The sequence below is a fragment of the Triturus cristatus genome, chromosome 2_1 (assembly GCF_964204655.1).
Source record: "Triturus cristatus chromosome 2_1, aTriCri1.1, whole genome shotgun sequence".
NCBI lineage: Eukaryota > Metazoa > Chordata > Amphibia > Caudata > Salamandridae > Triturus > Triturus cristatus.
In genome coordinates this window covers 132,213,243-132,357,421 of record NC_140581.1, presented here as the reverse complement: position 1 = coordinate 132,357,421, position 144,179 = coordinate 132,213,243, and positions in this window count along the sequence as shown.

Below are 144,179 nucleotides of genomic sequence, written 5' to 3'. Positions count from 1 at the left end.
GCGTATTTGTAAATATTGTTATCACAAATTAGACGATAGTAAAATGCCTGCTAGAGCTGTCCATAATAATCTAGAGTTAGTAACTATTCCTCCTGAACTGATAGATTTAAACACGTATGAGTCTATTCTGATTCAATGTGTGCACCCATTTCATGCTATTGTTCACATGGAGCCTAAAATAGGTAAATTGCCTCCTACGGATTTACAGAGAGGATTAAAAGGTAGAGTTGTATATTTACCTCTAGATTTAAAGAAAAATATTGAAACTATTAGTGTAGAGAATGTAGAAAGTGAACCACTAGTTAATGGTGTTCCTACTAAGAGTAAGATAATCTGGCAGGAATTAGTGGATGTCAGAAAAGTGCAAAAGGCCACATTATATCTTATAAAAAACAATGATTACTACAAAAATATGTATGTGGAAGAAGAAGAAATACTTTTAGGAGATGATAGTGAAACGTCAAGTGGTCAAATTGAGAAAGTGGATATGTTCATAAGTGAAGACATTTATGAACATTACAGTGTACATCCACTTCATTCAAAAGAAGTGATGGGGAATACTATTGAATTACTCCAAATGAAGAAAGCGAAGGGGACTCTCATGAGTGTATGGGAAAAATGTTTGGAAGCTCGTTGTTTTCCGCAGCTGTTCCCAACTGGAAAAGGTGGTCGATATGACGAACGATCAGTGCAGATTCCTGCATCAGAATATCGGACAACAAGATTGTATGCAGAAGATCCTAGATTTCGACAATGTATCCCATATATATTTCATCTTTTGTTTGAGAGTGACTTGTCTGGACTTTCATATGCAGTCAACAACATGTTAAAAACAGGAGTACATCTTCAAAATGTTTCTGCAAATGAATTTTTTGATAAAGTACATCAGAGAGACGATCTTTTAGAATCTCAACTGATTAATTTGATGGCATGTCAGCGCGATGCTAATGAGTATTGGTATCGTCGTCATGGAGAACTTAAATGTATGCTAAGGAACTTAGGAACTCCTACGTGGTTTGTTACCCTAAGCTTTGCTGAATACGCTTGGGATGATTTACTTGAATTTCTTCGGGAAGCAAATTCAAATATTAAAAATATTGAATACAAGACACCTGGAGAATTTTGCTCTTTGGATCCTGTAAACGTATGCAGATATTTCAACCATAGGTTTGAAGCTATGATGTCTTTTATCTGCAATAAAAAGAATCCTCCTCTTGGAGAAGTTATTGATTTCTTTTGGAGAAAGGAGTATCAAGCTAGAGGTGCTCCTCATATACATATGCTGTTATGGATCAAGGATGCATCCAAATTTGGAAGTGATTTGAATGACACTGTTTTATCTTTTATTGAAGATTATGTCAAATGTGTTACACCAAAAAGAACAGAAGAAAACACCTTAAGGCAACAAGTGTTACGATTCCAAAGTCATCGATGTGGCAAATATTGTCGACGGAAATACAAGTCGAAGGAAAAGTTTTATACCAAATGTTGTTTTGGATTTCCACGTCCTGTAATATCCAAACGAAGAGTAAACAGTTTCATGCAGCAGTGAGACATACCATCACTAGAAAATCTCCAAACAATATGTACAATTTGAGAATAAGTGAAGAATCAAAGTATATCAATGATTATAATCCAGATATTCTCTCAATGTGGAATGCTAATATGGATATCCAGTATGTTGCGGACCATTCAATTGCTGTTGCTCGGTATGTAACATCATACATAACAAAATCAGAAAAGACGGAGTTGAAAGAAATGTGGGAAGAAATTTCCCACGAGAAGAGTCTTAGTAAGAAATTGTGCAGTTTTAGTTTGAAAATATTATCCCATTGAGAGATTGGAGAGTATGAATGCTCGGATTGGTGGTCATCTGCAAGTTTATATTCAAAGTCAAGAGGGATCATTTGGGTGAGTCCAGGTATTGCTGCAACGCGAAATTGAGTACTGAAACCTATACAAGAAATCAAATATTTAGCAGTAAATGAACCGGGAAGTACAGATATTGTCAAAACAAACATGTTGGATACATACTATCCAAATAGAAGTCGTCATCTTGAGAACATATTTCTCTATGAAGTGCTGCAATTTTACAGTTTTAAGAAAAATATTGCAGAAAACATAAATGAAGGAAAATATGCAGTGATTGTTTCAGAAGGATGATTGGTGAAACATAGTAAAGGAAATCTGATTAATCACAGAAAACAGAGTTGTAATACTGCTGATAGAAGAGAATTTTACTATTTAGCACTTTTGCAACTGTTCAAGCCTTGGTGTATGGAATTGGAATTACTTGGAGATTTTCAGTGCTCTGAAGATTCTTTCAATGCATGTAAAGATAGCATTGAATGCCCAGTTTTTGCAAATTATCTCAAAATGTTGAATGAAGAAATTGATCAAGAAGCTACTATTGCAGCTGAGATTGCTAGAGACAGTTCTCAACACAGTCAAAGTTCTGGTACCGTGAGTCAAGATCCACTAGGACAACCAATTCTTGAAAATGAAGCAGCAATCGCCATGAATGAAGTGGAAACAGCAATGCATCAAGCTCAAGAAGATATTATGGACTTAGTAAACTTGGAAGAGCAGGTAATATATTGAACAGAAAGAAATATATCAGCAAGTTAGACAAAAGATCGACCATGGTTTTCTTCATGAAAAGAAAGAATGCACATGCACATCATTTCAACCTATCCGAATGTATATCAGTGGTCAAGCTGGTACAGGAAAAAGGATCTTGATTAAAGTTTTGACCACTTATCTATGGAAAATAACTGACTCACATTTGTCTTGTGTTGTAACTGCTCCATATGGATTGGTAGCACACAACATTAAAGGAACTACATTACATCGTTTACTAAGGCTACCTGTGGAACATGAAAATAAATTGGAATATCACAAGCTATATGGAGAAGCTTGTTATGAAGTTTCAAGAGTGCTAAAGAAAATGAAACTTCTGATTATTGATGAGGTGAGCATGGTCTCAAACTTAATGCTTGCCTTTAAGAATGCAGCAAATTTTAAAAACAGAATACAATGTCTCATTTGGAGGAAAACATGTGATAGGTTTTGGTGATCTACTGCAACTTACTCCTGTAAAAGGGCAACCAGTATTTAAAACGCTTGTGCACGAAGACAGCAGAAAGTCTTTGGGACGTGTTGGAAACGTTAACATTTGGTCATATTTTGAGTACAAAGAACTCATTAAAAATATGCAACAAGCAAATGATGAAGATTATGGAACCATTCTTCAAGATATAAGAATTGGAGTATTGACAGAACATGGCAAACAAGCTTTGCAAAGTCGGCTACTTACCAACTTGTTTCCAAATGAAAATATAGTTCCTGCAAAAATATACAAAATAATTGCAGAAAATAAATCTATAATCTGCCTCATGCCAACACTGCGAGAGTGTTGTACATTCAATGAAGAACTTTTAAAGCTGGAAAATGAACAAACAATAAAAATGGAAGCCATTGATGAAATAGAGCATGAAGGAATTACTATTATTTTGACAGAAAAACTGAAAACAAAATTGGATTCTTTAGAAAAATGTATATCTAAAACTGCTGGTTTAGAAAATAATTTATATGTATGTGTAAACTGTTGGGTTATTTCACGGCGTACTTTGGATGTGGAAAAAGTTTTAGTAAATGGAGTAATGGGAAAAGTTGTTGATTTTGTTAATTATCAAAAAAAAGATGGAATTGAATGTTTGAAAATCAAATTTGATCAGATTGAAGAAGTAATACAAATTGCTCGTTGTTCTGCTCGTTTTTTGCTTGCTAAAGATTTGTATGTTCGTAGAAAACAGTTTCCTCTTTCTTTGGCATATGCGGTGACTATTCATAAATCTCAAGGTTTAAGTTTAGACAGTGCTTTGGTAAATATTGGAAGTACCGTATTTAAAGAGGGTATGGCATATGTTACTTTGTCCCGAGTCAGAACTTTATCTGGATTGCATGTGATTGATTTAGATGAGAGAAATATTAGTGCAGATGTAAATTGTGTAAGAGAGTATAATCGGTTAAGGAGACTGTATGCTCCCAATTTAGGTGAATATCCTGTATATGAAAAGCGTGTAGTAGGTCGAAAAAGAAGGTATGAGAATATCTGTAGTGAAGGTAAAGAGAAGAAATAAAATCAGGATAATGTTGAAATTCCAAGCAAAAAGAAGAAAGGACACTATTCAAGAGATTGTGGGATATCAGTTAGAAAATAGTTCAGGTATCAACTGCTATGCCAATGTAGTGGTAAATGTAGTATTTTTTCTAGAATATATGCAACAGAAAATTATGGAGAACCATGAAAAAAGGTTTTGTTTCCTATTGCGTTCTATTTTTGCAAAATTGAGAACTCATAAAAGTAAAATACAAAGTGTTTCCGATATTCTGAATCTTTTGGATATATGTTCTGGTTTTACGCAATTTACGCAGAATGTGAAACAAGACTCTCAGGAATTTCTAATGTATATGCTTGCAATATTAGAAGAGGAAGGAATACAAATTGAAAATCTATTTGGACTTCGTTATAAATGGGAACATGAATGTGAAAATTGTAGGTTTACTTCTACCACTAACATAGAGACTGAGATTTATATATTTTAAAAAATACCAGACTATAAAACAGTGTCTTTCAACAAATTAGTTAAAGCAGCAAATAAAAACATGGAGTGTACCCAATGCAAATCAGAAATGTTATCAACACTATTTATAGAAAAATTTGGACAATAAATAATTTTAATGATACAACGTTGTACAGATGATGGAAAAAAATTGGAAACTTTAATTAAAACTTTTGTAGCAAGTCAACTATCAATATCAGGAAGAACTTTTGTAGCAGTAGCAATTTTGTTCCACAATGGACCTTCTACAACATCTGGACATTACACTGTCTATTTAAAATGCAATAAAGGATGGACGTATTGTATAAATGCGCATTTAGTTTTTAGATATTGTTTGCTGAACGAATGACCAAATTCATACCTAATATTTTTAAAGCCAAAGTTCTAAGAACATAATTTGGCCTATTGGGAATATGTTAAACTGTATTAATACAATTACTTTGGACAATTTCAGTATAAAGGATTTCAGGAATATCATTTGTCCTAGAGGAAAGATATTAATATGAATTAAGCACTTTTTCTAGGATATTTTGACAGCATACATTTTAAAGAAGATCATTTAGAGTACATGGAAATTATAAAGAATTGTTGATTGAATTATTGTTTAAGTTCTTTCATATTGTAGTAACAAAATTCTCTTACATAGAAGCATTTTATATATGTGTGAATTGTATTACATGCTATGTTAATGAGGGTGTTATTTTTATGCAATGTGCAGAGATAGTTCACTATGTTGAAAATATTATGGACACAGATTTGTTTTTTTTTTAAACAATCTTATGGATTGTTTTTTTTGCCCGCTGTTATGTGATGAGTAACAGTGAAATCACTATTTATAGTGAAATTCAATATATTCTGAGAACAGCAAAAAAGGCAAAAAAAATAATTTATATTATGCTAAAATTATGTTGTATTTATAAAATGATAATATTATATATTATAACTGTATTTTTTCTTCTCTTTTACAGATCCTAATTCTAAAGTTAAAACGTTTTTAAACTTTAAAATATAACAAACAACTGCACAAAATGTTTACAATATTTTTACATGCTATGTTAATGAGGGTGTTATTTTTATGCAATGTGCAGAGATAGTTCACTATGTTGAAAATATTATGGACACAGATTTGTTTTTTTTTTTAAACAATCTTATGGATTGTTTTTTTTGCCCGCTGTTATGTGATGAGTAACAGTGAAATCACTATTTATAGTGAAATTCAATATATTCTGAGAACACCAAAAAAGGCAAAAAAAATAATTTATATTATGCTAAAATTATGTTGTATTTATAAAATGATAATATTATATATTATAACTGTATTTTTTCTTCTCTTTTACAGATCCTAATTCTAAAGTTAAAACGTTTTTAAACTTTAAAATATAACAAACAACTGCAAAAAATGTTTACAATATTTTGATATCTACTACTGTAAAGGTAAGGTTAAGTAATCCAAACACTATTCATCCACTGCTACATTCATCCAGGCACTATTCATACACACCTTTAAACACCTACTCACTGCTTATTAATGTCTAAAATACCTCAGGTACTAACCATACAGTCCACCAATCACTATGTTACTGGTAATGCAGTCTTTAAGTCATTTACTACTAGCATGTACTAATTCAATACCTATCTCAGTACCCAAACAGTTATGCATTTTCTCACATGATCTCCTTGCAATACTCTAATCATTCAGTAGAACTATGTCTTTATCTAATCACTGCACCAAAAGACAAGCACTTATAAACTCACCCTGCTGTCAACTACCACTTATAAACTCACCCTCCTGTCTATCTATGGGATAGACAGAAGGATACCTAGACTGCATAGTTATGCAGTCTAGGTATCCTCCTGTCTATCCCATACACTTCTCCAATCACTTATCCACCACTATCTACTTATCCTATTACTCTGCCAATATCAGCACTATCTTCTTATCCTATCACTCCGCCAATACCTCAGCACTCATAAATTGACCATGTATTCTATTTGCAGCACTGTAATCATTCCAATTACTAGTCATGTACTTATAGAGTGGCCTAGCCACTAACATAAGTACACCTCCAATATGATGTGCAGTATGCATGCAGACTTCCAACCAGGGATGTACTATTTATACATTCATGCAAATTCCCACTTACTACCCATGCAGCCTAGGAATCCTCCTATTACTCCCATGCACTTCCTTAATCACCCATCCAGCACTATCTTCTTATAATATCAATCCGCCAATAGGTAAGCCCTTAAAAATTGACCAGGCACTCTCTTTGCAGCAATGTAATCATTCCAATTACTAGTGATGTACTTATGGAGTGCCCTAGCCACTAACACAAGTACACCTACAATATTCTCTGCACTATGCATGCAGAACTCTTTCCACATACATACTATTACAACACTCTTGTAAATACTAAGGTACTACCTATGCAACCTAGGAATCCACCTGTGAGTCCCATGCACTTCCTCAATCACCCATCCAGCACTATCTACTTATCCTATCACTCTGCCAATACCTAAGCTCTTATAAATTCACCAGGCACCCTCTTTGCAGCACTGTAATCATTCCAATTACTAGTCATGTACTTATGGAGTGGCCTAGTCAGTTACACAAGTACACCTACCATATTCTCAGCACAATCCATGCAGATCTTTAACCAGCTACATAGTATTGGTACACTTCTCTAAATATCTAGTTAGTACTTATGCAGTGTAGGAATCCTCCTATCATTCCCATGCATTTCTGCAATCACCCATCCAGCACTATCTACTTATCCTATCACTTCACCAATACCTAAGCACTTATAAATTCACCATGCACTCTGTTTGCACCACTGTAATCATTCAAGTTACTATTCATGTACTTATGGAATGGCCTAGTCACTAAGACAAGTACAGGTGTACTATTCTGTACAATATACATACAGAGGAGTAACCACATACATACTATAGATACACTCTTGCAAACACCCAGTTAGTACCCATGCAAGCTAAGAATCCTCCTGTCAGTCCCATGCAGTTCTCCAATAACCCATCCTCCACTATCAACTTATGCTATCATTGTGCCAATATGTATCCACTTATAAATTCTTCACGCACTCTCTTTGTAGCAGTGTAATCATTCCACTTACTAGTCATGTACTTATAGAATGGCATAGCCTCCAACACAAGTACACCCACAGTATTCTGTGCACAATGCCTACAAACCTCTTACCACATACATACTATTGATACACCCCACTAAATACTGAAGTAGTACTCATGCAACCTAAGATTCCTCCTGTTAGTCTCATGCATTTCGTCAATCATCCATCCATTACTATTTTCTTATCCTATCACTCCATCAATACCTAAGCACTTATAAATTGACCATCTACTCTATATACAGCACTGTGATAATTCAAATTAATAATGATGTACTTATGGATTGGCCTAGGCACTAACACAAGTACACCTACAATATTCTGTGCACAATCTCAACAAACATCTAAGCATATACATACTATTGGTACACTCCACTAAATACTGAAGTAGTACCTATATATTCTAGGATTCCTCCTGTCAGTCTCATGCACTTCCTCAATCACCCATCCAGCACTATATACTTATCGTATTACTCTGCCAATACGTAAGCACTTATGGAGCAGATTTACAAGCCCCCTGCGCCACTAGTACATAACTTTTTGTGATGTAGTGGTGGTGCTAGGGGCGCCTCCATATTTACAAGGTGAGGAAAAGCCACCCTGCATGGCTTTTCCTCTCCTTGTAAATACGGCCTCTTCATAAGCAGCACTTTGTGTTGAAGGGGCGTTCCATAGGTGTTGATGTGTATGTTCCAACACAACACCCATGGAACAAGACACATCTCTAGATTTACAAGAAATCATAAATCTGGACATGTGTGTGAATGCTGCACCACCCGAGAGGTGGCATACCAAGCTGCAATGAGGAGAAATGTTTTAATTTCTCCTCATTATTTCCTCTTTCAATGCGTGCTGCATTCTATGCCACGCATTTGAAGGAGGAAAATGCCTTGAGTGATTGTTTTTGTACAGGAAGTTGTTCCTTCATGCACAAAAACAATCTGCCCACGATGCAGGCATCCTTGCACCAAGGTGCAAGGGTGCCAGTGCTAGCACATGGCTACAGTTTGTGCGCCAGTGCAGAGGGAAGCACAGAGATGTGACATTTTTATGTAAATATGTTGCATCCCTGTGCTTCAGAAGTGCTGCAGCACAGTACAGCAAAAGGGCTCGCGGTGTCACACTACAGCACTTCCTCATACATCTGCCCCTATAAATTCACCATACACTACTAATACATTCTTTCAGTCAATCATGCTCTACACATATATTCAACCAAACTTTCAGACATTACCATGCAAATATAGTTCTTTTTTTTAACCAGATAAGGTACTTCTGATGAGAACTTTTTTTTCTTCTTTTTTCTTTTGTATTTTTTTTTGTATTTTTTGAACAATTTTGTATTTTTTTGGTGTTTTTTCAAAAACTGAACAAAAAAAGTAAACAGGTAAATTTTGGAATTAGCTGTCATTCCAAAAACTACAACAACAAAAAATAACAGCGGATGTTGCGTTGAGCAGCACAAACTGCATCCACCGACTGCTCGCCGTAGCAGATTATTTTTTTGCACTTCACACAGTGCTGTTCCAAAAATGCAAATTCTGCCCTTATGTCCATAGGAGGTGTTGGTTGTGACGCTCCTGAGGTGCTAGCAACTGCTGTTGGTGGATTTTCTGCAGCTCGCCTCATTTCCTCCCGAGCAAGATTCCATGGGTGAATGGTGCACAAATGCTTTTACATACTCGCTGTTCCACAGGAGTATTTCTTCTCGCTGCCTCGCGACAGGACCCTGCCACACGGCAAGCATGTTATCTTTGTAGCATTCACCTTCTTTTTTCAGTCTGGAAAAGTGAAGAACTTCCAGACAACAGACTCTGGTCTCTTTTTGGGTGGGTCTTCCTCCAACACTTCTTCTGAAAGTAGTTGCACCTGCTGCTCCTCTCCAGATGCCATTTTTCTTCAGCTTTTACAAAAAACACCCACAAAAACCAAACAGGTTTAAGTTCGAGAAGAGATGCTTCTCTGGAGATGGTCCAAGAAGAATGATTAAAATGGGTGGGGTCCTTCAATAGTTAGAGTGGGAAATGTTATGAACCAATCAAATAATTTTTTTTAAGGTCACATGGGAGTCGCGCACCCTGCGCTCACGAATAACACACCCGACGCGACTCTGCAAAAATATATTTAAAAATAATATTAGTTTATTACAAGTAGAAATATTTTAATGAATACCGTAGATAATCTCTTGCCCTAATATGTACGTTAAAGGCACATATATATCATTTTAATATATAAAAACTTTTGCGGGAACATATGACATCACACGGGGCCCGCCACCGCGCAAGCGTTGCGTACCATAACGCAGGAGCAGGAGTCGCGCATCGGTTTCATACCTATCGCGCACACCACGTAATATTATATGTATATCACGTAACTGGAAAACGCGCACCCCGTCGAACACCGTACACGGATCCTTCATGACTTTTCCAAAATGGCGGTTTCAATATGCGCACCCGTCGTGCTTGGTACGCTTTGGGTGCGCGACTCCAGAATGAAAAAATATATATAAAACAATAATATAAATATATTAAAATAAAAAATAAAAATTATAGTATATTTCAGTTTACATTTTTTACATTTTTTTTAAACAATTTTCAGAAAAGTATATAATATTGTTTAATAAATAATATATTTGTAAATTAACAGTTAAAAACAAATCTTCAAATTCAGTACAAAAAACATAGGTATAACTAATATTATAGTTAAAAATTAGCATTTAAAAAACCTTTGAAATTCACTGAAAAAATCATAGGTTTCAGGCACGTTATAGTTAGAAATTAGCATTTAAAAAAACTTTGAAATTCACTGAGAAAAGCATAGGTTTTAGGGAAAGTTATAGTTAGTTGGATATTTCATTTGTGCAAAACCATATTAATTCCCCCGTTATAGTTAGTTCAGCATACTATAACTCACGCCCCCGCAATGCACTGCTGATGACGTCACATATTACATCACTCATTACATGGTCAGTGACATCACTGATGACATCACTGATGACATCTCAAATGACATCACTGATGACATCACTGATGACATCATTCATGTGATAATTTCATGCATCTTCTCTAACCCTAATATGACTTTGGATACACCCACTCTAAATTACAGACTGCCATTCTCAAGATCATAGACACTCCACAGCAATAACTACATACATACTCACTGACTCTTGGGTTTACACACACATCCACTCACTCACCCATACAGTCACTCATACTTATTTTCACTCAGTACAGGACTATTATATGCACTCATACACCTATATAGACACACACACACCACCACTCATCCATAGAGGTACTCACACACCTAGTCAGTCATGCAAATAATTAATCACACTGCCATTTACTCACCTATACAGTTATATACACACCAGCTCAATCACTCATACAAATACTAGCACATTCTTAGGCTCTTATACAATCAATGATACAAGCACACACTCATCCATACAGCCACTTTCACAATCACACACTCTCACTTATAGCAATTTATATACTCCAACACACATATATACTGCCTTTCACATATGTAGTTACTCATACATGTAGCACTGAGATATACATTCACTCACTAACACACCAATACACACACTCACCCACCCATATAGTCCATCACAGATGCACTCTAGAAACCATGCACCCAGTGAATCACCAACTCACACATCTATGCACGCACACCCCACCCACATAAACACTCAGGCAACCATAAAGATACTCAGACAGCCAATCAATAACCCATATAGACACTCATGTAGCTATTCCCAAACCCATGTAGCCGCTTACACACCAACAGACAGATGGATACAGACATTCACACAGTTTAGTCACTAACCCATGCATTCAGTAAGATACATTTAATCACTCACTTATAGAGTCAGTCATGCACCTACTAAATCATCCATTCAGACATGTATACACCCACTCATTGTCAATACGGCTTTCCCTATATATTAAACATATTTAAACTTTACAGAAACACACAGTCACTGGATGATGTAATCAGTAATGTCATCAGTGATGTCATTTGAGGTGTCATCAGTGATGTCATCAGTGATGTCACTGACCATGTCATGAGTGATGTAATATGTGATGTCATCAGCAGTGCATTGCGGGGGCGCGAGTTATAGTTAGCTGAACTAACTATAGCGGGGGAATTTCTATGGTTTTGTACGAGTGAAATGTCCAACTAACTATAACTTTCCCTAAAACCTATGGTCTTTTTCAGTGAATTTCTAAGGTTTTTTAAATGCTAATTTCTAACTATAACATGTCTGAAACCTATCTTTTTTTTTCAGTGAAAAAAAAGATTATATATATATATATTCACTGAAAAAACCATAGGTTTCACACACGTTATAGTTAGGAATTAGCATTTAAAAAACCTTGCAAATTCACTGAAAAAACCATAGGTTTCACACATGTTATAGTTAGCTGGACATTTTACTGATAAAAAACCATTGAAATTCCCCCGTTATAGTTAGTGCAGGCAACTATAACTCACGCGACCGCAATCCTCTGCTGATGCTAATACTGTATTTAGATACTTATTTGCCCATGTCTTCTTCCATTAAATTTTAGCTATACATATATTACAAATATTTTTTTTCATAAAGACACATATGTCATCAGCAGAGGATTGCGGTCGCGTGAGTTATAGTTGCCTGCACTAACTATAACGGGGGAATTTCAATGGTTTTTTATCAGTAAAATGTCCTGCTAACTATAACATGTGTGAAACCTACAGTTTTTTCAGTGAATTTGCAAGGTTTTTTAAAAGCTAATTCCTAACTATAACGTGTGTGAAACCTATGGTTTTTTCAGTGAATTTGTACGTTTTTTTAAATGCTAAGTTACTTTACGCCATTCGTGGCGTGCGCGCCCACTTAACCAGTTCGTTCCGTGCGCGCGCGGTGCGCTTTGCGCTCCGTGCGCGCACAGTGAGCACGCGGTGCGCTTCGCGCACCGCGCGCCCACTTTACCCACGTTACGCTACATGGGCCATGTACGCACGATGCGCTTCGCGCACCGTGCGCACATGGAGGACATATTATGCGCTTCGTTGTGAAAGGTAATCTTTTAAATTTTCAATACAAGAATCGCGCTCGCGCACGTCACCGTACGCGTACGGTAAGCGCACGGTAAGCGCACGGTAAGCGCACCGTAAGCTGCCACAGATATATATATTGATTTAAAGGCTATTTTCTCAGGAACTACTGAACAGATTTACACCAGACCTACAAAAGGCACTTCCTTGACCTGAGGACTACCTCTCTGCCAAATTTCAAGTAACTCTGTTCAGCCGTTCGGGCTGTAGCTGTTTCTAAAGGTCCTATGGAAAAATGCATGGGAAAAACGCGTTTTGGGACCCCCCTTTTTTCTCAGCCCCCACTTGACGAATCCCCCCGAGACTTTCAGGGTAGGAGCGGAGCGTAGCGCCCCACCTATTTTGAAAATTTCGTGAGGATTCATCGACCTGCGCCAAAGTTATTCCAAATAGAATGTTGCGGATTTCCTATGGAAACAGGGTCCTAACTATAACTACCTACTGGCGACCGCCAGTAGGTAATATATATATATATATATATATACATATAGATTTTATCAACAGCACTTCACCGCCGCCGCTCCGTCTTTGTCCTGGGTGCTTTCTTCCGGCGGTGGTGAACCGCCAACACACGAAACAACCAACACGTGAGAACGTGTAAATCGAAGAGCACTCCAGCAAAATCCAGGGACAATGTTCTTTAAAGCATGAATGCTTTATTTAGCAAGTTCCCCCCCGTTGTTCCCCCGAAACGCTGACAGACGCGTTTCGCCGACTGGCTTTTTCAATGTCAGTTTCCTTTGCGTAAAAACGGCACATTTAAACTTCAATCATATGTCACATGACAAAAAATATACAAGCATAGAAGATGGACTAGCAGCAACATTGTTCATAAATTCATGGCGGCCCTCTTCTAACAGCAAATATAAACAAGTAAAGTGCCTTGCGTTCATACAAATAGTGTATGTGAAAATTAAAATTACAAGTTGGACAACATTATAAAGTGACAGATGGCTCATTTGGTGTTTGTATATCAAACTTTTCAAGCTAGGAGACGCCCGGATGTAGATTGGTAATATTCTGATATTCAAAGTGCGGTTGTACTAGGACTATCTTAAATGTTAAGTGTGTACAAACCCCATAGATATTGATTAATCTACAAACCAAGGGGGCAGGGAGACTGACACAAGACGGTTAAATTATGCTAAATAGTGGAACTAAATTCGTCTAGTCTTAATGTTGTCAATCTGCCCCCCTAAATTCAGGCATTCCCTCCAAATTGCCTGGTCAACTGTCCTTATGTGATAATAAAGCCCTGAATGGGCTTAAGGCCAACTACTGAGAGAGAGTACTTACATATGTTATGCTACAAAACAGAAAATGAAAAGTGAAAAAACAAGTATCAGTTTTGCGTTATTGACATTAAAAATTGTAACAGCAGACCCCCGATGGAAGGGTATCTAAGATGCATTTGAAGACACACCCTAGCGTTTGTATATTTCCACCATCTCATAAGTGGACCCATAATTCCTCATCATTGTTAAGCCCTATTGGGGCCTTTGTTTGGAGATCTATTATGTAGGTTGACTCTAGGATACTAAGTTTTCGTACTCTATCGCCACCCCTCTCCGACTTGCCTACTTGATCCAGACAATAGAATTTTAAAAGATCACGGTTGCTCTGATGATATTGCTCGAAATGTCGAGCAACCGGATATGCTGGATCTTTATTCGTAATTGCCCGCATGTGCTCCAAAATACGTTTTTTAGTAGGGTGTATGGTGCTTCCTATGTATCTTTTGGCACATGGGCAAGTAAGGCAATAGACAGTAAAGTCTGAGTTGCAGTTGAGGAAAAGTTTCATCTTACGTATAGGTCTAGGGTCATTGGGTCTGCCTGAGTATGTAGTTGTTTTTTCGCTAAATTTACAGGCTTTGCAGTGGTTACAGGGATAAAATCCCGTAAGGCCTATTCTGTTTTTGACTTTGGGGACCGGATCAAAGTGACTATGAACAAGGTAATCGCCAATTGATAGGCTACGCTTGTAAGTTATTACTGGGCGTGCCGGCAACTTTTTTTTAAGGATGTTGTCTGTTTGCAAGATATGCCAATTTCTCTTGAAGATCTGCATTACCTGGCTGGATTTTTCGTTAAAGTTAGTTATCATCCTAGCCTGACCTTCATTAGATTCAGTAGCTTTCTTAGTAATTAATAGGTCTTTTCTATCAATCTCTTTGATTTTAGTTTCAGCTATGGAAAGGTCTGCGCTCTTGTAGCCTCTTTCCCTGAATCTTTTAGTGGCTTCTTTTTTTACCTGGGCATAGTCTTGTGTCTTGGAGCAGTTTCTTTTGAGGCGTATAAATTCCCCAAATGGTATGTTCTTTATGGTACTGCGTGGGTGGTGGCTGTCAGCATGCAGGACCGTGTTGCCTGCTGTGGGCTTCCTGAAGACTTTGGTAGAAAGTGTGCCATTATCTACGTAAACCTCTAGATCCAGGTATGTTACTGACTTGTCACTAATATCCCCCGTGAATCTTAAGTTAAGGTCATTTATGTTAAGGGAAGCCACAAATTCCTCAGCCGAGGTACGGCTGCCACGCCAAATTATAAAAAGATCGTCTATGTATCGTGCCCAAAGAGCGATCTTTTCCACCCAGCATTCATTGGCCTCGCCCCAGGCCACGTGCTTCTCCCACCAGCCCACGAAAAGATTCGCGTAGCTGGGGGCGAAGCACGTTCCCATCGCGGTCCCTCGCAATTGTCGATACAATTTTCCTGCAAAGGTGAAAATGTTGTTGGTGAGGCAAAAAGAAGTCATTTGTATCAGCATCTTGTTGTGTTGATAATATTTCATAGGTCTTTTGTTCAAAAACCAATCTATGGCAGTTACGCCATTTTCATGATCAATGCAGGTATATAGACTGGTGATGTCCAAAGTTATGAGTAGCATATCAGCTTCCCAGGCAGTACCTTCAATCAGTCTTAAAAAGTCTTGTGTGTCCTTAATATAGGAGGCCAAGTCTTTGACTAATGGGGCCAGAAATAGGTCTATGTAGATAGATGTATTTTCCAATAGGCTGTTAATGGACGCTACTATTGGTCTGCCGGGGGGATTGGTTGTACTTTTATGCACCTTAGGAAGATGGTAAAAAGTTGGAATCGTGGGTGCTTCACATTTCAGGAATAGAAATTCATCTTGATTTAACAGGCCATCTGCTTTCCAGGTTTGTAAAAGGTTATGGTATCTGTCGATACTTTCAAGATAAGTTGTTCTGGATATTGGCAAATAACAGTCTTTGTCATTCAGTTGCCGCATCGCTTCATCCTGGTACTGTTCTTTATTAAAAACCACCATGTTTCCCCCTTTATCCGAAGGTTTAATTTCAATGGTTTGGTCTTTCTCTAAAGATTTAAGAGCCTCCCAGTGTTTCCTAGGGATATTGTAGCGACGTTCATTAAAATCCTTACGATTGGCCAAGGTTATCAAATCCAAAACTACTGCCTCACTGAAGACATCAATGGCGTCGAACGGTGTTTTCGGGATTGCTCGAGACTTCAACTTGAGGTTACTATGTCCACCTATTTGGTTAACACCAGATTCCGCCAAGTATTCATCGGTCAACTGTTCTCCAGACAGCATGTCTGAAGGTGAGGAGCTTAGTTGCCTCATTGTTAAAAGGGTTTCCAAATCATGACCTGTCAGGGCATCTGACTCGCTGATTCCTAAGTCTTCTGTTGTTGTCAGACCTCCAATTTTAGGATGCAACAGATATATTTTCTGGAATTTCAGCTTTCTGATGTATTTAAAAAGATCAATTCTAGTGCGTGCGTAGTCAAAGCCTGAAGTTGGGCAAAAAGTAGGTCCTAGCTGCAGAACCTTGATTTCTTCCTGTGTGAGAGTCTTTTCCGATAAATTGATGACTGTCATTTCATTTTTACTTTGATTTACCATTTCCCCCTCTTCCCTCTGCTGCGTGTCACTCTCGGGGTTGCACTGTCTCCTCCTGCCTTTGTTTCCCCTCCTTGTTTTTCGTTTCTTTTGCCTCGTGGCAGGGTCTGTTGCGGAGGGTGGGTTCTTGGTGTTGGTCGTTGTCGGGTTTCCCTCATGAGTTGATACTCCTGAAAAAAAGGAGGAGGAGGAGGTTCCATGTTCCAGGTTTGTAGATTAATCAATATCTATGGGGTTTGTACACACTTAACATTTAAGATAGTCCTAGTACAACCGCACTTTGAATATCAGAATATTACCAATCTACATCCGGGCGTCTCCTAACTTGAAAAGTTTGATATACAAACACCAAATGAGCCATCTGTCACTTTATAATGTTGTCCAACTTGTAATTTTAATTTTCACATACACTATTTGTATGAACGCAAGGCACTTCACTTGTTTATATTTGCTGTTAGAAGATGGCCGCCATGAATTTATGAACAATGTTGCTGCTAGTCCATCTTCTATGCTTGTATATTTTTTGTCATGTGACATATGATTGAAGTTTAAATGTGCCGTTTTTACGCAAAGGAAACTGACATTGAAAAAGCCAGTCGGCGAAACGCGTCTGTCAGCGTTTCGGGGGAACAACGGGGGGGAACTTGCTAAATAAAGCATTCATGCTTTAAAGAACATTGTCCCTGGATTTTGCTGGAGTGCTCTTCGATTTACACGTTCTCATGTGTTGGTTGTTTCATATACATATAGATATATATATATATATATATATATTATCTACTGGCGGTCACCAGTAGATAGTTATAGTTAGGACCGTGTTTCCATAGGAAATCTCAAAATTCTATTTTGAATAACTTTGGCGCCGGTTGACAAATCTTCACAAAATTTTCAAAACTAATGGGGCGCTCCGCTCAGCTCCTACCCTGAAAGTCTCGGGGGGATTCGTCAAGCGGGGGCCGAGAAAAAAGGGGGGTCCCAAAACACGTTTTCCCCATGCATTTTCCCATAGGACATTTAGTCGAAGGTACAGTCAATCTGTTCAGTAGTTCCTGAGAAAATTGCAGTTAAAAGCACATACATATCTATAGCCGCGCACCGTGCGCGCACCTTGCGTGCACCCTAACGTGCGCGAGCGTAATTCTGATTGGTTGTTACATGTCAGTCAACGTTCGAATCGGTCGAAATCTGGAAGTGTCGGCCGCCATTTTGTTTGTTTTCAGTGCGAGAGTGGAAAAGGAAGGTGGCGAACGTGAAAAGGGGGCAGGTTAGAGAGTTCCTGACCCCCTAGCATTGGTCAGGGGGTCCCTGAAGGACCCCGAAGGCAGAAAAAAACACGGTGAAAAACCATTAAAAAAAAATTTAAAAATTGTAATACGTAGTTTATTGAAAAAAATATATATACAAAAATTATAATACATACATAACTTAGCATTTAAAAAACCGTACAAATTCACTGAAAAAACCATAGGTTTCACACACGTTATAGTTAGGAATTGGCATTTAAAAAACCTTGCAAATTCACTTAAAAAACCATAGGTTTCACACATGTTATAGTTAGGTGGATATTTCACTCGTAAAAAACCAATGAAATTCCCCCGTTATATTTAGTTGAGATAATTATAACTCGCGCGACCGCCACTCCATCACAAGGATGATGTCATCAGTGATGTCATGAGTGATGACACTGACCATGTCATGAGTGATGTAATATGTGATGTCATGAGCAGAGGATTGCGGGCGCGCGAGTTATAGTTATCTCAACTATCTATAACGGGGGAATTTCATTGTTTTTTTATGAGTGAAATATCCACCTAACTATAACATGTGTGAAACCTATGGTTTTTTAAGTGAATATATATATATATATATAAATATATATATTATCTACTGGCGGTCGCCAGTAGATAGTTATAGTTAGGACCGTGTTTCCATAGGAAATCCGCAACATTCCATTTGGAATAACTTTGGCGCCGGTTGACGAATCCTCGCGAAATTTTCAAAATAGGTGGGGCACTCCGCTCCGCACCTACCCTGAAAGTCTCGGGGGGATTCATCAAGCGGGGGCTGAGAAAAAAGGGGGTCCCAAAACGCATTTTCCCTATGCAATTTTCCATAGGGACCTTTAGTCCAAGGTACACCCCGAACGGCTGAACAGAATTACTTGAAATTTGGCAGAGAGGTAGTCCTCAGGTCAGGGAAGTGCCTTTTGCAGGTCTGGTGTCAATCTGTTCAGTAGTTCCTGAGAAAATCAAAAGTAAAATCATATATATATGTGGGCGGAGCCTAACCACACATCTCATCCTGAGATCTGATTGGCTGTCAGCACTTCATCCAAGAAGTGTTGGCAGCCATCTTGGGACCAATATACATGATAGCACCTCATTAAAAAGCATTGCAGTTAATAGAAGGTTTTAAGACTTTAGTTACATTATAAATCATTTGTTGATGGTACCATACTCATTTTAGGAATTGTGGTATGTTCTAAGGTGATTTCACCATGTGAAAAAGCCTTCTGCTGGGATATCATGATTGAGAGAAAAATATTTTCTCATGCTTTTCCCACAGAGGTTTGGAAGGTGATCTATAAGCTAAACAGAGAGCTTATTTTCTGTAAATTCACATTATCTTTCTCAGTCATGTGAGAATGAAGTCTGACATTCTCAGTAAAACATGTACATTCAACAAGGGCAGAGACTGTCAGTTGATTCCTTTGTGTTCTACTGCAGCTTCCCAGAGTGTTCCAAAGAACAACTAGAGCGCTAACAGTCCTACTTATGATAAACATATGGCACACCTGAAGCCATCTTGCTTGGATTAAAGTGGTAACTCTTAAAACATTTAATTTAAAAAGGAACAAAATGAGGGGGTTCACTTTTCCATAAAAAGTATGATTAGTGCTGCAGAAAGAAAAATTAGGGCACATTTTGAGTGACTTCTCAAATCCTCTTCTATTTCATTAAAAAATTCTGACATGCAGACTGAAACATGCACTTTCAATACCAGCAGCAGTTTTCCCTGGTTAGCAGTAGCTTTACTACAGTGATCTAATGAGCAAAAATAGTGCTAACATTCTGAATTTATGGCAATTGTGTGACACATCTGAATGCCTTCTTGATGGAATCAAAGTAAAAAACTGAAAGTATTTCCTACTGAGGAGACTGCAGTAAATGAGGAAATTAGGAAACTTCATAACAAATAAGTCTCCCAAGATGGCCACCAGAGACAAAAGAGCCCAAATGTAGCCCAAATATCACCCAGATGTAGCCCAAGTATAGCCCAATGACAGAATGTCCCAGAGTGTTCTTAAAAACAACTAGAGTGCTTACTGTCTTCATTATGACAAAAGTATGGCACACCTGAAGCCATCTTGTTTGGAATAAACTGGTAACACTTAAAACATTTAATTTAAAAAGGAACACAATGAGGGGGTTCATTTTGCCATAGAAATTATGATTAATGCTGAAGAAAGAAAATGAGGGCACATTTTGAGTGACTTCTCAAATCCTCTTCTATTTCATTAAAAAATTCTGACATGCAGACTGAAACATGCACTTTTAATACCAGGAGCAGACTTCCATGGTGAACAGTAGTTTTACTACAGTGATCTAATGAGCAACTAGAGTGCTAACATTCAGAATTTATGGAAAATGTGTGACATATCTGAATACCTTCATGATGGAATCAAAGTAAAAAACTGAAAGCATTTCCTACTGAGGAGACTGCAGTACATGAGGAAATTAGGAAACTTCAAAACAAATAAATCTCCCAAGATGGCCACCGGAGACAAAGGAGCCCAAATGTAGCCCAAAAGCACCCAGATGTAGCCCAAATATAGCCCAATGACAGAAGTGTGCAAAACACTTATTATTTTGTGTTTTTGCAGTGTTCTATAGTGCAGACTTGTCAGGTATTGGAGTGCTTTACATGAGCATTGGTTACATCACACAAGAACAAATTCATTTTGGTTGTATACATGGGGAGACTAAGTGATTTGACCAGAATCACAGAATGTCGAGCTGAAGCAGAAACTCCAACCTGGTTCCCCAGTTGCAAAGTCTGCAGTTCTGGAAGTAACACCACATCCTCTCCCCTAAGTGCAACATTTAATCAAGTGGTCAACTGGATAAAAAAACATAAAGATAACAAATAATTTAAAAGTGCTTTGTCGCTATTTGAAAACTCAGAAAATATGTCCTTATTTTAGTCTTTTAGAGCACTAACCATAATTTTGATGCCAATAAGACCCTCTCATATATGTAATTTCTAAAGGAAATGCTCTAGGTATTACAGTTTTGATTACATCAAGATGACGTCAGGCGTTCCACACTTTTGTAATAAATATAGAATGTTAGCAATCTAGTTGTTCATTAGGATACTGTTGAGAGGCAGAGGCCAGGGGCACGGACTCTGAAAATTGAAGGCAGGTAGGAGGGTGCAAAGGCAACAATTTAACCACACTGAGCAGGCAGGAAGGGCCGTGGCAGCACAACAGACTATGGAGGGCAGTGGAAAGGGGGGCAGGGGCAACAAACCAACAATACAGGACTTGCAAGAGAGGCTGTGGCAATATAATAGACCATTGTGGGCAGAAGGAAGAGGCATACATGCCAACAGACCCGATTTAGCCAGGAAACGTCCAATGTTTTTAAGCTCAAATGGGCTTTATTTGATCTGTCTCCTGTCTACAATCTCCTCTTTTTCAATGTAACTCAAAGGGGAAAATCAATACCCCAGTTTTTTTTCAAAATCTCCCTCTTACCAAGTTCAAAATGTTCGCAAGTATGATACATTGGATCATGGAAGGAAATGGGGTAGGGACATGGACTTAGATAACAGAGGACAGGAGGGACATGGAGAGGTGCACCAAACTGACCCTGCAGGGCAGGCATCAGGGTTTGCAGCAGCACAATACACCATACAGGGCATGCGGGACGGGAGTGCAGCACAACAATCCATAGAAAGCAAGAGGGAGGGGACAGGACCATGCACATGGACAACAGAGAACAGAGGGGCAAGAGACAATGGTAGCTAGCTGACCATAATGGACAGACAGGAGAGAAAGCTGCAGCATAACAGACCATAAAGGGCAGGAGGGACGGATCAGAGGCATTACAATGGAACAGACAAGCCAGGAGGGAGGGAGTAGGGGTCTGCACATGTAAACAGAGGGCTGGGGCAAGGGGACAGGGCAGGAGCAGCAAGATAGCCATCGAGGTCAGGCAGGATGGGCACTAGAAGCAAGACACACCATGAAGAGCAACACTGAGACTGTGATGGCATACACACAGACCATGGAGGGAAGGTGGGAGGGGGTCAGGGGCAGCTAACTGACCACACAGGGAAGGTGGGAGGGGCCATGGCAGCACAGAAGACCATGCATGGCAAGTGAGAGGGTTAGTGGCAGCACAATGGCTATAATGGGCAAGAAGGAGGGTGCAGGGGCATGCACAAAGGACGATGGAGGATAGAAGGGAGGGTCAGGACCTGTGCACAGACAAGAAAGTTCAGGGGAAGGGGCCTCACAACAGACCGCACGGGGCAGGCAGGAGGAGCAGTTGCAGCACAACAGACCAGGGAGGGCAGAAGGGTGTGGCAATACAATGGACCATGTAGGACAGGAGGAAGAGGATAGGGGCATGGCATGTGGACAGGCATGGTGGAGGTGGCAGAGACAGGTTACAGTCATCTGACAATGCTAGGCAGGTGGGAGGGGAGTGGCAGCTCAACAGAACACTCAGAGTAGATAGGAGTTGCAGGTCCATGGAACATGGTGGGCAAAAAGGATGGAGCAGGGGCATGCACAAAGACATCAGAGGGCAGAGGGAAGGAGAATAAGGGCAGCAAGCTAAGCACAGAGTTTAAGCAGGAGGTCAATGATGGGGCATAGAAAACGGCAATGGAGGGCAGGAGGAGTGGACTGGTACATCATACTAAATTGAGGGCAGTGGCAGCACATCAGACCATGCATGGCAGGAGGGAGGAGGCTAGTCCATGGATTCACACAACAGAGGATAGGGAGGAGGGGGATGGGGCAGCAAGCTAACTGTTCAGAGAAGGCGGGTATTAGGAACTTTATTGTTTTTAAAATGTGTGTCTGTGCGAACTACTTAAAATATGAACAAGTATGCAGCATAATCTCACTTTTATTCAGGAAGAAGAGGACGTTTGTGACTGTGACTCCGGGCTCACTTGGCAGAAACACCCCCTGACCCTCCACCACCTATCGCAAAATGCAATGCCCGTGAAAAGGGTAGGTGAACACAGTGTTATATAGAACATAGTCCTGAGAGCACGATTGAAAATGAAAACTAGATATAGTGTATGGTATAAACTATGCACCAAAAAGTGTGATATAAGATAAACCAGCGTGAAATATAATATGCAATACATTGTGCGCAATTACAGATTCATTGGAGAGCGCGAGATAGCACAGGCACTAGCGCGTGCTATGCGATATGCGCCTTGGAGGGTAATATGCACAGGGCAGTGTTGTGTAACCTAACTAGTCTCTAAAGTTGTAATAAAAAATATGTGCTGGGGAGTGTAACGTTGCTTATGCACTGTGACAAAGATATGGATCCCAGATTGTAATATGTATGGCATAGCACTGTGCGTTATAACATAGGCATCGAGGAAGGCATGTTAGATGGGGCAATATAACCCGTGCGAAGACAAGTGTGGCATGACATATTCACGGGGTGGTGTTACAGTGCACATGGGCTAGAGAGTGTCATAGCATATGCACTAGCTAGTGGAATAAAACACAGAGGTGTGTGGCACTCAGCAGGCAATGGTGGGTGTAACACAGCATTGGGCTCTGCCAGGAGCGCGCTGTGACTCTCAAGTGATGTTCGTCCCCTTTCCAGAGAGTAAAATAAAAAGTACTACACATCCGGCAGTGGATGTGTGTTTTATTAACCGTGAGGGGGGTTTCTTGCATAGTTTTGGTCAAATTTTTGTTGAATCCCCTTTGAATGGCTTGGTGTGCATGTATATTAAATGTGCCCGTCAATAGCTACCCATGTTTGTATAAATAAACGACAAGGGTGTCTACCGGGATTAGGCACGGTAGGGCATCAGACATGTCAGAGCTTCACTAGTGGTGTAAATACATTCCACGTGGATTCATTGTATGCATAGTCGCCTTTTAATGAATATCACGCAAATCGTCATGGTGATAGGTACGTACGGTTTGTCCAGCATGTCCTAGGTGTGTCTATAAATATATATTTTTTAAAAATAATAAAAAACAGTGGCCGGCCCTGGGAATTGGGGTCAAAAAAATATAATTAGGAGACAGGCCCTGGGGGATGGGGTCATCAGGGCCAATAAATTAGAATAAGAAGGGGAAACACACAGCCCCCCTTCTTAAAAAATTAAAATAAATAAAAGACTGGCATCGTGCCGGAAGCCACGCCCCCTCCTTGCAGCACTCTGCAAACGCGCCCCCTGGCGAATTGTAAGTTGGGGAATTAATTCCTCTTCAATTCTGAGGGTCCCTGAGGGCCAACTAGCCCAACAGGCATCTCCAGTATGTGCCAGGGAGCTGCGCTGCAGACAGGTGTTCTGAGGCCAAGCCCCTTTTTACACCTCTCTGCAACGCAGCTCTGTGGCGCTTACTGGAGGTACCTAGTGGTCTAGTTTGACCCTAGGGACCCTTAGGATTCAAGGGGACTTAATCTCTCAACTTAGAACAGCCACAGGGCGCGTTTACACAGTGGTGAAGGGAGGGGACGGGGCCTGAGGTGACGTGTGCAAACACGCACTATGGCACGTTTTAAATTGGGGATATAATTTCCCTTCAATACTGAGGGCCCCTGGGGGCCAACTAGCCCACCAAGTTCTTCCAGTAAGCGCCACTGAGCTGCATTGCAGAGAGGTGGTCCAGGCCGTGACACTTTTTACACCTCTCTGCAACGCAGCTCTGTGGCACTTACTGGAGGTACCTAGTGGGCTAGTTGGACCCTAGGGACCCTCAGGATTCAAATGAACTTAATCTCCCAACTAAAAACGGACACAGGGCGTGTTTACACAGTGGTGAAGGGAGGGGACAGGGCCTGAGTTAACGTGTGCAAAAACGCCCTGTGGCCTGTTTTAAGAGGTAGTTTTAATCCCCCTGCCCTATTATATACTAGGGGCTTACAGAGGAGGTCATGCTAATCACAGGGGGACCCCAATGCATAATGTTCCCTAGTGTATGTAGGTGTTTTCACTGTATTCTAAGTGTCTTTTAACATAGCACTTGCTCTAGGACTGGTTAGTCAGACTCAGTTACCACCAGTATCCGTCTGAAAAAGTTGAGGGTACAGGATGATTTTGCAACAAGGCTTCTTTCTGCTTTTCTTTTTGTTCTTTCTGCACGTTATCCTTCTTCCTGCACTTTTCTTCGTCTTTGAGGACTTCTGTTTCTTCTTTCTGCACTTCTTTTTTTTCTTTCTGTGCATTTTTTCTTCTTTCTTCACATGTCCTATCTCTGTAGGCATAGTTAGAAATTAGCATTTAAAAAACCTTTGTAATTCACAGAAAAACCATAGGTTTCAGGCACATTATAGTTAGGAATTAGCATTTAAAAAACCTCAGAAATTCACTGAAAAAACCATAGGTTTCAGGGGTGTTATAGTTAGCTGGACTTTTCACTTGTACAAAACCATTGAAATTCCCCCGTTATAGTTAGTTCAGCTAACTATAACTCGCGCGCCCGCAATGCACTGCAGATGATGTCACATATTACATCACTCATGACATGGTCAGTGACATCACTCATGACATCACTCATGACATCTCAAATGACATCACTGATGACATCACTTTCGACCGCTCAGCCTCTGATGAAGAGAAGCCACGAAACGCGTAAGGCTGTGGTCGTATGCTGTAATAAGGACTGAGAATGGATGTCATGCATACCTAATAAAGCTTTTACGTGGAAAAGCGGAGCTGCGTTTTAGTGCTACTTACCTTGTTGGACACCCCACTGAGCCTTGAATATTAAAAGCGACTGTCCTGCCGCTAAGCAAGCACCACCCCAGATCTAAAGGGGGCCACGGAGTCGCATTGAGGGACTCTGCAGTGGAATGCGCCTCCTGGATCAAGTATGACATCGCGTTTTGGGGCTCATGATGAGCTTTGTACCCAGCATTCATTCAAGAGGCATCCATCTGAGGAGAAATGGCGGACTACATCTCCCATGAGCACCACTTACAGACTCATTTAGAGCAGCTGCATAACAGCGTAGGATATTGTTCAAAGGAAGGTGTGACCCGCAATGCCTCTTTCGACCGCTCAGCCTCTGATGAAGTGAAGCCACGAAACGCGTAAGGCTGTGGTCGTATGCTGTAATAAGGACTGAGAATGGATGTCATGCATACCTAATAAAGCTTTTACGGGGAAAAGCGGAGCTGCGTTTGAGTGCTACTTACCTTGTTGGACACCCCACTGAGCCTTGAATATTAAAAGCGGCCGTCCTGCCGCTAAGCAAGCACCACCCCAGATCTAAAGGGGGCCACGGAGTCACATTGAGGGACTCTGCGTTGGAATGCGCCTCCTGGATCAAGTATGACATCGCGTCTTGGGGCTCATGATGAGCTTTGTACCCAGCATTCATTCAAGAGGCATCCATCTGAGGAGAAATGGCGGACTACATCTCCCATGAGCACCACTTACAGACTCATTTAGAGCAGCTGCATAACAGCGTAGGATATTGTTCAAAGGAAGGTGTGACCCGCAATGCCTCTTTCGACCGCTCAGCCTCTGATGAAGTGAAGCCACGAAACGCGTAAGGCTGTGGTCGTATGCTGTAATAAGGACTGAGAATGGATGTCATGCATACCTAATAAAGCTTATACGGGGAAAAGCGGAGCTGCGTTTGAGTGCTACTTACCTTGTTGGACACCCCACTGAGCCTTGAATATTAAAAGCGGCCGTCCTGCCGCTAAGCAAGCACCACCCCAGATCTAAAGGGGGCCACGGAGTCGCATTGAGGGACTCTGCAGTGGAATGCGCCTCCTGGATCAAGTATGACATCGCGTCTTGGGGCTCATGATGAGCTTTGTACCCAGCATTCATTCAAGAGGCATCCATCTGAGGAGAAATGGCGGACTACATCTCCCATGAGCACCACTTACAGACTCATTTAGAGCAGCTGCATAACAGCGTAGGATATTGTTCAAAGGAAGGTGTGACCCGCAATGCCTCTTTCGACCGCTCAGCCTCTGATGAAGTGAAGCCACGAAACGCGTAAGGCTGTGGTCGTATGCTGTAATAAGGACTGTGAATGGATGTCATGCATACCTAATAAAGCTTTTACGGGGAAAAGCGGAGCTGCGTTTGAGTGCTACTTACCTTGTTGGACACCCCACTGAGCCTTGAATATTAAAAGCGGCCGTCCTGCCGCTAAGCAAGCACCACCCCAGATCTAAAGGGGGCCACGGAGTCGCATTGAGGGACTCTGCAGTGGAATGCGCCTCCTGGATCAAGTATGACATCGCGTCTTGGGGCTCATGATGAGCTTTGTACCCAGCATTCATTCAAGAGGCATCCATCTGAGGAGAAATGGCGGACTACATCTCCCATGAGCACCACTTACAGACTCATTTAGAGCAGTTGCATAACAGCGTAAGATATTGTTCAAAGGAAGGTGTGACCCGCAATGCCTCTTTCGACCGCTCAGCCTCTGATGAAGTGAAGCCACGAAACGCGTAAGGCTGTGGTCGTATGCTGTAATAAGGACTGAGAATGGATGTCATGCATACCTAATAAAGCTTATACGGGGAAAAGCGGAGCTGCGTTTGAGTGCTACTTACCTTGTTGGACACCCCACTGAGCCTTGAATATTAAAAGCGGCCGTCCAGCCGCTAAGCAAGCACCACCCCAGATCTAAAGGGGGCCACGGAGTCGCATTGAGGGACTCTGCAGTGGAATGCGCCTCCTGGATCAAGTATGACATCGCGTCTTGGGGCTCATGATGAGCTTTGTACCCAGCATTCATTCAAGAGGCATCCATCTGAGGAGAAATGGCAGACTACATCTCCCATGAGCACCACTTACAGACTCATTTAGAGCAGCTGCATAACAGCGTAGGATATTGTTCAAAGGAAGGTGTGACCCGCAATGCCTCTTTCGACCGCTCAGCCTCTGATGAAGTGAAGCCACGAAACGCGTAAGGCTGTGGTCGTATGCTGTAATAAGGACTGAGAATGGATGTCATGCATACCTAATAAAGCTTTTACGGGGAAAAGCGGAGCTGCGTTTGAGTGCTACTTACCTTGTTGGACACCCCACTGAGCCTTGAATATTAAAAGCGGCCGTCCTGCCGCTAAGCAAGCACCACCCCAGATCTAAAGGGGGCCACGGAGTCACATTGAGGGACTCTGCAGTGGAATGCGCCTCCTGGATCAAGTATGACATCGCGTCTTGGGGCTCATGATGAGCTTTGTACCCAGCATTCATTCAAGAGGCATCCATCTGAGGAGAAATGGCGGACTACATCTCCCATGAGCACCACTTACAGACTCATTTAGAGCAGCTGAATAACAGCGTAGGATATTGTTCAAAGGAAGGTGTGACCCGCAATGCCTCTTTCGACCGCTCAGCCTCTGATGAAGTGAAGCCACGAAACGCGTAAGGCTGTGGTCGTATGCTGTAATAAGGACTGAGAATGGATGTCATGCATACCTAATAAAGCTTATACGGGGAAAAGCGGAGCTGCGTTTGAGTGCTACTTACCTTGTTGGACACCCCACTGAGCCTTGAATATTAAAAGCGGCCGTCCTGCCGCTAAGCAAGCACCACCCCAGATCTAAAGGGGGCCACGGAGTCGCATTGAGGGACTCTGCAGTGGAATGCGCCTCCTGGATCAAGTATGACATCGCGTCTTGGGGCTCATGATGAGCTTTGTACCCAGCATTCATTCAAGAGGCATCCATCTGAGGAGAAATGGCGGACTACATCTCCCATGAGCACCACTTACAGACTCATTTAGAGCAGCTGCATAACAGCGTAGGATATTGTTCAAAGGAAGGTGTGACCCGCAATGCCTCTTTCGACCGCTCAGCCTCTGATGAAGTGAAGCCACGAAACGCGTAAGGCTGTGGTCGTATGTTGTAATAAGGACTGAGAATGGATGTCATGCATACCTAATAAAGCTTTTACGGGGAAAAGCGGAGCTGTGTTTGAGTGCTACTTACCTTGTTGGACACCCCACTGAGCCTTGAATATTAAAAGCGGCCGTCCTGCCGCTAAGCAAGCACCACCCCAGATCTAAAGGGGGCCACGGAGTCGCATTGAGGGACTCTGCAGTGGAATGCGCCTCCTGGATCAAGTATGACATCGCGTCTTGGGGCTCATGATGAGCTTTGTACCCAGCATTCATTCAAGAGGCATCCATCTGAGGAGAAATGGCGGACTACATCTCCCATGAGCACCACTTACAGACTCATTTAGAGCAGCTGCATAACAGCGTAGGATATTGTTCAAAGGAAGGTGTGACCCGCAATGCCTCTTTCGACCGCTCAGCCTCTGATGAAGTGAAGCCATGAAACGCGTAAGGCTGTGGTCGTATGCTGTAATAAGAACTGAGAATGGATGTCATGCATACCTAATAAAGCTTTTACAGGGAAAAGCGGAGCTGCGTTTGAGTGCTACTTACCTTGTTGGACACCCCACTGAGCCTTGAATATTAAAAGCGGCCGTCCTGCCGCTAAGCAAGCTCCACCCCAGATCTAAAGGGGGCCACGGAGTCGCATTGAGGGACTCTGCAGTGGAATGCGCCTCCTGGATCAAGTATGACATCGCGTCTTGGGGCTCATGATGAGCTTTGTACCCAGCATTCATTCAAGAGGCATCCATCTGAGGAGAAATGGCGGACTACATCTCCCATGAGCACCACTTACAGACTCATTTAGAGCAGCTGCATAACAGCGTAGGATATTGTTCAAAGGAAGGTGTGACCCGCAATGCCTCTTTCGACCGCTCAGCCTCTGATGAAGTGAAGCCACGAAACGCGTAAGGCTGTGGTTGTATGCTGTAATAAGGACTGAGAATGGATGTCATGCATACCTAATAAAGCTTTTACGGGGAAAAGCGGAGCTGCGTTTGAGTGCTACTTACCTTGTTGGACACCCCACTGAGCCTTGAATATTAAAAGCGGCCGTCCTGCCGCTAAGCAAGCACCACCCCAGATCTAAAGGGGGCCACGGAGTCGCATTGTGGGACTCTGCAGTGGAATGCGCCTCCTGGATCAAGTATGACATCGCGTCTTGGGGCTCATGATGAGCTTTGTACCCAGCATTCATTCAAGAGGCATCCATCTGAGGAGAAATGGCGGACTACATCTCCCATGAGCACCACTTACAGACTCATTTAGAGCAGCTGCATAACAGCGTAGGATATTGTTCAAAGGAAGGTGTGACCCGCAATGCCTCTTTCGACCGCTCAGCCTCTGATGAAGTGAAGCCACGAAACGCGTAAGGCTGTGGTCGTATGCTGTAATAAGGACTGAGAATGGATGTCATGCATACCTAATAAAGCTTTTACGGGGAAAAGCGGAGCTGCGTTTGAGTGCTACTTACCTTGTTGGACATTTTAATCATAAAAAACCAAAACCATTGAAATTCCCCCGTTATAGTTAGTGCAGGCAACTATAACTCACGCAACCGCAATCCTCTGCTGATGACATATGTGTCTTTATGAAAAGAAAATATTTGTAATATATGTATAGCTAAAGTGTCTAAATACAGTATTAGCATCAGCAGAGGATTGCGGTTGCGTGAGTTATAGTTGCCTGCACTAACTATAACGGGGGAATTTCAATGGTTTTTTATGATTAAAATTTCCGCTAACTATAACATGTGTGAAACCTATGGTTTTTTCAGTGAATTTCCAAGGTTTTTTAAATGCTAATTCCTAACTATAACGTGTGTGAAACCTATGGTTTTTTCAGTGAATTTGTACGTTTTTTTAAATGCTAAGTTACTTTACGCCATTCGTGGCGTGCGCGCCCACTTAACGCAGTTCGTTCCGTGCGCGCACGGTGCGCTTCGCGCACCACGCGCCCACTTTACGCAGTTAGTGCCGTGCACGGTGGGCACGCGGTGCGCTTTGCGCACCGTGCGCACATGGAGGACATATGATGCGCTTCGTTGTGAAAGGTAATATTTTAATTTTTAAGGAATTCTTTAAGCCATGCACAAATGGTGCCCTTCGACCACCATTTGCACACGGGGTGGGGAGAGTATGGATAATTTTTGGTTTTTTTAGGAATTTTTACCGTACGCATACGATAAGCATAATCGGCAAAATTTTCGAAAAAATTAAAATTCCCTTTTTGGCCTTGGGGTTCTTTGGGGACTCCCTCAACATGGCTAGGTGCTTAGGAGCTGTCTAAACAGCCCCTTTACATGTTTTTGGCCTTTGTTTTTCAAGCCCCTCTCAGAGTGCAAAATGGCGGCCGCAACTTCCTGGTTTCGACCGATTTGAATGTTTACTAAGATCTAACAGCCAATCAGATTCACGCTCGCGCACGGCACCGTACGCGTACGGTAAGCTTACCGTAAGCGCACCGTAAGCGCACCGTAAGCTGCCACAGATATATATATTGATTTAAATGCTATTTTCTCAGGAACTACTGAACAGATTTACACCAGACCTACAAAAGGCACTTCCTTGACCTGAGGACTACCTCTCTGCCAAATTTCAAGTATGTTCAGCCGTTCGGGCTGTAGCTGTGTCTAAAGGTCCTATGGAAAAATGCATGGGAAAAAAGCGTTTTGGGATCCCCCTTTTTTCTCAGCCCCCGCTTGACGAATCCCCCCGAGACTTTCAGGGTAGGAGCGGAGCGTAGCGCCCCACCTATTTTGAAAATTTCGCGAGGATTCGTCGACCGGCGCCAAAGTTATTCCAAATAGAATGTTGCGGTTTTCCTATGGAAACAGGGTCCTAACTATAACTACCTACTGGCGACCGCCAGTAGGTAATATATATATATATATATATATATATATATATATATATATATATATATATATATATGAGCTGTGAAATTTTTAAATATTCAACAAACTGGAACAGCATGAAAATGGCACAGCCCACTGGAGGGATTGAATGTACTATGCTTGATGGATCACATGGCCCAGCCTGCCAATGAAAAAGGAGTGTCCACTGGAGGACTAAAAATATAAATTAAGGCAATTGATTGTGGATGGTAACAGCGTTTGAGAGAGCTGAGGCTTACCTTTGAGAAAAGTCACTTCAGACTGAAATGTGTCACGACTGCCATATGGCTCTCTCTCTTCTGAATGGGGAGAATGTTTGATATTTAGAAGCTTGGTTCTGCCACAAAGCGAGGCACCACCATGAAGAGCATCTCACTTACCCGTCTTGGTACCATCTGTTCCTGAATATGCTATAGGGTAACAGGCGATCGCGGAACACTGTCTACTGTATTTGGTCCAAACAGCCTTAAAAATGGGCCTCTCATGGAGCAATGATGAGCTGTGAAATTTAAAAATATTCAACAAATTGGAACAGTGTCAGGGCCATCAAACCACGAGTACTTAGGAAATCATCATTCAGGGTTAGGATATTACGAAATAATGTCCTAAAGAAGCGCAGTCCTCTCAGTTCACACAGAGATCTAAGGATTCCCAAGATGGCGGCCGAGATTAGATCGCCAGAACAGCAGGTTAGCGCTCTAGCAGCGCTTGACAATCATGATGTTCCAGGTGCGCAGCCGTTACAACGGCGCACTTCACCAAGTTACTGAGGAGATTAGGTCGTGCTACAGAGACGCGTCGCGAAGTTAGTCAGGGAATTTATTCGTCGCGTTCTAAGCACTAGCAAGAGTCGAAGCTGAATCCAGAGAGAAGAAGTTATCGAGCATTAGAAGTTTTTCAAGTAAGACTGTTCCATTTTTTAGCACATTATTTGAAGAAAAGAAGTACTTAGTTTTTTGTTCCAGTATATTATCTCGTGCTACAGAATATTAAGCTTGACATCCAAGAGAAACTCAGCTCCAGCCCCGGAAAATATAGCGCTAAAATATAAGACTGAAGAAGCATATTAGGGCTGAGAGTCAGAGTAGACAAGGAGTTTTCCCAGTAGAAGGAGAGTTATAGATACATTGTTCGACAGACACACAGAGCAACAACGTCCTTACCCAAACAGAATCCCGTAGAGGAGAGCGACCAGGGTCAAGAGGGTAAGGAGCTCACCTCCCCTAGAAGAAGGTTACAAGAGCTTAGAAAGGTAGTGGGGGAAGGTCAGAATTGCAGTAACATTGTTCCATATTTAGTTGCAGCAACTACTAAGAGATTTGCAAGATAGAAAAACAAAAGAAAGAAGAGGAGCATTGGTCACAAAAGGATAGGGTAGGTACTCTGAGGGAGAATTCATAGTACACACATAAGACACCAGAGAAAAGAGGCACCAAGAGTATAACAATCCTTTTCTTTTTTAGAGAAGATAACACCTATCCAGTCCACCAGAAAACAGATGGGCGATCAACCGAAGAACCGAGAAGGTTGAAAAGTGGCTGTCTCTTCTCTGTCCAATTCCCCTTTCCCCCTCCAGAGTTCCTCGGTGTCATCGCGTACAAAAGGCGTTGAGCACTGGGAAGGCTGGGAGTGGCATTGGGAACTTTCGACATTCTGCTCCCGAGCGTGAAGAACTTGGCATTCCTGACAGAGTGAAGTGCCCACGTAATTGTTCGCACCTGAGCAGAATGGCGGAAGGATTAGACCTAAAAAAGTTAGGAGATATCCTGGAAGGAATTCAGAGGGAGTTGGGTTTAGTGAGAGAAGAGAATAGGGAGTTGAAGAAAGAAACTACCGATTTAACATTTAAGATGAATAGTATAGCGTCTGGTCCTAGATTTTCCGCATTTTCAGAAGAGAGTTCCAGAGATGCACCAGACTCCCAACCAAAGGTCACCACACAAGTCATTCACTCCCTGTCCCCTGTAATACCTCTAGCGTCGCCAGAGCGTTTCAGTGGAGACCCCCAAAAGGCGCAGGTGTTTTTGACACAATGTACATTACACTTTATGTGTCGTCCAGCACTTTTCCCCGATGCGCAGTCTCGTGTGGCCTTTATCCTGTCTTATTTGAGTGGAGACGCCGCGTCATGGTCTATGCCCTTGGTGACCAGCAATGCTCCGATCTTGTATGATATAGATGAATTTAAAAAAGAATTCCTCCGAATTTTCGACAGAAGAAGAGTCTCCCAGGCCACAGATAACTAATTATTGGAAATAAAACAAGGCAATCGAGATTTGGTGGCATATTTAGCTCAGTTCAACAAATTGGTGGTGGAGACAGATTGGCCGGAGAACAAGAGAGCAGCAGTGTTCTACCGTGGGTTGAGAGACGAATTAAAGGATGCCTTAGCACAAGTACCAAACAGGCCTGCAGAGATTTCAGCATTAATAGACCTAGTCTTAGAAATCGATTTTCGCCAGAGTGAGAGGAGAGGAGAGAGAAGACGAAATTATCGCCCCAGTGTGGCCAGATTCGATCGTGTGAGAACTGAAGGCAGTAAAGATAATGATTCAACTCGTGGGAGTGAACCAATGCAAATAGGAACCATCCGAGGTCCACTCTCTAAAGAGGAGAAGGAAAAACGGAGGGCAAACAAGCAGTGTCTTTATTGCGGCGCTTCTGGGCATTTTGTCCGGGATTGTCCTAAGAGGCCAAAACTGAAGACGTCGGAAAACGCCTTGCACCACCAGTAAGTGGAGTTGGACTGGTGGTTGCTAATTCAGAAACAGCTCCAACCAAACACACCTTGGCAAACACCTTACAGTCGGCTGCCCCACATATGGTAATGATGATGACGTTAAGGTTTCGAGGAAGAACTTTAAAGCAAGTGACGGTCATGATGGATTCGGGGGCGACAGGCAACTTCTGTGATTTAAAATTTGCTGAGAAGATTGGATTAAAAGCAATCATGAAGGAAAAAAGCGAGGCAGTCAGAGCGGTCGATGGAACTAATCTTTCGTCAGGGCCCATAGTGAGTCATACGGAACCAGTGGAATTGGAATCTGAGGAAGGTCATCGAGAAAGTTTACAATTTAATTTAATTGATGCTCCACAATTCCAATTGATTCTGGGGCTACCATGGCTCACGGAACACAACCCTACCATTGATTGGGCTGCGCGTACAGTAACTCTAAACTCTCAATACTGTCAAGAAAACTGTTATCACGACCCTCAACTTCATCAAGTAAAGACGCCGGCTTTTCATTTGAGTGAAAAAGAATCCGCACTCTGTGTGATAAACACCATAGAACTGCCTGTGGAATACATTGAATACGAGAAGGTTTTCAGTGAAGCAGAGGCTGAGAAGCTACCCCCACATAGGGGCTACGATTGTAAAATTGAACTAGAGCCAGGAAGCAATCTCCCTTGCAGCAGAATTTATGCTTTGACTGAGCGGGAAGATGAACACTTGAAGAAATATTTACAGAAGTATTTAGAAAATGGATTTGTCAGACCATCACAATCTCCAGTCTCTTCTCCACTTTTTTTTATCCCGAAGAAGAACGGAGAACTGAGAACGTGTATAGACTACAGGGCAATAAATCGGATAACTGTTAAGAATCGTTACCCATTGCCATTAATCTCTGTGCTGTTGGACCAGGTAAAGGAAGCGAAGATCTACACCAAACTAGACTTACGAGGGGCGTATCATTTGGTCCGAATACGTGAAGGAGATGAATGGAAAACAGCTTTTAGAACCAAGCACGGGCTATTTGAATATCAAGTAATGCCCTATGGATTGTGTAACGCCCCAGCTGCCTTCCAGCATTTCATTAATGATGTACTAAAAGAATACATAGATCGAAACGCCATCGTGTACATTGATGACATTCTCATCTACTCGAACACAGTAGAAGAACACACAGAGCACGTGAAGAAGATCTTGCAGAAACTACAGGAAAACAGTTTGTTTGTTAAATTGGAGAAATGCGCCTTCAGTGTTTACTCGGTGGAGTTTTTGGGGTTTGTGCTAGCACCTAGCGGAGTGACCATGGATGAGAACAAGATTAAGGCAGTGTTGGAATGGGAGTCTCCTAAAAATGTAAAGGATGTGCAGAGCTTCATTGGATTTGCGAATTTTTATAGGAGATTCATTCCAAACTTTTCTCAGAAATTGATTCCAATGACTAGATTACTCAAGAAGGGAGTTGATTTTGAATGGACCTTGGAAGCAGATGAAGCATTTAATCAGCTAAAAGAAGACTTCACCACAGCACCAATATTACTTCATCCAGATCCATCTGAGCCATTTTTTGTGGAAACTGATGCCTCCAATTGGGCATTGGGAGGTGTGTTGTCGCAAAGACACAAGAGCACAGGACAACTGCATCCAGTAGCCTATCGCTCCAGGAAATTAACAGCAGCGGAAGCCAACTACACCATTACCGAGAAAGAGCTGTTAGCGATTAAGGATGCGTTCAAGGAATGGAGGCATTACCTGATGGGGGCAAGGCATGTTGTGACTGTATATACTGACCATCGAAACCTAAAGTTTTTGAAGTCAGCCAGAACTTTAACCCCCAGACAATTACTAGGGGTGGGCGGAATTTGCGGAATTAACCTTCGCAAATTATCGCGAAAATGTTTAAAATTATCGCAAACAAGCAGAAATATCGCGAAGATGCGGAAGTTTTTTTCCGGCATGTTCGCGAGATTTACTGCATGGTTGCGGGTCGCCAACTTACCCATGTGGTTGCTTGCGGGCGCGGCCATCTTGTTTTGAGTTGTTCTCGCGGTGCATGATCGCGAGAAGAAAGACGTGATCGCGCGACGCATGACGTCACTGCGGGCGCGAACTGTCGCAAAACAGCGCAAATGGCTAAAAACAATACAACATCTCATGGAGAACGCGACCGGATCAAGAAAACTTGTCGGCGAACGCAGGGATTCAGGTAAGGCGATCGCGCGCGCGCGAGAATGTATTATTTTACAGCGCGAGCAAGAAACAAATTATCGCCAAGCTGCGGAAACCGGAATTTTTGACATTTTCGCGCTCTCCGCGGAACGCGAAAATGTCAAATTATCGCAATTTCCGCGAACGGAACGAAATTTTTGCCCAGGCCTAACAATTACGCTGGTCCTTATACTTTGCGGATTATGATTTTGTCATTACCTATCGTCCTGGTTCACAAAATGGTAAGGCCGATGCCTTGTCCCGAAGGGGAACAGGAGAGTTTTCAGAAGAAGTCAAGGTACAGACCATCCTACCAGCAGAAAAGATAATTGGGGCTGTTTTGAGTGAGTCACCAGAAGAACAAGATCCGGTATCAATGACTATGGTAGAAATGGAGAGTTGGGTCGCAGAAGATCCTGAGCGGGAGATACGAGGAGGTTTACCATATCATCAAGGAGCTCTTTACCTGCCAACCCGTGAAATGCAGCAGAAAGCTTTGAAAGAAAGTCATGATGACATATTGGCTGGGCATAAGGGCATTGCAAAGACTGAAGACTTGGTGAGACGGCGTTTCTGGTGGCCCAGCGTCACCAAAGATGTGAGACAGTATGTAACCACTTGTGAGACTTGCGCTAGGGGAAAGTCTGAGCGGCTTGCGCCTAAGGGGTTACTTCACCCATTGCCAACCCCCCCTCACCCGTGGCACACAATAACTTTGGATCTCATAGTTGATTTACCATCTAGTAAGGGGTATGACACAATTTTGGTGTGTGTAGACGCATTTACTAAGATGGCTCACTTCATACCTCTAAAAGGGGTTCCCACATCAGCAACCTTGGCACAGGCTTTTAGTCAGAACATAGTTCGGGCCCATGGTATCCCTAAAGTTTTGATATCAGACAGAGGTTCCCAATTCTTATCCCACTTCTGGAGAGCCTTTACACAAAAGTTGGGTATTGATACTAGGTATACCACCAGCTACCACCCAGAAACCGATGGCCAAACCGAGCGAACCAATCAGGAACTAGAGCAGTACCTAAGGTTGTGTTTGTTAGACCAGGAAGGTGATTGGCCGGATTACCTGTGGGCAGCAGAGTTTGCTCATAACAATGCAAAAAATATGTCCACCGGTTACTCACCTTTCTATCTGAACACGGGTAGGCATCCCCATCAATCTCTAAGCTTTCAAGATGTAGAGGTTCCTGCGGTAACTGATTTGGTAGAACATCTAACACGAGTACATAAATCAGCCACAGATAATCTAACCAAAGCAAAGGCCAGTTATAAATTCTATGCAGATAAGAAAAGACGAAAGGAACCAGATTTACAGGCTGGGGATAAGGTTTGGTTAAACACGAAGAACCTTAGACTCAAGGGAGTACGGAAATTTCAGCCTAGATTTGTAGGCCCTTATTTGATTGAGAAGAAGCTAAGTTCGGTTAATTATCAGCTTCAATTGCCTAAAGGCTTACGGGTTCACCCCGTATTTCATGTCTCTCTATTAAAAAAGGTTTCAGATGCCTTAAGAGTAAAAAGACCCCCGAAACCCATCCAAACCGAGCAGGGAGAAGAATTTGAGGTACATCAGGTATTAGATGCTAAGGTACGAAAGGGTCAATTGTATTATTTGTTGGATTGGAAGAACTATGGGCCTGAGGAAAGATCCTGGGAGCCAACCTCTAATGTTCATGCACCTCATTTGATTAAGGAGTTTCATAGAAGATTTCCAAATAAACCCAAGCTGGGAGGAAGCTCTTTGAGAGGGGGTACTGTCAGGGCCATCAAACCACGAGTACTTAGGAAATCATCATTCAGGGTTAGGATATTACGAAATAATGTCCTAAAGAAGCGCAGTCCTCTCAGTTCACACAGAGATCTAAGGATTCCCAAGATGGCGGCCGAGATTAGATCGCCAGAACAGCAGGTTAGCGCTCTAGCAGCGCTTGACAATCATGATGTTCCAGGTGCGCAGCCGTTACAACGGCGCACTTCACCAAGTTACTGAGGAGATTAGGTCGTGCTACAGAGACGCGTCGCGAAGTTAGTCAGGGAATTTATTCGTCGCGTTCTAAGCACTAGCAAGAGTCGAAGCTGAATCCAGAGAGAAGAAGTTATCGAGCATTAGAAGTTTTTCAAGTAAGACTGTTCCATTTTTTAGCACATTATTTGAAGAAAAGAAGTACTTAGTTTTTTGTTCCAGTATATTATCTCGTGCTACAGAATATTAAGCTTGACATCCAAGAGAAACTCAGCTCCAGCCCCGGAAAATATAGCGCTAAAATATAAGACTGAAGAAGCATATTAGGGCTGAGAGTCAGAGTAGACAAGGAGTTTTCCCAGTAGAAGGAGAGTTATAGATACATTGTTCGACAGACACACAGAGCAACAACGTCCTTACCCAAACAGAATCCCGTAGAGGAGAGCGACCAGGGTCAAGAGGGTAAGGAGCTCACCTCCCCTAGAAGAAGGTTACAAGAGCTTAGAAAGGTAGTGGGGGAAGGTCAGAATTGCAGTAACATTGTTCCATATTTAGTTGCAGCAACTACTAAGAGATTTGCAAGATAGAAAAACAAAAGAAAGAAGAGGAGCATTGGTCACAAAAGGATAGGGTAGGTACTCTGAGGGAGAATTCATAGTACACACATAAGACACCAGAGAAAAGAGGCACCAAGAGTATAACAATCCTTTTCTTTTTTAGAGAAGATAACACCTATCCAGTCCACCAGAAAACAGATGGGCGATCAACCGAAGAACCGAGAAGGTTGAAAAGTGGCTGTCTCTTCTCTGTCCAATTCCCCTTTCCCCCTCCAGAGTTCCTCGGTGTCATCGCGTACAAAAGGCGTTGAGCACTGGGAAGGCTGGGAGTGGCATTGGGAACTTTCGACATTCTGCTCCCGAGCGTGAAGAACTTGGCATTCCTGACAGAGTGAAGTGCCCACGTAATTGTTCGCACCTGAGCAGAATGGCGGAAGGATTAGACCTAAAAAAGTTAGGAGATATCCTGGAAGGAATTCAGAGGGAGTTGGGTTTAGTGAGAGAAGAGAATAGGGAGTTGAAGAAAGAAACTACCGATTTAACATTTAAGATGAATAGTATAGCGTCTGGTCCTAGATTTTCCGCATTTTCAGAAGAGAGTTCCAGAGATGCACCAGACTCCCAACCAAAGGTCACCACACAAGTCATTCACTCCCTGTCCCCTGTAATACCTCTAGCGTCGCCAGAGCGTTTCAGTGGAGACCCCCAAAAGGCGCAGGTGTTTTTGACACAATGTACATTACACTTTATGTGTCGTCCAGCACTTTTCCCCGATGCGCAGTCTCGTGTGGCCTTTATCCTGTCTTATTTGAGTGGAGACGCCGCGTCATGGTCTATGCCCTTGGTGACCAGCAATGCTCCGATCTTGTATGATATAGATGAATTTAAAAAAGAATTCCTCCGAATTTTCGACAGAAGAAGAGTCTCCCAGGCCACAGATAACTAATTATTGGAAATAAAACAAGGCAATCGAGATTTGGTGGCATATTTAGCTCAGTTCAACAAATTGGTGGTGGAGACAGATTGGCCGGAGAACAAGAGAGCAGCAGTGTTCTACCGTGGGTTGAGAGACGAATTAAAGGATGCCTTAGCACAAGTACCAAACAGGCCTGCAGAGATTTCAGCATTAATAGACCTAGTCTTAGAAATCGATTTTCGCCAGAGTGAGAGGAGAGGAGAGAGAAGACGAAATTATCGCCCCAGTGTGGCCAGATTCGATCGTGTGAGAACTGAAGGCAGTAAAGATAATGATTCAACTCGTGGGAGTGAACCAATGCAAATAGGAACCATCCGAGGTCCACTCTCTAAAGAGGAGAAGGAAAAACGGAGGGCAAACAAGCAGTGTCTTTATTGCGGCGCTTCTGGGCATTTTGTCCGGGATTGTCCTAAGAGGCCAAAACTGAAGACGTCGGAAAACGCCTTGCACCACCAGTAAGTGGAGTTGGACTGGTGGTTGCTAATTCAGAAACAGCTCCAACCAAACACACCTTGGCAAACACCTTACAGTCGGCTGCCCCACATATGGTAATGATGATGACGTTAAGGTTTCGAGGAAGAACTTTAAAGCAAGTGACGGTCATGATGGATTCGGGGGCGACAGGCAACTTCTGTGATTTAAAATTTGCTGAGAAGATTGGATTAAAAGCAATCATGAAGGAAAAAAGCGAGGCAGTCAGAGCGGTCGATGGAACTAATCTTTCGTCAGGGCCCATAGTGAGTCATACGGAACCAGTGGAATTGGAATCTGAGGAAGGTCATCGAGAAAGTTTACAATTTAATTTAATTGATGCTCCACAATTCCAATTGATTCTGGGGCTACCATGGCTCACGGAACACAACCCTACCATTGATTGGGCTGCGCGTACAGTAACTCTAAACTCTCAATACTGTCAAGAAAACTGTTATCACGACCCTCAACTTCATCAAGTAAAGACGCCGGCTTTTCATTTGAGTGAAAAAGAATCCGCACTCTGTGTGATAAACACCATAGAACTGCCTGTGGAATACATTGAATACGAGAAGGTTTTCAGTGAAGCAGAGGCTGAGAAGCTACCCCCACATAGGGGCTACGATTGTAAAATTGAACTAGAGCCAGGAAGCAATCTCCCTTGCAGCAGAATTTATGCTTTGACTGAGCGGGAAGATGAACACTTGAAGAAATATTTACAGAAGTATTTAGAAAATGGATTTGTCAGACCATCACAATCTCCAGTCTCTTCTCCACTTTTTTTTATCCCGAAGAAGAACGGAGAACTGAGAACGTGTATAGACTACAGGGCAATAAATCGGATAACTGTTAAGAATCGTTACCCATTGCCATTAATCTCTGTGCTGTTGGACCAGGTAAAGGAAGCGAAGATCTACACCAAACTAGACTTACGAGGGGCGTATCATTTGGTCCGAATACGTGAAGGAGATGAATGGAAAACAGCTTTTAGAACCAAGCACGGGCTATTTGAATATCAAGTAATGCCCTATGGATTGTGTAACGCCCCAGCTGCCTTCCAGCATTTCATTAATGATGTACTAAAAGAATACATAGATCGAAACGCCATCGTGTACATTGATGACATTCTCATCTACTCGAACACAGTAGAAGAACACACAGAGCACGTGAAGAAGATCTTGCAGAAACTACAGGAAAACAGTTTGTTTGTTAAATTGGAGAAATGCGCCTTCAGTGTTTACTCGGTGGAGTTTTTGGGGTTTGTGCTAGCACCTAGCGGAGTGACCATGGATGAGAACAAGATTAAGGCAGTGTTGGAATGGGAGTCTCCTAAAAATGTAAAGGATGTGCAGAGCTTCATTGGATTTGCGAATTTTTATAGGAGATTCATTCCAAACTTTTCTCAGAAATTGATTCCAATGACTAGATTACTCAAGAAGGGAGTTGATTTTGAATGGACCTTGGAAGCAGATGAAGCATTTAATCAGCTAAAAGAAGACTTCACCACAGCACCAATATTACTTCATCCAGATCCATCTGAGCCATTTTTTGTGGAAACTGATGCCTCCAATTGGGCATTGGGAGGTGTGTTGTCGCAAAGACACAAGAGCACAGGACAACTGCATCCAGTAGCCTATCGCTCCAGGAAATTAACAGCAGCGGAAGCCAACTACACCATTACCGAGAAAGAGCTGTTAGCGATTAAGGATGCGTTCAAGGAATGGAGGCATTACCTGATGGGGGCAAGGCATGTTGTGACTGTATATACTGACCATCGAAACCTAAAGTTTTTGAAGTCAGCCAGAACTTTAACCCCCAGACAATTACTAGGGGTGGGCGGAATTTGCGGAATTAACCTTCGCAAATTATCGCGAAAATGTTTAAAATTATCGCAAACAAGCAGAAATATCGCGAAGATGCGGAAGTTTTTTTCCGGCATGTTCGCGAGATTTACTGCATGGTTGCGGGTCGCCAACTTACCCATGTGGTTGCTTGCGGGCGCGGCCATCTTGTTTTGAGTTGTTCTCGCGGTGCATGATCGCGAGAAGAAAGACGTGATCGCGCGACGCATGACGTCACTGCGGGCGCGAACTGTCGCAAAACAGCGCAAATGGCTAAAAACAATACAACATCTCATGGAGAACGCGACCGGATCAAGAAAACTTGTCGGCGAACGCAGGGATTCAGGTAAGGCGATCGCGCGCGCGCGAGAATGTATTATTTTACAGCGCGAGCAAGAAACAAATTATCGCCAAGCTGCGGAAACCGGAATTTTTGACATTTTCGCGCTCTCCGCGGAACGCGAAAATGTCAAATTATCGCAATTTCCGCGAACGGAACGAAATTTTTGCCCAGGCCTAACAATTACGCTGGTCCTTATACTTTGCGGATTATGATTTTGTCATTACCTATCGTCCTGGTTCACAAAATGGTAAGGCCGATGCCTTGTCCCGAAGGGGAACAGGAGAGTTTTCAGAAGAAGTCAAGGTACAGACCATCCTACCAGCAGAAAAGATAATTGGGGCTGTTTTGAGTGAGTCACCAGAAGAACAAGATCCGGTATCAATGACTATGGTAGAAATGGAGAGTTGGGTCGCAGAAGATCCTGAGCGGGAGATACGAGGAGGTTTACCATATCATCAAGGAGCTCTTTACCTGCCAACCCGTGAAATGCAGCAGAAAGCTTTGAAAGAAAGTCATGATGACATATTGGCTGGGCATAAGGGCATTGCAAAGACTGAAGACTTGGTGAGACGGCGTTTCTGGTGGCCCAGCGTCACCAAAGATGTGAGACAGTATGTAACCACTTGTGAGACTTGCGCTAGGGGAAAGTCTGAGCGGCTTGCGCCTAAGGGGTTACTTCACCCATTGCCAACCCCCCCTCACCCGTGGCACACAATAACTTTGGATCTCATAGTTGATTTACCATCTAGTAAGGGGTATGACACAATTTTGGTGTGTGTAGACGCATTTACTAAGATGGCTCACTTCATACCTCTAAAAGGGGTTCCCACATCAGCAACCTTGGCACAGGCTTTTAGTCAGAACATAGTTCGGGCCCATGGTATCCCTAAAGTTTTGATATCAGACAGAGGTTCCCAATTCTTATCCCACTTCTGGAGAGCCTTTACACAAAAGTTGGGTATTGATACTAGGTATACCACCAGCTACCACCCAGAAACCGATGGCCAAACCGAGCGAACCAATCAGGAACTAGAGCAGTACCTAAGGTTGTGTTTGTTAGACCAGGAAGGTGATTGGCCGGATTACCTGTGGGCAGCAGAGTTTGCTCATAACAATGCAAAAAATATGTCCACCGGTTACTCACCTTTCTATCTGAACACGGGTAGGCATCCCCATCAATCTCTAAGCTTTCAAGATGTAGAGGTTCCTGCGGTAACTGATTTGGTAGAACATCTAACACGAGTACATAAATCAGCCACAGATAATCTAACCAAAGCAAAGGCCAGTTATAAATTCTATGCAGATAAGAAAAGACGAAAGGAACCAGATTTACAGGCTGGGGATAAGGTTTGGTTAAACACGAAGAACCTTAGACTCAAGGGAGTACGGAAATTTCAGCCTAGATTTGTAGGCCCTTATTTGATTGAGAAGAAGCTAAGTTCGGTTAATTATCAGCTTCAATTGCCTAAAGGCTTACGGGTTCACCCCGTATTTCATGTCTCTCTATTAAAAAAGGTTTCAGATGCCTTAAGAGTAAAAAGACCCCCGAAACCCATCCAAACCGAGCAGGGAGAAGAATTTGAGGTACATCAGGTATTAGATGCTAAGGTACGAAAGGGTCAATTGTATTATTTGTTGGATTGGAAGAACTATGGGCCTGAGGAAAGATCCTGGGAGCCAACCTCTAATGTTCATGCACCTCATTTGATTAAGGAGTTTCATAGAAGATTTCCAAATAAACCCAAGCTGGGAGGAAGCTCTTTGAGAGGGGGTACTGTCAGGGCCATCAAACCACGAGTACTTAGGAAATCATCATTCAGGGTTAGGATATTACGAAATAATGTCCTAAAGAAGCGCAGTCCTCTCAGTTCACACAGAGATCTAAGGATTCCCAAGATGGCGGCCGAGATTAGATCGCCAGAACAGCAGGTTAGCGCTCTAGCAGCGCTTGACAATCATGATGTTCCAGGTGCGCAGCCGTTACAACGGCGCACTTCACCAAGTTACTGAGGAGATTAGGTCGTGCTACAGAGACGCGTCGCGAAGTTAGTCAGGGAATTTATTCGTCGCGTTCTAAGCACTAGCAAGAGTCGAAGCTGAATCCAGAGAGAAGAAGTTATCGAGCATTAGAAGTTTTTCAAGTAAGACTGTTCCATTTTTTAGCACATTATTTGAAGAAAAGAAGTACTTAGTTTTTGGTTCCAGTATATTATCTCGTGCTACAGAATATTAAGCTTGACATCCAAGAGAAACTCAGCTCCAGCCCCGGAAAATATAGCGCTAAAATATAAGACTGAAGAAGCATATTAGGGCTGAGAGTCAGAGTAGACAAGGAGTTTTCCCAGTAGAAGGAGAGTTATAGATACATTGTTCGACAGACACACAGAGCAACAACGTCCTTACCCAAACAGAATCCCGTAGAGGAGAGCAACCAGGGTCAAGAGGGTAAGGAGCTCACCTCCCCTAGAAGAAGGTTACAAGAGCTTAGAAAGGTAGTGGGGGAAGGTCAGAATTGCAGTAACATTGTTCCATATTTAGTTGCAGCAACTACTAAGAGATTTGCAAGATAGAAAAACAAAAGAAAGAAGAGGAGCATTGGTCACAAAAGGATAGGGTAGGTACTCTGAGGGAGAATTCATAGTACACACATAAGACACCAGAGAAAAGAGGCACCAAGAGTATAACAATCCTTTTCTTTTTTAGAGAAGATAACACCTATCCAGTCCACCAGAAAATAGATGGGCGATCAACCGAAGAACCGAGAAGGTTGAAAAGTGGCTGTCTCTTCTCTGTCCAATTCCCCTTTCCCCCTCCAGAGTTCCTCGGTGTCATCGCGTACAAAAGGCGTTGAGCACTGGGAAGGCTGGGAGTGGCATTGGGAACTTTCGACATTCTGCTCCCGAGCGTGAAGAACTTGGCATTCCTGACAAACAGCAAGAAAATGGCAACACCCACTGAAGGGATTGAATGTACGCTGCATGATAGACCACATGTCCCAGCATGACACTGAACCGTCACCAATTTCTGGTAGTTCAAGCAACTGACACCTGTTTATGGTTGAAACCGCAGACACCTGAGTAACCCCTCCAGACAGAGTCTCTTACTAAGATATTCAAATTGAAGGTGACATTAAATGCACCATTAAGGCAATATTCTGGGACAATTTAACTACATCTTATGGCATTCTCTTGGCGGAGGTCGATTGGCCTCCACCTTTTGTTCTTGCATGGCCCCAGAGTGAAGATGTCATTCTCCCTTCTCACACCTCATCCCTGATGAAGTCAAGGAGGCTTATTCATCTGAATGGGCCCTCGCATTGGACCCTGCACTTTATTGAGCTCATACTCGTTGAGATAAGGATTCCCCGTATCATGTTATTTCTTTATGGTCCACACCTCAAGTGCAACCACAGTATCCTATTAAATGGGATGCTAATGCACCCGTCAAAGAAATTCTTTCCCAACCTGAGTACCAGGGAGTAATTGAACCCTGTGTATCTCAAACATATAATCCTCTTTTTCCTGCTCGGAAACCAGATCATTCAGATAGCATTATCTTAGAGTATAGACATTTGAATAGTCATACTTGAACGTTTGGGGTGCAAATACCCACAGTACGGCACCTATTAATAATGTGGTCCTTAAGTAATATAAAACCACTTTGGACATTTCGAACAGCTTTTTTAATCACAACTTGACTCCTGAGAGCTGTGACTGGAGTGCCTTTAATGTATTGGGGTTTCAAATTCACTATGCCCAACTTCCTATGGGTTATAAGAACAGCTCTGGATTTTTGCGGCATGAATTGAGTTGAATCTTCGTGAAATTGACCCTGATGCTCTGTCCTGCGTAGAAGATTTGCAGAACTTGGTTACAAGTTTAATTTCAAGAAAACAAATATAGATTTTTTGAATCTCCTTTTCTTGTTATATGAACTTACAAATGAAGGAAAAAATCTTGCCCCTCACTTTCTGGAGAAGTGTGCACAATTGCAGCCTCGAAGTATGCTTAAAAAGTTGTAATCCCTCGTGGGATTTTTTGATCTATGGAGGACATTCATACCTGATTATGCACAGCGTATTAAAATACTTTATACCTTAATATGCCCAGATTTTTCCACTTCCTACTGGATGCCGGACCACACTGACTTACTTCTTTGAAACACATCCGTGTCAATACCACACATTTTGCAATCTCCATTTTGCCGGGTGCAATTGGAATTAAATATGCCACCTCTAAATTAACCCTGTGTGGGTAACTACGTCCCGCCAGCATAGCTTACGTCGTTTTGCTTACTCCACATTCCGTTGCAAAAAGAGAGCTTAGGCAAAACGAGAACTCCGTGGAGGAGCGTAGTTAGCCGTCCCCTCCACCCTCCCAAAGTAATTATGAAGTAATAAAAACATCACTTCCCTGCCGTGGCTGCCTCCTCCTTGTCATGACTGTGATCTACCACGAACGGTTTAGAGCCACTTTTTCATCACTTCCGAATCCCCACTGCAAGGCACCTTAGAGGTGTCCTCCTAATATCGCCCCCTTGGTTCTCGAAGCTCCTTTATTAATAAACTAGACACCCTGATCGAACCCTTTCTTAACATAAATGACTTTTCCTTTCTGGGTGAATTTAATGTATATCTGAAGGACTTAACCGACAAAGACATGGCTGCCCTTCTAGATACTTTTGAAACTGTAGGGTCTTCACAATTGGTCCGTAACCCTACACATGAGGCAGGACACACACTGGATGGAATATTCACATCTATATCAAGCCAGACAGTAAAAAATATCCAGCCTGGACAGATCATTCCATCATCCTCTTTAATTACTGAGGAAATATGAATTTTGTGATCAGTTATGTCCCCTATCGTAGACCCCAACGGCTCCATGTGCATGCTATAAGTACATGTATGTTCCCTCCAGTTCCAGTTATGAAGACGCAAATACATGTGCGTCCACCGTCAACATGTCCTCTTTCAGATCCGCCATGAATGGGTCAGATATTCCATTCCTAAGTATGAAAGGCCACCGACTTTATGTGGTTCACTTTCCACATTTTTACAGATTCAGGCGAGTAGGCCCTGAATTCTGCCATCAAGCCTTTTCCTGCTTTCTGCCTCTGAAAGCTCCAGTCCGAGCCTGCATCTGTATCCATGAACTTTGTCCTACTCCCTGCGCGGCTAACGGTGCCTGATCCAGCCTGTTGCCTGCCAAAAACTGTATTTCACCTTCAAGATTATCTGCTCCGCTCCTCATCCGATGCATTCCTGTCTAGTAGTTTAGGTAAACATTCTTCCAGCTACCGTGCTAAGGGCCAGGCCTCGCTGTCCTCATGCAAGTAATTCATAGCCCCTGTTACCATGGAAGATTCCTGCCCCCTCGCATCTCATGTAGACACTTAGACGCTTGTACACGCACCAACAGTCAGTATAGAATAGATTCTGTCCGAGAGACCTTTCCTTTTGGATAATACAGTTCTTTAAACATAAGATATTAGATATGATTTGGGATTAGGTTGACATGACCCTCCAGACTTCTGTCTCCACATGTAGAGCTAAATGTCAAGTCCCCTTCACCCTCTAGTTGCACGTCAATCACACATCATGCGGCTGCGCGCGCATCTCTGCCAAATATTTCTGCTGACACTGCAGGATTCTCTTATGGATCCACCCACTTGTGACATCATGTATAATGACGTTTTCTAAGTTACGCCTATATGTCCGCCTTTTTTAGTTACGTATGCATATTTTATCTATCTTATCAACTGTTACGCCTCCTGCATCTGTTTCACTGTAATGCATTTCTTATAAAAATGATTACCTGTCAATAATGTAAGGCCTTCCTTCCTGAACCTCCATGGTGATGGAATTTGAAGCCTGCAGTTCGAACTGTATTTCCTTTGTAGAGGAATAAAGCCTTTTAGAACCTCTAATACCACGGATTCTGCCTCTTATATTTACTGAGTTATTCTTACTAGACTTTTCCGCATAAAAAATAGTACCGGTAATGAAATATTTACCACATAAATTGGCGCCCGAACAGGGACACTTTCTCATCTCACGCGCCGGAGGTGCGTTGCAGGCCCGGTCTCCTGCCACAGCTGAATGGACAAAAACGCGTACCTGCAGGATTTCCTGTATCTCCCTCCGGCCAAGCGGGGGCGACTGAGGCTGCGATCAACACCCAGACGAGGCGGTGAGAAGTGCGAAGTATCCCGACCAGAGCCTAGCTGAGAGAGCAAGATCCGAGGTATACAGAGGACCACCAGGTTCCGAAGTTCCGAGTCCAGTCGAGTCGAGTCCAGTCCGGTCCAGTTTCAGTTCAGTTCCGAGGCCTTCCGTTCCGAGCTACCCGGTGAGTACCATTGCCGGGGAGGCATTTAAACGTGCACATAGTCTGTGCCGGTCAAGACGGGTTTGGGTACACAAATCCGGTCTGCACTGTTTCAGCAGTGTATCTGTACTGTTTAGCAGTATATCTAGTATGTCTTGCATATAAATAAGTATTATCTAGTGTCAGTATTATGTCAGTAACTAGTTTTCTATTAGTTATCATTGTTCGTTAAACTATTAAGTGTTAAATGTTTTAATACGTTCTATACATTGTGGTGTGAATGACTGTTCATTATTGTGTTTATTGTATTAAGTGTGTTCAAGATTAAGTAACCAGATCTAAAAATGCCGCTCTTTTCGAAATTAAGACAGATCAAAACTAGAAAAGGTGTACTCGAAGAAGCTGTTCCCATTCCACCTAGGGACACTCCAGGGTACTTTATGTATCATAAGCATGGCCTAGATGCCGTATTATTTCTTGATTTATGGGTGGACTACACCAAGGATTTACCAGAAAGTCAGAGATGGCCCGCAGCGGGGACCTGGGATGCAGATTGCATCATGAGAGTAGAAGAAGAATTATGGAAAAAGAAAGCCAGACAGTCACAGAAAGATGCCTTTGAATTATGGCGTAAAGAATCATATAGACGTACAGAAAAAGCGCTCAGACAGGAAGAGAAAGGTAGGGAGAATTCAAATAAAGCCCGAGAAAATCTATTAATTGAGGAAGGTACCCGAGTAAAATCAGAACAAGTAGATAGACAAAGAAACACTCTTATGAATGGTATGTATCCTCTTCTGGCCGAAGGGTTACCTAAGGCTACCCCGGAAATACCAAAAGATTTGACTCCTCCATTGCTCCCGATAAAAGCACATCCCAAAACACATCCTAAAACAGCAAAAGACGTTTTCCTTTCCTCCTATTTAGATGACGTAGCTCCCGAGTATGCTAATACCATACCACACACCCCGCTTGCTGATGGTGTTCAACATCAAGAGCATCCGTCTGTATCCCCGCAACAACAAACTCCTACACAAGTTCCCACAGGTCCATCCGTTTCTACTGTTTTTCCCGCATCTACAATTTCTATCTTACGTCCAACGAATCCTTTCTTGCCCAACACCTCAGATGGTGCTACAGGAGGTACGACAGACATGTTTGCCACACCGCCGCAAAATAAACAGACCCTTAGAGATTTAGCACTCCAACGTACACCCCAACTAGCGACATCCGACATGTTTAAAGAACATCTTGTGGATTGTAGATACGATCCAGTGCCCGGTAAACATGACAGATTGCTAATATCATCACTACGTATACGACGAGCTACATTGTATTTAATGACGATACCAGGAATGGTTGAACACCTAGACAATATATATCACTTTGTCCAAACAGGGCGAGGTCCAGAAAGTATTAACGAAGCTATGGAATACCAGAAAGTGGATGTCCAAAGACAACTACTACGTTTTTTCATAAACTGCGTGATTAGGAACCAAGAGAGGCCTGGGGCAGATCATGATACCATACAAAAACTTGCCAAATGGGGTCAGAACATATCAGACGAGAAACATGATAAACAGGCGTGTATAATCGCCATGTATCGAAAGATCCGCAAGGAAGTAGAACGAATACATAAAGAAAGACGAGAAGCAGACAGAATTGAATCAGAGGAAGAGGAGGAGCAAGAATCAGAACAATTAGAAACGATAGCTTACGTAGGTAGAGGAAGACCCCATAATAATACTAGAGGCTTTAATGATCCGATACGTCCGATACGTCCAGAATGTAACAGACTTTTTCAAACCCCTATGTTAAATACAAGGTCCCCTGAACACCTATTCCAAGCCGCTGATAAATTACTCCGAGATCGAAGGGGGTACCAGATGCTCGATTCCATGGACGAACAAGAATTAGCCAGGTCAGCAGTACAATGGGCTGACAGTCCCAGTAAATACAGTGATGATGCACTAGCACACACGTTTCTGAACCTTGCCCCAGACGAACAGCGTTTAGCTAGTATATACATGATTCAACACCTCCTTATATTATATAAAAGCCAACACTCCGATCCTGGACCCTTACCTGACATATTGACAGAATTACTCACAAATAAATGGAGAGGGTCAGGTACTGATTTAATTAAAGAAATTCTAGAATTTCGAAACCAGTATATAGCTTTCGTGTGCCCAGAACACGTTCCAGTTCCCACTATGGGAAGAAAAATGTATCACATAGATAGACTAAATCCGTTACGCGAAGTACACCCAATCAGAGGTGAAGGTAATAACTTTACACACGTGTTTGTGTACACGCCTATAACTAAAATTGAATTATTAGAAATGAAGAAAGTAGTACCCAGCCATGACAAGGATCCAGCAGGTTTCCACCGTGAGATAAAAGACATGTTACTCATGGGAGAGTATACCTACCCTGACATTATGAAAATATTAAAAGTATTAATGCCTGCCGGTATTTACGAGAAACTCAAAGAAAAGGAATGGGAGGTGGGAGACCAAAAGATAGATTGGACAGCATTAGAAAACGAAGAAAAGGCCCGAGCTGCAGGATCAGGGCTTGGGGAAAAGACTACAGCACTACCAGGATTACTAGTGCAGGTACTGCCACGTTTATTAACTACGAAAAAGGAGGACTGGGGTGCAATCTCAGCCTGTAAACAAAAGCAAGATGAAGACACTAGTGATTTCTATTCCCGATTTGAAAAATGTTTTGGTATTAATAGTGGCATAAAAGCAAGTAGCGAGTCATATCCACATCTGTTTGTGACAAAGTTAGTTGAAAATTCTCTACCGCAAGTCAAGAATAGAGTATTGAAATTTGAGAGTACCTGGCAAGGTAATACCCCGTCACAGATGTTACAGATGTTACAATATCACCACAATAGAATTAGAGAAGAACAAGAACATGAACAAAGACGTATGAAAGATACAAAAATGAAAATGCTTGTTGCTCAGTCAGTCCCAGCTGATGGTCATCAAAAGGGTGATTCAACAGGTCCAGTTAAAGGGACATGTAACTATTGTAAACAACAAGGTCATTATATACACGATTGTCCAGTCCTGAAACATAATATTGCCACAGGTAGAACACAGGAAAGACCACGTCCACCTAGACAGGATCAGAATCAACAACAAATCCCTCAGCATGCACAACCTAGGTCAGCTCCGCAACAACTAGCTCCGCAACAGGCAACTCCACAACAGACCGTAGCACCACCTCAAGTGCAGCCTATTGCTGCCACACAAGCAACAACACAACAGATGTATCAGTATGCACAAGCAGATTATCCCGATTATCAGCGATACACATGAAATAGCCTAGAGAGGGAAGTTGGCTTACCCCTTATTGAGGTTCCCGTAGATCAAGAGGGACCTTATGTACATAGTGAACTATTAGGGGAAGACAGAAAGTTTTTACTTGATACAGGGGCAAGCAGAACAACTATACGACGCAGTGAAGTTCCAGGGGCACCCCTCTCAGGCTCACAGAATATTTCCATTGGATTCTCAGGAAAACCTATAATTAATGAAGTAACGCAACCCCTTCCACTTACGGTTGGTCCATTGACACGTACTACAGATTTATTGCTTACTAAATCATGTCCAGAAAACTTGTTAGGAATAAAAACATTGAAAGCTCTAGGAGCTATAATATGTTGTTCTCCGGAAGGAGTACGACTATTTCTACGTGACTTTAAAGGTCACTATGTGTCCAGAGACATGGACCACCGGCTGCAGAATTTGCCTACACATTTATGGGCACAAGGCCCAACTGATGTTGGTTGCATGAACATTACACCATATCGAGTCACACTAAAAACAGGAGTAGTACTACCACGAATGCGACAATATAAGTTACCACCAGATGCTGTTGTGGCTTTGCTGCAAATCATTGACGAGCTCATTGCACAAGGAGTGGTTGTCGAAACCGACTCCAATGTATGCAATTCCCCGATAATTCCGATTCTTAAAAGAACGGATCCAAAAGCACCACCAGTATATCGATTAGTTATTGATCTGCTCGAATTAAATAAATGTATTGTACCACAATACCCTGTGGTCCCAGATATCTCTTCATTACTAACAGCTATTGACTCAGAAGCAACGTTCTTCACTGTAATTGATCTCAAGAATGCTTTCTTTAGCGTCCCAATAGATCCGGAAAGTCAATATCTGTTCGGATTCAGTTTAAATGGACGAAGTTTTAGATTCACACGCGCACCTCAAGGATTTACAGAAAGCCCCAGCATCTATAGCCAAGCACTGAAACGAGAACTTGACAGTATCCACATGCCAGTTAACACTGCCTTGCTTCAATATGTCGATGATCTGCTAATCACCGCCCGAAGCGAACCTGAATGTGAAACAGTGTCACTGACGGTTTTGAAATTTCTGGCCGACAAGGGGCACAAGGTGTCCCCTTCTAAGCTGCAATTCTGTGTCCAGCGAGTTGTTTACCTTGGGCACTCGCTGTCCAAGGAGGGAAGACAGCTTACACCTGATCGCATCCAGTTAATCGCTAACATGCCACCACCCAAGACACAAAAGGAGGTGCGGGCTTTTATAGGTCTCACTTCATACTGTAGGCAGTGGATCCCTCAATATGCATTTCTAGCAAAACCACTCATCCAGTTGACAACACAGGAGGCAGCCACATCGACTGTCCTCCCTTGGACTCAAGAACATACACATGCCTTTGAAAGCTTAAAGAAAGCTTTATGCCAAGCACCTGTTTTAGCAACACCATGTTACAGTAAGCCTTTTACACTATTTGTTACAGAACGCGAAGGTACTGCCTTGTCAGTACTCACTCAGGAACAAGCAGGATCACACAAACCATGTGCTTATTTCTCTAGTACATTAGATCCAGTAGCTCAGGCTCTTCCTGCGTGCCTGAAATCAGTGGCAGCAACAGCTTTAGCAATCAGACAAAGCGATTGTTTCAGCCACACATAGAAATCAGACGTTGTAATACGTTAAATCCTGCCACACTTTTGCCAGTAAATGGAACAGATCCATTAGCACATGATTGTATTGAAGTCATTACTATCACGACGAAACCCAGACAAGACTTGACAGATATCCCTTTATCAGATCCAGACTTGACATTGTATGTAGATGGTTCATGTATGAGAACAAGTACAGGAGAGTTAGTGGCCGCTTACGCAGTTACAACAGGCACTGAAGTCATTGAAACAAATTGTATTAACACTTTGTCAGCTCAAGCAGCAGAGCTCATCGCTCTGACACAAGCCTGTATTCAAGCCAAAAATAAGAAAGTCAACATATACACAGATTCACGTTATGCATTCGGAGTCGTCCATGACTTCGGCGTACTGTGGCGAGAGAGAGGTTATTTAACTTCTCACGGTGCCCACATCCAACACGGACCCCTCATCCAAGCCCTATTAGACGCGATTCATTTACCTACTGCAATATCGATTATGAAATGCAAAGCCCATACAAAAGTTACCGATATCATTTCTCAGGGTAAAGACTTAGCTGATAGAACAGCTAAACAGACTGCTCAGAATCAGACTCACACAACTGACACGACAAAGACAATAGTTCCGACACCAACACATTGCATGACAGTTAAGGATCCCGCCCTTGATGTAATTGACATACACACACATGCTACACCAGAAGAAATAAAGAAATGGACTGAATTAGGAGGGATCCAAACGGATCAAGGATGGATGACGAAGGAAAAATCTATATGGTTTCTTCCCGACTCCATGGTTCAAGTCATCATTAACACAATACATAGTCCAGCGCACCTAGGAGAAAAAGCTATGCTAGACAGCATTCAACACATTTGGTTCAACAAACACGTGCGAGCAGCAGCCAAACAGAAAGTACGTACCTGTATGATATGTTGTCAGTTTAATCCAGGTAAAAGCATCCCCGTAGAACAGGGTGGATTTCAACCTCCCGATCATGCTTTTGAAGTCCTCCAGATGGATTATATCCAGATGGAACGATGTCGAGGATTCAAATATGTTCTCGTAGTTGTCTGTGCTCTTTCCCGTTGGACAGAAGCCTACCCGGTTTCAGATTACACTGCCCCGACTACTGCCAAACAGTTAGTTCGAGAATTCTTCCCACGTTATGGTTTGCCACGTGTTGTCTACTCAGATAACGGCCAGCCATTTTCATCTGAACTAATGAAACACGTTTCACTTTTGTTAGGTTACCAATGGAAATTCCACTGTGTTCGACATCCCGAGGCAGCAGGTCTCGTGGAACGTCATAATCAAACCCTGAAGAGAAAAAGGTGTCGATTGGATAGTAGCCTTACCAGTTGCGCTCTTTTACATGAGAATGGTAGCGCATTCTCGAACAGGGCTATCCCCGTACGAGGTGATCTTCAGTAGACCACCAAATATGTGGGGGACGCCTATACCTCGCAAAATCACTGATGTTGACTGTAATATGCTGACAGATTACCTGGCTTCCTTGATGTCTGCACTACAATCTTGTCGTTCACAGGTAGCTGCAGCTTTTCCCGATAACACTGAGGTGAAGCCCCATGACGTGGTTCCAGGTGACCTGGTTCTGGTACGGAATTTCGACCGGAAGACCCAACTGGAGCCTAGGTGGAAATCGCCTAAACTCGTTCTACTAACAACAAGGACAGCCGTGAAGATCGAGGGACGTAAAGGGTGGTTGCACTCGAGTCATATCAAGAAATTTTATGGACTACCGTCCAGTGTGAACACTCAGCCCTGCATTCCCTCACAGACAGACTCAAAGCTCCCTTTGGTTGAACAGACAAAAACGGAACTTTATAAACTGAAATTAAGGTCTAGCAAGTCAGACAATTTGATTGTTTAAGTCCTCTCCAAGGTGAATCGGTTGAATTTGTCTCTGACATGTATCCTCTAGACCGGAGTAGAGAAAGAAATCGACAGATGCAGCTTAAAAAGCATGCGTATTGTAAATCACTTCGTAGTCACTGCACAGTAACATTATTAATTTTGTTTTTTCTAAGTCTTCTGATCATCATTTCTAGTATATTGCTGCACATGTATTACCCTATTTCTAACCGTGCTTACAATGTTACTGCTGAACATTCTTTTAGTGAATTACCTCCGCATGAGTTGTCTTATAGATTTGCGCTGCGCAACAACACATTCATTAGTATGTTACATCATTCCCATCAGACCAGCAATGCTACAAATTGTTGGATATGTGGCCGACTCCCTCCCTATCAGAACTATAAGGGAGTTTTGCCCCTCTTTCCATATCCATTCACACACAATGGCTCCTGTGGAGCATGGTTTAGTTTGATTAATTCCTTAGATTCAAATTCAGTAGTTTATCAAGACAACTGGGTATGGGGAAACCTGAACCTAGTTTTGCTTAAAGTCTGCTACCCTAACAAGGAGGGACTTCCCAAAAGAACAGGAACTGATCTAGAAAATGAAGTATATGGATTGGGTAATTTTACACTTAACCTCATGATCCTGAACGTTGAATCCGAAGCCACACCAATCTTGCCCGCTATGTCAGTATTCCCAGTTAAAGGGGAATTATGTGTAAGAAAGAATGGTTCCATACACATGGGCCATAGTAAATTCACCACTGTAATAAAATTCAGTGATCAAGGCAAGTCTACATTTAGAGCTTCCCGTCATTCCTACTTCATATGTGGCCAGACCGCATATATACGTCTACCTCTAGATTGGGATGGTACCTGTTACATAGCATTCCTTCTGCCACCTGTTTTCCTAGCTCCTCCTGACTATCACAGAAATACCCATTTAGTACACAATAGACAGCAGAGAGATCTCCCGATTGTCGATTACACTGAAACGGCATGGGAGCAATATACAGATTTCAATAAAGGTTTCTTTCCCTATATAGGAACAGTCACTAATAGTAAACTGATACGTAGATTAACTAGAACCCTTGAAGCAGTAGTAAACGAGACTACTTCCGCCTTAGGCAATTTAACAAAAGAGCAGTCTGCTATGCGGATTATGGTGCTTCAAAATCGTCTTGTCCTTGACGTCATCCTGGCTGATAGGGGCGGAGCTTGTAGGGTCATCGGATCAAGTTGCTGTGTTTTCATACCAGAAAATTCGCCGTCAGTATATAAAGCCATAACCCGCCTTCATAAGATTATAAGCCAGATACACCAGAGTCCAGGCACCTGGACTTGGTCCGGTTGGTTCTGGAGCGTGTTGTCAGCCTGGGGATGGAGGATCCTATCCTTCCTAGGTATTGGCTTTCTCATACTATTCAGTTGCTGCTTATGTCTACAATGTGGGCCAGCGATTTGTGGTCTGTGTGCCACACCGTGTATCCCGCATCCAAGTTTTCGTTCAAGATCCCGGAAGAAGAAAGAAGAACAAATGATGCTATATGAACAGATCGATGGATTGATGAAGATCGATATCTCCTGAGGGTCCGTAGGGGACAAGGAGGGAATGAGGAAATATGAATTTTGTGATCAGTTATGTCCCCTATCGTAGACCCCAACGGCTCCATGTGCATGCTATAAGTACATGTATGTTCCCTCCAGTTCCAGTTATGAAGACGCAAATACATGTGCGTCCACCGTCAACATGTCCTCTTTCAGATCCGCCATGAATGGGTCAGATATTCCATTCCTAAGTATGAAAGGCCACCGACTTTATGTGGTTCACTTTCCACATTTTTACAGATTCAGGCGAGTAGGCCCTGAATTCTGCCATCAAGCCTTTTCCTGCTTTCTGCCTCTGAAAGCTCCAGTCCGAGCCTGCATCTGTATCCATGAACTTTGTCCTACTCCCTGCGCGGCTAACGGTGCCTGATCCAGCCTGTTGCCTGCCAAAAACTGTATTTCTCCTTCAAGATTATCTGCTCCGCTCCTCATCCGATGCATTCCTGTCTAGTAGTTTAGGTAAACATTCTTCCAGCTACCGTGCTAAGGGCCAGGCCTCGCTGTCCTCATGCAAGTAATTCATAGCCCCTGTTACCATGGAAGATTCCTGCCCCCTCGCATCTCATGTAGACACTTAGACGCTTGTACACGCACCAACAGTCAGTATAGAATAGATTCTGTCCGAGAGACCTTTCCTTTTGGATAATACAGTTCTTTAAACATAAGATATTAGATATGATTTGGGATTAGGTTGACATGACCCTCCAGACTTCTGTCTCCACATGTAGAGCTAAATGTCAAGTCCCCTTCACCCTCTAGTTGCACGTCAATCACACGTCATGCGGCTGCGCGCGCATCTCTGCCAAATATTTCTGCTGACACTGCAGGATTCTCTTATGGATCCACCCACTTGTGACATCATGTATAATGACGTTTTCTAAGTTACGCCTATATGTCCGCCTTTTTTAGTTACGTATGCATATTTTATCTATCTTATCAACTGTTACGCCTCCTGCATCTGTTTCACTGTAATGCATTTCTTATAAAAATGATTACCTGTCAATAATGTAAGGCCTTCCTTCCTGAACCTCCATGGTGATGGAATTTGAAGCCTGCAGTTCGAACTGTATTTTCTTTGTAGAGGAATAAAGCCTTTTAGAACCTCTAATACCACGGATTCTGCCTCTTATATTTACTGAGTTATTCTTACTAGACTTTTCCGCATAAAAAATAGTACCGGTAATGAAATATTTACCACATAAATTGGCGCCCGAACAGGGACACTTTCTCATCTCACGCGCCGGAGGTGCGTTGCAGGCCCGGTCTCCTGCCACAGCTGAATGGACAAAAACGCGTACCTGCAGGATTTCCTGTATCTCCCTCCGGCCAAGCGGGGGCGACTGAGGCTGCGATCAACACCCAGACGAGGCGGTGAGAAGTGCGAAGTATCCCGACCAGAGCCTAGCTGAGAGAGCAAGATCCGAGGTATACAGAGGACCACCAGGTTCCGAAGTTCCGAGTCCAGTCGAGTCGAGTCCAGTCCGGTCCAGTTTCAGTTCAGTTCCGAGGCCTTCCGTTCCGAGCTACCCGGTGAGTACCATTGCCGGGGAGGCATTTAAACGTGCACATAGTCTGTGCCGGTCAAGACGGGTTTGGGTACACAAATCCGGTCTGCACTGTTTCAGCAGTGTATCTGTACTGTTTAGCAGTATATCTAGTATGTCTTGCATATAAATAAGTATTATCTAGTGTCAGTATTATGTCAGTAACTAGTTTTCTATTAGTTATCATTGTTCGTTAAACTATTAAGTGTTAAATGTTTTAATACGTTCTATACATTGTGGTGTGAATGACTGTTCATTATTGTGTTTATTGTATTAAGTGTGTTCAAGATTAAGTAACCAGATCTAAAAATGCCGCTCTTTTCGAAATTAAGACAGATCAAAACTAGAAAAGGTGTACTCGAAGAAGCTGTTCCCATTCCACCTAGGGACACTCCAGGGTACTTTATGTATCATAAGCATGGCCTAGATGCCGTATTATTTCTTGATTTATGGGTGGACTACACCAAGGATTTACCAGAAAGTCAGAGATGGCCCGCAGCGGGGACCTGGGATGCAGATTGCATCATGAGAGTAGAAGAAGAATTATGGAAAAAGAAAGCCAGACAGTCACAGAAAGATGCCATTGAATTATGGCGTAAAGAATCATATAGACGTACAGAAAAAGCGCTGAGACAGGAAGAGAAAGGTAGGGAGAATTCAAATAAAGCCCGAGAAAATCTATTAATTGAGGAAGGTACCCGAGTAAAATCAGAACAAGTAGATAGACAAAGAAACACTCTTATGAATGGTATGTATCCTCTTCTGGCCGAAGGGTTACCTAAGGCTACCCCGGAAATACCAAAAGATTTGACTCCTCCATTGCTCCCGATAAAAGCACATCCCAAAACACATCCTAAAACAGCAAAAGACGTTTTCCTTTCCTCCTATTTAGATGACGTAGCTCCCGAGTATGCTAATACCATACCACACACCCCGCTTGCTGATGGTGTTCAACATCAAGAGCATCCGTCTGTATCCCCGCAACAACAAACTCCTACACAAGTTCCCACAGGTCCATCCGTTTCTACTGTTTTTCCCGCATCTACAATTTCTATCTTACGTCCAACGAATCCTTTCTTGCCCAACACCTCAGATGGTGCTACAGGAGGTACGACAGACATGTTTGCCACACCGCCGCAAAATAAACAGACCCTTAGAGATTTAGCACTCCAACGTACACCCCAACTAGCGACATCCGACATGTTTAAAGAACATCTTGTGGATTGTAGATACGATCCAGTGCCCGGTAAACATGACAGATTGCTAATATCATCACTACGTATACGACGAGCTACATTGTATTTAATGACGATACCAGGAATGGTTGAACACCTAGACAATATATATCACTTTGTCCAAACAGGGCGAGGTCCAGAAAGTATTAACGAAGCTATGGAATACCAGAAAGTGGATGTCCAAAGACAACTACTACGTTTTTTCATAAACTGCGTGATTAGGAACCAAGACAGGCCTGGGGCAGATCATGATACCATACAAAAACTTGCCAAATGGGGTCAGAACATATCAGACGAGAAACATGATAAACAGGCGTGTATAATCGCCATGTATCGAAAGATCCGCAAGGAAGTAGAACGAATACATAAAGAAAGACGAGAAGCAGACAGAATTGAATCAGAGGAAGAGGAGGAGCAAGAATCAGAACAATTAGAAACGATAGCTTACGTAGGTAGAGGAAGACCCCATAATAATACTAGAGGCTTTAATGATCCGATACGTCCGATACGTCCAGAATGTAACAGACTTTTTCAAACCCCTATGTTAAATACAAGGTCCCCTGAACACCTATTCCAAGCCGCTGATAAATTACTCCGAGATCGAAGGGGGTACCAGATGCTCGATTCCATGGACGAACAAGAATTAGCCAGGTCAGCAGTACAATGGGCTGACAGTCCCAGTAAATACAGTGATGATGCACTAGCACACACGTTTCTGAACCTTGCCCCAGACGAACAGCGTTTAGCTAGTATATACATGATTCAACACCTCCTTATATTATATAAAAGCCAACACTCCGATCCTGGACCCTTACCTGACATATTGACAGAATTACTCACAAATAAATGGAGAGGGTCAGGTACTGATTTAATTAAAGAAATTCTAGAATTTCGAAACCAGTATATAGCTTTCGTGTGCCCAGAACACGTTCCAGTTCCCACTATGGGAAGAAAAATGTATCACATAGATAGACTAAATCCGTTACGCGAAGTACACCCAATCAGAGGTGAAGGTAATAACTTTACACACGTGTTTGTGTACACGCCTATAACTAAAATTGAATTATTAGAAATGAAGAAAGTAGTACCCAGCCATGACAAGGATCCAGCAGGTTTCCACCGTGAGATAAAAGACATGTTACTCATGGGAGAGTATACCTACCCCGACATTATGAAAATATTAAAAGTATTAATGCCTGCCGGTATTTACGAGAAACTCAAAGAAAAGGAATGGGAGGTGGGAGACCAAAAGATAGATTGGACAGCATTAGAAAACGAAGAAAAGGCCCGAGCTGCAGGATCAGGGCTTGGGGAAAAGACTACAGCACTACCAGGATTACTAGTGCAGGTACTGCCACGTTTATTAACTACGAAAAAGGAGGACTGGGGTGCAATCTCAGCCTGTAAACAAAAGCAAGATGAAGACACTAGTGATTTCTATTGCCGATTTGAAAAATGTTTTGGTATTAATAGTGGCATAAAAGCAAGTAGCGAGTCATATCCACATCTGTTTGTGACAAAATTAGTTGAAAATTCTCTACCGCAAGTCAAGAATAGAGTATTGAAATTTGAGAGTACCTGGCAAGGTAATACCCCGTCACAGATGTTACAGATGTTACAATATCACCACAATAGAATTAGAGAAGAACAAGAACATGAACAAAGACGTATGAAAGATACAAAAATGAAAATGCTTGTTGCTCAGTCAGTCCCAGCTGATGGTCATCAAAAGGGTGATTCAACAGGTCCAGTTAAAGGGACATGTAACTATTGTAAACAACAAGGTCATTATATACACGATTGTCCAGTCCTGAAACATAATATTGCCACAGGTAGAACACAGGAAAGACCACGTCCACCTAGACAGGATCAGAATCAACAACAAATCCCTCAGCATGCACAACCTAGGTCAGCTCCGCAACAACTAGCTCCGCAACAGGCAACTCCACAACAGACCGTAGCACCACCTCAAGTGCAGCCTATTGCTGCCACACAAGCAACAACACAACAGATGTATCAGTATGCACAAGCAGATTATCCCGATTATCAGCGATACACATGAAATAGCCTAGAGAGGGAAGTTGGCTTACCCCTTATTGAGGTTCCCGTAGATCAAGAGGGACCTTATGTACATAGTGAACTATTAGGGGAAGACAGAAAGTTTTTACTTGATACAGGGGCAAGCAGAACAACTATACGACGCAGTGAAGTTCCAGGGGCACCCCTCTCAGGCTCACAGAATATTTCCATTGGATTCTCAGGAAAACCTATAATTAATGAAGTAACGCAACCCCTTCCACTTACGGTTGGTCCATTGACACGTACTACAGATTTATTGCTTACTAAATCATGTCCAGAAAACTTGTTAGGAATAAAAACATTGAAAGCTCTAGGAGCTATAATATGTTGTTCTCCGGAAGGAGTACGACTATTTCTACGTGACTTTAAAGGTCACTATGTGTCCAGAGACATGGACCACCGGCTGCAGAATTTGCCTACACATTTATGGGCACAAGGCCCAACTGATGTTGGTTGCATGAACATTACACCATATCGAGTCACACTAAAAACAGGAGTAGTACTACCACGAATGCGACAATATAAGTTACCACCAGATGCTGTTGTGGCTTTGCTGCAAATCATTGACGAGCTCATTGCACAAGGAGTGGTTGTCGAAACCGACTCCAATGTATGCAATTCCCCGATAATTCCGATTCTTAAAAGAACGGATCCAAAAGCACCACCAGTATATCGATTAGTTATTGATCTGCTCGAATTAAATAAATGTATTGTACCACAATACCCTGTGGTCCCAGATATCTCTTCATTACTAACAGCTATTGACTCAGAAGCAACGTTCTTCACTGTAATTGATCTCAAGAATGCTTTCTTTAGCGTCCCAATAGATCCGGAAAGTCAATATCTGTTCGGATTCAGTTTAAATGGATGAAGTTTTAGATTCACACGCGCACCTCAAGGATTTACAGAAAGCCCCAGCATCTATAGCCAAGCACTGAAACGAGAACTTGACAGTATCCACATGCCAGTTAACACTGCCTTGCTTCAATATGTCGATGATCTGCTAATCACCGCCCGAAGCGAACCTGAATGTGAAACAGCGTCACTGACGGTTTTGAAATTTCTGGCCGACAAGGGGCACAAGGTGTCCCCTTCTAAGCTGCAATTCTGTGTCCAGCGAGTTGTTTACCTTGGGCACTCGCTGTCCAAGGAGGGAAGACAGCTTACACCTGATCGCATCCAGTTAATCGCTAACATGCCACCACCCAAGACACAAAAGGAGGTGCGGGCTTTTATAGGTCTCACTTCATACTGTAGGCAGTGGATCCCTCAATATGCATTTCTAGCAAAACCACTCATCCAGTTGACAACACAGGAGGCAGCCACATCGACTGTCCTCCCTTGGACTCAAGAACATACACATGCCTTTGAAAGCTTAAAGAAAGCTTTATGCCAAGCACCTGTTTTAGCAACACCATGTTACAGTAAGCCTTTTACACTATTTGTTACAGAACGCGAAGGTACTGCCTTGTCAGTACTCACTCAGGAACAAGCAGGATCACACAAACCATGTGCTTATTTCTCTAGTACATTAGATCCAGTAGCTCAGGCTCTTCCTGCGTGCCTGAAATCAGTGGCAGCAACAGCTTTAGCAATCAGACAAAGCGATTGTTTCAGCCACACATAGAAATCAGACGTTGTAATACGTTAAATCCTGCCACACTTTTGCCAGTAAATGGAACAGATCCATTAGCACATGATTGTATTGAAGTCATTACTATCACGACGAAACCCAGACAAGACTTGACAGATATCCCTTTATCAGATCCAGACTTGACATTGTATGTAGATGGTTCATGTATGAGAACAAGTACAGGAGAGTTAGTGGCCGCTTACGCAGTTACAACAGGCACTGAAGTCATTGAAACAAATTGTATTAACACTTTGTCAGCTCAAGCAGCAGAGCTCATCGCTCTGACACAAGCCTGTATTCAAGCCAAAAATAAGAAAGTCAACATATACACAGATTCACGTTATGCATTCGGAGTCGTCCATGACTTCGGCGTACTGTGGCGAGAGAGAGGTTATTTAACTTCTCACGGTGCCCACATCCAACACGGACCCCTCATCCAAGCCCTATTAGACGCGATTCATTTACCTACTGCAATATCGATTATGAAATGCAAAGCCCATACAAAAGTTACCGATATCATTTCTCAGGGTAACGACTTAGCTGATAGAACAGCTAAACAGACTGCTCAGAATCAGACTCACACAACTGACACGACAAAGACAATAGTTCCGACACCAACACATTGCATGACAGTTAAGGATCCCGCCCTTGATGTAATTGACATACACACACATGCTACACCAGAAGAAATAAAGAAATGGACTGAATTAGGAGGGATCCAAACGGATCAAGGATGGATGACGAAGGAAAAATCTATATGGTTTCTTCCCGACTCCATGGTTCAAGTCATCATTAACACAATACATAGTCCAGCGCACCTAGGAGAAAAAGCTATGCTAGACAGCATTCAACACATTTGGTTCAACAAACACTTGCGAGCAGCAGCCAAACAGAAAGTACGTACCTGTATGATATGTTGTCAGTTTAATCCAGGTAAAAGCATCCCCGTAGAACAGGGTGGATTTCAACCTCCCGATCATGCTTTTGAAGTCCTCCAGATGGATTATATCCAGATGGAACGATGTTGAGGATTCAAATATGTTCTCGTAGTTGTCTGTGCTCTTTCCCGTTGGACAGAAGCCTACCCGGTTTCAGATTACACTGCCCCGACTACTGCCAAACAGTTAGTTCGAGAATTCTTCCCACGTTATGGTTTGCCACGTGTTGTCTACTCAGATAACGGCCAGCCATTTTCATCTGAACTAATGAAACACGTTTCACTTTTGTTAGGTTACCAATGGAAATTCCACTGTGTCCGACATCCCGAGGCAGCAGGTCTCGTGGAACGTCATAATCAAACCCTGAAGAGAAAAAGGTGTCGATTGGATAGTAGCCTTACCAGTTGCGCTCTTTTACATGAGAATGGTAGCGCATTCTCGAACAGGGCTATCCCCGTACGAGGTGATCTTCAGTAGACCACCAAATATGTGGGGGACGCCTATACCTCGCAAAATCACTGATGTTGACTGTAATATGCTGACAGATTACCTGGCTTCCTTGATGTCTGCACTACAATCTTGTCGTTCACAGGTAGCTGCAGCTTTTCCCGATAACACTGAGGTGAAGCCCCATGACGTGGTTCCAGGTGACCTGGTTCTGGTACGGAATTTCGACCGGAAGACCCAACTGGAGCCTAGGTGGAAATCGCCTAAACTCGTTCTACTAACAACAAGGACAGCCGTGAAGATCGAGGGACGTAAAGGGTGGTTGCACTCGAGTCATATCAAGAAATTTTATGGACTACCGTCCAGTGTGAACACTCAGCCCTGCATTCCCTCACAGACAGACTCAAAGCTCCCTTTGGTTGAACAGACAAAAACGGAACTTTATAAACTGAAATTAAGGTCTAGCAAGTCAGACAATTTGATTGTTTAAGTCCTCTCCAAGGTGAATCGGTTGAATTTGTCTCTGACATGTATCCTCTAGACCGGAGTAGAGAAAGAAATCGACAGATGCAGCTTAAAAAGCATGCGTATTGTAAATCACTTCGTAGTCACTGCACAGTAACATTATTAATTTTGTTTTTTCTAAGTCTTCTGATCATCATTTCTAGTATATTGCTGCACATGTATTACCCTATTTCTAAACGTGCTTACAATGTTACTGCTGAACATTCTTTTAGTGAATTACCTCCGCATGAGTTGTCTTATAGATTTGCGCTGCGCAACAACACATTCATTAGTATGTTACATCATTCCCATCAGACCAGCAATGCTACAAATTGTTGGATATGTGGCCGACTCCCTCCCTATCAGAACTATAAGGGAGTTTTGCCCCTCTTTCCATATCCATTCACACACAATGGCTCCTGTGGAGCATGGTTTAGTTTGATTAATTCCTTAGATTCAAATTCAGTAGTTTATCAAGACAACTGGGTATGGGGAAACCTGAACCTAGTTTTGCTTAAAGTCTGCTACCCTAACAAGGAGGGACTTCCCAAAAGAACAGGAACTGATCTAGAAAATGAAGTATATGGATTGGGTAATTTTACACTTAACCTCATGATCCTGAACGTTGAATCCGAAGCCACACCAATCTTGCCCGCTATGTCAGTATTCCCAGTTAAAGGGGAATTATGTGTAAGAAAGAATGGTTCCATACACATGGGCCATAGTAAATTCACCACTGTAATAAAATTCAGTGATCAAGGCAAGTCTACATTTAGAGCTTCCCGTCATTCCTACTTCATATGTGGCCAGACCGCATATATACGTCTACCTCTAGATTGGGATGGTACCTGTTAAATAGCATTCCTTCTGCCACCTGTTTTCCTAGCTCCTCCTGACTATCACAGAAATACCCATTTAGTACACAATAGACAGCAGAGAGATCTCCCGATTGTCGATTACACTGAAACGGCATGGGAGCAATATACAGATTTCAATAAAGGTTTCTTTCCCTATATAGGAACAGTCACTAATAGTAAACTGATACGTAGATTAACTAGAACCCTTGAAGCAGTAGTAAACGAGACTACTTCCGCCTTAGGCAATTTAACAAAAGAGCAGTCTGCTATGCGGATTATGGTGCTTCAAAATCGTCTTGTCCTTGACGTCATCCTGGCTGATAGGGGCGGAGCTTGTAGGGTCATCGGATCAAGTTGCTGTGTTTTCATACCAGAAAATTCGCCGTCAGTATATAAAGCCATAACCCGCCTTCATAAGATTATAAGCCAGATACACCAGAGTCCAGGCACCTGGACTTGGTCCGGTTGGTTCTGGAGCGTGTTGTCAGCCTGGCGATGGAGGATCCTATCCTTCCTAGGTATTGGCTTTCTCATACTATTCAGTTGCTGCTTATGTCTACAATGTGGGCCAGCGATTTGTGGTCTGTGTGCCACACCGTGTATCCCGCATCCAAGTTTTCGTTCAAGATCCCGGAAGAAGAAAGAAGAACAAATGATGCTATATGAACAGATCGATGGATTGATGAAGATCGATATCTCCTGAGGGTCCGTAGGGGACAAGGAGGGAATGAGGAAATATGAATTTTGTGATCAGTTATGTCCCCTATCGTAGACCCCAACGGCTCCATGTGCATGCTATAAGTACATGTATGTTCCCTCCAGTTCCAGTTATGAAGACGCAAATACATGTGCGTCCACCGTCAACATGTCCTCTTTCAGATCCGCCATGAATGGGTCAGATATTCCATTCCTAAGTATGAAAGGCCACCGACTTTATGTGGTTCACTTTCCACATTTTTACAGATTCAGGCGAGTAGGCCCTGAATTCTGCCATCAAGCCTTTTCCTGCTTTCTGCCTCTGAAAGCTCCAGTCCGAGCCTGCATCTGTATCCATGAACTTTGTCCTACTCCCTGCGCGGCTAACGGTGCCTGATCCAGCCTGTTGCCTGCCAAAAACTGTATTTCACCTTCAAGATTATCTGCTCCGCTCCTCATCCGATGCATTCCTGTCTAGTAGTTTAGGTAAACATTCTTCCAGCTACCGTGCTAAGGGCCAGGCCTCGCTGTCCTCATGCAAGTAATTCATAGCCCCTGTTACCATGGAAGATTCCTGCCCCCTCGCATCTCATGTAGACACTTAGACGCTTGTACACGCACCAACAGTCAGTATAGAATAGATTCTGTCCGAGAGACCTTTCCTTTTGGATAATACAGTTCTTTATACATAAGGTATTAGATATGATTTGGGATTAGGTTGACATGACCCCCCAGACTTCTGTCTCCACATGTAGAGCTAAATGTCAAGTCCCCTTCACCCTCTAGTTGCACGTCAATCACACGTCATGCGGCTGCGCGCGCATCTCTGCCAAATATTTCTGCTGACACTGCAGGATTCTCTTATGGATCCACCCACTTGTGACATCATGTATAATGACGTTTTCTAAGTTACGCCTATATGTCCGCCTTTTTTAGTTACGTATGCATATTTTATCTATCTTATCAACTGTTACGCCTCCTGCATCTGTTTCACTGTAATGCATTTCTTATAAAAATGATTACCTGTCAATAATGTAAGGCCTTCCTTCCTGAACCTCCATGGTGATGGAATTTGAAGCCTGCAGTTCGAACTGTATTTCCTTTGTAGAGGAATAAAGCCTTTTAGAACCTCTAATACCACGGATTCTGCCTCTTATATTTACTGAGTTATTCTTACTAGACTTTTCCGCATAAAAAATAGTACCGGTAATGAAATATTTACCACATTACTCTAGTCCCAAAGTGCCAGTGGTGGCTGCAGATAAAGCCATCTCAAATACTTATAAAGCCTGGAATAAGTTACAATTACACAAATTGGCTCAATGAAGCCTTTAAGGCCACAGTACCCATTTGGAAATATTTGAGGTAATCGGCAATCGCCATCTGCCCATTGGTTTACAGAGGCACTGCGACAGGAAAAACAAAACTGTCGCAGATTGGAAAGATGCTGGAGAGCACAATATAACACTCTTGAAACAAGTAACTATAAGTCTGCACTGGCCAAATACAAGACGATGCTGATCGCAGAAAAAGGACGTTATTTCACTGGACAAATTGAGAAGGCTAAAAATTCAACAAAATAATTGTTTTGGATTGTAGAGAAGCTCAGCTCCTTACCTAGTAAGAATGCCACAGAAAGCAATCAAAGTTTATGTGATAATATAGCCGCCACATTCAGGAACAAAGTTAATGACATTTCTGACTCCTTCGAGGCCACAGCTTCACAGGAGCTTATTGAGGATAACCTGAATACTGACCACTGCAAAAATACGCTTAGGGTTTTCTTACCAGTCACCAGGGAGCCAGTGGAAACTGTCATCACGGAAATCAAATCTGGATCTCCCTTGGATCTGTTCCCTCCTGCAGTTTTAAAAGGTATAGATAAAGAGGTCAGTCCTATTCTTTCAGAAATTTTCAATACGTTGTTTATCTCAGGGTCCTTTCCCGTAATTTGGAAGGACCCATCACTCCACCCATTGAAAAAAAAAAATAAAGCCTGGATGTATCTGTTCCTCGCAACTATTGACCTATTGCTAGGCTACACTTTCCAGCCAAGATAGTGGAAAAAATCATGAATAAACAACTAGGCAGTTTGTTCAGGAAAACGACCTACTTGATCCCTCACAATTTGGTTTTCACCCAGAACACAGCAGACAAATGGCCTTGATAAAAGCCACTAAAGAAATTAGGACATTTATGTACAGGGGTGGAGCTGCCGCTCTCATCCTTTTGGATCTCTTGGTGGCATTTGACACTGTCAATCACCACCTGCTGCGATCCCAACTGAGAAAGCTTGGGGTAAAGGGTCTAGCTCTGTCTTTGTTAACATCTTTTTGGACTGAAAGAACACAAACAGTGACTCTGGATCGTTTTAAATCAACACCCTATGTCCTGCCATGTCCCTTTTTAATATCTAAGTGTCAGAGTTGGCTCCTCTGATCCAGCAGTTCTGCTTTAGTCTAACATCATATGCAGATGACACGCAGATTGTGGTAGTGGCGTATACAGAGCAAGACTCCCTGGTGCTACAATTTAGAAACTGTTTGCAGGAAATTAATAGCTGGATGAGCAAGCATTGTCTTAAACTCAATTAGGAGAAAACCGAAATAGTGATTTTTGGCAACCTCCAACCAAGATGGGATGGCATCTGGCGGCCTACAGAGATGGGAGAGTTGCCATAACCAGGGAAGAAAGCTACAAATCTGGGGATTCTAATCAATAAGAAACTAACATTCACCCAGCAATCGAATGCAATGGTCTCCACCACTTTCTACTTGCTCAAGAAACTAAGGAAGTTTCTTCCTTATATCCCTATGGATTCTAGGAAGACTGTGGTGACTGCACTAGTATTATCAAAATTGGTTTATTGCAATGAGTTGCACCTGAATATGCAAAAACAACATCAGAAAAACTGGAAATGGTGCAGAATGCAGCCGCAAGACTCCTCTTAAATCTGCCCAAGAATGAGTCAGTCTCGACAGAAATCCGTAGACTCTACTGGTGTTCTGTAGCAAGTGGCGCAAAGTTTAAGACGCTCTGCCTAGCTTTTAAGGGCTTGAACAACATGGGACCGATGTTCCTAGGGAACATTTTTTCTTGGTACTGCCCGGGTAGACAGCTTCGATCTACTGGCACCAAACTTATGCTGGTTCGCAGGATTTGCACCTCTAACTGGGGTGAATGAAGCATTGGCTAAGGCACGGCAACGCTTTGGAATCCGCTTCCTATGCACATCAGGTCTGTAAGTTCATTTGTCTTATTTAGAAAGAGTCTGCAAACATGGCTATTTCTGAATTAAGGCAAGAATCTCCAAGGCTTACTTTAGTTCCTTAGCACCAAGACACCTCTGGGTATTTGTGCTCTCAATAAGTTATATTAACATAACATAACAGAAAGCAGCTGTTGTTTATGAGCATCCATGTCTTATCATATAACTGAGCGCTAGAATTTAAGTATACACATGGAGCGAAGATTCTGAGACAAGATCACTGCATCAGTTGAGATGTAGAACGTCCGTCTATGTATGCACGGTATGGGATCTGGCACTAATCCCAAAGATCTTTGGTATGTAATCATTTAGCTTCAGTAGAAGGGCGGGGGACTTAGGCTACTATGTTTTATAACATGACAAGGCTTTTCATGGTATACAGTTTATTAACCATGCTAACAGTATTTCTGATATGCATTTGTTTTCTAATTGTGACACGAATACTGCGTTTTAGGAAATGATAGTTTAAATAAATATTCTAAAATTCCTTTTGTGTCTCTTGGTTAATCTTATTGTAGATGAGTATGAGTGAGAAAGAGAAAGGGTTTGTCCTGTTAAGGGATTCATCAGAGGGTCAAGAGTGTTGTGTTCTGGAGTGGCAATTCTCTTGTTTGTCTGCTAAGGTTAGGGGGGCAGGTGAGGCACAATAACTAGTCGGACTGTGGCTAATATGTACTGTGGTAGTATGGTAACTCAGTACATAAATGCTGATGTTCTATGGTCCCAACCATAGTTCTGTTCTTGAGCAGAATCCCTGCAAAAGGTTCAAGCCTTACATGCTGCTCAAAAGTCATATAACTGGTTCAAGAAGTTGGCTGCTTATTTGTTACATTTAGCATCTTTCAATGCATATGTTGTTTTCAAAGATCACTCTCCAGATTTTAAGATGACTTGCAGTCAAGTTTTCCTGCAACTGGAGTGGTTGAGAATGTGGCTAGATTGAAAGATTGCCGCTTTCTTTAATACGTTCTTCCAAAACCCAAAAAAGACTTTCTGTGTCAGAGATGTAGAGTCTGTAACTGAGGAGGACAATGAAAGGAGAGTCATATGTTCTGCCCGAGTGTTCTTCTGATCCCAGCTTATGTATGCCCATGTGCTTTAAACTACACCATATATAACTTCCAGCCTATGTATGCCCATGTGTTTTAAACTGCAACGTATATAACTCAAGTATGAAGAGAAACTATTAGGGTCAAAGGCAACTGGCACTATGGTCTGTATTGTTATATATTTTCTGTTCTGACACCATGTTGTCAATTGTTTGATCTGTTTAGGAACACCTGTTGTGCATGCAAACATAGTTGATTTTTCATCCTCTACCAATAGGTGGGTTATTTTAAATTTGAAAAACAATATTTTGTAATGTCTTTAGTCTTTAGTTAAATGGTTAAATTTTTTCTTCTATATCTGCTTAGTGTGTGTAATCTGTTCATTCTTGGAGTGTTTTAGAATTGAAAGTGGCATGGAGCTTAATGGTGGTGTCTGAGTGGAAGTTAGTTGGCTGTGTGTGCATTTGCTATTAGCATGCTGGAGGCGAAATGTAGTGGTGGTTGATTGGCGGTGTGTGTGTAGTGACGGTTGACTGGAAGTGTATATGTTTGTGTGGTGGTGGTTGATTGGAGGTGTGTGCTTTAGCAGTTGACTGGTGATGTTTGTGTGCAGTGGTGGTTGATTGGCTGTGTGAGTGTGTTGTAGTGGTTGGATGGTGGTGTGTATGCATGCTGTGGTGGTTGGCTGTCAGTGTATATTGTGGCAGCTGCCTACCAGTGTGTGTATAGTGACTTGCTTCTAGTGTGTTTCTAAGATGGTTAATGTCTGTGAGATATGATTTGTGTGTCAGTCCTGTGTGTGTATGAGTGTCAAGAGCCCTCAAATAGAGGGCACCATTTCTTGTGTGTTGGGCTACCAGCTGGTGGTGTGTATGGTTTTCTGTGTGTGACAGATGAAAGGCATGTGAATGACCTGTAAAGCAGATGGTGCCATGTGTTGGGTTTACAGCTCATGAGCTATGAGTCACAGGTTCAGTATTTGGAAATTTGAATTATCCTATTAACAGTGATCTGTATGTTTTCATTTTCATGAAAGTATCCGCAATAAAATTTATATTTTGAACTTCTCACTCACTCTCACGCCAAATCCAACCATTATGTGTGGGTACTTGAGAAGTGGATAGTTGTGCAGTAATATTTGTCTTTACTGACTTTCATAGCCAGGGTATTAATTGTCTCTAGGGACCACCTACTAAACCTAGCTATTTTTGTAAACTAGACACCAGGGAACTGTAGGATTGTGTGCCTCGTGTGGATCCCATAAAGTTTTCCTACTCAGAAACCCTTGCAAGCCTCAAATATCGGCTAACAATACACAGTTTCTTCAGATTTCTGTGAGTGAAAGTACTGGAATTTGTGTGGAACCACAAATTGTCTACCTCCCAGCATTCCTACTTGTCTCCCAATAAAAATGGTACCTCACTTGTGTGGTTAGGCATAGCGTCTGCAACAGGAAAGGGCCAAAAATGCAACAAGGACTCTTCAAACTTTGCCACTAAAAGCCATCAATTTGTTCGATTTTGGGTAGCTGTAGATTTTGAGCCCTAGCTCAGCCGGGAGTCAACAAAAATTACACAACACATACATTTCTGAAAACTAGACGTCTACGGGAGAACAGGATGGCATGGCTTGTGAGGCTCTTGCCACGTTTTCTCACCCAGAAAACCTTTCAACTCTCAATCCCATTTTACCATGTCAATTCCCCCAGTAAATATTTGAGAACAATACAGAAAAAAGGCTAAATGGAATGACACCAAATTCAGCAGAAATATTGAACTTAACTAAGAAAGCTTTATTTGTAAGGGTGAATAATAAATTCTGCTCTACCTGCGGAGTTGGTAATGTTTTGGCCACTCAGCATTATGCATGTCGAGTTCTGGCCAAATTCCACCAACCGCCGCAAGGCTGATTTTTTTCTCGCACACGGCTCGCCAACGGCAAGCTGGCGAGTGAGATTTGGTGTCCGATAGTGTGATTTTTGCTCGCTAGATGGGCACCCGGTGAGATTTCCTAAAAGTGGGTGGTCACGGTGGTTCGTGGTCAGAAATCTGCCGCTCCAGTACAAAATCTACCTGAGAGGCAGTAGAATAGACTCGAGAAACAGTGCTTCACTGGCGAAAAACGTGCTGCCTTTTGTGTTGATTTTTGAACACAGAACAAGCTCCTGGCTCTAATAATCAGTGTGAGTAGACTAATATTGCACCTATTCGTGGAACTCCGTGGTATCTCAGAGAGTTTTCATGTAACTCAGTGAAATTCCCTGGAACAAAACTCTGAAAGTTCCACCCACCCCTAGTTCTTTGGTGTAAATCAGTAAACCCATTTTTGAGAAATTTGCATTTTAATAAGGTGCATGTGGTGGTCATGAAGGGGTTAAGGAAATAGGTATATCTGGATGGATGGTCCCGTGAGAGTCTGGAAATTTAAAAAAAAAATAGAAGATTCTGATTTCCAGAGGGAGGTTTGTTCAATGTTGTCCATTTCTGATTGCCCATTTCTGATTGGTTAGCTGCAACATGGACAAATATATTGCAGCTGCCATTACAGGACTCAGGGACTTGTTCCCCATATCCTGAAGTTAGCTTAAAATTGGTATATAATAAGGCATAGTAAGGCTACCCTGACCATCTGGCACTTCTGGATGGGAGCGACCCAGAGAGACCCCTAAGGGGCCAAACATTAAAAAGAATGTTGGACAATGGGTACCCCAGTACTTCTGTGGGCCAGCGCAGGCCCCCTGTGTGGTATACCCTGGCACTCTAGTTGGCACCTTGGCAGTGTGAGACCATGTAAGCTTCACAAACTAAAGCTTGCACAGTCCCCTGGTGCTGCAGTAGTACCACAGTCCCACAAACAAATAAACAATCTGAACAATGAGAGGTGGGGGTCTATAAGGAGATGGCTGCCTGGGGGATGACAGAAGCATGACCTGCCCACAGGCTATGTGTTGCATGGGGTTGGCTGCCTACAGGGAGTGAGCCCAAGCTCTCTGGCCAAGCCCCTGACATGGAAGGTCGAAGGCCAATAATGGCTATAAAAGGGCCACTGATTTGTTATAAGTGTTTGCTTTGGCTAGGGCTAATTACTCTGGAGTGGGTGATTAATGGCTGGTATATCCTGCTAGAGTAGGCTACAAAGATATATAAGGGCATTCTGTCATCATAGAGCAGACTGTTCTAATACCTTTCTAGTCCACTGTAGAAGGTGATGGTAACCATTAGAGCTCTTGTTAGTGGTTTTCGCCTTTAGCTTGGACCTGTAATAGAATATTGGGGCTTTATGGGTCAGCACAGTCTGCTTAGGTGGAATATAAGGATATGTTTACATTAATGGGTAGACATGGCAAACGACAAATTAATTTTCTTTCTATTAATGATGAATGGTGGTTCTAACAATACATTTTTATTTCCTTTTTAAGCTATTTTTTTATATGTTTTCCCTTTTTTATAGATTAAACTTAAAAACATGAAAAATAGGCCATGAAAATTTGGATCCAATAAACAAAAAATACTCTTTTGCACACATGCACTTGTGAAGTCTAGGGCTGGTTGCCGGGTGCGGGGACTTTTTTCCCCTGCAGAGTGAAATGTACTGCAGTCCATATAGTGCAGAACAAATTGTGGTACAATCAGTTTTGATGTTGACTGAGAGTAGCTGTAGAATCAGCAGCAGCATTAACTGCAGGTTGGACAGTCTGATGTGGAGCAGTGGATGTGGACCCTCTCTCATCATCTTGCTATTTTCTTTTGGCAGCAGTGAGCTATCTGGTGAGCCATGTCCTCTAGTTCTTCATCATACCAGAGGTACCAAAAGAGTCCTCCCTTGCAGTACCTCTGGAGTAATGCTTGTCACAGAGGCTACTATTTTTGCATAGACTTTCTTCTCAGTGGGAGGTGTGAGGAAGAAGTCCCAAACCACAGATTGAGAAGTGGTGTGTGGGTCTTCCAGCTGCTCCTCTTCCTTGCCCAAGTGGTGCTCTGGATCTTGTCCTCCAGATGCCATTTTCTGTTTTTGATGTATGCTGAAAACAAGTTGCTAAAAGCAAAGAAAAACAGCACCCACTAAACATGGTGTGAGCTCGGTGAACTGCCACTCCCTAATAATAGTAACAGGGTATATATATACAGCTATGTAATGACATTAGGCAACGAGATGGTGTTTCTGTCTGTCATGCATACTATGGTATTGTTTTTACATACTGTGGTACCACAACACCTAAAAATGCTGAAATTTCACTTCAATCTTCAAGACACCTTTCTTATTTGGGCCTGGGAGGAAACGTCTAGACTTAAAGTTTAAATAAAACTGCCCCTTCCCAGTGAGCAGGGAATTGTCCAGCCAGAGTCCCACAAGACATGGAACAGGAAACAAATCCTATGCAGGACTCTTGCTGAAGCCTCTCATTAATTCTATGGGTCCCACAGGAGTACCGGGGTACCTTATGGGTGGTCAAAAAATAAATAAAGCCATGTAATTGGCTGTTCAGGGCACAACATTACAAAAAAAACACAATCTTTAGAAATAACCTCAAACAACTTTGCTAACCTCTATTACTGGAATGGTGTTTAACAGAGTTGGTGTTTAATATTAAAAGGCAATTTGCATGAGTCGCTTTGGCCACCCACGATGGTCAGTTCAAAACCCATCACGCACTCCCTAAAGCTATGCTTAGTGAGGGGGATGTGTGAAAATGATCAAAATAACTTAAAGGTTAAAGTAACATTATAGTTAGTTACAGTATTAAGATCTTATTTTACTTTAAAAAGCCCTAGCTATTCACTGCAAAATCCCATAGGTTATATAATGACATTAGAGTTAGGTAATGCAAAAACATTTTAGCTTACTTTAAAAAAAACTAGAAATTCACTGAAAGAAATAAAGGTTAAAGTGACATTACAATTAGATATGTAACGTAAAAACTAATGTTTAAAAAAACAAAACAAACACTGAAATTCACCAATTATAGTATGCTCAACTCCCTGTTATTTGCACTCTACCACGTGCTATTTATCACCTCACATATTACATCACTTATGATATGTTATATGGCATCACTGATGACATCTCAATTGACATAAATATATATAAGAATTACAGTCTCTTTCTTGTGTTTACAAATATTGTTGTATAATAAATTGCATGTTAGCTAAAGGAAATGTTTAGTTAGAAGTTTATTTTTTTATATCAGAATGCAGGTTTTAAGTGCATTACACATTGAAGGTCACCAAAGAATAGAACATATATAAACCTTTGCTGTGTATTAACTGCAGTATCAAACAATCAACACAGATTAAAGTTTGACACAGGTTTTTTATCCCAAAAATGTACACATTTTTATTAGTGAAAAATACTTATAGTGAATTTGTTCAGGATAGTTAAATATATAATTAACAGTTAGTTTGTGTGGTTTCTCCTAAACTCAGCCTACGACTCCTGGTGGCCGACTGCAATAGGAACACGCCCAACACCCACCGACCACGCACGCAACCTAGGGGTCATCCTCGACTCTACCCTCTCCATGACGAAGCAGGTCAACGCCGTCTCCTCCTCCTGCTTCAACACCTTCCGCATGCTTCGCAGGATCTTCAAGTGGATCCCCACCGAAACAAGAAGGACGGTCACCCAGGACCTCGTCAGCAGTAGACTGGACTACGGAAATGCCCTCTACGCAGGAGCCCCAGCCAAAATTCTGAAACGGCTTCAACACATCCAGAACGCCTCCGCACGCCTGATCCACAACATCCCTTGCCGCAGCCACATCACACCCCACCTGAGGGCCCTGCACTGGCTCCCTGTCAACAAGAGGATAACCTTCAAACTCCTCACCCACGCACAAAAGGCACTCCACAACACCAGACCAACGTACCTCAACAGCCGACTCAGCCTCTACACCCCCACCCGCCAGCTCCGCTACGCAGACTGCGCCCTCACCACCGTCCCCCGCATCCGAAGAGTGACCGCCAGCGGCAGATCATTCTCCCACCTCGCTGCCAAGACATGGAACACCCTCCCCATCCGTCTACCGCAGACCGAAGACCTTCTGACCTTCAGAAGACTTCTCAAGACCTAGCACTTTGAACAATAGCAGCTCCTTCCCACCCCCTAGCACCTTGAGACCCTCACGGGTATGTAGTGCGCTTTACAAATGCTATGATTGATTGATTGATTGATTGATTATGTAATGCTGGTAGGGACTATGATTGAGATTGTGCTTGTGTTGTGGATAGGTGAGTTGGTTGTGGTTGAGTTGGTTGAGTTAGAGGTTGAGGTGGTGGAAGTGGTGCAGGTATAAGCAGTGCAGGTCAAGGTGGCAGAGATATTAGGTTGACAGGCATTGTGTCCCTCCTATTCTGAGGATATTCTGTAAAATCCTGTGCTTGTGTTGGCCATGAAAATTGACATTTGTATTTTTTGCAATTGCCTCTATCTCCTTAATGGCCAAGGCAAAGTGCCTTGTACTGCCTCCTTTAAAAAGCCAAATATGTTCTTGATGCATGTTTGCCTTGTCTTGGTAACATTTCTCAACATTAATAAAGGCTTGGGTCTGCCTTTCAATCATCTTAGGGAGTCCTTTAAGAGGGGCAGCTATCCCATGGAGGGAACCGCCATAGAATGAATATCCTCTCACACCTTAAATTGCTGTTCATAAAACAGATAATCCCAGTAAGCAACATTATCCATTCCAACTCCCCTGCATGCAGGGCCATCTGACATGGCCAGCCAGTTGTCCAAAACAGAGGAGCGACATCTAGGAGCTTGTGGGGGGGAAATCATGAATGGGGAATACCTGCTCCTCACAAGGGGTGTATACTCCTTTAGATGAGTAAGAAAAGACAGGAGATGCACCTTTATGGAAGGACTGTGAAAGAGATTGGACACTAGTACCTGTGAGGGCAGTGCTGTCTGCCGGTGAGTGTTGTGCAGGCAGATCAAGCATCCATGGCTGCTTAGCTAATAGCTGGCAACTAGCAATTCCCAAACAGAACTTAGACTGGATACTGCTGTCCGGTTGTAAAGTGGCCTTCTCAAAGATGTACTGTGCAGGGGCAAAAATGTTGTCATGGCCCAGGTCCTCCTCCCTATCTTCCTCAACCAGCTCCTGCTCCAGCTCTTCCTTTTTCTCTTTTGAACAGTGGAGGAAGACTGGATTCTCTCCTCATATTGCTCACTGCCCTCCACTTGTAGATGGTTCATGATCATCATCTGATGCAACACCTCAGTAACCGGAAGAAACTTTCAACAAATGAAGTTAATCAAATCTAGTTTTGTGTCTAAATTTCAACACAGTACGTTAATAAACCCTGTTCTGCAAATAAAGAATAAAGTTAGTATCATGTGAGCATAAGTCAACATATGCAATTAAGTATGGGCTGATCCCTGGATGAAATTATCATAATTCAACAATGTAAACTCACCAGCTCCAGATTCACATGATTTTTTGGAAGATCTCCGTGAAGTCAGCTGCTGAACCTGGGTGCTTGTAGTTGGTGCTTCCAAAGTATCCCCAGATCCTGCAGCTTTTGAGATAATGTTTAGGTTCAATAAAGTCTGTAAATCTATAGATGTCATCATGACCAAAAATGTAGACATCTTGGAGATACATGCAGTACAATAAACAGGATCAGGATATATACATTTACAAGTTAATACAGTTACAATCTAGGGGAAAATGAGTCATGCGAAAGGACTAATGTTGAGATGCAAACATTTAGATCATGGGTTCCCAGATTTATCTGTGAGACAGAGGTTCTAATCACAGCTGCCAAGAGGTTCCATGAAGTGATTGTTGCAGATGTTCTTAAGGTGGACACCATGGGTAAATGTATGACAGAAGCTGACACACTAAAGTAAACAAAACGTGATGGATGGAATGGTTGAATTAAGTTCAGCCACTGGCAATTACTCCAGTTAAATCCTAGTCCATTGTTATTTTGCACACCATGCCACCTCAGTTAGGAACCCACCGAATGCAAATCTATAGTGACCCTGTTCCAGTGAAAACAGTCCAACCTGAACTGCCAGGACAGGTCATTCTTGAACTGGATAAACAAGCAACCTGGGACTAGTTAGCCCTTAGCTAGGGCCCAGCCAATAGTAATTACTCCGGGCCCATCCAAGTTCATCATTATTTAGTACACAATTCCACCTCAGTTTGGACACAGTCATATGAAAATCAGTCTGGACCCTGCTCCAATGGGAACAGGCCAGCTGTACTGCCAGGCCAGGTCCTCCTTGAAGGGGATTACAAGCAACCTAGGACCTGTTTCACCCTCACTAGAGCTCATCTGCCAGGTATAGCTTGTTCCTGTTACACAGTGTGTACAGGGCCCATATCTGGGCATACACATCCCACTTAGGGCGACACTTCGAAGTAAACAAAAAGTAATGCATGGAATGCTTGAATTAATCTCAGCTATTGGAAAATATTCTGGTTTGGGGAGAACCTGGCCTAGCAGTTCATGTTGGACTGTTCCCATGAAGAGCAAGGTCAAGACTGATTTGCATGAAATGGTGGGCAAAGAGCTATGGATTGGGATGCATCCAGGTATAGCTTGTTCCAGTTAAACAGTGTGCACGGGGTCCACATCTGGGCATACACATCCCACTTAGGGCGACACATTGAAGTAAACAAAAAGTGATGCATGAAATGTTTGAATTAATATCAGCCACTGGAAAATATTCTGGTTCTGGGAGAACATGGCCTAGCAGTTCGTGTTGGACTGTTCCCATGAAGAGCAGGGTCAAGACTGATTTGCATGGAATGGTGGGCAAAAAACAATGGATTGGGATGCAGCTTGAGTGATTGCCAGTGGCTGAGATTAATAGAAGAAGTCCATCCATTGCCTTGTTTTTTCTGCATTTGCTGCACTAAGTGCACATGGTATGCCCAGATGTGGGTCCCATGCTCACTGTACCACTGAAATCAAGCTATACCTATTGGTCCTAGGTTGCTTGTGTTCCTGTTCAGGGAGGACCGACCTGGCACTCGGCTTGGACTATTCCCATGAGGAGCAGGCTCAAGATTGATTTAAATATGGCTGGGTCCAGACTGAGGTGGCATGGCGGGCAAGAAGCAATGCATTGGGATTCAGCCCAAGCGATTGCCAGTGGCTGAGATTAATTTAAGCATTCCATCAATCCCGTTGTTTCTGCATTAGAAGCTGACAATAAGCACAAAGATGACAGGTACATGTTTTCCCTGCTAGTAGGAAAGTCCCTTGTTTGACACGGTTAGCCCCCAATTTTTTGCTTATGCATGATGTGATTTCGAATGAAAGTGCACTGGATCCCTGCTAACCAGGTTCCCAGTGCCAGATCTCTTTCCTAAAACTGTACCACTATTGTCACCACTCTACCATCCCCTTGTAGTCCCTAGTAAATGGTACCCCTAGGGTCCTCTAGGTCTACATCACATATTGTGCCACCCTAGGGACCCCTGAACAAGATAATGCAATCTGCTATTGCAGGCTACATGTCTTGATGCAGAGAAAACCGAAGAGTCAACATGACACAACTCTGTGTGACAGGCCCACATACCATGCATGAGGTATAGGTAAGTCACCCCTACTGTAGTTCTTACAGCCCTAAGGCAGGGTGCACTATATTCCATATGTGGACATATCTGCATGAGCAGATATGAGCCTACAATATCTATGTCCATTCTTGGATACTGTAAGTGCACGGGGAAGCCCTATATTTACATGGGCAGGATACTTGTCATTTCGAGGATCATAGCTCCATGATGGCTTCACTCTACCCTAATATGTTTGGTAGCAAGCATCTCATCTTAATAAACCCTGACTGATGCCAGTGTTGGATTTATTAACAAATGCACACTAGAGACCTTTTAGATGGTCTACTGAAAACCTAAAAAGCACTGGTGTCGTCTTTGACTAGTCTTAGCCAGCCTGCCAAAAGACATGTTTCTGACCTCATGGGTGAAACGCAGTGCTCTTAGAGGCCGGGAAGTAAGCCTGCTCTGGGCAGAGGTGCTACACACCTCATCCAGGCTGGGATGGCCTGCCAGAGCATGAAGCTTCAAAGATGAGGCCTCCTTTGAAATGCAACCCAGTCATCTCCAGATAATGGAGGATGCTAACCCCCTTTCCTGCTCCCCTTTGGCTGGCAGAACAGGTGGAAAAATTTGCGAAATTAGGAGGTTTGCTCACATTTAGCCAGCACAACCACAAAGGTGGGTCAGATGATGTGGGCACTACTTTTCCAATTGCTCAATCTCGAGATGGTAGGAAATTAACCTATCAGGGATAGGGTAGTGCCACATCCAACAGGAAGTAGTCACTTAGGGGATGAAGACACCCTAAAGGTAGGTAGCACATTGGCTACTACCTGTCACTCCCTTTGATGTCCCTGAATTTAGTAATTAGGTGGCATCCTTGATGCTGAATTTAGGTTTGACAGACCTAAGAAGAGCAACAGACAAAGAAGAACTGCTGACCCGAGAATCGAGGACCTGCTGCAGAATATTGGTGCCAAATCCTACTGGATTCTTCCAGTACTCAACAATCATGATGTGCTGTCTTGTCCTGCAACTGTGAGGCCTCCAAGAACCCAAGAGCATCTCCTGCCTTTGACCAATTGCCAAGAACCTCCCCTGGAACAGAGCAACTACTTCCCTGCAGCCACTGAAGCGTGAAGTCTGAATTAACGGCTTTCTGCTTCCCGGCGACTCTGATGCAGCACCCAAGCACGTAGAAGTACCTCAGCTCCAGAGGGTCAGATCTGTCCTTCCACCACATGAGAGAACACCAGGACCTACTTGAGCCATGCAATGCCAATACACAGGGTACCTGACCCCCTACACCGAAGACCGAGGAGAAAGAGTCCAATCCGGAGTCCAGCTTCCAAGAATGCAACCACCCATAACAGTATTTTGAGACCCCTGAGCATTACTCTGTGAGTGCCTGAGCTGTCCCAAAAATATCCCTGCAACCTGCCTGACCCAGACTGTGAGGACAATCTTGATGTACAACTCTTGGAGGACCTATCTGCTCTGAATCCAACCCAACTGGCCTGAGTAATGATGAACCAGCAGTGCTCCCATGATGCTGACGCACTTGTGACCTGCTCCCTTGAGTAGGACCCCCAGACTCCCCTTTAAGTCCCTCTGTTCAGCCTGTTTTCAGGTGGCCCCCTTCTTCGTATCGCACCGGCTACCAATGACCTCAGCATTCTGCTACCGACCGAATCCAGTACACTCCTGATCTTATGCTGCTGAACGCAGGACGTGGCTTTGCTACTTACCTAAATCCAGAAGGTGAACCTTGAGAACCCACTGTGTGATTTTACATGCCTTTTCCTAGTTTTTTCCCATTGACTTCTAGTGTGAATAATTGTGATTTATTTTGTGAAATTTATAAAATCATAACTTAAAAAGTACTCCACTTAGAACGAAGTTCTTGGTCTGAAAAATTATATAAAATCTTTTTTTTTTACAAATTGGTCTCGGATTTATTCTTGCGTGTGCATTTCATTTATTACCTCTGTGAGTACAACAAATGCTTAGTGCTACTCACTAATAAGCCTAACTGCCCTCCAACACTACCAAAAAAAGCGTTAGTATTATCTACTTGTTGCCTCTGTGTGCCAGTAAGGAATCCACTGGACTCTCTGCACAGTGTACTTCGTTTTAGTACACTAAATAAAGAGCCTGCTTCCTACACTGCTTATTTTAAGAGACACAAACATTGTTATCCTGTAAGGCAAAGCAATGACTGACATATCATACCATTACATTGCCAGACTTTAGAACCATTTATTCTGACAAAAATAGTATCTGAAGGAAGGCATGACATATGGAGCATGTTTCTGAAAGGTATGTGTAACAAAAGACATACAGGTTCCTTGTTATTAGTAAGCAAAGAGGTTGGATCCTTAGGGAAAAGAGCAGACCTTTATCTTACCAGTGTGTACAATTCATCACCTGTTTCGGTGCAGTTCTAGAAGAAGAAGTTGATGTTGTGGCATGTGCCAGATCGGACAAAAACACATAGCTTTAAAAGGTTTAAATAAATTGTATATAATAGTATAACAGGACAAGGATGCATTTGGCACCAGATAAAAGTATTTGCAAAACACATTGCCAAATACAGTGTTAGGACTTAACAAAAAAAGTGATAAAAGGCATCTTTTGCGAGTTAGTGAGGTGGTCAGCACAAGGACAAACCGGTGTGTGTAGGTAGGTTGTAAGGCAGAACCTGTCTTGTGTGTTGCCCTGATGGAGTTGCATTGTCGTCTGTATCAGCTAATGCAAACAACCCTCTTGATAGAGTTGTTCTATGAAAGAGTATCAAAATCAATATTAATGCATGAATTTATAGGGCTTGTGTAACCAAGGTGTTAAGGAGGGGTATATATCTGATGTACAATTAGCAATGCAGATGTGAGTGAAGGACAGATGTTGGGGCAGGACGTGTAATGTTACCTAGCACCACATTAGTGCTGTCTGAAACAGGCAACCCCTATAGCACGTGGGGGTACATTGTGTAGAGGACAGCCTTTTAGCGGGAAACTTTTCTGGAGGAGTTTCTCTCGACGTCGAGTGTGCCTCTCCAGCAGGCCAGATTTGCAACAAATTCATTGGCTTAGTTAAGAGGGAGCCCTGGGTCAACTCCTGGAAGTCTTGAGCTGCGGAGCTTTCAGCAGGATGAACCTGAAAACCAAGCTGGGTCATGGTGCGAGGTGGTAGGCTTGACTCTTGTTTTTGAATCAGTCACCTTATGGAGCTTTTTTCAAAAATTGACCAAACGTCTCCGAACTTCTGGAACTTCTTCCTAAAGTTCCTCTTAAGTGTTCAAAGTGTCCACAAGACAAAACCAAGGTTTGAGTGTCTCTGAGTTGCTCCTCGGAGCTTAGGACTACAGTCCCCACAATACACCTGGCCAAATCCTTAAAAGTACACTGGATGCACTCCAGGCTGGGTACTTCATGAAAGAGATAGTGCAGGTAAGTTCTGTTAACCGGTTGCTCTCTGGGAGTCCATTCCTTAATCCTTTTGAAGCAAGGCAAAGTCCTCAAGGCTGTAGTTTCGAGTGTGCAGCAGGTGCAGTCCTTCAGAGTGCAAGCCTTTGGGGTGCAGACCAGGGTTCCAGAAGGGCAGTTCTTCTTCTCCTGGTTGTTTCAGGCAGCTCTCACATATTTATTCAATGTTCTGGGGCGAGAAGCAAGGGGGCACCCCTGACCAATTGGGTACGGGGTACCACCCAGAACATGGCAGCTCCCTCCAAAATGTGTGTTTTGCCCTCCAAAGTGTGGCATTTTCATGTCCCCCAAAAGTGCTGTGCTTTGAAATTCAAGATGGAGATTTTCTCTCCTTGGCAGTAAGAGCTGGCTAAACTAACCCACTGTGTGGCTCATTTCCTTTAACACTTCCTTTCTAGCCTTCATACAAATTCCATTCCTGGGGCTGCCATCTGGCGGGGGGGGGGGTACAGGAAGAGGGGATAGGCCTGGCTGGCATTCCTTACTGCATTGCTCTCTTTAAAGCCAAGTTTGATTTACCCAGACCCTGTCCTGGCCTGGTCTCTGCAGCTGCAGAGCTCCTGCCCATCAGATAACATTTGTCTCAGGACAGGACACTTACCACCTCATCAAAGCAGTTTGGCTAAGCCAGTTACGGGCTGGCCAATCAGGATTAGGCTGCTAGAAGGCAGGATTTTGGCTCACAGAAAAGAAAGTTCTATAATGTATTTTCTGTATTTGTTTTTATACATTCAACAGTGGCAAGTTGTGGAAGTTATTACCAATATTTTAAGTCCTTGAAATATTATTTTAGCTCACTCCATTCAATAGTTACACAGCATTACAGTATTCACGTTTTAGCCTATGGAGCTAAAAGTACTACAATGGGGAAAAATTAAATTGGGATTTTGTCCCTCACCAGGGAATATAAAGCATATTTTAAATGTACCTGTTTAATTTTTCATTGTAATCTACCCTGGGGGGTCATAGGGCAGACCTTAGAAGTGACTTTGATGTAAAAATAAGGTAGTTTAATACTTTGGAAGTACCTTTAAACCCAAAGTCGAATTTGCATGCACTTTCAATTTAAAAACAAATTGCAAAGCAGGGCTGGCTTTTAATATGTCAGCAGGCATCACAGCAGTGCACATATAAGTGCCTCAAAGCTGCTGGACCTCTAAACCTACATGCCCTACTATAAACTAGAGATTTACAGGTAGGTTCGCAGTGCAAATTGTAATTACACCTAATTGCCATATACATTTTTAATCAGAGCACTGGCCCTGGGCCTGTAGCCAGGGTCAGTAACCACCAGTGTCAGTCAAATAATGGGGTTATCAAGGCAAAAAGGATGACTTTCTCACACAGGTTCAAAATAAAAGATAACAGCAGAAGTATTACTTGTGAAGGGCTCCAATCCATACCAATAACCTAATTCCTTACATTGCCCATAAAATTCAGTACAAGGGCTGTCTTCACCTCAACTTTCTCTCACTCTTATAGTGACTGGTGATCTGCATAGTTCTGCCTAAAGGAGGTGGGTATCAGGATCCAGATAATAAGGAAGAAGGAAAAGCATATCCTATGGTGTGGGCTGTATTTATGTAGTTGGAAGGGAATGTGTGTCTGGTTTGTTTCAAGTGTATATAGTTTTCCTATTTGCTATCAGGCGAGGTCTCCTATTGACTACCATGAGGAGGTCTCTGCCTCAGCTGCAGAGATTTTCCCCGCAGTGCAGAGTCTCCACTTAACTACCATGCAGGGGTCAAACTCTTGAACATGGGAAGGAAAAATTGCCAAAGGAATGGAAAACAACAAGCAGGTTTATATCTGTATTTTAGATTTAATACAAATATTCTTGCTTCTGAAAAACCCAATATGTGATACTGGAGTAATGGAAGGAATTGATAAAATGAGAGACATTAGTGTCATTTGAGTCACTGAGTGTAAATATGGTCTATGTTGTACCTGACTAGAGATAGGGATTGCATGGGTGAAAGAGCTCATTGAAAAACCTAAAATGTGTGCTATAATGATTATTCAAGGTGACTTTGTCATTGCAGTCAGGGGCACACCTGGAAGGTTTTGCTTAGCCTCGAAGGGTGGTTGCTTTTTACCCCTCTTTTGGAAACTGGCATCTGTCTCTCAGTCTTCTCTATGAAGAGTTAGGCTCAATTAGATCTAAAGATGTGAGTCATTCAAGGAACACATTGTCAAACTAAGCAGCCTGGGACCAGATCTGTCCCCTGAAAAATAAAGCTGTTTCTTCAAGAAAACAATGTCAAAACTATTGTCCAAGCTATTGTGCTAACGCCCTGCGCTATGGTCACCCAGAGTCCTCACAGGTACCACTTAAGGGCATCCTACATGCCGCATTCTTACTCAGGACCTGACCAAATATGATCATATCACCCCCATCCTGAAGGAACTCCATTGGCTCTCCTTGCCAGTCTGCATCATCTTCAAAACCAGCTGCATCATTTCCAAAGCCATCCTGACCAGCACCCTCTGATGCTTCCTGGCATGTCCGTGCCCAAGACAGCTTCAAATTGCAGACTAAGAAGTAAAAAAAGAAACAAAGCAAGGCAACAAGGCTATTTCATCTATACACTCAGGATGTGAAACAACATCCATGCATCCATTAAAATCCCCCTAGGACTGCTCCAGTTTAGGTTTAGGAAAGAGTGCACCTTTCTAAAGAACACTACATCACAGGACATTCATCATCCACAACCCAGCAACCTCTCCTACACTTGTTGACTTTATGGTTACCTTTGATGCTGAACAGTGGTTTGCTTTTTTAAATTGTTTGTGCCACATTCATAAGTTAGACAATCATGGCAAAGATCTTCAGGGTTTTTAGTAGTTGTGCAAACCTTCCCCTGAAGCAATAGCTACAAACAGCAATTCGTGTTTATAGTGATTTGTAATTTATTACATACAACCAGCAGACAAACATTGCAGATCAGAATTCTGAAAACTACTATTGCTATCTCAGCAGTCATGATATAGAACAAGATAAATATTAGAAATCCCCAAAGCATCTCCTATCATGCATCCCCACTACAAATAATAATTAGTCTAACCTCTATCTAATGTTGATATCTATATAATTCTCAGCCTTCTAATTATGATATTGGCTGTATAATGAATACCTTCCATCAGTACTTTATGCCAAGCCAAGCATTATCCTTGCATACCTCTAAGAATCTTTGAGGCCTGATGTCAGATATCATCTCTCTAGGAATCTACCGAAGCTCCCCAAGCAATCAGTGTTCATGTCAGCCAGATTATTAGGTCTCTTTATACCTTTCTCCCCAATGATTTTCTATGGAGTGGAGGAGGAGGCAATGTGCAGCTTCTTGCATCTGCATACCTGTGTGAACAATGCCTCAGTTAGAGACCTGCATGAAAGAAAGTCAAGCAATTATATCAAAACTTCCCTGCTTTCACATTGGCTCTGTGCTTAGCCAGACGGCCTTTCAATGTTGCTCACTACACATAGCTTTATAAACAAATGTGAAAGGGTCCTCTTTGGTGAACTTATTTTTGTTACTGTTACTAGTGTCAGCCAGTTTATAAAATAATATGGCTATTTTTCACACTGTTTTATCAATTATCAAAATTCAAAATATTATCTTTCAAGGCCTTAAGTCTTTCACATAAACACTCTAAGGGATTGACGTCATGCTGATTATACAATTAAGCATGATTTGTGTGTAACATGAACACGTCATCGGTAATAACCCTGCCATACACGTCAGATGTACATACATTTAAACAAAAAAAACGTTTAGCAGGACCTCAAAGGAAAGGCATCCTTCATCATGTAGCCTTTGTTCAGCTAAAGATTTGAGCCTTGCCCAGCAAGAGGATTTTGACAACGAAAAACAAAAAAGAGTTAATGAGTGAGAAGGAAGAAGCACTGGGCAAAGAGGAAAATCTCTTAAAGTGGCAGAGGGATCTTGGGGGCATATCATCAAGGCACCGCGATAAAATTATCGCTATTTTAGCGTCCGTTTTTGGGCGAAAAGAGGCGATAATTTTATCGCATTATCAGCAAGGTTACGCTATCGCGTGAATGCTTGCCTTAGCACCCTTTTCCTCAACGCCCAGCTTTGCATCTCTAATGAGATGCAAAGTGGGCGTTCCGCACAAAAATAACGTGAGAAATGTCGCTAACCGACATTTCTCCTATCAACAAACCTCCCGCTAACTTGCATGGTGATAAGAAAAGTAGCGCTAACCGCGCTTATCGCTACTTTTCTTACACCTGCTTTCAATCTGACTTAGCCATTATATCCAATGGAAGGTGGAAATAATGGCTAAGTCTGCCCTGCTCTATCAACAACGTATCGCGATTATCGCTGGATTTCAAGCGATAATTGCACATTTGGTAGCTAACTCTGGAAGTTTTATCGCTTTGGAGATAAGCGTCGCTGATAGCGCATTATCTCCGTGATAAAATCCAGCGATAGCCAGCGATAATTATCCTAGCGCTAAGCGCGCTTAGCGATAATTATCCCCGGTCGTTGCTGATATGCCCCCTCGTGACTATGAAATCTAGCTTTGACCCGCTATTAGCTTTTGATGCCAAAACTAAGGTTTTCAGCTATATCTCGATGAGACGTATCAGACTCTGAGGGACACTCAGTGGCTTCGGCATTGGACCTTGTCCTGCTGGAGGACTTTGAGCTCCTAAAGAAAAGTGACTACGTTTCACTGTAAAATGTTACTGGGAGGGCACTCTTGTGTATCATCTCTGCACCATTGCTGTTTGCCTGAAACTGGGTCTACATTTCGGTCAACCACCAAATTATATTGTTGCCTTAAATTTTATAAAAACCATAGCTTCAGTACCCTTTATCTAATTTTCGATATTTAGGTGCATTGTTTTATTTTTACATTGTACCCTATTTTCCTAAATTGGTTTGGGAGTGTTATTGTATACTTATCTTAACTTTAAAATGGTTTATATCCTGCTTGAAGCTAACACATAATTCTGTGGGGGATTGCATGCTGTTTGGCTTATAGCTTTCTGGGGTTGAGCAGATTTTCATTGAGACTTATGTTGGGACCTGACCAAACTAACAACCCCCTTTCAAACATTAGACTCCTTAAAATATTGTCCAGCATCAATATTTCCTCCAAACAGGGACATGTGCAATCGAATAATGTATACATTTGCTTCTTATTACTTCAAGATGTCCTTTTATACAAAAATAATTTATACGGACCATACATTGCTTTTAGAATTGATGTGGTTCATAATGAACGTTTGGGGGGGAGGGGGGCCTTGAGAAGATGGAGTGAGCTCCAGTTTGCTGAGTTAGTCTTCAGTTGAATACATGGGCGAGCATCTGGCTTGGATCAAACTTGCAGCTCGCAAAAGAGCTCAATGCATGGAAGAGAATTATGGAAGTCTGAGTCATAGGACCACTCATCTTTCTTTTGTTCTTAAATATTTTAGCTTGGTAACTAATCATGGTGGAATCTGAAGTACAAATGCTAAGAGGCAAAAACATTTCTCCATCTATCTATTAGCTTGGTTTGTAAGCATATATTGTTTGATGTTTTGATAGTTTGACAATTGTTTTCACAAACATTCAACAATGTTTCATGTTGTTCAATATTTGCTTCAAGTGCTTCAGTAATCATTTATGCATGAACTTAAAATACTCAACTATCATTCATCGAAGATAAAGTTGGAGAACGTGCAATAATTATAAATATATTGATTATTGATTTTTATGTCAGTCAACAAGCTTAAAGGAGTATTTATGCTGCATATAGATTAAGGTTAGGCAGAGAAGGATCTTCCAGGGAGAATAGAGGTGAGTGGAGTGACCCCGCAGACAAAGATGTTAACACTTTTTCACAACCTTTCCTTAACAAAGGCCAAAGGCAGGCACATCCAACTGCCAGATGAGCCTCATGAGCTTATCTGGGGACACCACAACTGTTGAACGCAGAACCCACTGTCTTCCTACATAACTGTAACTCTGCTGTTCCTCTAAGGAAAGCAGGTGAAAAGTAAGACCACCTAGGAAACTCCCACAGGCTCCTTGGTGATAAGTACCTTTGTTAGAAGCACGAGAGGGGCTGGAGAACAGATGCAGGAATAGTCTAAAAATCCATCACAAAGCTGCAGTTTTTCCTTATGAGATGATTATTACCTGAATTTGTTGCCACCATTCTGTTTCTTTTTATACTGACAAAAAATACACATTATGTGCAGTAGAATAGCATTTAGATTTTCATGAAAGTCATAGAATTGTGTTCTTAGTGCATGTTCTTAAGCATGTTTATTCATGGTGAAAGGCAGTTTGGCACCAACTCACTATAAGAACTCCTGTGAGTCTCACAGGACTGATCCTTGCCCAGAGCACACTTTCCTCATGTAATGCTCGGTGATTGATGGGTTCTCGATCTCATGTTGGTATGGCGACCAAGTCTGCACTGCCAGAGGGTCTAGAGATCCCAAAGCCTGGGCCCTCTTCTGGAGAAGGTTTAGGAAACATATCACTTTCAACTCATTTTTGCTTCTTTTTGTGATGGACATCACCATCCTGTCCCTTGATCATTTTCTTTCAATATGATTTCAATTACATTTGTACTGCTCGTCATCTACAAAAAAGAACTGGGATATTGCCTACCTTTGAGCCCAGGAGAATGGTGAGGTATCCTGGTAATATTTCATCATGCAATTCTGAAGTAATCTGCTTTTTTTTCAATCTGACTAATTATGTTTCTACTATTTGCTGCATCCTTGTAGTTGCCACCCACCCAGTTGTTCGTAATGATGAGATGATGCACGGTTGAACCTATGCTCCTCTGAGAATCTAGCGACCTGATTCACAAAGGTAAACTTACACTTTTGGGAAAGTTTACTTTTTTGGGAGTCTTCACAAACTATGAGTTATCAGTCAGTCTATGACTTCAGAGATTCCGCAGTCAGGGCGGAGAGCTCCACACATAAAAAGATAGGACAGGTCTAGCTCTCTATGAGCTCAGTTCTCTGCTTCAACTGAAGACTCCCCATTGTTGTACGCTCACTAATAACCCATAGTTTGTGAATACCAAAAAAAGGTAAGGTCACACAAAAGTGTAAGTGTAAGATTACCTTTGTGAACCAGGCCCTCAATGTACCTTGCTTAAATGCATTCTCCCTGTTAATTTTAGTTTCTGGATTTATGTAAATAAGTATTGTTCTTAAATTTGCGGACTGATTTATATGTGCTTTCCAACAATTGATTATAATCTGTAATGATGTTGTTTTTTAAACCTTCCTCTTGTTGCATAATGTCTTCCAACTACTTCTTGTTTAATTTTAGTTCTGTTTAAATTCATACCCAGTCTCCTAAACATTATCCAAACATTACTTTAGTTCAATTTTTACATTGTACAGTTGTACATTGCATATGAAAATTACTGAGGTATAGCAACTTGCAACATCTGGGAAATTATATTGAACTCGCGCTCAAAAATCAGTGCCTTTAACCCATCAATATTAATCACGAGCGCAAATTTTACAGTAGAAAGTATTCCCTTTGATGAAGCGGTGCTAGATCACATTCTTCCCGAACTCTACATGATAACTCCCTCCAAAGATGGTGATGAGATGTTGTTGGAATGTGATTGCATTGTGTCCAAATAAAGCAGATTTGCCATCTCTGCTATAAACTATTTACATTTCAGTCTTAGCCCAGCTAACCATAGTTCTCAGAATCAATTGCCCGGGCAGAAGCCTCCTCAGGAAACCACCGGAGAATGAATGGAGAAAAAGCAAACAGTCCATAGTGAGAAAATTCAGATAAACCCTCCTACATCCAAAATCAAATACAATGCTTCCCTAATTCCACAAGACCACTGCAGTGTACAAGCCTTCTCTGCTAGGAAACAATACAAGGAATTGCTCATTCAAATTTTCTGAGAAAATCTACTCAATCAGACTCAATTTCAATCTGACATTGCTACCTCTGCTTTTTCCTCCAAAAACTCCAAACACTTGGGACTCCATCACTGCCAGTGGCTGCTTGCATAGTGTGTTCTGCAGGGTGGTGGGCATGGGAGGGGCAGGGTGGAGGGAAGTAAACTTAGACATACCACGGAACGGAGGAAATGTTCCTCCGTTCCGTCGTATGTCCAATTTTACTACCCCTCAACCATGCCCCTCCCTGCCCACTGCCCCGCAGCATGCCCTATGGGAGCCGCCACTGATCACTGCTATTACCTCTGAAGAACTATCTCATGCTATCAAGAACCTGAAACCCACCAATTACTTATGTGACCCCAGACCATCAAAATAATTAGCTCCACTTTTTCCCTTTTCAAAGACACTTGGAGCCGATTACGATGTTGTCGGAAATGCTCTGAATGTCATTAGCTTCCTCCGAATCTGATTCGGAACCCGTCTTTCCGACCGAATTAGAAAGCCTTCTGACCGACCGATTACAATAGAAAACGTTCAGACTTTCTGACTCAGTTCCGAATGGAATTTGGAGTAACCGAGTTGTTTAGAGCCGACTTGTACATGTCTACGGAGCAGCATTTCCGACCGATGTAATACGATGTCGGATTTGGACAGGCTTTCCAAATTGGTTGTTCCGACACAGATCGGCTGTCGGAATCTGACTTTGGGGGCCCGTAGCGGACCCTCTTCACCCAGAGCCTTCCGAATGGGGTACATAGGGGTACCCATGGGGCCCCTCTTCAATACCATTCACAGTGTGGCAGGCACCATAGGGTGTCTGTCACAGGGTGCATAATTTTCACCATCCACCCCTTTTTTAAATCGGAGCAATGGGAGTCTGACCAAACGGTGATAAGAAGCATCATAATCGGTCGGTCAGACTCCCCAAATCCAATTTGGTCGGAAACCATTCCGAGACCGAGTCGGTCAGAATGCTTTTCGGCCGACATCATAATCACCTCTTCGGTGTGAGCTGGTACGTATCCCTTTTCATCAAGGCATCTTTTCATCATTATTAAAAACTGGTCAGTCTTCACTCATCATTAACAAATTCAGCCTTGATCCCTCACTAAATGCAGGCCAGTTTTTATTCTGCCATGACTCGGTAAGGCAATATAGACAATTATTGCATTCCAACTTTGACAATCATCTGCTGGCATACTACCAAGTGGGTTTTGGACCTGGCTGTGGCATAGAAACGTCAACTTTGAGGGTCTTAGAGCATGTTCACTATCTACTTGACAATAGTGATTCCTCATAATTGTCCTATTAGGCCTCTCAGCAGCCTTTGATACTATTAACCACAATAAATGTATTTAGCTTCTCAAACATTGCATGGGATTCCAACATAATGTTCTACGTTTGTTTGAATTTTTCTGAACTGATTGGTCTTACTTGGTGAAAATAAGTGACAACGCTTCATCCCCAATCAACATGTGTTGCATGGTTCCTCAAGACTCAATTCTAGCACCCACTTTATTTATTGTCCACAATGATCCGCGAAGCCTGATCCACTATAATGTTGGGGTGACCCTTCACCAGTATGCTGATGACACTCAGTTGTATCTAAAGCCTTCAACAATAGATGACAACCTCCTCCTCAGGAACTTTCTATTTCAAATTCATCAATCCCTTCTTTTTAAACCCCTCAAAACTAAATTCCTCCTTTTCTCTTCTTAGATCAAAAGTAGATTTGATCCCAAGCTCCTTTGCTCTCTGAAGCTGAAAGCCTATGTAGCCACCCTAACTTCAATGGCCAAATCTAACTTTCATATTTGACTCTGCCCTCATGTTTATCCCTCATATCAAGAAGATGGTGAATGCTGCAAATGGTCATTTTCATACATATAATAATTTGCCCCTTAATACTCCTGAACTGTTAAAAATATCTATCCATACATTTAACATTTTAAGACATTGCTTCTCTGGCTCCACTCAAGGACACACCTCATTCAGCAGGTGCCAGTAAATTCAATCACATTTCACTTCTTCTTCAAGATTTGATTTGCTGCCCATTTCTGCTAGAGGCAAATTGAAGTCCTGCTGCTTTGTCCACAAGTTCATCCATAATTACTTAACCAGGCTGACCAGCTCAAAATCTTGTTGGTCAAAGAGGACAGGAAGTCATAATTCTCTTTGCAGGAAACCCTGGACTTCTGTAAGACTATACTCTCTGATAGAGCCTCTGCAGCTTGGAACTAAATTCCAGAAACAACTAAAGGCACACCTTGTTAGAAAAAACTGTAATTGTATAAATCAAATCTGTTGAAGTCTACATATTGTCAGTCTAAAATAAAATTCTCAAACTTGTGTTCATATATTCAAGCCATGTGACATCTTGTCTATTGTTCCCTTAGTCTTATGGGCTTATTATGAGTCTGGCGGTCCACGGAATGCCAGATTCACAGTGGTGGTATTCCGACCGCCCTATTACAACTAGGGCAGTTGGGCTGCCCTCAGACTACAGCCACAACTACCAGGGAACCACTTCTCCTTGGCGGTTGCATGGCGGTCCTGAGGCTGCTATATGCTTGGCGGGCCGCAGTGGCAAAGCCAAGCATATCACTAGTTTCTTCACCACCACACTTTTCATGGCGGTGCAACTGCCAAGAAAAGTGTGGAAGTGAGGAAACAAAGGAGGCCCTAGAGCACCCCCTGGTGTCTTACGACATGTGGAGGCACACAGGAGGACACAACATGTGCTCCCCCTGTGTGCATGCTCACAAGTACCTGCACGGCATGGACTGCAGCAGCGCATGCAATGCAGGTACTGATTTTGATGTTCCCATTGTGGTGTCAATTTCATTTCAAAGTATACTATAAATAGGCACCATCCTCTGCACACCAAAAAACAGCCCGTCAGACAGGAGAAAACTCCTGATCTGGTGGATGGTTCCTACATGGGTTTGGCAGTGTGGGAATGGGGCGGTCCCACTCCCGCACCACCAAACTCATTATGAGACCCTTAGTTATCACACCTACCATCTTATGAAGATGTGTCAGCCTAGACATTGTTTGAGCCAAAATGTCCCTGTAAAAGATTAATGTTGAGGCTGCTTTGAATGAGCTCAATGATGCTGTAATTTTAGACTCTAATTCAGGTAATTCAATATGTTGCTACACAATTATTTTTTTTAACCTATCTGACTCTGAGTCATTAGACTCCTGTCAGGAAGTGGATTATTAGCTTGGAAAGGGGAACCCTTACAAACCTATAAAACACATCCTAGTTAAGTCTCAATACACATCTTAGTGAAATTCTGCTCAGACCCTGGTAGTTATGGCACATGCAGCAGGCAATTCTCCAAGGAAATGTGTATTAGGTTTAAGCAGTAAACCTGGAATGGAATAGAATTGCTGCATCATCCTGGTCCGGATTGATACTAATAGACTTATTCGCATTTTTGGTTCTCAAAACCTTTCTCCGCAGCAAAGCTGGAAGGTTTTACCAGTCTATATACTTTTAAGGTCTTACTGAACATATTGTCCGTGCAACAAAAGGTTCTGAGTATGACAAACTTGGTTTTCTTCACTCTTAGGGTGTGACCACCCTTGGCAATTATCTTGTCCTAGTCCTCCACTAAGTTCCACTTTTCTAAAGCTACTGGAAAGGTTCTTTATGGTCACTCCGGCAGCCACCTAACGCTAAGTCAAAGTTTCTAGATGCCAAGTATCTCTCCAGTCAGGGTACCTGTTCTCAGTGGTCAGCTGGGCCTTGTTGGAGTTAGAAGCCCTTCTGAATTTTGTGTTCATGATGCAGTGAAACAGATAGCCAGCCACTGAGCCCGCTGACAGCAGTTTCAGTCCCTGAGTGTCAGAAGAAGGCCGATGTTCTTGAATCCTTTTCTTTCAGCAGGATATTCTTTCTTTATAAGTTGTCTTCCTAGGTCCTAGTAGTTTCTGTAGGGTTCCAGTCCTATACTGGGCATTAGCCAGGGAACACCCAATCATGCATACTTTCTTGTCCTATGCCCATATTTTTTTGTAATGTGCCTTCACTTTACCGTGAAAAAAAATCCCAAAAGCTCTAAATCCAAAATGGATAACCCCGTTTTCCCTCAGGGAGCACTGTGGGTCTCTTAGTCATTTCACTAGTTAGATGAGATGCTCTTCCATTTATCAGGGTCAAAGACTGATGTTTACTCCTGCTGGGACTAGAGCCAGAAAGTGGTAGATTGTCCTAGAACTGAATGGAATCAGACTTTATCCAGAACACAAACAATCCATAGCCAGGGTTGCCCTTATTAGGGCTCAACCAGTTAGGTATAGCTTGTTCCAGTGGCACAGTGTGCAAGGGACCCAAGTCTGGACATACCTGTCACACTTAAGGCATCACACTAAAGCATACTATAAAAGTGACGGATAGAATGTTTTAATTAATCTTAGTCACTGCTAATTAAACAGGCTACCTCACAGTCCACTGTGAGTTTGCACACCATGCCAACCCAATTTGGACCAAGCCAATTTTGGTGACTTAGTGGTCTATTGCATCCACTGTAGGGGCCTGTGTTTTACCTCATGGTCACAGTTTCAAATCACGATGTGCCACTCAGCCTTTCATCCTTCGGAGGTTGATAAAATGAGTACCTTTGAGTTAGATAAAAATAGACATCTGTTATTCAGCGCCAAGATACCCTTCGCGGTGAATTTGCACTTTACAAATACATATGTTATGCTATGTGATGTTAAATGCAAATCTGCCTTGATCCTGCTGAACAATGCAGCTCAAACTGCCAGGCCAGGTGCTCCCTGAATGCAAGCAACCCAAGACCGGTTTCATCCTTATTATGGCTCACAAGTCAGGTACAGCTTGGTTCTAGTGGCACGATACACAAGACCCATGTCTGGACATACCCAGTCCATTGTTACTTTGCACACCCTATGTTAGACCTGTCAGCCTTATGGTGGTATTCCTCCAAACTTTTTACATGCTTTGCCTCACTTTTTGCTGTTCTGTTTTGGGGGCATAGGACTCTGGGTACTTTACCAATGTGTAACATTAGTGTATCCACAATTGGCATATTTAATTTACTTATAAGTCTCTAGTAAAGTGCACTATATGGGCTCAGGGCCTGCAAATTAAATGCTACTAATGGGCCTTGAGCACTGATTGTGCCACCCACTTAAGTATCCCTTCAAACATGTATCAGACGTACCACTGCATAGCCTGTATGTGTAGTTTCACTGCCATGTCGACTTGGCATTTAAAACCCCTGGGCAAGCCTTACACTCCCTTTTTAATACATATAAGTCACCATTAAGGTAGGCCCTAGGTAGCCCACAGGACAGGGTGCTGTGTACGTAAAAGGCAGGACATATACTTTTTAGTTTACATGCCCTAGTAGTGAAAAGCTCACAAAATTGTTTTTCACTACTGTGAGGCCTACCCCTCTCATAAGATAATATTAGGGATTACTTAATACACCTATCAAGTTTAATTCCTGATTGAGAAGGAAAAGGATTGTAGTGTTTGGTACATATGAATTTGTAATGACAAGCCTCTTTAATGGTAAAGTTGGATTTATGATTACAGTTTTAAAAATGCCACTTTTAGAAAATGTAAATTGTTCTACTCTCAAGCCCTGTGAGCTTTTGTCTGCCCCCAGTACACATCTGGGCTGGGTGACACTGGGTTTGTGCATTCCCTCCAGACAGTCACACACAAAGGGAGCTCAAGTGTGTCATTCACATCCTGATTGCCCATCACCAGGTTGATAACCCTTCCTGAGCTTGATGGGTGGAAGCAGCAGACACTTCAATCAACCAATCAGGGAATTGTGAAGCGTGCTACTCACCGGTGAGGGTCTCGAGGCGCGTGGGTGCATCCCCGAGTCAGCCAAAGAGCCAGGTCTTGAGGCTTTTCCTGAATTTGTGCAGAGTCGGGGAGTGTCTGATGTTGACTGGGAGCTCGTTCCAGGCCTTTGCCGCAACGTAGGAGAAGGTTATTTTACCCGCTCTAGTTCTGTGGATGCGCAGGGTTTCTGCTAGGGCGAGGTCGGTAGAGCAGAGTTTTCTCTTGGGTACGTGGAAGGAGATTTTTTTGTTGAGGAATTTGGGTCCGGTGTTGTGGAGTGATTTGTGGGCATGGGTGAGTATCTTGAAAGTTACTCTCTTCTCGACAGGGAGCCAGTGGAGGTCTCGCAGGTTTTGGGGATGTGACCATGTCCTGGGATGCCTAGGACTAGTCTGGCCGCGTTGTTCTGGATGGTCTGGTTTCCAGCATAGATGGCTTTTCCGTAGTCCAGTCTGCTTGGTATGTGTCTGTGGGTGACGGTCTTTCTGGTCCCGGGGGATCCATTTAAAGGTCTTGCGAAGGATTTGGGGGTTGTTGAAGTAGGTGGAGGTGACGGCGTTGATCTGGAGGGTCATGGTGAGGGAGGAGTCAAGTATAATGCTGAGGTTCCGGCCATGGTCCTCTTGCACCTCAATAGGGCTGTGTCCGTCCCACCACAAAGAGCTGCAAACCCCACTTCTGAATCCATGGATAATCTGCCAGGAAGAAAGGCTGCTGTGCTGCTGAAGGACTGCTACTCTGTGGGACTTCTGCTTTGAGAGAACTGCTTTTCTGCTGTGCTGCCCTGCTTGTTGCCCTATGTGCCTGGGTGAGAAGGACTGGACTTTCACCACTTTAACCCAGAGTGACTCAAAGGTATTGACCGACTGCCTCCTGTTTAGCAGTCTCAGGGATATCAAAGACTGCATGGGACTCTCCAACCAACACCTGGGCTCTGCCAGCTGTGAGTCCTACTCTTACCTAAGGTGCCCTCTCCAGTTTAGGGCCTCAGAAGTGGTATTCTGCACTGTTCTGCTGAAAAACTCACGCAGTCCTGACTTTGCACTGGTTGTAGCCAATGTATTTGCCATTGATGCCAATGCAGTGCAGATTCCACGATGATGCGGGTCCCAAATGCAAGGTTCACTGGCAACGCAGCACCGATCTCAATTTGCCTACTCTGAGGCTTGACTTTGATGCAGAACCAATCCTTTGACACCGACTGTGAGGCTCGACTCCGGCGCATTGACCTGACTGAGTGAACTGTAAATGACACATGGGGTCTGTGATGCTTGCCCTATACAAGGTGATTTTTCTGTGGGCCTTTTGTATCCGATCTGCACTCCATCGCGGTTGGCTTGACTTCTCAGGTTTGACCCAGTACAATCCAACCTCAAGTAACCCCTTAGTGCTATTGACTTTTAATCACTGTTTTGGGATTTAATCTTCAAAAAATTATAACCCAGTTCTAAATATTGAATTTTGGTTATTTTGGACATATTTTGTTCAAAATATCAAGCTCTATTTACCTAAGCAGGTGTGGATTATTTTTGTGTAGTATTTTTAACTTTTGTACTGTAATAAGTGTTGCACAAATACTTTACATATTTAAGTCTGCCTGCTTTGTGACAAGTCACCAGAGTACTGGAGTGATGGTCCTTAACAGGGTGCATACATCTGCTAACTAGAAACCCCATTCCTAACACCATGTGACCAAGCCATACACAAATCAGTATGTACCCTGCTACAATATGAACACTTCAGCATCCTCTTATCACCTTTTGTGTGCTTAATGTAATGTCCTAAATGGCCATGGGTGTTCCTAGACCAACCAAGCTACACCACACTGAAGAGCACCATTCAGGGCAAACCAGTCTTGGGTTGCTTGTGTTCTGGTACAGAGAGGACCTGGCTTGACAGTTTGGGCTGGACTGTTCCCTACAGAGCATGAGCAAGAACAATTTCCATGTGGCTGGGCATAAACTGATGTGCAGGGCTGGACTGGGAACCAAAACCAGCCCTGGCAAAGTGCTTGGCCGACCCTGGGGTTGGGGGTGTGGCCGAGCTCTTTGCCAGGGCCGGTTTTCGGGCGATTTTGTTACAGGGCCGATTTTACAGCTATGCTGCAAAAACGGCACTGTAACAAAAACGGCCCCCAGGGGCCCAAAACCACCCCCCACCTATGCGGCTGACTGGGGGATTGCCCGGTGCCCGCTACGGCCAGTCCGGCCCTGCTGATGTGGCATGGTGGGCAAAAGAACGGGTTGTAATGTCAGTGGTCAGACTTATTGCAAGCATCCTCTGATCATCCTTTGTGTGTTTTTGTCACTTAGAAGTAGAGTGACCGCCTAATACCATCACGTCATAGCCAAACCTAACTGCCCGTCAAACAGAGAAATTGAGATCTTTCGGATATTCTTTTCCTAATAAAGCAAAAGGGACTCTGATGAAAGAATGTAAATACCCATGACATGCAACTGAATTCTAACTGCATAGTTATGTTCCATATGTTTTCAATTTTATTTTTAACATTCTGTAATGCTAGCACTTCATAGTTTTCACAAGATAATAACAGGAGCTTTAGTAAACATGTAAATAAATAAATAAACACTTTTTAAGAGTATTAAAAAGGGATCGATGCATTGCATAAACTGATCTAAAACTAAAATACAATTGGAACTGTAAATGAAATCAATGGAAGGCTCTTAATAATTATAGACTGTTGACTATACGCTGTGCTTCAGTAATGGGTGATGGCAACAGTCCTTCTCATTTGTGGAAGAAATGCCAAATGTCATGGAGGATCCATCTGCTGAAGGTCTCCACCACACATTCCTAAAGGTGGAGGTGGGTCCACTGGTGGATTACCTCTGAATGTACTACTTCATCAACAAATCAGAGGATGTTTTCATTGCCACAGTACTCTGATTCAGGCCTTACATCCGAAATCATTTATTATGTATTTATTTATATTGTTTTTTCTATAGCGCTGCTTCACCAAGTGGTATTATAGTGCTTTACAATGTAACAACATTTACATATTGCCAGAATATAATATGAAAACAAGTAACATAAGATTACATTGATACAATAAACATAATCCGGAGGCGAGAATGAGAATGGGGTGAATGCTATCCAAGAGAAAAACATAGTGGAGGTTGATGCCTCCACTGAGAGAAGGAGGAGGAAGTTAAGGGAAATGGATAGTTTCATTAAGTTTTGGACGAGAAGTGAATTTTTACTGGATACGTCCTAAGTTACTTCTCAAAAGCAAGGATGTTGGGTGCCTGTCTTAATTCGTTGGGTAAGGAGTTCCAAAATGTGGGACAGGCACCAGAGAAAGATTTTCTTTGAGCTAAAGATGATTTGAATTTCAGAGGTTCCAGTTGAAGAGAAGTTTTGCTGTGGGATTGCCTGATTGCACCTGAAATTATCAGCAGATGCCAGAGGGAGCTTGGATGGCCTGTCTGATGCACTTAAAGGTAATACATCCTATTTTGAATTTGATTCGGGCTTCTATCGGAAGTCAGTGTAGATCTTCCTGTGTGGTCGAAATGTGGTCAAACCTTTTTGGGTTAGAGACTAGTTGAACTGAGGAGTGTTGAGTCATTATCAGTGGGTGGAGAGTGGTTGTCTCGGACAGTTTGGCGTTCCCTCTGTCAGTCCAGGTGGCCCACTAAGACTAGGACCCCCGCCTTCAGTTCATCATTTGAGAGGAGATGTTTTATTCTTGATATTTGTCCCAGATGGGGGTTTGCTGTTTGGGCTAGTTTAAGCATGTGAGGCTCCAGGGAGAGTGTCTTGTCAATAAGGATTCGTAGACGCTTGACCACAGAAGCAGCAGAGGGTGGGCATCCATCTATTGCCACCAGCAGGGAGATGAGTAGCGGATCTATTCTGTTGGTTGCTTTGCATGACATGAGTAAGAACTAAGGGGCAGATTTACAAGAACTGACGCATCTCTGCATATCAGCAGAGATGTGCCAGTTAATTTGTGTCACGCAAAAAAACACTTGCACCACCATGGATGCATTGCATTTACAATGCAGCGCACCATGGCGCAAGTATTGACAGATGCGTGACGCATCTGTTGACGTAAAGGCAATGCATTTCTGGAGTCGTGGCAAGCACGACGCAACTCTGGCAATTCTCTGGAATGCCTATTCCTACTATGCTGTGTCACTCCTTACGCCTGCTTTAAGCAGGCGTAAGGTTTTGACGCAGTGGCATCGTAGTAGTGACGCAGTGAAATCTTGTAGATTTCACTGCATAACTTTAATGAGGCTTTCTTATGTGGGAACGCCCAACCTGCATACTTTATACCTGACGCAGTATAATGTGACGCAGGGCTTTGCAACGTGACGCATCTCCCTAGATGCGTCATATTGTAAATGTTTCGTAATGTGGAGCATTGTTTACGACACCGCTGCGTCACAAAAGTGACGCAACAGAGGACGAAAAGTCTAAATTTCAGGTAGTTCGCAGATTCCTCATGAATACTGTATCTCGGCCTCTTTTGAGCACAAGAAGATCTTTGTGAGATGAGATTTTTAGGTATATTTGGGTTCGCCAGCCTATGGGGGTTGTATTAATATTGACATCTTGTCTTGCATCAGCTGCAGGCTATGAATGGTCTTCGTGGCCATGCGTTTGTCGGTGTTTTCAACAAGCACAGAGGATTTGGCATAATATGATGTTCAACAAAATGCCAGTGAGGAGAATGGATATGTGACAGAATCCGCTTCCCGAACATTAAAATGGAGAGCGGCTGAGTGGCCCCATTCTGGCCAGGAGCTATCCGAGACCCTTCGGAAAATCCAGCCATAATGCATTGTCTTAATGGAGGTTGGAGCTTACAAGAACATTGGCAAAGCCGGTCTGTCGCTGCGGTCCAACTACAGGCCTGTTTTTCTCTTCCCTGCATCTCTTCCCACCTATTAGAAGTCGAGGCCTGGTCCAGGGCGTGCAGCTCCCTCGCGCGGATCACACGCAGCCATGCAAATGAGGACAACGAGAGATGAAATCACACCATACACATCCCAGAAACAGCCAGAGATTGTGGAAACCGGCAGCACACCACTGGCGATGAACGACTCTAGGCTTTTAGCCGCAATGAGTGCAGGCGTCACGCAGTCCTGGAAATTACAGTTGAGGAGAGCCAGAGCAAAATTCAACCAATCAGATCCAAGAAACGGCAGTAGAATGTCCGTCCTGCGTCAGTTTCCAATGTTGTCATTAGGAACCTGACCCAAAGAGGCCTCGTGCCAGCGTGCCGCTCTCTGTGCGTGTCCTGTGACGTGCAGCTGGGCTTTCATTGTTTGCAGTGCTACGAACTAACCTACATTATTCTAAGAGCTATGGAGGGTGTGGGGTAAAAGGGTAACACACATCCAAGCCTTGCCAAGAGTGCGATATCTGTAAAGGTTTCAGAATCCGTTTTCAGAAATGAAAATGCACAATCGTTAAAAAAAGGCGCCGAGAAAAATATAATAATATTCTTTTAGCTGGTTTGATAAAATGGCTTGCCTACTTAATGCAGAATCCCTGATATAATTAAGATGAAGATTTGATGAAAAAAACTGATGTTCTTTTCACTCCAGGGCCTTGGTCCTGTGAAGTCATGGTTTGTGATGGCATATGAGATGTCACACGCGGTGATGTCACTTCCTGTGATGTCACGTGTGGAGATGTCACTTCATGTTTTGTCACGCGCGGTGATGTCACACCCATTCTGCCTAACCTGGGGGCATATCAACAACAACCGGCGATAATTTTCGCTAAGCGCACTTAGCGCTAGGATAATTATCGCCGGCTAGCGTTGATTTTTATCGCTGAGATAGCGTGCTATTAGCAACGCTTATCTCAATAGCGATAACAATCCTGGTGCTAAGTGGCTAACGTGAGATTATCGCTGTAAACCCAGCGATAATCTCACGTTAGCTTGTTGATAGGGACAGACAAACTTAGCCATGATATCCTCCTTCCATAGGATATCATGGCTAAGTCAGAAAAATACCAGACGTAAAAAAGCAGCGTTAACCGCGGTTAGCGCTCCTTTTTTTGTCTCTAACAGGGTTAGCGATATTCTTGATAATAGGAGAAATGTCGCTTAGCAACATTTCTCCTATTATTTTACTCTGGAACGCCCCCTTGCATCTCTGAGATGCAAAGGGAAGCGTAGAGTAATGTTAGCACCCTGTTGTTGATAGGGTGATAGTTTTATCTCTGCTTTTTTGGCTTTTAAAGCCAAAAAAGCAGAGATAAAGCCCTTGTTGATATGCCCCCAAGTGAGTTCCCCCACTCCTGTTGTTAGGACTTGAGCCCTGCTCCAGGCATATACATCAGTTTCTGATAGGCTTGTATTTTCATTTCGTACTTTCCTACTTGCACCCTGCCATTCTCAGGGTCGAAAACTAGACTCGATAAATCCTTTTACGTCATCAACCAACTGTGGTCAATGCAGCGTCATCAACACAGTGCAGCCGATTCACACAGCTACGCGAAGGCGTGCATTACCCTCAAACATGCACGCATTGGTACACTAGACGATCACGGTAAGTTTAATGGACTTGTAATGTGTAGGGGCGAAGCTGGCATACCTGTGCAGATGGGTGCAAGGCATCCTTGCATCACGCACTTGTGAATACAGACTGTGATTGGGCAAATATGAACATATCCCGAGACGCATCATAGCAATGGTTATGGGAATATATTAAATTGCGGCAAAACCCCAATACAAAGAACTTTTTATTTTTGTAATAACGATAAAAAAATAGCGAGGTTGTTGAATTCACAAAAAGAGACTCATGCACTTCCTCCTGCATGTATCTGTGCGCTGCGCGTACACAAAATGAATCTAGTGTAAGTGGACACAAAAGGGGAACGTGTGCCACCTTTTGAATTGTCTCATATTGTGCGTAGGAAGGGTTGCCACGTGAGAAAATGTACAGAGAAATAATCTGCTACTCTGTTTTATTAATAAACCTACTCAACCGTAATGTAATTTCTGTCTAGAGCAGGGGTACTCACAAACTTTCTCTTGTGGGCCAAATTTACAGTGTGGTTTGTGGCCGAGGGCGCACCTTGGGGGCGGGGTCATTGGGGGAGGGGGCGGGGCTAGAGCAACAAAAAAAAACTGTGACCATGAGGTGGAACACAGGTCCCTGCAGCGGACACCTTCATCCACTGAGCCACCGGACCCGGCATACACATATCTCTCTCTCTCCCAATATCCCCCCCTCCTCCGTCTCCCTCCCTCCTCCGTCTCCCTCCCTCCTCCATCTCCCTCCCTCCTCCATCTCCCTCCCCTCCCTCCTCCATCTCCCTCCCTCCTCCATCTCCCTCCCTCCTCCATCTCCCTCCCTCCTCCGTCTCCCTCCCTCTCTCCTTCTATCCGTCTCTCTCCCTCTCCGTCTCTCTCCGTCTCCCCCTCTCTGTCCCCCTCTCTCTCTGTCTCCCTCCCTCTCAGTCTCCCTCCCCCTCTCTCCCTCTACCTCCCTCTCTCCCTCTCCTTCCCTCTCCGTCTCTTTCCGTCTCCCTCCGTCCTCCGTCTCCCTCCGTCCTCCGTCTCCCTCCTTCTCCCTCCGTCCTCCGTCTCCCTCCCTCCTCCATCTCCCTCCCTCCTCCGTCTCCATCCCTCTCTGTCTCTCTCCCTCCCTCTGTCTCTCTCCCTCCCTCCTCCGTCTCCCTCCCTCTCTCTGTCTCTCTCCCTCCCTCTCTCTCCCTCTCTCTCTCTCCCTCTCCGTCTCCCTCTGTCTCCCCCCTCTCTGTCTCCCCCTCTCTGTCTCCCCTCTCTGTCTCCCTCCCTCCCTGTCTCCCTCCCTCTCTCCCCCTCTCTCTCTCTCTCTCCCTCTCCATCTCCCTCCCTCTCTCCCACCCTCTCTCTCTCCCCCTCTTTCTCTCTCTCCCTCTCCATCTCCCTCCCTCTCCGTCTCCCCCCCCTCCCTCCCCCTCTTCCCCTTTCTCCCTCCCTCTCCATCTCCTTCCCTCTCCCCGTCTCCCTCCCTCTCAGTCATGGTTACCTTTTTCCTTTTACACTCATTATTCTGAAATTAGTGAGTGCTTTTGCATGAAAAGGTAAGGCCATGACCATAGGGCCCGGAAGGGACCCGTTTCAGTGCCCATTGCTTATATTCTTTCAAAACATAGGCAGTATGGTATAAAAAGACCACATTCGCAAACACACAGTCGCTGTACACATTTTGGTTTCCAATTCACCCATCAAGCAGGTATTTCAGTACCTCCAGGCAAGGTGCACTTTCCCACACAGGGAAAACTATGTTGTTCAAAGAGACAGGAGTAAACAAAAGTATCACTTCACTGGCAAACACTGTAAAGTGGCACTAATGTGTTTAGGTGTAAATAAATCAATCTGGACATCTTGCAACCACTCTGTCTTGCTTTAATTAGTTATTTATTTTTCACATTTGGAATGTTTTATTTCTCTCCACCCGGTGGCTGCACTTGTGTCAGAGAAAGACAACATTTCCAGCAAAAATGTTATTCTTTTTTGGATCCATTTCACAGGGGAGCAAATAAACGAAAGGAGGAAAGAGAGGGTAATACCCGTTTCTTGAAGTCTCGGTTTTCACTAACTGAGGAGCGAGACAGAGAGAGAGGGAAGACTCGGAGGCTTAGATGCCGTCACCGTGGCGTGCGCGCACAGCTTAATTTATGGGGACTTGGGGAGGCTGAAGAGGCTTGCTTCCAGGAGCAGCCGTCTCCCTCGCTTAGGGTGAGGGGGCACCTGGGGCCCCTGGGGCCCCTGGAGCGTGGGGGCCCCCGCACCGCGGGGGCTGCTTATGCCCCTGGCAGCTGAGGCAGCTTCCCTTCCAGGGCACACACACAGCCCCACCCAAGTACTTCACAGGTCTTTAAGAGACCATTTGCATGATAACGAGGCTTTGTTGTATTTCACCTCTCAGTGCCCCAGCAGCTCCACTCGGACTATCGCTTGAACCCCGGCCCCCACAGAGCAGAGTCTGTGTTTGCTGACACTGTTAAACAAACACCGGTACGATGTCTGCAAGGTCCGCGGGCCGCCAAGAAAGGCCTGCCGGGCCGCTGGCTGCCCGCGGGCCGTACTATGAGTACCCCTGGTCTAGAGCGTGCGTACATAAGATTAGCAAAGTAACCCTAATTCTTGAAGGGAAGTTAAAACCAGTTAATTCCAATTACCATTTCATGGTAATGTATTAAAAAATATATACGTTTTTGGATTAAAATCTATACTATACAAATAAACCCTGTTTTTTCCCTCCACGTGGCTCACTGACATATCGATTCATACTATATTGAAAAACAAAAATATCTGAAATTAAATATTGCTAACAAAAAAATCCACTTAATATACATAACTAATAAAACCACAATGTTGGGAACACAAATAGCATTGGTAAAAATATATTTTTTTGTTATATTGAAAACAAACATATTGAAAGAAAAATTATAGTTGCCTTCAAATAAACATAAAACATGCAAAAAATATCGATTCACACAATATCGACTACAATATTAGTTTGAAAATAATTAAATAATAATTAATAAATATATTAAGACACTTTTTACACAAAACAATTACTTCAAAGTAAACCCAAAAAATGTTATACACATATATAAATTAAATGAAAATATATTACATCAACAGAATATTTACCACTCCCCCCAATAAAATATATAGCTTAAAATATTAACAATTTAACCCCCCAAAAAATTAGCATTAAATACAAGCATTTAAACACTAACCTAAATTTTTATATATAAATATATATATATGTATGTATATATATATTCACTTAAAAAACCATAGGTTTCACACATGTTATAGTTAGCTGGACATTTCACTCGTGAAAAACCATTGAAATTCCCCCGTTATAGTTAGTGCAGGCAACTATAACTCACGCGACCGCACTCCTCTGCTGATGACGTCAGATATTACATCACTGTATTTAGACACTTATTTACCCATGTCTTCTTCCATTAATTTTTAGCTATACATATATTACAAATATTTTTTTATCAGAAAGACACTTATGTCATCAGTGATGTAATATCTGACGTCATCAGCAGAGGATTGCGGTCGCGTGAGTTATAGTTGCCTGCGCTAACTATAACGGGGGAATTTCAATGGTTTTTCACGAGTGAAATGTCCAGCTAACTATAACATGTGTGAAACCTATGGTTTTTTAAGTGAATTTGCAAGGTTTTTTAAATGCTAATTCCTAACTATAACATGTGTGAAACCTATGGTTTTTTCAGTGAACTTGTACGGTTTTTTAAATGCTAAGTTATGTATTATTATTATTTTTTTTAAGGTTTTTCACCGTGCGCGTACCGTAAGCGCGCGGTGCGCTTCGCGCACCGTACGCCCACGTTACGCAGTTCGCGCAATTTTTCCGTTTCTACCGTACGCGCACGCTACGCGTACTCCGTGATTTTTCGCAAAAAATTTAAAGGAAATTTTGGCCCTTGGGGGTACTTCGGGGACCCACTGACAAAGGCTAGGGGGTCAGGAACTGTCCACCCTGCCCCCTTTTCACGTTCTCCACCTTTGTTTTTCACCCCCTCAGACTGCGAGAGACAAAATGACGGCCGACACTTCCTGGTTTCGACCGATTCGAATGTTTACTAAGATCTAACAACCAATCAGAATCGCGCTCGCGCACGGCAGCGTGCGCGTACGGTAAGTTTTACCGTACGCGCACGGTGCGCGCTTATAGATATATATATGCTTTTAAATGCTATTTTCTCAGGAAATACTGAACAGATTTACACCGGACCTGCAAAAGGCACATCCCTGACCTGAGGACTACCTCTCTGCCAAATTTCAAGTAATTCTGTTCAGCCGTTCGGGCTGTAGCTTGGACTAAAGGTCCTATGGAAAAATGCATGGGGAAAAAGCGTTTTGGGACCCCCCCTTTTTCTCAGCCCCCGCTTGACAAATCCCCCCGAGACTTTCAGGGAAGGAGCGGAGCGGAGCGCCCCACCTATTTTGAAAATTTCGTGAGGATTTGTCAATCGGCGCCAAAGTTATTCCAAATAGAATGTTGCGGATTTCCTATGGAAACACGAACCTAAATATAACTATCTACTGGCAACCGCCAGTAGATAATATATATATATATATATATATATATATATATATATATATATATATATATATATATATATATATATATTCCAACATCACAAGTTGCCCTGCATAGAGACGCCAACACGAAAGTAAGTATCACCTTCTTTATTTGCAGGCAGTAGGCAAAATGCGAAGAAGCATTTCCAGCAAGACGCCAAACGTTTCGGGCATCATGCCCTTGATCACTGGCGTGTGTTGAAAGTCCCGGCAGCTGTGTGGACTTATTACCATGTGCCTCCGCCCATTTGGGACTTTGAATTGCAGAATTGCTTTATGGGACAGGTAGTCCTACTTGATCCAAGGTGGGTGCTCAGGGATTTTCCAACACAAATTGTCTTTCCCAAGTGGGTGCCAAAAAAAAGAAAAAACACACTGTGCCTGCCAATGTTCATTCCTGCAAAAATCGGCACTTACTTTCCCTCAGAGCGCTCGAATTATCAGGCGCTGTAGGTCCGCTGAATAGGCGGGGGGCATCTCTGCGGCGAGGCGCGCCGCTCTTTAAATCCAAACATCACAAGTTGCCCTGCATAGAGACGCCAACACGAAAGTAAGTATCACCTTCTTTATTTGCAGGCAGTAGGCAAAATGCGAAGAAGCATTTCCAGCAAGACGCCAAACGTTTCGGGCTTCATGCCCTTGATCACTGGCGTGTGTTGAAAGTCCCGGCAGCTGTGTGGACTTATTACCATGTGCCTCCGCCCATTTGGGACTTTGAATTGCAGAATTGCTTTATGGGACAGGTAGTCCTACTTGATCCAAGATGGGTGCTCAGGGATTTTCCAACACAAATTGTCTTTCCCAAGTGGGTGCCAAAAAAAAGAAAAAACACACTGTGCCTGCCAATGTTCATTCCTGCAAAAATTGGCACTTACTTTCCCTCAGAGCGCTCGTATTATCAGGCGCTGTAGGTCCGCTGAATAGGCGGGGGGCATCTCTGCGGCGAGGCTCGCCGCTCTTCAAATCCAAACATCACAAGTTGCCCTGCATAGAGACGCCAACACGAAAGTAAGTATCACCTTCTTTATTTGCAGGCAGTAGGCAAAATGCGAAGAAGCATTTCCAGCAAGACGCCAAACGTTTCGGGCTTCATGCCCTTGATCACTGGCGTGTGTTGAAAGTCCCGGCAGCTGTGTGGACTTATTACCATGTGCCTCCGGCCATTTGGGACTTTGAATTGCAGAATTGCTTTATGGGACAGGTAGTCCTACTTGATCCAAGGTGGGTGCTCAGGGATTTTCCAACACAAATTGTCTTTCCCAAGTGGGTGCCAAAAAAAAGAAAAAACACACTGTGCCTGCCAATGTTCATTCCTGCAAAAATCAGCACTTACTTTCCCTCAGAGCGCTCGTATTATCAGGCGCTGTAGGTCCGCTGAATAGGCGGGGGGCATCTCTGCGGCGAGGCGCGCCGCTCTTTAAATCCAAACATCACAAGTTGCCCTGCATAGAGACGCCAACACGAAAGTAAGTATCACCTTCTTTATTTGCAGGCAGAAGGCAAAATGCGAAGAAGCATTTCCAGCAAGACGCCAAACGTTTCGGGCTTCATGCCCTTGATCACTGGCGTGTGTTGAAAGTCCCGGCAGCTGTGTGGACTTATTACCATGTGCCTCCGCCCATTTGGGACTTTGAATTGCAGAATTGCTTTATGGGACAGGTAGTCCTACTTGATCCAAGGTGGGTGCTCAGGGATTTTCCAACACAAATTGTCTTTCCCAAGTGGGTGCCAAAAAAAAGAAAAAACACACTGTGCCTTCCAATGTTCATTCCTGCAAAAATCGGCACTTACTTTCCCTCAGAGCGCTCGTATTATCAGGCGCTGTAGGTCCGCTGAATAGGCGGGGGGCATCTCTGCGGCGAGGCGCGCCGCTCTTTAAATCCAAACATCACAAGTTGCCCTGCATAGGGACGCCAACACGAAAGTAAGTATCACCTTCTTTATTTGCAGGCAGTAGGCAAAATGCGAAGAAGCATTTCCAGCAAGACGCCAAACGTTTCGGGCTTCATGCCCTTGATCACTGGCGTGTGTTGAAAGTCCCGGCAGCTGTGTGGACTTATTACCATGTGCCTCCGCCCATTTGGGACTTTGAATTGCAGAATTGCTTTATGGGACAGGTAGTCCTACTTGATCCAAGGTGGGTGCTCAGGGATTTTCCAACACAAATTGTCTTTCCCAAGTGGGTGCCAAAAAAAAGAAAAAACACACTGTGCCTGCCAATGTTCATTCCTGCAAAAATCGGCACTTACTTTCCCTCAGAGCGCTCGTATTATCAGGCGCTGTAGGTCCGCTGAATAGGCGGGGGGCATCTCTGCGGCGAGGCGCGCCGCTCTTTAAATCCAAACATCACAAGTTGCCCTGCATAGAGACGCCAACACGAAAGTAAGTATCACCTTCTTTATTTGCAGGCAGTAGGCAAAATGCGAAGAAGCATTTCCAGCAAGACGCCAAACGTTTCGGGCTTCATGCCCTTGATCACTGGCGTGTGTTGAAAGTCCCGGCAGCTGTGTGGACTTATTACCATGTGCCTCCGCCCATTTGGGACATTGAATTGCAGAATTGCTTTATGGGACAGGTAGTCCTACTTGATCCAAGGTGGGTGCTCAGGGATTTTCCAACACAAATTGTCTTTCCCAAGTGGGTGCCAAAAAAAAGAAAAAACACACTGTGCCTGCCAATGTTCATTCCTGCAAAAATCGGCACTTACTTTCCCTCAGAGCGCTCGTATTATCAGGCGCTGTAGGTCCGCTGAATAGGCGGGGGGCATCTCTGCGGCGAGGCGCGCCGCTCTTTAAATCCAAACATCACAAGTTGCCCTGCATAGAGACGCCAACACGAAAGTAAGTATCACCTTCTTTATTTGCAGGCAGTAGGCAAAATGCGAAGAAGCATTTCCAGCAAGACGCCAAACGTTTCGGGCTTCATGCCCTTGATCACTGGCGTGTGTTGAAAGTCCCGGCATCTGTGTGGACTTATTACCATGTGCCTCCGGCCATTTGGGACTTTGAATTGCAGAATTGCTTTATGGGACAGGTAGTCCTACTTGATCCAAGGTGGGTGCTCAGGGATTTTCCAACACAAATTGTCTTTCCCAAGTGGGTGCCAAAAAAAAGAAAAAACACACTGTGCCTGCCAATGAGCGGCGCGCCTCGCCGCAGAGATGCCCCCCGCCTATTCAGCGGACCTACAGCGCCTGATAATACGAGCGCTCTGAGGGAAAGTAAGTGCCGATTTTTGCAGGAATGAACATTGGCAGGCACAGTGTGTTTTTTCCGTTTTTTTTGGCACCCACTTTGGAAAGACAATTTGTGTTGGAAAATCCCTGAGCACCCACCTTGGATCAAGTAGGACTACCTGTCCCATAAAGCAATTCTGCAATTCAAAGTCCCAAATGGGCGGAGGCACATGGTAATAAGTCCACACAGCTGCCGGGACTTTCAACACACGCCAGTGATCAAGGGCATGAAGCCCGAAACGTTTGGCGTCTTGCTGGAAATGCTTCTTCGCATTTTGCCTACTGCCTGCAAATAAAGAAGGTGATACTTACTTTCGTGTTGGCGTCTCTATGCAGGGCAACTTGTGATGTTTGGATATATATATATATATATATATATATATATATATATATATATATATATATATATATATATATATATATATATTACCTACTGGCGGTCGCCAGTAGGTAGTTATAGTTAGGACCACGTTTCCATGGGAAATCCGCAACATTCTATTTTGAATAACTTTGGCGCCGGTCGACGAATCCTCGCGAATTTTTCAAAATAGGTGGGGCGCTACGCTCCGCTCCTACCCTGAAAGTCTCGGGGGGATTCGTCAAGCGGGGGCTGAGATAAAAGGGGGGTCCCAAAACGCGTTTTTCCCATGCATTTTTCCATAGGACCTTTAGACACAGCTACAGCCCGAACGGCTGAACAGAATTACTTGAAATTTGGCAGAGAGCTAGTCCTCAGGTCAAGGAAGTGCCTTTTGTAGGTTTGGTGTAAATCTGTTCAGTAGATTCTGCGAAAATAGCCTTTAAATCAATATATATATCTGAGCCAGCGTACGGTGCGCTTACGGTGCGCTTACCGTACGCGTACGGTGGCGTGCGCGAGCGCGATTCTGATTGGCTCTTAGATCTTAGTAAACATTCGAATCGGTCGAAACCAGGAAGCGGCGGCCGCCATTTTCTCTCTCGCTCTCTGAGTTGGGCAGCAAAAACGAAGCCAAAAAATGGCTAAAGAGGCAGTTTCGTCACATCCAAATCACCCAGCATTGATATAGGGGTCCCCAAACAATCCTCAAGCCCAAAAAAAAAATTTTTTTTTTTTCGTAAATTCGCCGATTACGCTTACAGTACGCGTACGGTAAAAATTAAAAAAATAAATAAATTATCCACATTCTCCCCACCCCGTGTGTAAATGATGCCCGAAGGGCAACATTAGTGCATGGTATATTACTACTATCAAATTAACAAAGAATACCATTCAAAAAGACGCGCATAATATGTCCCCCATGTGCGCACGGTGCCACCCCGTGTGCAAATGGTGCCCGAAGGGCACCATTTGTGCATGGCATATAACAGCTATAAAATTAACAAAGAATACATTTCAAAAAGATGCGCATAATATATCCCCCATGTGCGCACGGTGCACGAAGCGCATTGTGCGTACATGGCCCATCCCGCATAATGTGGGCATGTGGTGCGCGCAGCGCACCGCGTGACCACCGTGTGTGCACGGCACTAACTGCGTAAAGTGGGCACGGTGCGCTGCGTTAACTGGGCGCGCAACGCCACGAATGGCGTAAAGTAACTTAGCATTTAAAAAACCGTACAAATTCACTGAAAAAACCATAGGTTTCACACACGTTATAGTTAGGAATTAGCATTTAAAAAACCTTGCAAATTCACTGAAAAAACCATAGGTTTCACACATGTTATAGTTAGCTGTACATTTCACTCGTAAAAAACCAATGAAATTCCCCCGTTATAGTTAGTGCAGGCAACTATAACTCACGCGACCGCAATCTTCTGCTGATGACATATGTGTCTTTATGAAAAAAAAATATTTGTAATATATGTATAGCTAAAATTTAATGGAAGAAGACATGGGCAAATAAGTGTCTAAATACAGTATTAGCATCAGCAGAGGATTGCGGTCGCGTGAGTTATAGTTGCCTGCACTAACTATAACGGGGGAATTTCATTGGTTTTTTACGAGTGAAATGTACAGCTAACTATAACATGTGTGAAACCTATGGTTTTTTCAGTGAATATATATATATATATATGTAAAACAGAAGGTTGCCCAAAGTGGAAAGCCACACACGAGGGGGTATCACACACGTACTGCCGGTGGTCATACGCAGCCTGTCATGCACCCTTACTCGAGCTTGCCAAACGCGTTTCGGGCGTCATCCCGCCCTTGATCACTGGCTGCACAACGTAGGACAGAAAATAAGGCTTGATCTGACACACCTTCTTTATTGGTAAACGAAGTCCCGCCCATGTGGCGAGTCACGCCCATGTAGGCTGTGGCAAGGCTTTGTGGTTCTTGCAGTTTCATGCCACAAACTTCCGGTGCAGTACATACCCCAGTGGGTACCTTGGTGCCAACGTTTATTAAAATATAAACCCCAGTGGGTGAGAAGAGGTGGTTGCAGCGCTAACGTAGTCCCAATATCTACCGGCAGCTCAGGCCCCCCTTGTTCCAGTCACCACTCTCATTCGCGAGCAGTGAAGAACCGCCAGAAGCAGCGGCGGGGCTTTCCGCGACCAGGCAGGCCGCTAATATTCAAAACAGAAGGTTGCCCAAAGTGGAAAGCCACACACGAGGGGGTATCACACACGTACTGCCGGTGGTCACACGCAGCCTGTCATGCCCCCTTACTCGAGCTTGCCAAACGCGTTTCGGGCGTCATCCCGCCCTTGATCACTGGCTGCACAACGTAGGACAGAAAACAAGGCTTGATCTGACACACCTACTTTATTGGTAAACGAAGTCCCGCCCATGTGGGAAGTCCCGCCCATGTGGGCTGTGGCAAGGCTTTGTGGTTCTTGCAGTTTCATGCCACAATCTTCCGGTGCAGTACATACCCCAGTGGGTACCTTGGTGCCAACGTTGATTAAAATATAAACCCCAGTGGGTGAGAAGAGGTGGTTGCAGCGCTAACGTAGTCCCAATATCTACCGGCAGCTCAGGCCCCCCTTGTTCCAGTCACCACTCTCATTCGCGAGCAGTGAAGAACCGCCAGAAGCAGCGGCGGGGCTTTCCGCGACCAGGCAGGCCGCTAATATTCAAAACAGAAGGTTGCCCAAAGTGGAAAGCCACACACGAGGGGGTATCACACACGTACTGCCGGTGGTCATACGCAGCCTGTCATGCACCCTTACTCGAGCTTGCCAAACGCGTTTCGGGCGTCATCCCGCCCTTGATCACTGGCTGCACAACGTAGGACAGAAAACAAGGCTTGATCTGACACACCTACTTTATTGGTAAACGAAGTCCCGCCCATGTGGGAAGTCCCGCCCATGTGGGCTGTGGCAAGGCTTTGTGGTTCTTGCAGTTTCATGCCACAAACGTCCGGTGCAGTACATACCCCAGTGGGTACCTTGGTGCCAACGTTGATTAAAATATAAACCCCAGTGGGTGAGAAGAGGTGGTTGCAGCGCTAACGTAGTCCCAATATCTACCGGCAGCTCAGGCCCCCCTTGTTCCAGTCACCACTCTCATTCGCGAGCAGTGAAGAACCGCCAGAAGCAGCGGCGGGGCTTTCCGCGACCAGGCAGGCCGCTAATATTCAAAACAGAAGGTTGCCCAAAGTGGAAAGCCACACACGAGGGGGTATCACACACGTACTGCCGGTGGTCATACGCAGCCTGTCATGCACCCTTACTCGAGCTTGCCAAACGCGTTTTGGGCGTCATCCCGCCCTTGATCACTGGCTGCACAACGTAGGACAGAAAAAAAGGCTTGATCTGACACACCTACTTTATTGGTAAACGAAGTCCCGCCCATGTGGGAAGTCCCACCCATGTGGGCTGTGGCAAGGCTTTGTGGTTCTTGCAGTTTCATGCCACAAACTTCCGGTGCAGTACATACCCCAGTGGGTACCTTGGTGCCAACGTTGATTAAAATATAAACCCCAGTGGGTGAGAAGATATGGTTGCAGCGCTAACGTAGTCCCAATATCTACCGGCAGCTCAGGCCCCCCTTGTTCCAGTCACCACTGTCATTCGCGAGCAGTGAAGAACCGCCAGAAGCAGCGGCGGGGCTTTCCTCGACCAGGCAGGCCGCTAATATTCAAAACAGAAGGTTGCCCAAAGTGGAAAGCCACACACGAGGGGGTATCACACACGTACTGCCGGTGGTCATACGCAGCCTGTCATGCACCCTTACTCGAGCTTGCCAAACGCGTTTTGGGCGTCATCCCGCCCTTGATCACTGGCTGCACAACGTAGGACAGAAAACAAGGCTTGATCTGACACACCTACTTTATTGGTAAACGAAGTCCCGCCCATGTGAGAAGTCCCGCCCATGTGGGCTGTGGCAAGGCTTTGTGGTTCTTGCAGTTTCATGCCACAAACTTCCGGTGCAGTACATACCCCAGTGGGTACCTTGATGCCAACGTTGATTAAAATATAAACCCCAGTGGGTGAGAAGAGGTGGTTGCAGCGCTAACGTAGTCCCAATATCTACCGGCAGCTCAGGCCCCCCTTGTTCCAGTCACCACTCTCATTCGCGAGCAGTGAAGAACCGCCAGAAGCAGCGGCGGGGCTTTCCGCGACCAGGCAGGCCGCTAACATTCAAAACAGAAGGTTGCCCAAAGTGGAAAGCCACACACGAGGGTTATCACACACGTACTGCCGGTGGTCATACGCAGCCTGTCATGCACCCTTACTCGAGCTTGCCAAACGCGTTTCGGGCGTCATCCCGCCCTTGATCACTGGCTGCACAACGTAGGACAGAAAACAAGGCTTGATCTGACACACCTACTTTATTGGTAAACGAAGTCCCGCCCATGTGGGAAGTCCCGCCCATGTGGGCTGTGGCAAGGCTTTGTGGTTCTTGCAGTTTCATGCCACAAACTTCCGGTGCAGTACATACCCCAGTGGGTACCTTGGTGCCAACGTTGATTAAAATATAAACCCCAGTGGGTGAGAAGAGGTGGTTGCAGCACTAACGTAGTCCCAATATCTACCGGCAGCTCAGGCCCCCCTTGTTCCAGTCACCACTCTCATTCGCGAGCAGTGAAGAACCGCCAGAAGCAGCGGCGGGGCTTTCCGCGACCAGGCAGGCCGCTAATATTCAAAACAGAAGGTTGCCCAAAGTGGACAGCCACACACGAGGGGGTATCACACACGTACTGCCGGTGGTCATACGCAGCCTGTCATGCACCCTTACTCGAGCTTGCCAAACGCGTTTCGGGCGTCATCCCGCCCTTGATCACTGGCTGCACAACGTAGGACAGAAAACAAGGCTTGATCTGACACACCTACTTTATTGGTAAACGAAGTCCCACCCATGTGGGAAGTCCCGCCCATGTGGGCTGTGGAAAGGCTTTGTGGTTCTTGCAGTTTCATGCCACAAACTTCCGGTGCAGTACATACCCCAGTGGGTATCTTGGTGCCAACGTTGATTAAAATATAAACCCCAGTGGGTGAGAAGAGGTGGTTGCAGCGCTAACGTAGTCCCAATATCTACCGGCAGCTCAGGCCCCCCTTGTTCCAGTCACCACTCTCATTCGCAAGCAGTGAAGAACCGCCAGAAGCAGCGGCGGGGCTTTCCGCGACCAGGCAGGCCGCTAATATTCAAAACAGAAGGTTGCCCAAAGTGGAAAGCCACACACGAGGGGGTATCACACACGTACTGCCGGTGGTCATACGCAGCCTGTCATGCACCCTTACTCGAGCTTGCCAAACGCGTTTCGGGCGTCATCCCGCCCTTGATCACTGGCTGCACAACGTAGGACAGAAAACAAGGCTTGATCTGACACACCTACTTTATTGGTAAACGAAGTCCCGCCCATGTGGGAAGTCCCGCCCATGTGGGCTGTGGCAAGGCTTTGTGGTTCTTGCAGTTTCATGCCACAAACTTCCGGTGCAGTACATACCCCAGTGGGTACCTTGGTGCCAACGTTGAATAAAATATAAACCCCAGTGGGTGAGAAGAGGTGGTTGCAGCGCTAACGTAGTCCCAATATCTACCGGCAGCTCAGGCCCCCCTTGTTCCAGTCACCACTCTCATTCGCGAGCAGTGAAGAACCGCCAGAAGCAGCGGCGGGGCTTTCCACGACCAGGCAGGCCGCTAATATTCAAAACAGAAGGTTGCCCAAAGTGGAAAGCCACACACGAGGGGGTATCACACACGTACTGCCGGTGGTCATACGCAGCCTGTCATGCACCCTTACTCGAGCTTGCCAAACGTGTTTCAGGCGTCATCCCGCCCTTGATCACTGGCTGCACAACGTAGGACAGAAAACAAGGCTTGATCTGACACACCTACAGCGGATCCAGGGTTGCTGATTCAGAGACCTGACTGGAACGGGTTGTACCCAAACGTGAGTGACCTTGCTATTGGCAGAGGAGGCAGCCTTTCTCTTTTACCAAACCCACTGGGGTGAATATTGTTTTAATGGAGGGCGTCCAAGAGCACCAACATGGATATATTAACAGTGGGACTACGATAACCAGGGTGCAACACTGCACACGCCTACAAGCAAGACCTCAACGCCCACTGGGGCGGGACTTTATCAAATAAAGAGGCACTTCCCACTACTTGCTGTTGTCTGTCCTCTATTGCCAGTGATCAAGGACTTACGTCCGAAACATGTTTGGCGCTTGGTTGGAGGTGGAGGCTGGCTTTGCTGCTGTCCTCACGAAGGAGGACTTTACTTCCCGGGTGTGTGCCTTTCCTCAGAGGGCAACCTTTCGTTCTACATGTTTAAGCAGCCTGCTCGGTCGTGGAAGGGCCCCGCGGCACATACAGCGGATCCAGGGTTGCTGATTCAGAGACCTGACTGGAACGGGTTGTACCCAAACGTGAGTGACCTTGCTATTGGCAGAGGAGGCAGCCTTTCTCTTTTACCAAACCCACTGGAGTGAATATTGTTTTAATGGAGGGCGTCCAAGAGCACCAACATGGATATATTAACAGTGGGACTACGATAACCAGGGTGCAACACTGCACACGCCTACAAGCGAGACCTCAACGCCCACTGGGGTGGGACTTTATCAAATAAAGAGGCACTTCCCACTACTTGCTGTTGTCTGTCCTCTATTGCCAGTGATCAAGGACTTACGTCCGAAACATGTTTGGCGCTTGGTTGGAGGTGGAGGCTGGCTTTGCTGCTGTCCTCACGAAGGAGGACTTTACTTCCTGGGTGTGTGCCTTTCCTCAGAGGGCAACCTTTCGTTCTACATGTTTAAGCGGCCTGCTCGGTCGCGGAAGGGCCCCGCCGCACATACAGCGGATCTAGGGTTGCTGATTCAGAGACCTGACTGGAACGGGTTGTACCCAAACGTGAGTGACCTTGCTATTGGCAGAGGAGGCAGCCTTTCTCTTTTACCAAACCCACTGGGGAGAATATTGTTTTAATGGAGGGCGTCCAAGAGCACCAACATGGATATATTAACAGTGGGACTACGATAACCAGGGTGCAACACTGCACACGCCTACAAGCGAGACCTCAACGCCCACTGGGGCGGGACTTTATCAAATAAAGAGGCACTTCCCACTACTTGCTGTTGTCTCTCCTCTATTGCCAGTGATCAAGGACTTACGTCCGAAACATGTTTGGCACTTGGTTGGAGGTGGAGGCTGGCTTTGCTGCTGTCCTCACGAAGGAGGACTTTACTTCCCGGGTGTGTGCCTTTCCTCAGAGGGCAACCTTTCGTTCTACATGTTTAAGCGGCCTGCTCGGTCGCGGAAGGGCCCCGCCGCACATACAGCGGATCCAGGGTTGCTGATTCAGAGACCTGACTGGAACGGGTTGTACCCAAACGTGAGTGACCTTGCTATTGGCAGAGGAGGCAGCCTTTCTCTTTTACCAAACCCACTGGGGTGAATATTGTTTTAATGGAGGGCATCCAAGAGCACCAACATGGATATATTAACAGTGGGACTACGATAACCAGGGTGCAACACTGCACACGCCTACAAGCGAGACCTCAACGCCCACTGGGGCGGGACTTTATCAAATAAAGAGGCACTTCCCACTACTTGCTGTTGTCTGTCCTCTATTGCCAGTGATCAAGGACTTACGTCCGAAACATGTTTGGCGCTTGGTTGGAGGTGGAGGCTTGCTTTGCTGCTGTCCTCACGAAGGAGGACTTTACTTCCCGGGTGTGTGCCTTTCCTCAGAGGGCAACCTTTCGTTCTACATATATATATATGTGTATATATATATATATATAATACATTTATATGCAAGACTATCAAACTATATATCACAAGTTATTTGGACTAAACAGCGACTCAAAAATAGGGAGTCACATATTGTGATACATAAATATCATGATGCAGAAATTTTGTTTAGAAAAAATATGGATTTTTTTAAGGTAAGTAATATCGTTCTCTAAAATATCAGTGTTGTCAATAATGTTTACAAAAATATAGTTGTCAAAAACATTGTTTTTAAATTATCTTGTTGTATTTTAGTTTAAATGTAATTGCATATGTTAAAATTGTGTATAATTGTTAAACGTTTTTAAATATAATTTGTAATTTTGAGTTATTTTTTAAATTGAATTCAATTGTTAATTGTAATCTATAGTGTCGCTGCGGGTTGGGAGATTTGTAGGGGTACAGGGTGGGAAGTAATTTAATTATACTTAATTATTAATTATAGTTTAATTAATATTAATTATTTAATTGATAAGTATGTACATTGTGTGATTAATATATTTTTTAAGTTATATTTTAGGTGCAGATTGTTGGGTTTGTAGGATAAAGGTTTCAAAATGTATTAAGAATAATTAATCAATAATTTATTATGGATTTATTATTAAATGTTTCACTTAAAATTAATTATGTAAATTGTGCAATTATTTTATTTTTCAAGATATATTTTAGGTGCAGGTTGTTGGGGTTGTAATGGTAAAGGGTGGGAAGTTAGATATAATTAATTAATACTTGCGGGCTGATTGCGATAGGTCGGCAGTTACGACATACCAATTTGGATGCGACTGCTCAGTGCTGTCAGAAACATCCAACATCCAAGGCCCGCAGCACAAACTGCCATAGTGAAATGGATGTTTGAAACAACCCTGCACTGTGTGACAGGCACCTCACGGTCCCTGCCACACAGTGTAGGGATGTTTAGGGGGCCCCATAGCAGAGGGCCAGAGGGCAAGGGAGCCCTACTAGGGGCTCCTAATGTCACTTTCCGTCAGCCTTTCCACGTCGAAAAGGCCAACTTGGAATGGCTGTCAGAAACTGACATCATAATCCTGACGGCAGAACTGCTGTCATTTAGGGATTATGTTATCTTTCCAATTCACCGGAAGCGCTGCCGTCCCTTGGCACAATGCCTCCGCCCGCTGCATCATAATGCAGTGGGCGGACATCAGGGGCAGTTATATGTGACCAACTAACATCATAATCACCCCCTTATGTATTGATTTATTATTAATTGTTTAATTGATAATTATGTAAATTGTGTAATTACTACATTTTTAAAGTTATGTTTTAGGTGCGGGTTGTTGGGTTTTTAGGGGTACTGGGTAGAAAGTTAATTAAGAAAAAATGTATTGAAAATTGATTATTCATTTATTATTATTTAATTGATAATTAATTATGTAAATTGTGTGATTATCATATTTTGAAAGTTACATGTTAGATATGGGTTGTTTAGTTTGTAGACGAATTGGGGGAGTTAAGTAATAACTAATTACTAATTAATTAATAATGTTTATTGAAATATAAAATGTATTGATAATTTTGAAAATTATCTAAGAATCATATTTGTTATGTTATATATTAAGTGTGTTTTTCTGTGTTTGTAACAGAATATGGTTGTGAGTTATTTAAGTAATAATACATTAAAATGATTTATTCATCTTTTTAATAATTGTTTTATTTATTACTTAATATTTTAATTGTGTTATGTTTGCGGGACTATAGTGTGGCATTTTAATTAAATTGATAATATTTGTTTTAATTGATAATTATTACAATTCTTAATAATTATGTAATGTGTTTACTTTTTTTAAATGTAGACATTTAGGGCCTTATTATGATGGCCGTTGGTCGGACTGCCAACCGCTATTGTGGTGGCCAGGGGACCACCCAACAAGCAGTTGGCGGTTCGACTGCCGCATTAGGATGCTACCACCGGGCGGGCCCAGGATAAGGGCCGCGGCACACGCCGCAGTGTAAAGGAGCACTTCCTTCACATCCATGTGGTGCAAGGCACACTGAGCATGGAAGTGTGTGGGTACCCTACATGTGCCTCCTGGGCCTTTTTACAGTGGCCCATGATCCATAGGGGCACTGTTTGGGGCCTCCAAAATCGGTTTCCAACAGTTTTTTCATACCAGTCTTTCTGACATGAAAAGGCTGTTTAAAAGGGACATTGTAATGCATTCAGGATTGTGATTCAGACTGCCGCCCTGTCGGGATATGATGATCCTGTAGGAGGTGGTAGTCTTCCCCCTTGCATTATAATGAGGCAGTCAGACCGAAGGCCTGTCGGTGGTCGGACCGCCACCGACAGCCTGTCAGTGTGCGGTCTGATCTCCATTATAATAAGTCCATCATTTTTATATTAAGAATTTTATATTTTTGGTCAAATTAATGGAGATGTTAAAATAGGTTATTTGTATGGTGTGAACTACTCTCTCTCTACTGCTACACAGAGGGGAGAGAGAATAGTAAATTTCACCCCTCCGAGTCCAAAGCTTTCCCTACTGTTGCACAGACTGAAATGGAAATAGTAAATTTTACTCCTCCAGTGTCCAATGCTTTCCCTACTGTTCCACAGACTGGAGTGGGAATAGTACATTTTATTCCTCAGGTGTCCAACGCCTGTTATACTGTTGCACAGAATGGAATGGGAATAGTATATTTTACCCCTCTGGAGTCCAACGCTTCCATACTGTTGCACAGACTGGAGTGGGAACAGCAAACTTTATCCCTCTGGAGTCCAATGCTTTCCCTTCTGTTGAATAGACTGGAATGGGAATAGCAAATTTTACCCCTCTGGTGTCCATCCCTTTCACTACTGTTACACAGACTGGAGAGGGAATAGTAAATTTGACTACTTCTGAGTCCAATTCTGTCCCTACTATTGCACAGATTGGAGTGGGAATAATACATTTTACCCCTTTGGTGTCCAACGCTTACCCCACTTTGGCACAGGCTGGTGTGGGAATAATAGATTTGACTCTGTGTCCAACGCTTTCCTTACTGTTCCACAGACTGGAGTGTAAATAGTAAATGTTGCCCTTACAGTGTCCAAAGCTTTCCCTGCTGTTGCACAGAATAAAGTGAAAATAGTAAATTTTACCTCTCCGGTGTCCAATGCTTTCCCTACTGTTGCATAGACTGTAGTGGGAATAGTACATTTTACCCATTTGGAGTCCAACATTTTCCCTAATGTTGCCCAGATTGGAGAGGAAATAGTAAAAATGACCCCTTTGGTGTCCAACGCTTTCCTTACTGTTGCACGGAGTGGAGTGGGAAACAAATTTTACTCCTCTGGTGTCCAAAGATTTCCCCACTGTGGCACAGACCCGAGTGGGAATAGTACATTTTACTCCTTCTGTGTCCAACGCTTTCCTTACTGTTCCTCAGACTGGAGTGGGAATAGTATATTTGACCCATACGGTGTCCAACGCTTCCCTTCTGTTGCATAGACTGGAGTGGGAACAGTAAATGTTATCCCTCTGGTCTCCATCTCTTTCACTACTATTGCACAGACTGGAGAGAGAATAGTAAATTTTACCCCTTCTGTGTCCAACGCTTTCCTTCCTGTTGCATATAATGGAGCTGGAATAATACATTCTAATCCTCTGGTGTCCAACACTTTCCCTACAAATGCACAGACTGGAGTGGGAATAGTAAATTTTACCTCTCTGGTGTCCAATGCTTTCCCTACTGTTGCATAGACTGAAGTGGGAATAGTACATTAGACCTTTTTGCAGTTCAACGTTTTCCCTACTATTGCCGACATTGGAGATGGAATAGTTACATTTACCCCATCGGTGTCCACCGCTTTCCTTACTGTTGCATATACTGGAGTTGGATATATAAATTCTAATCTTCTGGTGTCCAACACTTTCCTTACTGTTGCACAGATTTGAGTGGGAATAGTACATTTTACCTCTCTGTTGTCCAATGCTTTTTCTACTGTTGCATAGACTGGAGTGGGAATAGTAAAATGTACCCCTTTGTTGTCCAAAACCTTCCTTCCTCTTGCACAGACTGGAGTAGGAATAGTCAATGTTACCCTTCTGGGGTCTAACGCTTTCCCTACTGTTGCACAAACTGGAGTGGTAATAATACATTTTTGCCTCCGGTGTCCAACCCTTTTCCCCTACTGTAGCACATACTGGAATGGGAATAGTAAATTTGACCCCTTCGAAGTCCAACGCTTTCCCTACTATTGCACAGATTGGAGTGCGAATGGAAAGTTTTTCTCCTCCGGTGTCCAATGCTTGGGGGATAGTACATTTTACCCCTCAATCAATCAGGGGTTTATAAAGTGCGCTACTCACCCCAGAGGGTCTCAAGGTGCTGGGGTGGGGGGGTGCAGCTCCCAGTGACGGCCCGTGTAGGGCGTTTTACCAGGGCGGTGACGTGGCACAGAGGAGGGGCAGGGTGGGGGGTTGCAAAATGCGGCAAACTGCCGATTTCAGGTAAGTTACAAAAAAAATTAATAAAACGAATTTTGTTGCGCGCGCTGCATCGCATTTGGTGATGCAGCGCGCGCAACAAAATTTGTTTTATTAATTTTTTTCATAACTTACCTGAAATCGGCAGTTTGCCGCATTTTGCAACCCCCCACCCTGCCCCTCCCCTGCGCCACATCACCGCCCCGGTAAAACGCCCTACACGGGCCGTCACTGGCAGCTCCGGATCAATCGAAGAGCCAGGTCTTGATGTTTTTCCTGAAGGTGTGTAGAGGGGGAGCGTCTGATGTTGACTGGGAGCTCGTTCCAGGTCATTGCTGCGACGTAGGAGAAGGCTCTTCCACCTGCTCTGGTTCTCCGTATGCTTGGGGTCTCTGCCAGGGCTAGGTCGGTGGAGCGGAGGTTCCTCTTTGGTGCATGGAAGGAGACTCTTTCGTTGAGGTATTTGAGTCAGATGTTGTGGAGGGATTTGTAGGCATGGGTGAGTAGTTTGAAGGTTACTCTTTTCTCGATGGGGAGCCAATGGAGGTCTCGTAGGTGCTGGGTCATCGCCTCCACCTGATTCAACTCCCTCTGGGTGCTGGGTCATGTGCTCGTGTTGCGGGTTTCCGAGGACGAGTCTGGCTGCGGTGTTCTGGATGGTTTGGAGCTTGTGTAGCAGGGTTTTGTTGATTCCGGCATAGAGGGCGTTACCGTAGTCCAGTCTGCTGGATATGAGTGTGTGGCTGACGGTCTTTCTATATTCAAGGGAGATTCACTTGAAGGTCTTATGGACGATGCAGAGGGAGTTGAAGCAGGTGGAGGCGATGGTGTTGATCTGGCAGGTCAAGATGAGGGAGGAGTCTAGAATGATGCCGAGGTTCTGGGCGTTGTCCATCGGAGTGGGTGGGTTTCCAAGGGCCAGGGGCCAGCAGGAGCTGTCCCACACGGTGGGGGAGGGTCCAAGGACGAGGACCTCTGTCTTCTCCGAATTCAATTTTAGGCAGCTGTCGCTCATCCAGGCTGCGACATCTTTCATTCCTTCTTGGAAGCTGAGTCTGGTGTCTTCGGGTTTTTTTGTGAGTGAGAGGATGACCTGGGTGTCGTCGGCGTAAAATACTATGCTGAGTCCATGCTGTCTGATAATGGCTGCGAGGGGGGTCATGGGTGCTCCTGAGTGGGTGTCCTTCATGGTTGTGGTGGTGTCTTCAGTGGTGGCAGACTTCCAAGTGGTGATGGTCTGCTGGTTGTTGGTGGTGGAGATGGGGGTTGGGTCCAGTATCTGTTCGCTGAAGTTGTCATAGAGGGCCTTGATTTTCAGGTGAAAGTAGGCGCTGAGCTTGTAGCACAGGTCCAGAGAGGGTGTGACATCCGTGGCTTCACTGGGGGGTTTGGTGAACTGCTGTATGACGTTTAAGAGTTCTTTTGTGTTACTTGCATTGGTGTGGATTTTGTTCTTGATAAAGGTCCGTTTGGTGGCTTTTATGCGCTGGTGGTATTCACTCATGTTATGTTATGTTATTGGGCATTTTTAGAGCGCACGGCTACTCCGAAGAGTGTCCCGGCGCTTAAAAGACCCCCATGACAGAACAGTGCACACAACGGCAGGTAGGCCTCGTCTAGTGTTGGAAGAGCCAGGTTTATAGATTTGTGGAGAAGTGTGGCTCAATGGTTAGAGCGGCAGATCTCGATGCAGAGCACTGGTCCGGGACCAGGGTTTGATTCCTGCTGCGGCAGGGTCTCGGGCTATAAATTCCTCGGACTGGATATTCTCGCCTCAGTGCCTATTCTAATCATGGGTCCCACACTGCAACTCTGGGCAATAGCTTGCTTAATCTCCACGACGGCCCCAACAGTGCTGGGATGCCTGGCTTCACCATGGGGGTGCCCAGGAGTGGACACTTCACACGGAAAGCCAGGAAGGGTTCCTTCAGCGGTATGAGTACAGCGCTGAGATACCCCTAGGGGTGATTCGGCGCTATGTAAGCACATACACATTTACATTTACATTTCTCCTGAAACTCAGGAGATCCTGCACCCGCATCAGGGAAGGTGGCAGGGCATGGCGTTCCTGTAGTTGTTCTGGTCTACGGTAGTTTTCCTGTTCCGCCAGAGTTTCTCGAGGTGTCTGCAGGAGCGCCTGGCTTCTTGAAGGCCGTGGTGAACCAGGAGGCCTTCAAGGGGCCTTGTTTGATGGGGAGGCAGAGGGGTGCAAGCTTGTCAGCGCAGCTGGCGATCCAGCGGTGTAGTTCTTTGGCTGCGGAGTTGGCGTCGTTCATGGCGGGGGGTCGAGGAGGAGGATGGTGTTGAGATTTACCTCTATGATCTTGCTCCAGCTCCTCCGTGGCGGGCGTGGGGTGGGTTTGGGTGCGGTGGTGGTGTTGAAAGTGAACTGTATGCAGTGGTGGTCTGTCCAGAGGGGCTAGGTGGTGTGACTGAAGTTCATGTTAGTCCCTCCTGAAAAGATGGGGTCGAGGGTGTGTTCGGCTCTGTGGTTGGGGTTGGTGATGAGCAGCTTCAGTCCGAGGTTGGCGAGGTTGTCAAGGAGGGTGGTGGAGTTGGGATCGCTGCGTTTGTCGAGGAGGAAGTTCAGGTCTCCAATGAGAATGTAGCCCGTGGTGGCGATGGCGTGGGGTGTGATGAGATCGGCAATGGAGGTGGCGGAAGGCCCGGGGGGTCTGTAGACGAGCGTCCTGCGCAGCATGGTTCTGGGGCTGGTTTGGACCTGGAAGTGGAGGTGCTCTGTGTTGGAGAGGGGGTTGTTCGTGCTGGCAGGGGAGAGTCGAAGGGAGCTCTTCTGTGTGATGGTGAGTTCTCCTCCTGGGCAGTGGGGCGGTCCCTTCTCTGGATCTTTTATCTGTCAGGAATGGTGGTGGCGATGTCGGGGGTGGAGGTGGCCTTGGTCCATATTTCCGTGAAGAAGGCGACATCTGGCGAGAGGGTGTCGAGCAGGTCCCAGATCTCTGTGGCGTGGCGGGAGCACACGTTGAGGAGGAGGCACATCAGGGTTTTGGTGGCCTGGGTGTCGGGGGTGGGTTCCACGGTCGTGGGGGGCTGTTGATGGTGAAGGAATGCCAACAGTGTCGGCAGGAGAACTGGCTATGGGTGGTGTTTGGCGTCGATCTCTGGCACTTGTTGTCTCTTATGGAGTTGAGTGTGAGGAGGGCTGTTGAGAAACTTCGATTTTCGATCACGATCGTATCGACCCGCCATTTTGTGGCCCGCCGCCATTTTGTGTTGCCATCACTCAGGCAGCACGGCGAACAAAGTCTATTCTGCTTTTTCTGTAGCCTGGTGTCGAAATACGCCCTCGGCCTCTATTTGCAAAGCTGGTGTTAGAACTAGCCGAGTACACTAATCCCTGTCTGGCTTTTCTAATCCCTGTCTCAACTATCTGTTGGCTCACACTATTCTTTCCTGACCTTATCTTATCGACTGGCCTTCACTGTCTCCTGCTAGCATTCTCTTGTTTCGCGACTGTCCTCTAACACACACAAACGTATCTCGCCACCTGCAAGTTAGTTATGAATCTGTTAATGTATTAGCTTGAGGGTGGGATGACAAACATAGTTGGAGGAGAGGTCTCTTCGAGTTATCTGACACTTCTGTTTTCAAACCTTTCTTATTGGTTCCACCTTGTTTTCCAACTTTCCTTATTGGCTCTTTCTTGTATGCTCTGGGAGGGCATTTTATTAATAATTGTATCATTGTATGGTATTTAACTTGATGCGCCACAGAGTGAAGTGGCAGTCTCCTGAGAACCTACTTTGTGTACTTCTAGGATAACTGTACTAGCTGCAGCTAAATAAATCTGAACTTCTAACGCCGACAGAGTGTCCCGTGTCTCTGTGTAGCGAAGCACGTGAACTCCGGAGACATTGGGCGTACCCTGCGCCGCCAGGCCCAAAAGGTTCTGGTTCTTCAACTGGCGCCCAATGTTGGGCGGCTTCAGTGGTACCGGTTCTGCTCGAAGGTCGTGAGGAACCCCGCAAGAAAATTCCGGAGGGTTCGCGAGCCACACTAAGCGACCCCTGTATGTCGAAAGTGGTCCGAAGGTCTTTTGCAGCACGGTTACTCCTTCCTGACGGCTACTGACGACCGCTGCCCTGACTGCCGCCCTGCTTTGGCCCTTCCTTTGATGATGTATGGTAAGGCGAGACGATAGACGGGCCTCTGTTGGTGGAAGAAGACGTCCTTAGTTAAGTATCTTCGTGGGTCGCGCCCACAAGTTTGTTTTGATTAATTTCTATAGTTTCTTAGATTTATCCTTTGCAAAAGATAAAGCCGAGGGTAAGTGCATTTGTGCTGCGTAAACTGAGTTTTACTCCCTTGAAGTTTGTGAACAGTCCGGAGACATCTCGAGATGCCTGGTCTGACTAAGTTTGGAAGAATTTGTTGTCTTGGTTGTAATAGGGATTCCCGACTTGAGGACTCTTGTCCGATTCCTTCGGTTGGAACTCCCCCATATGAGCTCTATTCGAAACATGGTATCGGGCCCATTGCCTTTAACGAGACATGGACCCGATACACGAAGAAAGATGGTGTTCTCAAATGGCCAGAAAATTGTAGTTTTGATCCTGATGTGCTAGATAATTTGGAAGCAGTTTTATTTAAAAGAAAAGCCCGGCCGGCAATGTTTGACTCTTTCTGCCTTTGGCGTAAGGAAGCCAAACAGAAAGAAATTAAACAAGCAAAACGAGATAGGAAAGCACAGGGTATGACAATTATACAGGCTGCCCAACAGTTCAAAGACGATGAAATTGATAATGCGACTGAAATTTCAGAAAGACAACATCGTATGGCGATAGATAAATGCTATCCGGTGTTGCCTGTTTCTCCTTCTGAGAATAAGAAAGATATAGAAGAAGATCCCCTAATGTCCCACTTATTAAGGTTGCCTCCGCCCTATGCACAAAATGCCAATGTACCTCAGCCGTTACAGCCTGTTCAGCCGGCAGTGGTACTTCCGCCTGTTCCGGCTCCTCCGCATTTGCCACCTCCAGTATCACCGCCCTTGCCGGTTTTTCCGTTAGTCTTAACCTCTTTGCCTTCATCTCCTGATCTTAGCTCTTCTTTGCCCTCTGCTCCTCCTGCAGATATCCATTCTTCTCCTGTCAGTTCTCCTAATACTCTGTCTCCAATTCTTATGTCTAATTCTCCGTCTGTGCGTAAGCGTCTTACAGGCTCTGTCACTAGTACTCTATCTCCTTTCTTTGGAGCTTTAAATATGTCTCCGGCTTTCGTTCGAAGACAATCTCGTAGTCAGTTCCCAGATTTTGAGGAACGGGAGAAGTTAGACTCTCTGGCACGAAAATAGATCAAGAAGGGTCCACAATACAGTGTGCTTGATATTATGCCAACCTTTTTGCAATGGAATGCGCCTACGCAAAGATATGTTTTCAATATAATGTGCGACATTCTCATTAAAGAATGGGAAGATGTGAGTTCGAGTCCGATCTCACAAGATCTGTTAAATGTTCAGACTGACTTTGAAAAAGGACTTATTGTGGGTTCTATAGTTGAGGAAGCTGTAAGGACGCTTATCTCTTATAGATCGTTATTGTTTTCTCAGATTTTCCTTGATTCTGATCCGTCGGTGAGACCGACGTCGAAAAATTATCCTATGAGAGAGGTTCCTCCAGTATGGAAGGAGGCAGTTGCGGCAGTAGGTGCTAATGCACCTGTTCCTGCTCATTTCCAACGTATATGGGTACATGTCCCTTGGAAGAGATCTGAAGTTTTGGCCCTTAAGCAGACTCTACCAGATCCTCGCAAGAACCCTGCAGGTTATTACAAAGAATTATCGCAGACAATTGATGCTTGTATTATGAACCTTGTGTATAAAGGACAAGGGAAACCCCTCACGAATGTGACCTGGGGTAATAGATAGTGAGAAAGAACAATGGTCTGATGAGGTTAAGAAATCCTCGAGTAGCAGAGCTATAGTAAATAATTTGAAAGGAACTATTAAATAGTATTTGCTGATAACAAAAAATAGATTGGAAATAATTACTGAACGTATACCAGGACACAGATAGTTGGAGGAAGACAACACATTTTATTAACATCATAAAAAGGAGTTGCTTCCATACCCATCATTATGTATTGTATATAGTGCTCACATATACCACGGTGAAAGTGCGTGAAGTGAAGTGCTCAGTGACAATAAAAACATTTCATCGCATTGAAAAATGGTCAAAAACACCCAATTAGTTTAAACAATGTTTAAGGGCACTTTGACATTATGGTCGACGGCGTTTCGATCTTAGTCATTCAAGATCATCATCAGGACAAAGTAAATGTGAGCACGTAGGATCTAAAGTGGGGAAAAGCAATCAATTAACAATGTGTCCTATGGTATAAAATTAAACAATCACGTAGTAGTGGAAGCGCAAGGAATGCTTAATCAAGAGGGGTCAACATCAAGGACGAATAGTGTGATGTTGAGGTACATGAGTTAATTGTTGCCCACCAAAACGGTACGATCAATGGTAGTGAAGCAGCCGATTAGGGCGCGTGAGTTAAGGAACCTCGGAAGTAGTCAGAGATGGCAGTGAAGGAAGAGTGGGCAAGGGACCGCGCAGGCAAGCTTACGAAGAACGAAGGGGGGAATGAAGGCGAGGAGTTAATCCGAGGAATATGATAAGAGGCGACATGTGAAGTGTCGAGCCGAGGACTGCTGTATGTGGTTGGGAATGGGGTAATTAGAATAAAGAGGAAGAGACTTACTACTTAGTTCCGTAGTGAGGGCCTGACAGGTTGGCAAGGCGCCCAGTGACTACGAAGGAGCGTCCGTGTTTTCGATGAAGCAATTAAGGCAATGGTGCTGGAGGCGTAGTCGGGGGAGAAGGAGGGAAAAAATCAATTAAAACAGCGGGAAGGAAAATGAATTAACCATCGAGGCGGTGTAAGTATAAGAACTTACATGTGTCGGCAGAGTCCACGGAGGCCGAAGGCACGAAGAAAGGCCACTAATGATCAGGAATGGCGGCGTGTTGTCAATGAGGGCATGTGGCTGGCCCGGGCAAAACTGTAAAAATCTATTTTTTGTTATCAGCAAATACTATTTAATAGTTCCTTTCAAATTATTTACTGTAGCTCTGTATTATGAACCTAGCAGATATTGACATGCTAATGGGAAATGTAGTCCCACAGACAATATGGGCTAAAATTCGTAGAGAGGATCACGCACAGGAACTAGGTGCTACTTGGGATGTTATAACTAATACAGATAGAGATCAAGTGGGTGGCGCAAAGCCCGACGCTCTGATCTCGGAACTCCCTGGTAGAATCATTACGTTAATGAAAACTATGATGCCTGCATTGAGAGTTAACTGGGATAAACTAGCAGCATGCAAGCAAAAGAAAGATGAAAGTGTCTCTGACTTCTTTACTCGTTTCGAGGAGACATTTATCGACCATAGTGGTCAAGATATGGCTACGGAGGGTGGACAGCGATTATTCGTGGACAAATTTGTATTCAATTTGCTTCCCGAGCTGTCACACAAATTAAAAGATTCAGAAAGTTCATGGGCTGTTTCTTCTTCTGCCCAGATATTGGCTACTGCGCAATATTATGAGAATAGAGATAAGGAAGAAAAAGAAAAGCAAGAGAAAAAGACGAAAGATTTAAAGACGAAGGTTCTCTTGCAACAAGCCTATCCGCCACGTTATGCTCAGCCCCAAATTCAGCAGCCCCCGCGGGTTCAGAGGTTGTATCAAAAACCTGAGCTATACAATCCGCGACCTTTGTTAGGTCCTAATCAATGTGCCTATTGTAGAGAGGAAGGTCATTTTCAGAATAGTTGTCCAGTTTTATTGCAGTGCAATGGAGCGTTACCTGCTCCACGAGGTCGTGCTGGCCTTCAGTCAGCAAACAGAGGTAGAGGTCGAGGTATGTTGACTCAAGAACAGCGTACCCTTCCTTCTCCCAATTCCACGAACTACTTTGATCAGCAAACTGTGAGGTCTACTCAGTATTACAATGAAGATCATTATGTCGAAGGCGAGAATGAGAGTCTTCATGCCAACTAGGACAGCCATGGACAAAGTAAGGGAGTTGTGCCAATCCCAGTAGATCAAAATGGACCTTATGTTAACGTCACTACAATGGGTGTTTCAGAGCCATTTCTTCTGGATACTGGAGCAATGAGAAGTTCTATCATTCATTCTAAACTCCCTGGGGCACCTTTGTCTGGCTTAACGAATGTCTCCGTAGGATTTTCTGGCGCCCCTGTTCGCAATCTAGTTTCTTGCCCTTTGCCTATTTCAGTTGGTCCTTATGATTTGGAAGCTCCACTTCTGTTAACGAATGGTTGCGGTGAAAATCTGTTGGGTCTAGACCTATTGAAAAGAATGCATGCTACTATATATTGTTCTCCTTCTGGTGTACATCTTACTTTAGGACAGAAATTGGTCTCCTCAATGTATTTGTCCAAAGATCAGTTTCCACCTGAATTGCTTTCTCTTCCAACAGCACTTTGGGCTACGGGTCCGAACGATGTGGGTTGTCTTGAGATTCCGCCTTATGTTGTCACTCTCAAGCCTAATGTTGAATTACCGCGCATCCCACAATATAGAATTTCTGCTGAAGGTGAGAAAGCACTTTTGGGAATCATCCATGACTTAATTCAGAAGGATGTGGTTGAAGAAACAAGAGGTAATACATGCAATAGTCCTATTCTTCCTGTTCTTAAACGCACTGATCCATCTCAGCCTCCTGTGTACCGTTTCGTAATTGATCTGCGGGAAGTAAACAAAATTGTGATCCCACAATTTCCTGTTGTCCCAGATATCACTGCTTTGTTGACAATGATACCTTCCACAGCAACTTGGTTTTCCTTTATCGATCTAAAGAATGCTTTCTTTAGTATTCCCATTGCAGAAGAGAGTAGGGACATTTTTGGTTTCTCTCTTGGAGGCCGAAGCTTCCGGTTTAAGCGCGCACCCCAAGGCTATTGTGAAAGTCCCTCCATTTACAGTCAAGCTTTAAAATGTCATCTTGATACTTTTCATTTGCCGTCTGGTGCTGCTCTTATTCAAAATATGGACGACGTGTTATTCGCTGCCGATTCAAAAGATATCTGCAAAGATGTCACTGTTGCATTGTTACGCCACTTGTTTAAACTGAATCACAAGGTTTCACCTTCCAAACTACAATATGTTTGTCGAGAGGTTACCTACTTGGGTCATCTCCTATCAAAGGAGGGACGACGATTGACACCAGAACGAATTCAGGCGATTGCGCGAATGTCTGTGCCATCCACACAAAGGGAGGTACGTGCCTTTCTGGGTATCACCTCTTATTGTAGGCAGTGGATTCCTAACTTCTCTTTAATAGCCAAACCTTTGTTGGCACTCACTTTAAAAGATACGCCTCAGCCCCTTCCATGGACTGATGAGTGCCAAAAGAGTTTCACTGACTTACGTACTGCTCTGTGTTCTGCTCTTGTACTAGGCACCCCAGATTACACTAAGCCTTTTACGCTCTATGTTCACGAGAGAGAAGGTTGTGCTTTGTCAGTTTTAGCGCAACAATTTGGAGACAAACAGCGGCCATGTGCCTATTTTTCGGCTACGTTAGATCCTGTAGCTAAAGCATTGCCCAGTTGTCTCAAAGCGACAGCAGCAGCAGCAATTTCTATCCGACAGTCTGCTGGAGTGGTGTTGGTTAACACTCTCATTGTCATGGTGCCACATGCAGTGGATACTTTGCTAAACAGAACGAAAACACAGCATCTTACGAGCGCTCGTTTAACTGGTTACGAGCTGACGCTGTTGGCTAGTCACATACACATCAAACGATGTAATACCCCAAATCCAGCTACTTTGTTGCCCCTTCCTAATGAGGAGAATGTTGAGGACCAGCATGATTGTTTCTTCCGTACTGAGGAAGAGACAAAAGGAAGAATTGACCTGAGAGACACACCGCTAGAGAATCTGGATGGAACTCTATGGGTAGATGGTTCTTGTTTTAAAATGCCTAATGGAGATACAGTTTCAGCCTATGCTGTAACTACTTTACATACGATTGTGGAAACTGCACGCATTAGACACAATTCAGCGCAAGCAGCAGAATTAATAGCATTAACAAGAGCTTGTGTATTATCAAAAGGGAAAAGAGTGAACGTATACACTGACAGCCAATACGCTTTTGGTGTAGCGTTCAATTTCGGGCGTCTCTGGAAGGAAAGGGGTATCCTCACTTCACATGGCACCACAATACAACATGGTCAGTTAGTGACTGATCTCCTCGAATCACTTGCCTTACCCACCCAAATAGCGATTGTGAAATGTAGCGCACACAAAAAGATTACGGATGATGTTGGTCGAGGAAATGCGTTTGCAGACGAAATAGCAAAGAAGACAGCGAGAGATTCAACGAGTCGAATGTATGTGGCAGGTCCTGCAAATTGGGTCAGAGAGAGAGGAATGTATGAGAATACAGTGGAAAGTGTAAAAGCGATTCAGAAAGAGGCTTCAGAGAGGGAGATGAGCAAGTGGAAAGAAAGTACGGGAATGTTAGATGAGATGGGTTGTTGGGTGGAATTATCTGAACATCAACGTTGGCTGTTACCAGATGCCTATGTTCTCCCAGTGGTTACTATGGCATATGGTCCAGCCCACTTAAGTGCAAAAGGCATTTGTAAACTTCTGGCTCCAGTGTGGCAGAATGAGAATATTCCAAAATGTGCAGACAATGTAGTAAAGCACTGTATTGTTTGTTTAATGTACAATCCGGGAAAGGGAACCCCAACTCCAGCAGGTCACTTTGCTCCTCCGACATATCCATTTGAGGTGTTGCAAATCAATTACATTCATATGGAGCGATGCAACAACCTCAAATATGTTCTGGTGGTAGTATGCGCCTTTTCAAGGTGGATAGAAGCATATCCTCTAAAAGATAACACAGCTTTATCCACAGCTAAAATTCTACTAAAAGAATTCTTCCCCAGGTTTGGTTTGCCGCGCATTGTCTGGAGTGACAATGGGAGCGAATTTGTTGGCCAAGTCATGCAGAAATTTTGTGCAGGTCTTGGTATCAAGCAAAAGTTCCACGCGGCAAATCACCCACAGTCAGCGGGTTTAGTAGAATGTTACAACGGAACCTTGAAGTTAAAGTTAGCAAAGGTTCAAGCAAGTACAGGACTCAATTGGCCCGATGCTTTGCCGTTAGCTCTGCTATCCACCAGAACTGCAGTACACTCTCGTTTGGGACTTAGCCCATACGAAGTGGTGTTTGGCCGTCCGGCCAACGTATGGGGAATCCCTCGCCCTAAGAAATACTCAGACTTGCCATATCCAATGTTGATTGACTATCTGCATGACCTTACGACTAAATTGCGTGTTCTTCATCAACAGGTTCAAAGTGCTCTGCCGGAGGCTTCCACAGACCCAGGTCACTCCATCCGACCAGGTGACTGGGTATGTGTGAAAAATTTTCAGAGGTCCAGCAATTTGGAGCCCAGATGGCGGAAGCCGCGAATGGTCTTGCTGACCACGAGAACAGCAGTTAAGGTCGAAGGAAAGAAAAATTGGATTCACGGTGTGCATTGCAAGAAAGTGCCTTTGCCTTTTGATCAGTGGATTCGCAGAGGTATCGGTGACTGTGAAAGTGAAAGAACTCCACAATTCGTGCCTTTTAGTGATGCACACCTGAATGGGACACTGTCTGAGAAAGAGGACGACGACATTTTACAGGAAGCAATTCCATCACATCGTTGCTTGGATACGACTGAACCACGAACATTGTTTCAAGATCAGAATGTTCCGGGGAAAGACCGATATAGTTTAAGGCCCAGACCAAAGAACATTTAAGACTCTTCTCCCTTGTGTAGTATTCTGTCCCGGTTGCAGGGTCACGGTAGGAGTCTAAGTCACGACCTGAGTAGTGGCAATAGGTCTGCAGGATCTTCAGTGTCATAGGACGGTAGAGCATCGTGACTTCAGTGATTGAGGAAGATTGCCGTGAGCATCCATTAGTAAGATGGAAACTACACTAGGTAATAAAGAAAGAAAAGGTGAAATGAAAAAAGCATCCTGTAAAATAATGTACAGTCGTTTCAGCATAACTTTATGTGTTATTATATCATTATGTATTGTTTTGGCGTTTATTAGTTGGATAATTTATGCTTTGCAGCCAAAAGATGCCTCCCCTTCTTCTTCTTCTTTACCTTCTTCTACTATCTCTCCACACCTCTTTCATACTCTTCCTTCACATGAACTCGTCAGAAGAACTGAATACTATAACAATTCCTTTATCCAACAAAGTTATTGTCCTTGTCACAGCTTTGGATCTCGTGAAAAACAGCGCCAGTGCCATTAGCCAGTCCGCCGGTTGACGTACCAACAGGAATGCTGGAACAGCATCGGAGCGTCTTGCGCGGCTCAGGCCAGCCGCTCAACATCAAACACCACGGTGTCTTCCTCAGCAGGCAACTCGTGCGGTGTTTGATGTTGAGCGGCTGGCCTGAGCCGCGGAAGACGCTCCGATGCTGTTCCAGCATTCCTGTTGGTCCGTCAACCGGCGGACTGGCTAATGGCACTGGCGCTGTTTTCACAAGATCCAAAGCTGTGACAAGGACAATAACTTTGTGCCACGATCCACTAGGATGAGATTTTATGAATTGATCGAGTTAGCAGCGGACAGCTCACTTGAGAAGAATAGCGGCACTACAAGTACCAGCAGGCCTTCGTGTGAGGGCCACGCCCACTGAGGCAGGGTATTTGAAAGACAAGAGTTGCCGCCAAAAGTGTTCTGCTGCTTCACTCGAGTCCAATGCCCCTGATGAAGTGCATCACGAAACGCGTCGGGTTGGACAATTGATGTGTGGTTCGAGTTATCTACTGGCCGCAGCTCTCTTGAATAAACGAATTTGGCAAATCACTTACCAGTGGTGCGGTGTCTTCCTCAGCAGGCAACTCGTGCGGTGTTTGATGTTGAGCGGCTGGCCTGAGCCGCGGAAGACGCTCCGATGCTGTTCCAGCATTCCTGTTGGTCCGTCAACCGGCGGACTGGCTAATGGCACTGGCGCTGTTTTTCACGAGATCCAAAGCTGTGACAAGGACAATAACTTTGTGCCACGATCCACTGGGATGAGATTTTATGAATTGATCGAGTTAGCAGCGGGCAGCTCACTTGAGAAGAATAGCGGCACTACAAGTACCAGCAGGCCTTCGTGTGAGGGCCACGCCCACTGAGGCAGGGTATTTGAAAGACAAGAGTTGCCACCAAAAGTGTTCTGCTGCTTCACTCGAGTCCAATGCCCCTGATGAAGTGCATCACGAAACGCGTCGGGTTGGACAATTGATGTGTGGTTCGAGTTATCTACTGGCCGCAGCTCTCTTGAATAAACGAATTTGGCAAATCACTTACCAGTGGTGCGGTGTCTTCCTCAGCAGGCAACTCGTGCGGTGTTTGATGTTGAGCGGCTGGCCTGAGCCGCGGAAGACGCTCCGATGCTGTTCCAGCATTCCTGTTGGTCCGTCAACCGGCGGACTGGCTAATGGCACTGGCGCTGTTTTTCACGAGATCCAAAGCTGTGACAAGGACAATAACTTTGTGCCACGATCCACTGGGATGAGATTTTATGAATTGATCGAGTTAGCAGTAGGCAGCTCACTTGAGAAGAATAGCGGCACTACAAGTACCAGCAGGCCTTCGTGTGAGGGCCACGCCCACTGAGGCAGGGTATTTGAAAGACAAGAGTTGCCGCCAAAAGTGTTCTGCTGCTTCACTCGAGTCCAATGCCCCTGATGAAGTGCATCACGAAACGCGTCGGGTTGGACAATTGATGTGTGGTTCGAGTTATCTACTGGCCGCAGCTCTCTTGAATAAACGAATTTGGCAAATCACTTACCAGTGGTGCGGTGTCTTCCTCAGCAGGCAACTCGTGCGGTGTTTGATGTTGAGCGGCTGGCCTGAGCCGCGGAAGACGCTCCGATGCTGTTCCAGCATTCCTGTTGGTCCGGCGGACTGGCTAATGGCACTGGCGCTGTTTTTCACGAGATCCAAAGCTGTGACAAGGACAATAACTTTGTGCCACGATCCACTGGGATGAGATTTTATGAATTGATCGAGTTAGCAGCGGGCAGCTCACTTGAGAAGAATAGCGGCACTACAAGTACCAGCAGGCCTTCGTGTGAGGGCCACGCCCACTGAGGCAGGGTATTTGAAAGACAAGAGTTGCCGCCAAAAGTGTTCTGCTGCTCCACTCGAGTCCAATGCCCCTGATGAAGTGCATCACGAAACGCGTCGGGTTGGACTATTGATGTGTGGTTCGAGTTATCTACTGGCCGCAGCTCTCTTGAATAAACGAATTTGGCAAATCACTTACCAGTGGTGCGGTGTCTTCCTCAGCAGGCAACTCGTGCGGTGTTTGATGTTGAGCGGCTGGCCTGAGCCGCGGAAGACGCTCCGATGCTGTTCCAGCATTCATGTTGGTCCGTCAACCGGCGGACTGGCTAATGGCACTGGCGCTGTTTTTCACGAGATCCAAAGCTGTGACAAGGACAATAACTTTGTGCCACGATCTACTGGGATGAGATTTTATGAATTGATCGAGTTAGCAGCGGGCAGCTCACTTGAGAAGAATAGCGGCACTACAAGTACCAGCAGGCCTTCGTGTGAGGGCCACGCCCACTGAGGCAGGGTATTTGAAAGACAAGAGTTGCCACCAAAAGTGTTCTGCTGCTTCACTCGAGTCCAATGCCCCTGATGAAGTGCATCACGAAACGCGTCGGGTTGGACAATTGATGTGTGGTTCGAGTTATCTACTGGCCGCAGCTCTCTTGAATAAACGAATTTGGCAAATCACTTACCAGTGGTGCGGTGTCTTCCTCAGCAGGCAACTCGTGCGGTGTTTGATGTTGAGCGGCTGGCCTGAGCCGCGGAAGACGCTCCAATGCTGTTCCAGCATTCCTGTTGGTCCGTCAACCGGCAGACTGGCTAATGGCACTGGCGCTGTTTTTCACGAGATCCAAAGCTGTGACAAGGACAATAACTTTGTGCCACGATCCACTGGGATGAGATTTTATGAATTGATCGAGTTTGCAGTGGGCAGCTCACTTGAGAAGAATAGCGGCACTACAAGTACCAGCAGGCCTTCGTGTGAGGGCCACGCCCACTGAGGCAGGGTATTTGAAAGACAAGAGTTGCCGCCAAAAGTGTTCTGCTGCTTCACTCGAGTCCAATGCCCCTGATGAAGTGCATCACGAAACGCGTCGGGTTGGACAATTGATGTGTGGTTCGAGTTATCTACTGGCCGCAGCTCTCTTGAATAAACGAATTTGGCAAATCACTTACCAGTGGTGCGGTGTCTTCCTCAGCAGGCAACTCGTGCGGTGTTTGATGTTGAGCGGCTGGCCTGAGCCGCGGAAGACGCTCCGATGCTGTTCCAGCATTCCTGTTGGTCCGTCAACCGGCGGACTGGCTAATGGCACTGGCGCTGTTTTTCACGAGATCCAAAGCTGTGACAAGGACAATAACTTTGTGCCACGATCCACTGGGATGAGATTTTATGAATTGATCGAGTTAGCAGCGGGCAGCTCACTTGAGAAGAATAGCGGCACTACAAGTACCAGCAGGCCTTCGTGTGAGGGCCACGCCCACTGAGGCAGGGTATTTGAAAGACAAGAGTTGCCGCCAAAAGTGTTCTGCTGCTTCACTCGAGTCCAATGCCCCTGATGAAGTGCATCACGAAACGGGTCGGGTTGGACAATTGATGTGTGGTTCGAGTTATCTACTGGCCGCAGCTCTCTTGAATAAATGAATTTGGCAAATCACTTACCAGTGGTGCGGTGTCTTCCTCAGCAGGCAACTCGTGCGGTGTTTGATGTTGAGCGGCTGGCCTGAGCCGCGGAAGACGCTCCGATGCTGTTCCAGCATTCATGTTGGTCCGTCAACCGGCGGACTGGCTAATGGCACTGGCGCTGTTTTTCACGCTATCCAAAGCTGTGACAAGAACAATAACTTTGTGCCACGATCCACTGGGATGAGATTTTATGAATTGATCGAGTTAGCAGCGGGCAGCTCACTTGAGAAGAATAGCGGCACTACAAGTACCAGCAGGCCTTCGTGTGAGGGCCACGCCCACTGAGGCAGGGTATTTGAAAGACAAGAGTTGCCGCCAAAAGTGTTCTGCTGCTTCACTCGAGTCCAATGCCCCTGATGAAGTGCATCACGAAACGCGTCGGGTTGGACAATTGATGTGTGGTTCGAGTTATCTACTGGCCGCAGCTCTCTTGAATAAACCAATTTGGCAAATCACTTACCAGTGGTGCGGTGTCTTCCTCAGCAGGCAACTCGTGCGGTGTTTGATGTTGAGCGGCTGGCCTGAGCCGCGGAAGACGCTCCGATGCTGTTCCAGCATTCCTGTTGGTCCGTCAACCGGCGGACTGGCTAATGGCACTGGCGCTGTTTTTCATGAGATCCAAAGCTGTGACAAGGACAATAACTTTGTGCCACGATCCACTGGGATGAGATTTTATGAATTGATCGAGTTAGCAGCGGGCAGCTCACTTGAGAAGAATAGCGGCAATACAAGTACCAGCAGGCCTTCGTGTGAGGGCCACGCCCACTGAGGCAGGGTATTTGAAAGACAAGAGTTGCCGCCAAAAGTGTTCTGCTGCTTCACTCGAGTCCAATGCCCCTGATGAAGTGCATCACGAAACGCGTCGGGTTGGACAATTGATGTGTGGTTCGAGTTATCTACTGGCCGCAGCTCTCTTGAATAAACGAATTTGGCAAATCACTTACCAGTGGTGCGGTGTCTTCCTCAGCAGGCAACTCGTGCGGTGTTTGATGTTGAGCGGCTGGCCTGAGCCGCGGAAGACGCTCCGATGCTGTTCCAGCATTCATGTTGGTCCGTCAACCGGCGGACTGGCTAATGGCACTGGCGCTGTTTTTCACGAGATCCAAAGCTGTGACAAGGACAATAACTTTGTGCCACGATCCACTGGGATGAGATTTTATGAATTGATCGAGTTAGCAGCGGGCAGCTCACTTGAGAAGAATAGCGGCACTACAAGTACCAGCAGGCCTTCGTGTGAGGGCCACGCCCACTGAGGCAGGGTATTTGAAAGACAAGAGTTGCCGCCAAAAGTGTTCTGCTGCTTCACTCGAGTCCAATGCCCATGATGAAGTGCATCACGAAACGCGTCGGGTTGGACAATTGATGTGTGGTTCGAGTTATCTACTGGCCGCAGCTCTCTTGAATAAACGAATTTGGCAAATCACTTACCAGTGGTGCGGTGTCTTCCTCAGCAGGCAACTCGTGCGGTGTTTGATGTTGAGCGGCTGGCCTGAGCCGCGGAAGACGCTCCGATGCTGTTCCAGCATTCCTGTTGGTCCGTCAACCGGCGGACTGGCTAATGGCACTGGCGCTGTTTTTCACGAGATCCAAAGCTGTGACAAGGACAATAACTTTGTGCCACGATCCACTGGGATGAGATTTTATGAATTGATCGAGTTAGCAGCGGGCAGCTCACTTGAGAAGAATAGCGGCACTACAAGTACCAGCAGGCCTTCGTGTGAGGGCCACGCCCACTGAGGCAGGGTATTTGAAAGACAAGAGTTGCCGCCAAAAGTGTTCTGCTGCTTCACTCGAGTCCAATGCCCCTGATGAAGTGCATCACGAAACGCGTCGGGTTGGACAATTGATGTGTGGTTCGAGTTATCTACTGGCCGCAGCTCTCTTGAATAAATGAATTTGGCAAATCACTTACCAGTGGTGCGGTGTCTTCCTCAGCAGGCAACTCGTGCGGTGTTTGATGTTGAGCGGCTGGCCTGAGCCGCGGAAGACGCTCCGATGCTGTTCCAGCATTCCTGTTGGTCCGTCAACCGGCGGACTGGCTAATGGCACTGGCGCTGTTTTTCACGAGATCCAAAGCTGTGACAAGGACAATAACTTTGTGCCACGATCCACTGGGATGAGATTTTATGAATTGATCGAGTTAGCAGCGGGCAGCTCACTTGAGAAGAATAGCGGCACTACAAGTACCAGCATGCCTTCGTGTGAGGGCCACGCCCACTGAGGCAGGGTATTTGAAAGACAAGAGTTGCCACCAAAAGTGTTCTGCTGCTTCACTCGAGTCCAATGCCCCTGATGAAGTGCATCACGAAACGCGTCGGGTTGGACAATTGATGTGTGGTTCGAGTTATCTACTGGCCGCAGCTCTCTTGAATAAACGAATTTGGCAAATCACTTACCAGTGGTGCGGTGTCTTCCTCAGCAGGCAACTCGTGCGGTGTTTGATGTTGAGCGGCTGGCCTGAGCCGCGGAAGACGCTCCGATGCTGTTCCAGCATTCCTGTTGGTCCGTCAACCGGCGGACTGGCTAATGGCACTGGCGCTGTTTTTCACGAGATCCAAAGCTGTGACAAGGACAATAACTTTGTGCCACGATCCACTGGGATGAGATTTTATGAATTGATCGAGTTAGCAGTAGGCAGCTCACTTGAGAAGAATAGCGGCACTACAAGTACCAGCAGGCCTTCGTGTGAGGGCCACGCCCACTGAGGCAGGGTATTTGAAAGACAAGAGTTGCCGCCAAAAGTGTTCTGCTGCTTCACTCGAGTCCAATGCCCCTGATGAAGTGCATCACGAAACGCGTCGGG